The 129,405-nt window shown below is 42.1% G+C and overlaps 1 protein-coding gene and 2 long non-coding RNA genes across 9 annotated transcripts in view; all 3 read left to right on the forward strand.

Moving 5' to 3' along the window:
* ZNF423 (zinc finger protein 423) overlaps positions 1-30,956 on the forward strand; it is a 209,498-nt gene extending 178,542 nt beyond the window's left edge. For 6 of the 7 annotated variants that reach the window (XM_068693083.1, XM_068693085.1, XM_068693086.1 and 3 more), the window contains 3 exons: positions 8,233-8,364; positions 9,900-10,015; positions 30,332-30,956. In XM_068693083.1, the coding sequence (XP_068549184.1) occupies positions 8,233-8,364; positions 9,900-10,015; positions 30,332-30,361 (278 nt within the window). In that variant the 3' untranslated portion in view covers positions 30,362-30,956. The remainder of the gene's footprint in view (positions 1-8,232; positions 8,365-9,899; positions 10,016-30,331) is intronic. The other variant, XM_068693087.1, reaches the window with a different exon arrangement.
* A 16,433-nt stretch (positions 30,957-47,389) lies between these two features.
* On the forward strand, positions 47,390-95,502 carry LOC137862057 (uncharacterized). The gene is made up of 4 exons (XR_011100040.1): positions 47,390-48,127; positions 84,904-84,995; positions 91,938-92,083; positions 94,360-95,502. It is a non-coding gene; the product is annotated as an uncharacterized lncRNA (long non-coding RNA).
* Positions 51,449-82,806, forward strand: LOC137862056 (uncharacterized). The gene is made up of 4 exons (XR_011100039.1): positions 51,449-51,601; positions 52,565-52,697; positions 79,592-79,624; positions 80,765-82,806. It is a non-coding gene; the product is annotated as an uncharacterized lncRNA (long non-coding RNA).
* Positions 95,503-129,405: the final 33,903 nt, after the last annotated feature.

The raw sequence follows: 129,405 nt of genomic DNA on the forward strand, positions 1-129,405 counted from the left end.
CTGATAACAACGCTGTAACAGGTTGCTTTTTTACTAGAGGCTTTTGCCCAGTGGTAATGTTTCTTAAAAATAAAAGAATGGAAATTTGTATATAAAAGAGATGTATTTGTTTAACCCAAATGGGAGTGTACAAACTGCCCCAAAGCAACAGAAGTGCAGCATTCACCAAGCTCCAAAACTGTTTGGAGATGAGCAACAGAAGTAATGCTCGAAGTTGGTTTCCACTTGCATTTGTAACTTTTATGCCCACCGTGTTGTTTCCCCAACAACTGTGCTAATGGCAGCTGTTTGGGCACAGCACCAACCAGAGCAAGGGTAGCAGGAGTTACCGTAACTCTAGCCCAACCAACAGAAAGGTATGGTGTTTATCATAAGTTGATGCTCGAAAGCGTGTTTCTCAGTTAAACCATACATTTCAAAGTGTTTTCATTTTGTTATGTGTTGTGTTTTTAATCCCTCATTTTTACCATTTTTTTTCTGCTTCCCTGATGCCGTCATGGAAGTGGTTTAAGGCTTTGTCAGAGCCCGTGTGTTGCTGAGTGTCGTCGACAACACCTGGCTTGTAGCCTGCCCGTCACGTTAATGATAGACTATTAGAAACCAGTCATCTGATGATTAGCTACACAATAGATTTATAGTCTATCATGTCGGTGTATACTTGGGAAACTTTAATCTGGAGATCAGTGCCACACATCAGAGGGAGCTCACGTATTTCGAGTGCAAGTGCGCCTCGCACGCCCAGCAGCCAGGACGGGTACCACGGGGCTCAGAGCCCCCTGGGACCCCCGGTGTGGGCTCAGGCACTGCTCTCCCGTACACCGCCGAGCCTGAGCCACGAGGGTGGAGGCTTTGCCTCTGGCTGTCCTTGCTCAAGCTCTGGTGGCCTCCTTGCTGCCACGGTTGATGCACGCAGGGACAGCAGGTCTGGGTCTGGTGTTGTGGGGGCACCCTGCGGCTCTGGTGGCCTGGTGCTGAGGCTGTGCAACGTGCCAGGCCTGTGAATCCAGTGGCAAGGGCTTCACCCCCACTGAAACTCGGCTTAAAGCTGTGCATGTTCTAAAAGCACTTGGCATATTCCAGTGGGATGTTTAATATGAGTGTAACGATGGTTTAATTTTAATTTTTAATTTCACAAGAATAGATGCCAAGTGGATACTGGTTACTCCTGTTTGTCTGTATTGAGCTCTTTGATGTGATATTGTCGATAGGATCAGAGGACAGACATACTCCTGGTGTGCAGCAATGCAGGGAGCTGCTGCAAGGCAAGAGAAGAGACCAGGACTTGGAGCAGGGCACGGAGGTTTATTGAGTGACGCGGTGGCACGAGGGATGCCAGCACAGGGAACGGGCTGTGGGCACGGGCTGGGCTCAGGGACAGTACTTCAGTGTCACCAGGTACTGACACTATACCTGAGATATTACAGCTGTCAACATATCCTAACACCAGAACACATGGCCAGGGTCGAGTTGCATGGGAAGCGTACAAGCGTGGTGTTTTTATTCACCTTTAGCTGTTCTTATGGGTTCGTTAGCTTCATCCAAGCTCGTTCTGCGTGTATGTGTATGTGCTTGCATGCTCGAGGAAGGTGTGCTTTTCTTTCCTTGTACAGATTTCGCATTTCCATGGAAGCCATTGGAGTTACTCCTTAAAGAACTTTTGTGAGGGAAGAGCCAGAATTACCAGACTTCGATCCACGAGGAGTTTTAATATAAGCTATTAAAAAAAAAAAAATGTTTTCACAGAAAGGCTGATAGAGTGTGAAGTTTCTGTGCTAAAGTGTAGCGTGTTTCTATAAATGATCTTTATGCAGTTTCTCCGATTAATATCTACATCTAAAATAAAGCCATGCAGGCAGGGTCCCTCTGGGACTCTGCAGCCAGCAGACAGATGATGCATAGCTTCATGAACTCCTTTGAACTTTCAGACTTTATTTTTATTGTAAACTGAAAATTAAGCTGATGAGGATGGGCTTGGCAGGCCCATCTTCTGTGGCTGCCATTCAGCCTCCCCCGTGCCATCGTGGAGCAGGCGCTGGAGCAGCAGGCAGAAAGCTGCCCTCGTCCTGGTGGGAAACTCCACACAACCTCATCCCGAGTCCCTCTGGGACCGTGCTTCTTCTTAATGGTCATTTTAATATTGCAGTGTGGTGACATGCACTGGAGGCAGTGAACTCACAAGCTACCTTATAAATAATTTGGCATCTAATTCTGCATATTTTGAGCTGGAGGCCCCCTGAGATGATGAAGAGAGTTTAAAGCCCGTTGTGCGGTAGGGCTAATTTAGTCTGAAAAAAAGAGTACCTGAAAAAGAGGCCACAGCCACGTATAGCATGTGCATCACCAGAAGCGTTGCAGTTGGTTACCAGAAACCCATCGGTGCTGCTCCAGCACCAGTGGAACTTGCCAGGAGCTCATGTCTCCTAAATTTCCTCCGAATCCCCAAATCCTTTTCCCCTGGGGAAAAGCTGGGGAGCGGGGCAGCCCCTTTGCTTCGTCAGTCCACCGGCAGGGCTGACCATCTGCCGGAAAGCTGTGAAGAAGAGGATGGATTTTAGTGAGTCTCACCCAAAAGCAAATGCATGTTTGGAACACTCGGCATTTTTGTTGGTTTGCCTTCCATAGCTTCCAGAAGAACCAAAGTCCCTGTGTTATCATTTTTCATTAAAATGATGTTTCTAACCACGGTGGACAGCTCTCATATCCCTTGAAAACTTATAATAGTAAAATTGTCATAAGGACGAGGCAGGAATGCAAGATTTTATTAAACAATCTTCAGCTCATAAAAGACATCAGCGTTGTGCCATTCTAGATCATATAAATATATTTCAAAGCAGAATCATATTTCAGCGGAGAGATAAAGCACACAAGAATATGAGGAGCAGATACCAACATAAAATATTAAACCCTCCAAGAAGGGGTGCAGGTGAATGCTTATCCACGCGGGCCAGTCGGGGGGCTCGTGCAGGCTGCGAGCAAGGCAGGACACCGGCAGTGTATCAGCGGGGCCCAGGGCACGGCTGTGCGTGGCGGCTCGTGGCCGTGCTTCGGGCCGGCCGGGGCTTTGGCGTGGCGTTTTGTGCTGCGGGCAGGTGGTGGGAGTCCTTCATCGGGCAGGCGTCAAAGGCAGATATGAGCTCTACCTGGATAAATAAGTATAAATAGTTCTCTTTCTGATATGTGACCAGATTATTTTCCAGTTGATTTCCAGCCAAGGTCCCAAGTGGGCCACAGATCAAAAAAAGATAAGGGTCAGTTACAAGGTTGAGCTCATTCGGCGTTTCCATGGTAACTGACCTCCAGCATCCCTGGGAGGACGGCACCCAGCTCCCCAGGTGACATTTCTGCTGCCACGCCATCAATCCGCTGCCTTTCACCGCCGGGGCCGCCCGAGCAGCGGGGAGCCGTGCTGCACCGCGGCTGTGCCGCCGGCCAGGAAAGGGCTCAGCTCCGTCCTGCGGGATTAATTACAAAAACGCACCGGAGCGATGCGGTCCTAACAGCGGGACAGGGCCTCAGACAACAGCGGCAACGAAGGGATGCCGTCTGCACGGCATCGCCGTGTTCCCACCCAAAGCTCTGCGAACGCGCCGTCCCCCTGTGGTGCTCCCAGCTTGGGCTCAGCCCTGGGCTTTGCCTTCACCCTGGGGTGGGTTGCAGTGAAGCCAGCAGTGCGGCGCTGCCAGCCGGCTCTCCCGCAGGCTTTGTTCCAGAGGGGTGTCCATCACTGTCGTCCTCAGCCCCAGCCCCTCGCTCCTCCGCAGCCAGAAGGAAGAAAAGCTGGAGAAGCTCCTGTTTTTCCCCTGCTATAAATTTCCCCTTTGCTTCCTTATTTACCGGGGAATGAATTGCATAAACAGAACAGTTTCATGCAGTCTTCGTTTTATTTCCCTGCGTTTGTTCCAATTTGTATTTATTTCTATTATAATTAGAGCACCCCTTACATGGCCCGTTTATTTCTACCAGATTTATGATGTAATGGACAAGAGAAGGTGCTCTGTGAACATGATGTTAATGCTTTGTTACCCTGAATTATGGATTTTCAAAGTTCATTAAAAGTGTGGTTAACTCGTGGATGTGTACATCTAAGTACAGCAAAGACGTTCCCTTTTACTGCCTTAATTTGCTGCAGCGAGGTAGCAATATGCTGCTTTGGGGAGCAGTGCTACGGGATGGACACGTTGTGGGGAGCGAGCATCAGATTGCCCTACACACTATCTCAAATTGGGACTATTGTGGGTATAAGGGAAAATTTTGCTTTATTAAATCAAGTTGAAGTTTTAACTAACAATGAAGACAATTCCATTTTTATTGCTCCAGTTCAAGTTTGTCTTTGGGTTGATAACATGTCGGTACATGACAGTGTTAATGCATCGTTTTATATTGCCATTAATATAGTTATAATTAGAAATGCAGCTGATACAGTACATGGGTTTAATACAGCATTATTAATTATACTGCATCCTCGCCAGGAGGCTGCCAGCGTCAGTTCTCTTAGAGGCTCAGAGGCTGATTGTAATATGTATTAAATGCACATTGCTGCAGCACAAACAGCTTTATGGAGAAGCACATTCCCACTAAAACGGGCAGGATGAGAGCGTAAGTGCTACCAAGCACCCTATCAACACATTTAAAACTATGCTGCAAATGCATTTGAACTTGCAAACAATGAGCGGCGTGCTTCACCGCTGCAGTTCAGCCAGGGCTGCGCAGCCCCCTAATCCTCGCTAACAGGCAGTAAATTATGTACCTCAACATTTATACAAATGCCTGCCTTTGACATCAGTGGGCACCACCCAGGTTTCACCTTCAGGATTCAGATAATCAGCTCTCGTTCCTACTGGCTTCCCTCAAGACCAGTATGGAAATAAGGATGTGTCTGCCAGGGATCAAATGCTTTTGGAGACAAAAGTAGGTACTGAAAACATTACAGGATACTATCATCTCCCCATGATACTTTTACACAAAGCGCTCTGTTCCTCTTTTGGCCTGACATAGTTTCAGCCTGACAGAATCCAGCAGGCCTGCTTGTTTTAAACAAGAGCACATCCTATTATTTTTTTGAGAAATGAAGTGTAAAATTAATGCTTATTATTTTCAGCTTGGGAAAAAAAAAAAGGCAAGAAACCCAAGATTCTTGTTTGCTGTGCATTGCTCGTTTAGTGTTAAAATCAATTGATCCCCGCACAGATACACTTATGGAGAAATGGGAGAAGATCTAGCACAGCGAGCTGTGAAAATCTGCATTTTACTTTACAAATGAGAGGGGCTGCATAATTCACTTGAGTTATGTAGGTCTCTCATAGATGCCTGTCATATTAAAAAAAAAAAAAAAGGAATAAAAATGAGGGAAATGATTATATGTTTTGTGTTCCTGCCGCCCGGCGCCACGTGGTCGACTGGAGCGTTGGCTGGTGTGCTGCATTGTCAAAGAGCCGCCCCGCGCGCGCCTATAGCATCGGATATAATTCAGGAAAGTTATTCTCCAAAGGTGACTGAGTACCCCTACACATGCACCGTGTTGCTGTGTAAAATAATATGCTGTAAAATGCCACGGAGAAGAGAGTGATTATAGCAGCAATTCTATCTATATCTTTGGGCATTTTCATATTTTGAATACACATGCATGAAAAGAGAAGCGTTTGTCATGCTAACCATGGTACTTTTTTCCCCCTTTTTTCTTCCTGGATGGTTTTATAGACACAAGAAATACATAATGGACTCCTGTGGGAGTGGAATAAAAACCCCCACCGGTGAGGAGAAGGCCTTATAATTCAGAAGTGGATTTGCAAATCAAAAGGTCTTGCCTCGAGTGGGATAAATTTCCAGATCTGCAGGAACCCATTATGTTTTATTATTTTTCATTCGAGTTTTAGTTTGTTTGTTATGGGTTTAACTATTTAAAATACTGCAGGGATCAGCCAAGAAAATACACAATCTCTGTTACCTAATTAAACATACCAAGACTGTAAAAATATACTTCAATGGAAATGCTGAATATTGTTCTACTTTTTTAATTTTACTGAAATTGTAGGTATTTAGGCTGCAAAAGGAGCAGTCTTCTAATCAGCAGTATGTGTCTGTCCGTATTTATGAACGCACGTGCTCACACAGGACCACGGGCTGTACATGAATCACTGTTTTCCAAATACCCAGTATGTGGAGAGTAGAAAATTAATGTCAAACATGATTTCTCTGATTTACTCGCAGAAGGAATTTGTTCCATTCCCCCAGTATCTGCTTTGTCCTCTCCAAGTTTATTGCAGTGCGCGGCTGCTGTAGCAGCTGTGTGCTGGGCATGCTCGGGATGCTCAGCGCGGGGCGCGGATCCCTCCCCCTGCTTTCCGTCCCTCCGGAGCAGATGGGAAGGGCTGCACGAGGCCAAAACTTTTCAGGCAAGGGCCTGATCCAGGAAGGCAGCCTTACACCACAGCCGGGGAGAGGGCCAGGTTGGAAACCCATGCTTCAGAGAGGACAATATGCCCGTCCGTGCGGGGTGCCCACACAGAGGGTTGCAAACCTCGCTGTGTCCTACAGCTATCCCAGTGCCCAGCCACGGCTACCCACTTTGCTGGGGGAGCTGCTGCTGTGGCACTGTCAGCACTTTCCTCTTTCTGCTCCTGACTCTTCCCTCTCTTTCCCTTTTCCCTCCCCCGCTCCCAGCCCACCCGCTTGCCTCTCCGCACCCCACTCACCGCCTCCCCTGCACCACTCAGGTTTCCCAGCCATGGGGCAGTGTGGGCAGCTCACCACCTGCTCTGTGCAATTTTTTAAAATTATTATTATTATTATTATTATTATTATTATTATTATTATTATTATTATTATTATTATTATTATTATTATTATTATTATTATTATTATTCTCTTTTTCCCGCTGCCCCATACAGAGCACCTGTATGGAGCACCCATCCAGCCACGCGTGCCCTGGGCATTGCCCCTCGCTGCAGACGTGGCAGCCACTGAGCTGCTGCTCCAGAGCTCTCTGTTTGCCTGTCCTGGTCCTGGAGCACTAGTGCTCACCTGCCCACCTTGCAAAAGGGCTCTGAGACCCTGGGAGTACCAAAAACCTTATAAGAAAATAATTTCCCTCTGTCTGACCGCTTTAAAACTAATTTAAAATGTTTGTAAGTAAAGACTGTGCTTTTGGAGGCTCACATTGTTTGCAAGAGAGCAACTCACTGTGTAATGCAGTCAGTTCTTAGGCATCTTGGAACTAAAAATTGAAGTTAGTGAGGTTTGAAAGTGTAAAAACAAAGCTGAGTGTAAATCAAAAGGCAGTTTGTTTAGTTTTAAAGATGTTCGTGACAATTTCATGTGTGCTGCCATAATGAAGGGAAGATGTTTTGAGGAAGTATTTGCAAAAAACATCTGCAAAATCTTTAAAATGTAGATGTTTACTGTTATATATTAAATATGTATTATAAACCTGTTTTCTAAATTTCTACTCCTCCTTCATTTCAAGCAAACCAAAAGGTTTCTTTCATGTTTATTGTGGAAATTGACTTAATATGGCTTCAATACCTCAAAAAAAGGCCAAAAATATGGAAGTGGGTAAACAGAGAAACATGCCATCTTACAAAATAATAATTGTTGTTATTTATGTTCAGCTAGAAAGTAAATGCTTAAGAATGAATAAAGCTTAAGATACGTGATATGGAAATTATGCTTTAAAATGACATTTACGTCCCTTTAATGGTCTATCTGCACCTTGGAAGAAGTTGAGAGAGAGAAAATCAAGGCTGACACTGGTCTGGGCTCCTGCTCTTCTCCCATAGTTTCCTCTTCCTCTGTGTATGTGCAGAGGTGAGGCAGCCTGCTTTCAGTGGTGGTGGTTGAACTCAGGCTTTAAATGCTGTGGGAGAGCTCAGTAATTCACACCCAGTGCAGCGATGTCCTTCCTCTGCGGCAGGACGCGAGGTGGAGCGGCACGGTGCCGCCGGGAGCCCGGCCAGGTGTGCAGGCTGCTGGCGGCTTGATCCCAGCCCCGCTTCCATCCCGGCTGAAAATGAGTGTCCCTAAATGACCAAGTGACTTGGGGCCCCAGATGTGACTTGGTGCTGCTCACCTGAGCGCTTCACACGAGTGGCTCAGCCGGCTCTCGCAGCGGGGCCACGGCGATGGCTGCGGGTCCCCGACGTTGCGCGCGCCGGCACCGGCGTTTCTCGCTGGCTGCTGCATCCCAGACGCTAATGTGCTGTGTCACTAACAAGTTGTATCATTTGAACCTTGCAGAGGAAGGCATCAATCATGAGTGCAAGCTGTGTAACCAGATGTTTGACTCTCCGGCAAAGCTCCTGTGTCACCTGATTGAGCACAGCTTTGAGGGGATGGGAGGCACATTCAAATGCCCTGTTTGTTTCACAGGTAAGACAGGGAGACTGAGACAAGCCTCAGTGTGCATGGCTTGATCCAGAAATGACACTCAGGGGATTTGTAAAATACGGTATGCCTTTTCTCAGGAAGAGAAATACTGTGCTTGGAAATGTTCAAAATAGCCCCTGTCTAAACCAGCAGCACTGGGTGTTTGACACCGTGCAGCGCTGCCCAAACGCAGCAGGCTCTGCATTGCTGCTTGTGATGAGAAGCCTTACAACCTGCACCTTGTGCTCGGAAGGGGAGATGGGTCTCCAAGCACGCAACTTGCAAGGCATGGACCTGTTCTTGCCAGCCCTCCCGCCCCTGAGTGAGGGCTCTGTCTGAGGCCAGTGGTGAGCCTCACATGAGTAATGGCTCATAAGATCAAACCACACAACAGTTAGTTCTGACAACTCCTCTCTCAAAGATTTCTTTAAGGCCAGCTTGCTCATCTTGGAGCATTTCCAACTCCTTTCCTAACAGTGCCTATCTGAGTGCCCCCTGCTCTGTGTCCTTCCCCATGGTTCATTTTCAGCTGTCTCACCAGTGCAAGTCATGTTGGGTGAGCTTGCTTAATGGATCTGCAGGATGCATTTTAAGGGTGCCTTTTACAAACTTTTCAATAAGTTTCCAAATAGTTACCATCTAACTGCTTAGAGATGATTCTCACACACGTGTGGCTGTGGAGGAGGTGTCAGCAAGGGGCCGCAGGTCAGCTCCTGCAGTTCCTTAGGATTTGGCCCACAGTTTGAGAGCCTGCTTTTTGCGAGCTTGGAGTTAATTTTTCCTTTCCTGAAACATGCCTTAATGTAACTCTTTGACTGCATGTCTTTAATTCTGCTGCAGAAGCTTTTCTCATATACCACTGAACAGTCATGTAAGATAAGACAAAAATTAAACAAGATGTTTTTAACCAGCTAAAGCTGGAGTTCAGTGTCCTGCACTTCACTTGAAGTCAGGATAGTTGTCAATTCAAAATCATAATGTATATGTTGTTATATGTGTAATATTTGTAATTTTTTTTTTTTTTTTAATTTTTAATACTGAAAGAACAGCCCATTTAGAAGGTCTAAAATTTGTGACAGTCTGCCCTTTCAGGTTCACGTGCCTGGTGTCTGCCAGAAATGCTGTTCTGGGCACGCATCTTCCAGACCAGCCACCAAGGCCTCTTCTGGCCCAGTTGTCCTGCATTAAAAATGCATCCAATGCACCTGCCGTGGGCCCAGGGCTCCCTGCAGGAGGGAGCGGTGACGTCCTCTCCTCAGTCTGATGATTGAGTTCTTCCAGTCACCCGTGGACAATGTTAGCTTTATGTGAAATATCAAAAATCCATACAGGATTTAGGGTCTGTTAGAAGTAAGCTGACTGCCAGCCTGGAGACTCTAAATTGACTACTTGTAAGGAAATTCTGCTGAACCAAGTGTATTGGCACTTCTCTGGCTGATATCCTTGGATTTTCTAGAGTCTTTGAAATCATAAAGTGTAGTTCAGGATGGGAAGTGTTATATGAAGCAATCCTAACTAATTGTTCTATGTTATTTCAGTTTTTGTACAGGCAAATAAACTGCAGCAGCACATCTTTGCAGTCCATGGACAGGAAGATAAAATTTATGACTGTTCCCAGTGCCCACAGAAGTTCTTCTTTCAAACAGAGCTTCAGGTATGTTTGCAACAGGAGTAAAAGCAAAGCTAAAGCCTTTGATTTGTCTGTGTGCAACCATCACCCTTGTGCAGTGTTTAGAAAAAGTGCAGAGCCCCAGTATGGTCTCTGCTCCTGCTCTTAAACAGTCTCTCAGCTGCCTTCTGCCGCCCTGGGTGCTATCAGGAGAGAAGGGTCTCAGAGCATGGTTGGAATAAATAAATAAGACAAGACAGATATCATGATTCTTTGAGTATTTCTCTTGACAGTAGAGTTGCTACTTCCTGACATGTCTACGTCAAACACCTTGTAAATAATTTCTTTTTCTCTATTAATAATTGAGGGACTGATTAACATACAAAGACTAAGCAAATGGTAGGCTGCCCCCTCCCCTTCCTTGCTGCTAAGTCACATGTAAAGGAATTTTCCCCACCTAGGTACAAGAGCAAAGCATTGGTGCAGCTGAACGCAATGCTTCGTTAGAGGCTCCACCAAGGCAATAGCACTTTAATAAGCAGCAGCTTGTGCAAACCAGGCATCACGTCTTGCTTTCCTAGGGGGCTACAGTCCCTTCAGCTTAGCCCCTGCAAAGCTGGTGCTTGTCCTGCATTCCTGGCTGCAGCGAGCGTTTTGCAGGGACCAGACCCTGATTGGGATGTGCTGCTGGAGCTGCTCTTGGGGTCCTGGCCCCAGGGATCACTTCGGAGCCCCGCTCATGAGGCTGGGTTTTAAATCACACTGATACTTTGATGCTAAACCCTTAGATGCTACAGCCTCTGTGGGGCATTAACTTTGTGCTGCTCCAGCAGCAGAGCCAGGTCCTGTGGGCGTGCTGCCTCCCAGGGAAATGGGCTGCTGAGCTGCAGCTTTCACAGGGCTCGCAGGGAGGTTGCTGCCCTGGCCTTCCTTGTCAGGCGTGTTTACCTGCGCAGCACTGCCACAAAAACACTGCTGCTGTCTGCTGGCAAATGCAGGATTTGTATAGGGTGGTACCGTATGCCTCATTTAAATCTATTAGCTTTATAAACCATGATTTACTTAAACTTTGGAGGGTTTTTATTTATCTTGCTGAATTCCCAAGCTGCTGCCTCTTGTGTCGTGCTGTCACGCTGTGGAAGGATGGTTGATCTTTTCACTTTGTTGATTTTATTTTTTTGTCTCCCAGGGGAATCTCTTCTTTCCCTTGTTCTAGCAACCTGATTTGCATAAGTGTACAAAAGTTTTAACTATACCTTGTTAATATTTTAATAAAGTCAGCAGATTTTGGTTTGTGTGTTGTCACTACGAATGTTTTATGAAGGCAGCAGTGGCTTGCAAAGCCAGCTCTGAGTTTTCCTCCCATTTTTCCTTTAAAGTGGTGTTTGGTCAAGATGCCAGCACAATTAAAATAGGTGTACTGGCTTCCTAGGCCACTGCATTAACCTTTACAATCCGATGGTCAAATAAAGAGAACCTTGTTAAATTATAGTCTTAACAGTGGCCTTTTTTTTTTTTTTTTTGCAATTAACAGTTTTAATTACATAGTGTTTCAATTCTGAAGTGCTGTGCATTGCAAAATTGCTGCAAATAGCAGCCTTAATCAGATAAATTGTAATTATAATTTTCCAGTTTTCATGCAGGATTGGCGTGTGTTTAAAATTTCTCTGCTTATAATAATTACACAAGTCGCTTTGAATGGTGTTGGCTGAATGAAAATTCAATACTTAGCTGCAGAGTTTCAGTCCTTATTTCAGGGCTGACTCGAAAAGGTGTTTACTTGATGCCAGGGATTTTATTAAATCAGATACCTGAGCCAATGAGGACACAATTTGTGCAAAAATCAGTTAGAAACGCTCAAGACTCTTGATCCAGTCTGAGTTGCATGATTATCTCTCCAGTTACTGATTTGCAAGCTATCTGTTCCAGATTCCTCAACTGTGCATGATATTTTTGTTAAGTAAGGAAGACCCAGTATTATTTTAGTGAGCCAGTTGTTCAGTTGCTAGTTAGATGTGCATAAACCTTAATAGTGCAACTGTTCTTAGGTGGGAAAATCACCGTCCATCAAATGGTTCTGCTGGATGGATTTGACTCTTCAGTTCTGATCTTGCTTTCCCACTGGTGTAAAACAACAACTATTCCTTTTTAGTCAAAATATGAACCTATGCCTTGTTTACTTCTGCATGTTTTAAATGAAACCACTGAAAATACTTCTGGGAGGGGGAAGAAGGGCATTCAAATATTTCATGAAGAAATTAAGAGGTATGCTCATAAAAAAAAAAAAAAAAAAAAAAGGAAAAAAAGGAAAAAGAGGGTGGAGAAAATTACATGCAAAGCAGGAAAAGGCAACTTCTAGAGATGTCTTGGGCTAGGAATTAGCCCTGCTGACTTGTAAACATCTCTTTGAACAGTTACCTTGAACATAATGCATATTAAGAAGGCCATATGTGTGCCATGTGATGGAAAAAGGTCGCTACTCTGAGCGTGCAGCTTAGTGCTTGGGGCAAATCCTGCTTCAGCAGCATAACGCTCTTAAAACTCTCAAGCCCTCTCTTCATTTGTGAACTAGCAGTTGTGTTTTAGAAAGTGTTTATGCTTTGTTTGCGCTGTCTGATGGAGCCATAAAACCACGGCTTAAGGAAGCTGGGAGGAATAGGGCTGGCTTAATAAGCTGTGGAAATTCTGGTGTGAATCTGGAGTGATGAGTCAGTGAGGTTATGCTGATACTGCCAGAGGAAAAGAAAACAGAAGTTATTTAACTGGTTATGTTATCTCGCTGGAAATGAGGAAACAAAACACGGCACGGTTAAGTATGAAGCACAGTGGAAATGGTACGTGTGATAACCCAGCGTGCCCTTAGGGCAGGGGAGGAGAGGCAAGCAGCTCCTCGTTCCTCACATCCTGTTTGCAGAGACTGACATCCATGAATATGATGAAAATACCCTGGGAAAAAAAAAAGTAAATTTATACCTAATTCATAATACATCAAGGCTGTGGCATTTCATTCCTCCTGCTGAAGTGTGCTTACTGAAACAAGCGGAGAGGTGGGCTCTGGGGGGTCCCTCGCAGGTAGGGCAGAAGGATCCCTTTGAAACCGAGCTCTCTCTGTGGGACTGGGCAGGAGGTAACTGCCTGCCACCAGGCAGCTGAAGCCACCATGGCACACAGGGGGGTGAACCAGCTCTTTGACAACTGAGATTTGGGGTTTTACTATGTAAAGTGCAGTAGGGAGCTCTGCCCACTCCAGAGATGGGTCAGAAATCATGGTACGTAATGGGTGCTGAGAATTATGTTTGTGGCATTATTCACGGCTGAGCAATGCATCTGCTCGATCACTTGCATTGAGAATTATGTTGAGCAAATTGTGACTGAACAGTTATTATTATTGTTTATTTTTTTAAAAAAACTTTAGGAGGATTTTTCATAGGTACTCTTTTGCCACTGCTTTTTCCGGGGAGCCATCACATCACCAATGAAGTATTTGCATTTAAAGGATTAATTCCTGCTGTTTGCTTGTGTACTGTTAATCATACCGTTTCCTTCTAAATGATTACAATTGATGAAAACTAAGGCAAGGGATACAATAAACAATGCGCAAATAATCCAGGTACCGAGGGAGCAGGGTACCTGCCAGGTCTTTCCTAGCACAGGTGTTCAGGTGTTTTATTGCCTGCTATGAATAAAGGGCTTTCTCTTCTGCTCAGATTTGGAGATATGTCAAGCTACTGAATTAAGGGAGCTTCACTGGAGGAATTTGCTGTCATTTCAAGTGCCCAGGTTCTTTAAATGTACGTGTATCAAAAGGAGAGTGGCTACTATGGCTCATTGGTTAACACCGTGGTCTGTCTCCTTCCTCATTTTGTTTTATGTGAAAAGCTGGCAATTTTCATATATCTATAAACAGGCATGAGCTGCTGCACAGAAATTGCACTCATTATATTAATAATGATTTACCATGAACGTCCTCCAGGGGCTTGATTTGGTCCACATCAAAGTCCTTGGGATTCTTTCCGCTGATTACAGCAGATCAAGCCCTAAGCAGGTTTTCTTTTTAAAGTCTGCTTTTAATGTCAGCTTGATGTTAGATGAGTCTGCTCTGGAGCTCTGTATCCTGCCCAGGAAAGCAGGGCACTGTAGTGATGCACCGCAGGGCGCTCTGTGTCCTGACGGGGACATTGAGGTGCTGCCCGTAGCCCTGGTGGCTTCCCTGGCAGGACTGCTGGTGGGGCCAGAAGGAGCAACAACTCCAGCCTCTCACACCGACGGTCCTTGGGCCATGCTGCGGTGTCCTCTGTAGCAAGTGGGGAGCAGGAGAGCCCCTGGGCTTGTACATGGCCCATCTGCAGCCGGGCATGGCCACAGGGCTCAGTTTACCAACAGTGGTTGGAGCACAGAGGAGAGACTAATGAGGTCTTGGGTTTGGACCCAGCTATTCAAACTCGGTGGCTAATGTCTCCAGCTCCTACTTGAAAAAAGAGCTTTACCTACTTGCTGGAGGTATGAGGAAAGCTTACTTAAATAGGAGTAAAATGGTTCTTGCAAACAGCCCAATGAGCTTGCAAGACCCTGAAATATCTCAGTGCTTCTGGGCTTAAGTGTCCATGAAGTCAGTGAGAGAAATGCAAATCTGTGGTACTCTGATGAAGTTGCAGAAAATATTTTTCCCTGGGGATAGGGGAGGATGGCAGGACAAACAGAACCTAACATGCATCTGTCTCTGAAAGTCACTTACCTAACCCTGCGTGGCTGACTGTGCATGACTTAGATGTTAAGCACAGAAGCCTCTTGCTGGAAACAAACCACGAGCTCTGGGTTTCATATGAAGTATCAAAAAATTATGTGCAGAATTAATTTTCTGTAAGTAAAAATCCATTTTTTCTTTTGAACAGAATTTACATCTCTGCATTTTAAATACATACACACACACAGCTCTATATAGTGTTTTTCCTCCTTTTAAAATCCTGAAAATGGTCTAGTCAGTTATTTGAGCAGATTTGGCTAGTGTTTCTCAAAAAATGTTGCTATGGTGCTTAGAGTATTGTTAAATTTTAATTATTAGTAGTTACAAAGCTAATAAATTACAAGAATACCACAATCTATTCCAGCCATATTGCTGGGTTTCATTCAGACGCAGTCAGATAATTATAACTAACAATAATTAAAAATTAAAAGTGCTGTAGGCACATACCCATCATGTTGAGTCTGTCTGCCTGAGCGTTCTTTATGGACTGTGAAACCAGAAGTTTTACCTCTGCTCTCGTGTCGCAGCGATGAAGAATTTTGCCTCTCAGGTCCCTGGCTCTCAGTACGTGTGTTTAAAACCAGCGGAGGAGGTCCATATGGCTGCGTACGGATTTGGGGTTAGGAGCAGGCTATCTGATGAGCAAAGCTGGAAGAGCCCTTGCAGACTACGTGGGAATGCTTGTGGGGCTGTGCAGGAGCTGGGGCTGAGGTTTTGTCCTGGGCCTGACTCCCAGCAAGGTGAATGCTGTGTGTGAAAGCAGGGGGGGCACTTACACAGCGCCCTGCACTTGGCAGCGCCTCCTTTCCCAGCACAAAGGGAGGCGGCGGCTCCTGCCCCTCTGGGTGGGGGTGCCCTGGCACAGCCAGGCTGCTTGGCCTCTCCTGCTTTGGGGGAAGGTGGTGCAGAAACCCCAAATTGCCCTGTGTTTGCCATGGTGATGAGGTGCAGCATTTTTTTTTTTCTTCATTTGAAATGAAAATTCTGATCAATACATAGCTGCATTTTTGTCATCTCTGAGGTGTCTTAGCGAGGCACAGAGAGATCTCTCCAGTCTACAAAGACCCACTGGAGACGACACTTGGAAATACGAGCAGCCTGTCCCATAACAACAAAAAAACCCTCCTTCATTTCTTACCCCATTAACGCTGTTCTGTGGCCAGCCCTGGCTAACAAAGTGTGTGCAACTTGGCATTAACAAGTGCAGAAAACCCCGCGGTGCTGCGGAGTTGGGGGGGTGGAAAAAAAGGGAGCCAGGTGAAAGGCATCGTTTGAGTCATTAATGCACTTAAGCGCACCCAAGTGTCAACATGTGTGACCAAGTGTAAGGAGGCATGGCGTTCCAATGTGGCAGCGCTGGCACACAGAAGGGGCTTCCTACAGCAGGGATGGCGCTTGGATTCGCTGCTCAGGCTGCCCAGCTAAACCCGCCGGTGCCTGTCATCTATGCCCTAGGGCAAGGGTCCAACCAACTTTTGCGTAGGCACCGTGCCATCCCAACAGATGGGCGGGAGTGTAAGCCGCCAAGAGACAATGTATATGCATCAATTGTGTTTATTGAAAGCACGATTCCTGGCTGGAAATGTCCAAATGTCTGTTTATTCTGAGCTAAGATGCCTTTAGTTAGTGGATACGGAAACACAGCCTAGTTCTGAACCGATTACTCTAAGTACACTACAAAACAACGCAGACGTGTGTAGGGTGCGCTGGTTCTGGAGAGCCCCTGTGAGGGTCTGTCCTGGCAGACACCGTCCCTCCCGAGGCTGAGCTGAGTGCTGAGGTGCTGCTCGCCCCAAGTACTGGAGACTAAATTCTGTGGGCACTGCACGTAGCTGTGCCAGTCACTGGTGTGGGGTAACGATGTGCGAGGACCCCGCCTCTTGCACTGGCAGGTTTCCCCCCGAGCACAGCTGCCCAACCTCCCCATCGCACCCAGCCATGGAAACCACTTCCACTTGTGGGTGACACGTTAATCCTGACCAGTTCACGCATCCTGGGTGAAGGTTTGGTTTTTCCATGTGGCAGAAAGAGAAAAAACACACAATATGTCAAATACAAAGGGGAAACCTTTATAACATGATTAACTGCCAAAACATGGAAATTCATGGAGAAAACAAGAGAGGAGTTAGTAGGTGCATGTTAAAGGATGCTTCTGTCCTGCATTTGTTGGCTTTACTCAGTTAAGACTTGTCTTGACAGCACAGCTTTCAAAAACACTGACAGCTCTCAATATACGATTTGGTATTAATAAAGATTCTTGAATTCTCTGTATAAATAAATAAAGCAGCAATGTTTTACCTCAGAAACACTAACGCAGTCCCGTCCTATTGGAAACGGGATGCACGGGCTGTGTAAGACATCCATCCTTAGCCGAAAGGAGGAAGCACAGCAGAAGAAATGAGAAATAGATTTTCTTTCGGAAAGACCAGATTGCACTCTCTGGTCTGGCAATAACAATTACTAATGACATTTAGAGAGAAATTAAGGATGAGAAATGCAAGTTGGCATTTCAGCAGTGCCAGTCAGTAACATTGCATCAGAGCTCACAGGAGAGATGAGAAAAAGTTTAGGGATGGAAAATTAATTTTGTTATGTCAACAATTAGCAAATACCTTTTCTTCACTCCTTACCACGCTATCACAAATAACCACTGTGATAGTATTTAGCAGCTTCTCAGGTGAATGAAATAGCACTTTGGAAGCCTTATTTCTGGAGTCAAACGCACAAGATGTGTTTTGCTCCATTTTGCTGAACAATGAATGATAGAAAACCATTCAAACTGACCAGGGAGGGAGAAAATGAGCTCTTGGATGTGTGGTTGCAAGAATACTCCGTGTGGTTTCTCTCTCTAGATCTGCTTTTTTTGTTTGTTTGTTTTTCTATTCTTTATTGTTGCTTTGTGGTGTTGTGTGTGTGTGGTGGTTTTGTTTTGTTTTTTATTATTATTATATTTTTTTTTACAACTGTCAATGAATTAACCATACCAGCACTCTTTCTGAGGTTGTTTTTACCAATTTGGAAAGGCTGCAGTCGAACAATGTACCCAGATCCATGCAGGAAAATATTGGAGGAGCCACACTGAGAGCTCAGGAAACCTCAGACCTTCTATTCAGCAGTCCTTCATGTATTCATAAGGGGAGATTCTTATCCCCATAGGAAGGTGGCAGAAAGCCTTGTTTCCTTCTGCTCTGCCTGGAGCCAAGAGCAAAGGGGCCGCAAGCTGCGGGGCTGCGAGCGTGCCCATCAGCACAGCTGGCTGCGCGGCCGCGGCGTCCTTGGGGACGGCAGAGCCAGGTACCATTGCTCAGCCCTCCCGCCATCAGGCTCAGCAGCACATGCCTTTCCAGGCTGGGCACGGTCCTTATAATAGAAATAATATTTCTGCGGTGTGTAGGCAAAGAAAAGAATCCCCTGCACACGCACACAAAAGTCTTGTCACAATGTGTCTTTGTATTCACTGATGGGGAGAGATCTCTAACGCAGGCACTTTGATTTTCTTGTGCTGTAGTAGCTGCTGGGGAGCGTAGTTTGGGTTCTGAGCAGGGATTAGCTCTGTTTCCTCCTGTGAGTGTCGCTATCGTCCAAAGGAACTGACTTCAGTTTTCAAAGAAGCAGGGATGCTGCATTGGAAAGGGCAGAGCACAAGCGTTATTTAAGGAAAACCGTGGAGCTCGATCAGCCTCTGGCTTAAGCAGCTCAGCCAAGGTGGTGTACAGCATGCTCTTAAAAGTTCGGTTTCTTCATTTGCTTGCTGCTAGAGCAAAATGGGGATGCTTGTCCAGACATAACAGTATATGCCTGAGTGTTTTCACAAGAAATGTCTAGATCATTAAATATAATAGGTCTCAGCTGCAGTTTTGATCACTGAAGCATGCACACAATTCATCACAGCAAATTAGGTATGTCTTTGTAACTTATCTTTCTGCAATTTGCTGGCACTTTCAGAGAGCTGAAACTTATATTGTATGTGCTGCAGAAGCCATTTCAGTTAAAATATTCTGTGTTTATTGTCGGAGAACAAGGATTCTCTAATAACAAAAACATGGAGCAGTCTATGATTCTGCTCCTGCATCTTGCAGAACCGGCAGCAGTACCAGCAGAGATCCCTAGCCACATTCATTATTTATATATTTTAGTGAATTTCTTGTCTGCAGTAAAAGAGATGTAAGCTTCAACATCAGGCTGTTTGTGCCAAATTCTATCCTGCAGCCCATTCAAGAAAGCCGAGGCAGCCGTGGCTCTCAATCGTTACACACACCATTTATCTGATTGGAGTTTTGTCCTCTCTGGCTTGCTGAAATGTTGCTTGTTCTTTAAAAGCTTAGTTTGACCTTTGGAAAGAAAAGGTATTTACTATTTTATTTATTTATTTATTGTGGAGAGAGCCAAAACCAAAGCCTACTTAAATGGAAATTGGCATTCAAAAGCAGCACAGTTACTGAAAAGCATTTACTTTATTACTAGAAGAGGACAGACGCTAGTAGACTTGAAAATTACCTTTCAGTGGATTCATCAGTTTCAGTCACTAGTTAGTCTGTGAACAGATGGATATATTTGTAACAGTTAACACAAATTTATAGCCTGGATTTTTGCATTTGCCTCAAGAACACTGCTGTCTTACCTGCTGACTCGGTTTGGATAAGTATTTTATTTATTTTGCTTTATTTTCCTCAAAGAGGAGATGGTTGTTTTTCTAATTGCAGAGGTTTCTTGCATCATAGGAAGGCAGTCAGTTTGCAGAGATGTGAATGATGTATGGCTACAGTGTAAGGAAACGTTGTAAAAGAATCCCCCAGTACGGCTGCCGCAGAAAAAATAAACATCTCAGCCCAAACCTAGATAAGCCCCAATGGACTGCGAAAATCATTTTCAATAACCAGATATTTTTAACTCTGTGTATGAAGGCAGTAATCAGTTGCCTGTATTTGCATCTAGGGTCTGCCACAGTCTAATTGTCTCCTTTTTTCCCCAGAAATTTAAGGCTACTGGTTAACAGAGCAATGCATTAAACACTCTGTCTCCAAAATAGGAAGAAATACTGCCCTAGCCTTTACCATGTGGCATCTTTAGGTTTCAGGGATTTCGTTTAAATCTGAAATTTATGTCCAGGAGAAATAAATTATTAGATTGTAAAAGCAGCTGGGGAGGGAGTAAACATAGTCTCTTTTGTCCTCTATATCATTTCCCCAGGAAGATAATAAATGTATGGCAAGCGTCTCATGTTTCCTCGGCCGTACAGACGTTGTGTGTGCATTGTGTTTTAGATGTGAAGCCTAAATTTCAGACAGGAAATCCTGGATTGATGCCGTACGGCTGTTTCCTACCCCTGCGGTGCCGGTGGAGCCTCTGCCGCTACCGCCATTAGAAGGAATCTGCAAAACAGCTTCACCAAGAAACTTAAAAAGCCTCGGGTGTACCTCTGACCAGCTGAGTAAGGCATCGGGGTTTAACCCGTGGGTTTGTCTCCTGGGTCAGTGCGAGGCAGCAGGAGCAGTGCTGTCCCCATCGCTGCATCATGGAGCTGAGGACAGGGTCGTGCCTTGCAGCCAGCTTTCCTGCTGCTGCCATAAGGAGCACGAGAGTGCCACCGGCTCGTTCCTCGCCTGCTCCCCCTGCCCCGCGAGGTCGGCCACGGCCACGTGCGGTGAGTGGCCGGGAAACAATGGGGTTGGGCGAGAACAAAGGAGGAACGGGCAGGCTGGGAGCTGGGAGCTTGCCTGCGTGCAGCTGGGCCTGCCTGTAGGACTGTGGCTGCCGGCACCTCCGTGCCTCCTCGGGAAGGCCGTGGGTGCTCAGCCCGGGCTCGGCTGGGAGCTCGGCTCTGTGCTCGGCAGCGTGCTCGTCCTGACGTTGCCTTCAGAGCACTACGGTCAGTCGTACCCTAACGCCTGTGTAACTAACGCTCTGTTCTAACATCATATTTTGAGGGTAGTTTTGTATCACACCTTGACCTAAGGAAGGAATATAATTTAGAAAGCCGTTTGTTCCCAGATTGAGCCTGTGCTGTGCTTTCTGCCTACGTTAAACACAAATAGCACGGTTTGTGCACAAGTGGTGTGTGCACAGGGTGAGCACACGTGTGCAGCGACCCGACTCGCACAGTAAATGCTAAGGGACTGAATGCTGATGCCTTGTCCTTTCTTCACATGTTTCATGTTGATGGAATAACTCGCAGTACACTAAGCTGCCTGTACACAATGAGGTGATGGGGCTTTGCTGGAAAAATCTAGCTGATGCGGATAAGGCTGCACCTGCCGTGGGTTCAGCGTGGAGATGCCTCATGGCTTTGTGCAAGGTCAGCCTGGGTTCAGCAAGGCTTCGTCACCCTGGCTCTGCACGAGCCCAGATTTGGCAGCAGCAGTCCTGAGCTTATCCACTTGGCCGTGCTTGAGCTAATTCTCTGCAGAGCGTCTTGTGTGTCCTCTGTGCCATGTCCTGGGCAGGTGGCACAGCCACCCCGAGGTCACCCCCGCAGTGCCCGGCCGCTCCGGCTCTGCAGGGCGCAGGAGCAGCCCACGCGCTGCCCACGCAGAGCCAGCGAGCTTGTGCCCGACCACTGAGCCCCCTCTGTTTCCCCTCATGATGTCTGTGAGGAGATGGCTCGCGTTGGTGATATTTTGGCCCCGCTTTTCCCTCTGGGAACCAGTCGTCCTGGGCTTTTCACACTACCTACCTCCGGGGTGAGTTCCTGTGGGCAGCGGGCTGCTCACAGTCTGTCCTGCAGACCGCTGCTCTGCCAGTGGCGTGCGTGCTAATGGGGCGGCAGGTAAAGGGCTTCGGTAAACCACGGCCTTGCTGCTTTATAGCTGAGATTGCACTGGAGGATTTTATACCCCTTTGGAAATAAGAAATGGGCAGTAACAGCCTTTATGCCCAAGGCGGCAGGTCACTGACCGCTTGTGTTACCAGGCGGAGCAGGATGCGGGTGTCCCATGACGGGGATATTGATCTGCCTTTAAGAAACGCGTACCCATAACGCAAGGCAAGACAATCTGTCACATCAGTATCCCATCAGAGGGAATTTTACTTCAATTACTTTTTAAAAGAAATCCCAGATGAGAGCTGTGATAGCCTGTAACCCAGGTGCCGACAGGTGCAGCCCATCTGAGTGAACCCGCTCTGTCTGCTCCGGCTCGTTTGGTCCCGGAGCTTTGCCCAGCTGCAGCCCCCTTTGTCCTCAATGGAGGACATTGCCCGAGTGAGGACTGCAAGATGTGCTCCTCTTCATCTTTGCATTAACACTTACAGTCCAGGCTGAGACTGTTTTATACCCAGTCCTTAACACCAGGAGCACCTAACTGTTCCAGGAAAAAAAGCGACAAAAAATCAAATGCCATTCAGTGACCCTTGGCATGCTGAGGAACAGCAGGGCAAGGTAAGGAGCCAGTTTTAGGTTCAACTTTGAGTCTCCTGGCTTTTGTTGGTTTATATTCCCATGGAAACAGCCCTTCAATGAAGCTTTTGTCTATGCGTTTTGACTGGTGAGTGCTAAGGGTACTATGTAAAGCGTTTTGCTTTAGCTTTAAGTAGTTTTTGAGAAAAGAATGTGAGAGGATGCTCTCCTGGTCCTACAATAGAGAACAAATCAGGAAATTAGTGCTTATAGTAGAGCTGTGAAGGGTCCCATAATGATGATGCCAGCCCTCAAAGAAATGAACAATTAACTGGCTTCTGCAGCCTGATTTACCCTAGGCCAAGGAGGGATTAACAAGATGTGCTCCAGATATGGGATTTGTTTGGAGCCTATTTGAGAGGAATAACTAGGAAGGACTCCTGGAAAATGGTTTTGCCTTGCAAATGGTTTTGAAATGCATCGCTCCCCTGCTTGGGACCCAGAAATGGATAAAACCTGGGTGGCACTGGACGTGCAGTGGAGCTGGTGGTGTGGCACAGGAGGGGGCTGTGTGTGTGTGCAGCAGTGGTTTCGAGCAGGTCTGGCCTGGCTCGAAGGTCAGAACGGGCTGGAAGCATGGTGTTGGTGTTTGTCAGGGAGCTTTGGAGGTTACTTTGGGCCCAGGCAGAGGGTTTGGGGACTGCTGCCCCCTGTGCGGGCAGCCGTGGCCCAGAGAGATGGGGACTGCCCATGCTGAGGCACCCCAGGCAGTTGTGGGGCCGTGTGTGGGCATCCTGCTCGCAGCCCTGCTCAGGGCCTGCAGGAGCACTGGGGCTCGCCCAGGCAGACCCCAGGAGGCTGGGGAAGGAGTGTAGGAGCTCCAAAAATACTGTTTTGTGTGCTTCTGATAGTGGTAATTAAATTTGTCCCCCTCCCTTCACGTTAAGAAGCGCGAGGTTCTTCCCTCTGCTTATTTTGATCTTGTGCGTGGCGCACTGTAGGCTAGAGCCGCACGATGCGGGCACATTTGCATTTCTGAGTAAAACTCTCAGGAGCACGCGGTCCCCCAGGACAGGTATTATTAGCTCCCTTGTTTCATTGGGTGCCTCAGTGAATCCGAGTGTGTTTACGGTGAGCTTCTCTAACAGAAGACTCTGGTTATTTCTTAATAATATATTCTCCTGTGGTTTTTATTTCCAAAGTGCCGTGGTAAGGAAATTTTCCCAAAGGCTTCGGTTTTCTTTTGTGCTTCAGCATTTTATCCCGTGTTTTCGGAAGGAGCATATAGTCTTTTCAGTAAGATATTTAATCAAATATGAGAGGCTATGCCGGGCTTAAACTAGCATTTGGAGTTCTCTTGTAATGGGATCGCCTTGTTTTGTTCTGAGTTTTTAGAGAGCACAAAGAGATGGCAGGCCTAGAAGACTGATGGTACAGAGTTATTAGTCTCACATGGAAAGGGGAAAGCACCTTAGGTGAGTTGTCAAAGTCTGATTAGGACTGAGCAACCTGAATTAGAAGAGAAATTAAATTCATAAATCATCTAAAAAATCCTTAGCTAGCGCAAGAAAGGGCTGGCACTGGGAAAAATAGCTATAAGGAAGGTATTTCTATTAAAGGTAATTTTTCACACCCAGAATAATACAAATGCCTATCAAAATTCAAGAATATGTTAAAATTAACAAAAGCGGTGTTAAGTATAGAGATAAAATCGAGGAAGTGTATTGCTCAGGCTGTCCAACGCAGCAGCAGAGCCCGCAGACCCCGTGTAGGCAGAACAAAGGCAGGCGGTGGGGGGGTGCCTGTGCGTGTTTGTCTGGTTTTTAAGGAACAATGCCCGGGCACTTGCATTTCAATATAGAAAAACGCAAGCAATAGAAAAAGATTTATAAAAAAAAAAAAAGCCAACAGTGTTCAGTCAGTCACGTGCGGATCAGCTTTTTTCCCCTGTAAATATTTTACGAGTTCAGAACCTATTGACTCCAGACAAAGTGCCCGCTCGGGGTGGCTGGTGCTGCGCGTGGAGCCAGGCGGGTTTTGGGGGGGCTTTGCCCGTGGCGTGGGCTGCCCAGCACGCCCTGTGGGCAGCAGCATGGGCCATGGCAGGACCATGGGCCGGCTTCCCACTGGCACGAGTGAGTGCTCCTGTGTCCTGGTGAGAGATTGAGAGGTGTGTTTGGCCCCAAGTAACCAAGTCTGTGCATCGGAGTAACTGCGGTGCAAATATTCCCATCGGAAACAGCCAGCTTAGCTTTCACCTGGCACCAAACCTCCAGATGTGTCGTCTTAGACACTTGAAGTGATTTTTTTTATTTTTTTTTTTGTTCAATGCATTGTAAAGGACAGCTTCCTAACTGCATTTGTTGAAGTGCCATCTCAAAGTGTGCTAGCGCTGGGGCTGACTGACGTATGGCAAGTTATCAGATGCTCAGAGATGTGAAGGAGGCAGTAACACAGGCAGACTTCTCCTTTCACAAAGGATGTGCCACCTTTCGTTTGCCTCTACCTCGATTTCAAGGGATTCTTCAGATAAAGAAGGGACATGTGAACCTGTCTTGCCTGACAATTTTTTTTTATTGAGTGCCACGATAACTTGGAGTTCACTTGTTACAAGCATTTTATGTGGTGGGTGAAGTATCAGGGGAAAGGGAAGAAGCGATGCTGTATTTCCAGGAAAAGGGGGTTCTAAACATAGAAATGTCACAGGGTAGGAGTTACCTGAAACAACTGGAAGGGGAATTAACACCTGGTTTTATGGGAAACATTGGTTACCACTATCAGTTTTAATGAAGTGTATTAACTAAATTGTGTTCTGAGTATTCATTCAGCCCCGTTTATGGCACACTCTTGAGTACATTTACTGTTTGTCAGAAGTGCAAACTAGTGAACATATGAGGCTTTAAGACAGGCCATCTGTTAGTCTTAGACCCTTGGATAATTGTCAAACAGTTCTAAAAATAAGCGCATACAAACTGCAAGGGGGTGCAAAGGTGATTTTTCTTTAGTCTAATAGCAAAGGGAAAGTAACAACCAAAAATTGAAAATAAAAAGGCTTATCCTGTAAACCAAGCTTGCTCTCCTTTTCTCCCCTTCTTTCTTTTTTTCTGCCTCTCCTCCTGAGTGGCTTTTTTTTTTCCCACTTAGTTTTTTTTTTTTTTTTTCCTCTTGCTCTTCTGGGTCATGGCATCCCCTGAATGCCTCTCCAGTTTAGGATTAGAGCAGCACCAATTTAAGGCTCACAGCTTTCCATAGAGAGCATAATCTCCAGTGGCTAAAGCAGGGGTCGTCTTGTGTCCTCTGCCTGAAGTAATCTCTTTATAAAGTCAAGGCGTAAAGATTTTGATCTCTGTGGATTGCTGTTAGAGGGAGATACTGCCTGCACACGTGTGTGCGCTTATGTACATACAGTGAGGAATAATGCCTGAGAAATTCTTGGGCCAGTTTGAATTCAAATGATACAAAGCATTTGAAAAAAAGAATGCTGCAGATGGTATTTCATAAATATTTAGACACTGCAACTTCTGTTTGTAGCAGTTTGGAGTTTTTGTTTGGTCTTTTTTGTACATATATGTTTGAATGTGAGACTTGAACCTTGGTCTCAAGCCAGCAGCTGAATGTGAGGTTTAGGTTTTGACTAGAAACCGCACGTGTTGATGTTAAATGGAGGGATTGTCCCCCCCCAGCCCTGCTCCATGAGGGACAGAGGAGGGGGCACAGCACAGTCGCTGCCAGCCAGGAGCCCCCAGTGCCTGGTGCAGCCTCTGGGGAGGGAACCTGCCCTGGGCATGGGGAGCAGCTGGGAGAGGGGCTGCTGGGGCTCTCGCCTGGATCTGGAGGACCCTGCACTCTGGGGAAATCCAGCAATTAGCAGGAATTACCTTCAGTGTTGTGTGACCACACAGCTGTGCTCATGCAGCACCGCTGCAGCCGGTGCTTCCAGTCCGGGTGGCTTTGTGGTGCCACAGCAGCTGGCAGCGGTCACCAGTTGGTGGTGGCTGTTTGTCACGTGAACCTGCTATCTCCATAATTCCTACCAAAAAGATCTGAGGAACCGTTTCTGATCATTTTAATGGGATTTGGAATGAGGGAAAGGCTTTATAACCTTTATCTGAGTCCCAACCTCTATGTAAAACAGTAGAAAGCTGAGGAATTTTGTTGGAGGGTGGTGGGCATCGCCAGCCTTGTGCCGTTTCTTACCCCTTCATAACGTAACAGTCTTGTAGGTGTGTGTGCTCACACACAGGCAGTACCCCTCTGAAATGGCTGGTACGAAACACCTAAATACGTAACAGATGCACAATGGCACTATAGACTGGATGTATTATGGCCTCAAACCATTATCACACCCCTCGCAGTTGCGTTTTATTTTTTTCACCTGCTCCTGTGTAGTACACCTGTGACTTGTTGGCAGGGAATTTTGTTGCAGCGTGGGAGACTCCCAGCATGACTGCCTGGCTTGGTTGGAGCTTTGCTCCGTCACGTGCTGCTTTTCTGTGTTTTTTCTCTCTATCTTTATATAGCTCGTAAGATTTCCTTTAACTGCTGTGAGGGATCATCTCTCAAGCCTGATGCTGTTCTTGACATAGTGATCTGAAAATGGAGAATGTCATGCTAGTGTTTTCATAATAATGCATGCAGAAAGAGAGAAATATTCATTGTAGCTGTCCTGCACAAACGGCTTGATCCCCATCCAAAGGGCAGGCAGGGGGTGTCCCCAGGGAAGACGTGGAGGGTGATCAGTATGTACAAGGACAGTAATCAACCATTCCTTGAAATCTTTTTATTTCCTGCGAAACCCGTCACCCAGTTCCTTGGTCACAGATACTTCCGCAAATAGTTCATCTGGGGATTGTGCAGCGAGTAGAAAATTCCACTTAAACACCGAGACAGCCCTGGGGCTCAGGGTGGCTGCATCTTCCCAATGATGTGGCGAACAGAATTGCTATCCATTTTGCATCATTATTAAGAAAAGGGGGGGGAAAAAAATCCCAACCTAGCCCTATAAATAAGCTGTGACTTACTTGATCTTGACAGGTGACTCAGTGCTGCTGTAGAGTTTTCCAGCTGCAATAATGTCTCAGAATGATGTATTCTGTGGGGTATCAGCTGTGAGCCATGCATAAACCTGGGGACCTAACAGGAGCTGGAAAGAGCCATTTTTAATGCTCAGCTTCCAAATTATGTCCTGCCTCCTGCCAGCCCCCAAGTGCGTACATGTGTGGCTGTGCTCGTGTGCAGGTAGGCACATGCAAATACATGTGAAAGCATGCCTGGAGAGCCCTCCTTATTGTGCCTGCTGTATTTTCCTTTGGAAATCACCATTAAGAGTATTATTATTTTCTTTAAACATAAACTCTAGAGCTGAAAAATTACATCAGAGCTGCTTCCTGCTAGCCTGCCCTCCTGTTGAAAAGGGGTATGAAGTTTGCTGATCAGAAATCTTGGGTGGAGGCATTCCTGTAGCATTGCATGCTTCAAAGCTCCCCGTCCCTCCTGGCCTTCGTGGCTTTTGCCCACGCAGGAACTTGGTGTCTGGTGCTCAGCAGCCCGTGGGTGGGCAGGATGTGTGCTTCCAGTGGGTATGGCTTGGGCAGGATCTGCCTCTCTGACGGGCAGAGGAGGGGTTCGGTGCACACGGGCTCTTGTGTCTGTAGGCACCACAGATACGTGTGAGATCCTTTGTAAGATGTGGCTCTATTTATTAACTGCCTGGTCCTTTGATTAGTTGCCATATTGATTGCCAGGAGTGCTTGCAAAGGGAATAAATGGTGTGTTCCCAAGATGTTAAGAGGAAATAAAGATCTACATATGAAGTGTGGGGGTACGGGTATACATCCACACTTGGGTCTATCACATGTTTAGCTCCTCAGCTCCTGTCTCGTTCAGCTCTGAATGGCTGCAGGATTTGTTTGTCTTCATGTAAACTGTGTTCACAAAAACAGTACATTCATTGTATTAGGAGTGTTCAGAACATATTATTAACCTACGTTTGAGGAGGGAGGGCTCACAATGAAAGCTTCATTATCAGATTTAGAGCCACATACCATTCCTTTATTGACCTGCCTGGTGTAATCAATGCAGCAGCCACACAAGTTTGAAATCATGTTCCCTGACTGTAGACTGCGCGTCATGCATCTAGTGCTGATTGTGCATTATCTTTTAAATGACACTGCCTAAATAAGTATGGATTTGTCTGCCATGAACAGCCCTTCTTTCAATTGGAAGACGGCAAACCTTTCGCTCCTTTTATTGATATTCAGGATGACCTAAAAATAGAATTGTAATGAAGTGCACTAGAAATGCCCGTTGTTAAAATGCTGAGGACTGTCTGAGCACAGAGTGCTCTGTGTGTTCTGTGTTCTTTAACATTTGAATGTTTTTCTGGTTAGGTTTAGTGGACAAGCTTCTTGTCAGTGCTGCCACTTAGTCTGTAGGGTTCCATTCATTCATCCTTCCCTATAACTCTGTAACTTGATTTGAGAATAACATCCAGCACTGCAAAGGTCATTCCTCTTTAAGGCCAGGAAAATTTCCATGTATAGCGTGAAAAGTAAAAATGTAAAATGAAAAGCCATCGGGTTTTATGTTTGGTGTTAAATGGTCTAACAGGAAAGCTGTTTCAACTATGGCTTCACTTGACATGATTTTAATGTAATGCTTTATCCCCTGATAAGCTTTTCAGATCTTTGGACAGTGCTTCTGTTGTTTGATTCAGAAATACTTAGCATCGCTGGCTGGAGCTGTGCTGTCAGCGCTGCTGTTAGGCTAAACAAGATGCAGTTATTTTGCTATTTCATCTGTTGATTGTCATTTAGTTTCGCAAGGGATCCTTCTGGGTGTGCTCCAGCTATCCTACTTCTGTCTTCTCTCTAACCTTTTGTCACGTTAAAGCCTGACCACTACCGTGCAGTTTCCTTGCCTCCCGTCTGTACAATATCGCAGATAACTTTTGACATGATTTAGGAAGTCAGCAGCACTTCTGACACCTGGTGGTCAGCTCTTGGGAGTGCACAGTCCAGAAATCCTGGCTGCAAACGGGGTCATCACTGCCTGAGCATCGCAGGCCGCCCGCTAGCTCTTTGCACAGACAGTTTTCATCAGGGAGATGTCATCTCTGGATAAAGTGGAGGATCACTTTTTTTTCCCTGAATTGAGATGTAGCTGTGGATAGCGTAGAAGAATCAGATGATTTATTAAAAGTTAAAATAGCTTTATTTTAAAGCACTGTCATTGTAAATAAATAATCAGATTCAAAATTAATTTCATGCTTAAAAACGTATTCCTCAAGCTGACGGACTTGCTCAGCTCTGTTATTAGGTGGATGGAGACCAGTGAAATTGCACAGATTTGAAATAACGCACATGGATTTTTATAACTGGGATTGCCCAACAAAAGCTCACCGTGAAGCGCCTCACTATTTGCTCCAATAGTTAGAAATTATACAAATAAAGCTGCGCTTATATGTAGGACTGGGGTTTCGGTCAGCACACAAAATGCAGGTGATTGCTGCTGCTCTGAAAATGTGCTTCTGAGATTGGCTTCGCTATTCATTGGCTCCTGCACAAAATGGCAGGACAGGTCAGCATCCTCTGATGCAAGACACCGTGATGACATGAGGCTGTTACAAATCTACCAGAAAGGGAACAAAAAGACTAAACTGCTGAAAGAAGTGTGTAGAGCAAAGCCAGTTCTTTAAAGAGATTTAACTTCTGGGTTACATGTCCAGTCTTTTTTCTGCTGGGGATTAATATCCCCCTTGCCTGAACTGGTGGTTCAGCTGTTATTGCCGAAGTAATTCTTGGACTGAGAAGTATGCGTCACAATCTGGTGTGTCTCTCTGCCAGTGCTTGCACCCGTTACTAGTGAGAATAAAAGAGTAAAATATGGCAAGGGTTCCCACAGCGATTCAGATTTTTTTTTTTTAATTGTTACAGTTAAGGGAATCCCTAAAGGCAGATTTTGCCCATGAAGTGTTACCACTTTCTTTACATGTATTGAAAGAGGGAAGGAAGAAAAAATAAAAAAGAAACCCTCACGGCTGTACTTGGCTTGTAGATTTTTTTTTTCTAAGTTCATGCCAGCATTAACAGATCTATCAGAACAAAGCAAATGTGTCATATTGGCAGCTGTTACTTATGAGTACTTTTTCTTTATTGCATTTTGTTTTGTAATAATTGAGAAGCTTTTATGTCGAGCTCTGCATAAATGGTACTGAGTAGGAGGGTATGGGCATGCTTTCTATTATTCTGCCCCTTATGCATGTCTCCTTTTTTCGTCTTTCCAGAACCACACATTGAGCCAGCACGCACAGTGAGCCACTGGCACTACAGGACACCTCTCTGCAGAAGACTTGACGGTGGCACAGTGGGGAGGACCATTTGAACATTACATCCAATCAAAGTGTCATTTGCAACCCAGATGTAAAACTCTAATGATTTGGCCATGAGGCGCTGCTATTATAAGCAGCTGGAAATGAATATTAATGGAGAGATTAAAAGTATTCCATGCTCAGTATTTTTTATTGTCCTGCTTCAGCTAGTGTACTTTAGAGCTTCTGCTTCTGACTGAATTTATAGTGTTAGATAAATCTGCTTTGATGCTGTTGCCCTTTGTTGCTTCTTGTATTATATTGATAGTTAAAAATTAGATGTGATTTTTTTTAAACTGCTTTTTAATTGCAATTTTAGGTAACTGTGCATTGTGATGTGATTGCTTGGCTATTGTCTGAATATTTCTTTTTAATTTTTTAATTAAAGACTAATGCTTTGATTGGATTTGCCAGTTCACCGGACAGTGATTAAAACTATGTAATGAATATAATCGGTTTCAGTGCAACTGGATGGTCTGCTTTATAAATGTGACTTAATCTGATTGCAATAACTAGTACAGTCAATAAAGGGAATACATGAGCTTAGTGTCAGAGTTTCTGTCAGTCCGTGCTGTATCACCGCTGCTGGCACACATGTGCACATCATGCCAAACGATGGCTCACCCCACAGCAGAGCTGCACCCCGTGAGGAAGGAAGAATGGGAGAAAAGCAAAAGCCCTGTTGTTGTGCCCGGCGTTGTTCTCTCCTGGATGCGCCTCCCCTGTCGGACTGAGGTGAGGTAAGAATACCCACTACAACCCTGGGCATGAGGAGGTACCAGCTTAGGGGTACTCGTAACCTTTACCCAGGTCAGCAAGAATGGAGGGGACTTGGTCATAGGTGCCTTGAGCCTGTCTCTGTGCTTCTTGGTTTCAATACCAAAAAATTGGCTTTTGGGATTGTATACAAATGTGCAAATGCTGGATCGGGCCTGTAGGGCCTGCATGGGGACTGCATATTTCAGTCACATGGACTTCTAGGCCCACAGGTATTGTATCTCTGTGTAACTGCCATACTTCTGACACTTGAAATTGCCGTTAGACAGCCTAATAGAGCTCATTAGCAGGTTTTTTTTCCTTTATTTTAACATACCATATGGTAATGAGGCAAGTTATATCTCCAGTCAGAGAAATGGTCCTTTTAGGGACTTTGAAAAGTTAGTGAGATGCAGTTCTCGTGGTACCTCCTACTTGAATGAACCAGAACCATCCTGAAAGATGTTCAGCAGTTGTGACAGCTGAAATGAATGTGGTTACCCCTTCCCACGGCGTACAAGGCTTGGCAAGACTGCAGCATAGATGCAAAGATGCACATTGAGAGCCTCTCAAATCTCCGTGCTGATCTAGAGCTCTGCTCGTTGTCGTTGTACTGAGTCTGGGCTTGGAGCGTGTAAATGATGTTTTGTAGAAAATGGTTTCAAGGAAGCATAGTCGCTGCCCAAATTACTTTCTACAGCAAGTTTATTAACAAGTGCACAGACTGTTGATAATGTAGATGTCTTCAGTGGTTAGATCTTTGCTGATGTTGGTAGCTGCGTTGTGCACACGTAGCTCCTCGAAGACAGTGGGGCACTGCACGTAACGGAGAGCTGCTGGGCAGGACCCGGTTGGGGCTGTCCCTCTGGTAGGAAGCGCCAGAGCAGGTACAAATTCCAGCTTGAGAAAACCTTTCAGCTTTCTGGAGAGGATGACATAACATCCCATCTGGGGCAAATGGCAGGATAGGAGACTTATCTATCAGACATTCCACTAAAACAGCATTGCATGGACATTCGGAAAGACTTCAGGCTCAAAAATATTTTTAATAAAGAAATTTATGAGCCCCACTATAACAAAACTGGGAATAGCATTTCTTAATTTCGAAGAGGATGGTTCTGTTTTTATCTAGATAATTCTTAGCTCACTGTTTATGCAACAAACTCATTTTATTAAAATGATCCTTTTCAAGAAAATGTTAGTTTTCTACCTGATTATTTCTCCATAAGCCACTGCACAGATGCTTATGTGCTGAAAAATTAGATAATGAAATCACCAATTCATTATTCTCATTCATAATGTATGCATATTCCTAACTCGTGGGCAACATTTTAAGATGTGAAATGGAAGTGTCTTGCGGTGCAGGCTCATGGACGTGCCCCTGCAAGAAGAGCTATCGGGGAATGTACACCAGGGCTCCGGTAGCAGCCCGTGTGCCATCTCCTCCTCTGTGGTGAAAGCAAGGCAGCAGCTCTGGGCAGAGGTTCTCACATAGAGGTACTGGAAAGGGAAGCTTGTTGCCTGATGCTGGTTTGGAATGATGCTTGATCACTTCTGGGCAGTGCTTCAGAAATGAAAAGGAAGATGTGGGCTTGTTCAGGAAAAGTTTCTGTGTTGGGTATCCCAAGGGTGAAGTGATGCTTCCACACAGCTCTGAAAGCTGCTTTCCTGGTGCTGTACTGAAGCATGGGCCTTTGTCACAGCATCTCCCTGCTGACTAGCGAAAAGTAGGTGCGCATTCACTGTGCTGGGATGGAGACCTCCCCGTGTGGGGACCCGATTCCAAGGCACATCATTTTCTCCCCCTATACTGGGAAGGTGGGCATGGGGCCAGGGCGCTGGGGCCCGAGCTCAGCCTGGGGGTGCCAATCAGCCCAGTGCCCGCCCAGCACCCTGAGCAGCCCACAGGCAGGAAGAAGGGCAACAGTGGCAGAGAGCAATAGTTTGGTTTTCCACCCTAGCGTTAAAATGTGGGGGCATCTGAAGCCTGAGAGTGAGGGCTGTGGCCCTGCTTCCTCTTCCTTGTCCCTCCTGCTGGTGGGTGAGCTTTGTGAGCAGTGCGAGTCAGAGCAGAGAGGGGCTGGGCTGCACCCGCAGGGCTGGGAGAAAATTGAGCTGTGCTCATCTCCTGCAGGTGCTCCATGTCTTACAGCACTCGGGTGGCGTTTGACCACTGATGGACAAGTGCTGTGTTCCGTGCTTTTCTAAGGCCGTATGTACCAAAGTCCAGGGACCCTCGGCGTGAATCTTCTGGGATGCTCTGTGGTATCTGTGACATAAGCAGGCCCACATGAAAAGTCGTGGTTATACTTGCAGCACACACTGTGGCACACGATGCTGCTCTCGTGGCACCGGCTTTCTAATGGGCCGAGGAAGGTCCTGGTGTGGGTGTGGGGGTGAAAGCTGCTGCAAGGCAGCAGAGGGAGAGCCGCCTGCTCTTGTGCTTCATAACAGGGCTGCATCTGTGACACGCTGGACATCCGCAGCTGCCAGAGATGCAGATCCTCAGCCCGTGCCAGAGCGCAGTGCTGCTCTCTGCCCCTTTTTTTGCACGGGCTGAGCTTCCCGAGGCGGGGCTGCACCCAGCCGGGGCTGCAGCTGAGAGCTCTGCAGCGCGACGTGGGGCCTTTGTCTGGTGGCTCCTGTGCGGTTGTTTTTTCCATGCTGTTTTGTCCCACTTGGGAGTGGGGGTAGAGCAGCCCTGCGCTGGTACAAAACACAGCTTTGCTGGCATAGCTGCAGTCACACCAGGGAGTGCTTTGCCAGCATAGTATATAGTTCCTGTATCAGTTAAAAGCTCCTAGGGAAAACAGCCTAACTGTGCAGGTGGAAAAAGATAATATCACAGCTTCTGGTACATGTTTGAGGTTTCTCCCCTTTTTTCTTAGCGGCCAAGAAGTGCTACAAAAGGCATTTGGAAAACAGTCAGATATACCGGGTCCAAATGCACCTGTATTTCAACAGCTACAAGGCATTCAAACCAGGATGGAGAGGCTTTCAGTAATGCCTGCAACATCTCCCTCCCCATCGGTGTAACTCGCAGCTTCTGTGCTGGAGATCAGCTTCTGTGCAGCGGTGTCGCAGACGCAGGCTGGAACCAGCTGCTCGAGGCCCAGGCGGTGCGGATGGCTCACGTAAGTGCCAACCCGAATTGCTGTAATTCTTGCTGAAGGAGGGCTTTAGGCAAAGAGTCACTTCATGATCTGAGTGGCATTAAGGAGAGTGATATGTTGGAAATCGTGGTTTGGAAGCAAATTTTAAATGCGTTTAAAAAAGAAAGTCATACAGATGATTTGAAATACAAACTCATAACCACAGTGGATTAACAACGGGCCTGTATTTGTAGCAGTCCAGTACATCAGCTCTTACACATTGAAGTCTTTCCATTTAGCTTCACTACAAGCCAACATACCCAAAAAGCATTGAAATATTTAATCAAGAAGTATTAATACCTACAAGTGTACACAGTCACCTTTACATGTTTATGGTTTTTTTCAGTGCATACCTAGATATTTGTCTGTTGACCAATCAAATGTCCTACCAGAACAAGGTTTCTCACGCTGTGGATCTGTTCATAATTTATTACCTTCACTGAGGGGTTGCAGCCTTCAGTCAGGTGCCTTAGAGTTTTGGAAAAAGCAAGTTATCAGTCCATTGCCTCCAGAAGAAGGGAAAAAAAAAGTTTGGGAACCATCTGAGGGAGTGAGTGACAGGCCATTTTGTGCTGGAACATCTCTGAGTCACTGAGCAGCAGCTCAAAGGAAACGTGAAAGGAAAATGAGGACGGGGCAGAAAGTGACCCACCCTGAGCCTTCCACATCCCCAGGCCCGGGGTGGCAGATGAGTGAGCTGGTGGGAAAAGCAGCGGAAAAGCAGAGGTGTGAGGGGGACAAGAGGCTGCCCCTCCAGCAGCCTTCCTACCCACTGGAGGGGTTAATGGAAAATCTGCCCCCCAGGAGCCATTTCTGTTGAAGTGAATCATGCATCCCAGTGTCCCAAGTGTCCTCACTTTCTCCTACCAGCATTTTAGAGCACGCCGATTTTTGGTGTGTTTGTCCAGCTGTTACCACGTGTAAGTCCCTGTCTCTGGCACAGGCAGTGAAGGCTCTTTTCCTGCCCTGCACAAGCAGTTTCCATGTTCTGGCCCACATCCTAAAGCAGTGGGGCTTCCACAAGCTCCCCTCTCCACAACTGCAAAACGACTGAGCTGTGTTTGACAGGGGTGCAGTGGTCTTAGGCGTGTTCCTGCAGTACTCTGGCTGTAGTTAGCCCAGGATAAGAACATCTGGTAAATGCTGTCACGGAAGAAAATGTGTGAAATCAACACACGTGTGATCCCAGAAACCTACATGGAGAATGCTGCAGCTGCTGGGCTTCAGCTGGCACTCCTGCCTTGCTACACAGCCAAGGCTCCAGGCCCCCATCCACAGGGAAGCAGCTCCAGCACTCACAGGATCACCTGCACAAGGTACAGTCTTACTCTTCAGATCAAACCAAACCTTTTCCCTCCATTCTCCTCCTTCCTTGCCCAGCAAGTGCAAGGGATTTTTGTCCTGGGGAGCCACCTCTGTGCAAATCCAGAGTGCTCTGCGGGTGCAACTCCCTCCTTTTCTGGAAGTTGTGCTGTTGCAGTTGGTGCACCCAGACACAGGACAAGTTGTGTCGGTGGTGCTGGCCCTAACAAAGCCTGCGCTGCACTGCTCTGGGAGGATCCAGGCCTGAGGACAGGAGGCCTACTTGGAGCTGACAGCAGCACTGCTTTTTCCTCCTTTGTCTCTTTTCTCCCCATTTTTGCATCTTCTGAAATTGTTTGTTCTTTTGTTTTGCCTGTCTTCATGAAGCTGCTATCAGTCTCATGACTTTAAGATCCCCCTCTTGCAAATGGAAGTCGCAGCTATTCTTTGTATCTATTTATCCGTGAATTATTGGCACTTACCTGAAGCTCAGCAGAGGAGGTGCGAGGGTGATGGAGGGAGACTGCCTGCCTAAGGGAAGTAGCCAAAGGAAAAAAATTGAGCTCCAGGAGGAAGAGAAGGCAATTACTGCATCACCTACAAGACTGCTAACAAAGTACGGTCTTCGTTGCCTTAATAACGAGCTATAATTTAACTACGTGAGATTGCCTGTTCCTGAGGAAGATTGCTAAAACATTTCCCCCATCTTCTGCGGGTGCTGGGGGCCTCACGCAGGGGTCCCAGCCCCGGCTCGTGTAGGGAAGATGCCTGGAGCTGGGAACGCCTGGTGCTGGGCCGGCCACGTCCGCAGCCCTGCAGGGCCCCAGCAGCTTTGTCTGTCCTGCTTGCTCGCTGCCTCCCCAAGTCTGCGGCAGCCACCCCGCTGCTCTCTGCTGCTGTCCCCTCCGTCTGCCATCCCTGGCCATCTGCGTCCCCGCGGCAGGCGGCCGCTCTCCACCGCCACCGCTGACCTGGCCCGCAGCCGCCGGCGGAGGAGAAGCCCCCGGGCTGCTCGGGGCAGCGCTCGGCTGAGGGCACGGGCAGAAATGGCTGCACCATGCTGAGGAGCTGCTCAGGCTGGGCGGGGATTTGTGTATTGTTCGGTAAAACTCTTTTTTTCCTCTTTTTCCCTTTTTTTTTTTTTTTGGAGTGGCTACTTTTCTGCTGGATCAGCGAGCTGAGCTGACTCACGGGGCAGGCCGGGAGCGAGGCCATTGCCCACCCCAGCCACACGCCTGCCTGATCTGGTTTTGTTGTTGGTTTTTGCCACGTCTGTGTGGATTGCACAAGCTGCTTGTAAAAAATGCCCAGCCTTGTGACTAGCTTGGAAGGCATCAAAGCTCCCAGATAAAGAAGTGCCATAAAAGTACTTTCCCTCTTTTACTCATATCTGTGTTGTTGTTGTGTTTTTGTTGTTGTTGTTTGTTTCAGGTGTGTTTTTTGTTCTGTTTTTTTTTTTTTTTTTTCTTTGTCCATACATAAAGTGCTCAGTACCACCTCCATTCCTACTTTGAACTTATATAAACACGTGTGTGTATATATATATTTATCTATGTCTTTAGTTTTCTGTGCCTAGAAGAGGCACCAGGGCTCTCAGTACGATCCTTCCCTTGCAATAAATGAGCAGCAAGCAATCCCTCCTAACTGTGAGTGCCAAAGCTGTGTCCCTGAGATGCTGGACTCTTCTTTACCCAGCCTTTAATTTAGAGGGGAGGGAGAAAGAAAGAACAGGTTTTTTTCCCCGGTTGAAATCAATGCAATAAATAAGTGCATCTTTGTCTTTTTCTAGTTGTGATTTATAGGCAGTGCTCCTCAAGAAATTGGCTCCTATGCATGAAAGCTGTAAAACATACGTGCCATTTGCAAAAGCTATAGCTTCTACTGTACATTTTCTGTTTTATTCACAAGATATCTCCGTGCAAGCCTGCCATAGAGGGAGGGTTATGGCAATGTGCAGATCAGTTAATGCTTTTGTAATGGTGCTAGAGAAGCGGTCAGGAGCTTCCATTAGCCTCATGCAGCAGAAACAGTTTGGGTTGCTAATGTGGAATGAGAGAGTTTCTGCCAAAGTAGGACCCAGAAACATTTGTCTTCATTAGGGCTCTTGTGGCTTAAGCCTTGATCAAGGGTTGCATAATCCCTAATAAATCTGCATTGCATTTTATTATAGTATGTATCCCAAATGTTAAAATAATCAAACCTGGAAGATCAGAAAGCAGAGTAAAAACTGAAAGCATGAAGGGATCCAGTGTACACACAGTGGAAAAAGAAGTGAATGGACTGAAAGGAGAAGGAAGGCAACCCCTCAATGTTCATGCCACAAGACCAGTGGATGCAGTGCATGAGTTTGATTAACTTTCCCTCTCTCTCCCTAACGAGCCTGATAATGTCTGTGACAATGCCAAGAACAGTTGTGTTTGAACAAAATACCCTGTCTTTTGCTCTGGTTTTAGCACTAGTGCAAAGCAGTGCTATGGAGGCTCTCTGCTGAGCAAAAGCCATGTCCTGGCTGTTTTAGGTTTGCACAGGCTGTTCTTATTACTAGGTAAATCTGGAGTTTTGGAGATAGCCTTTTGCCACCTATATTTCTCATCCATCCCCTGGCATAGCTGAATTTTATTTTATTATTATTTTTTTAATTCCAGATCTTTCTTTTTGTCTTTTCTACATTTCCCTCCCTCAGGCCTTCTCCATACCTGCCGCAGCAGCATCTGCATGGGTGACTGGATTTACCTTTTTCAAAATTTGTATGGCAACTGTGTGCCATAAGTCTCTCACACAGAAGAATCTGTGGTTTTTGGGGTGGCTTGAGGACGGTCCAAAACTGGGCAGGGGAGAAGAGTTTGGTGTTTGCTAAGACTAAGCAGGCTACAAAACAGTTATTGGATGAAAGGGCACAAGAAAGAGGAAGCCAATTGTAGTGATTGGGAATGGGAATGTTAACTCTCCTTCTCTTACTGAGGAGCTTGGCACTGTGATGGAGAACAAAATGCAAATGAAATCTGGACTCCATTCTTCTTTTTGCAGAGTAATTCCAGTTATTGATACATTACATGAAAGAGCACACCGACCTTCTTTGCTTTCTGGGGACTGTCATGCTGCATTGCAAATATGTATACAACTGTTTGCCTTGTCTTCAAGGAGTTAAATGTTCACATATGTAAGGCACACCAGGATCAGAGCCTTAGGTAATCTAACGATACTGGGTAGCTTGACTGTGCATCATTAGCTCAATGATGCACCAAGCTTAGGGGAAAAAAAAAAAAAAAGGAAAAAAGAAAAAGGAACCCTGAAATATTTTTTGTGTGCAAGAAATCTTGGGGGAGGGGAGAGGAAAACTCAGTAAAAATGTCTACAGCTCATTTAAGATGCTGAATTTTTTGTCATTGCTGTTTTGGAAGTATTATTGAGAATAGAAAAACAAAATGCGAGGAGAAAACAGTGAGGAACCGAGAATACCCCCCCAGAGCAAATGAAACCCCACTGGAACAAACAGAGAAGTAGGTGCTGGCAAATATGTATTCAAAGCAACCCAGACGTGTAAGTACCAGAACTGCAAAATGGACCTGAAAAAAATGACTCCTTCTTTGCAGAGCTGTGTAGATCCTTTTCTGAGACCTATTGGTGCATCGTATTCTGCCAGAGCTTCCCACTCAGCTGTGTGTTACTTTGCCCATAAGGGTGTTGAACAAATATTTTGTATCCAAGAGAGACTCATTAATGTCTTTCAAACCGGATGCAAGTTTCTCATTATACTTCTGCATAGGTCTAGTAATGGGAGCCTCCTCTAGAGATGCCCTACGCAGATGTCTTCAGGCAATGTTGATGGCATGAAGCAGGAATTGTTTTTCACTGAAAGATTTATAACCTTATAGCCTTTCCAAGCCTAGGCATGACTGAGAACCAGCAGCAAAGGTTTTCCAACTTCTACACTATTCTCTAATACTGACTAGCCTGGAGAAATCATTTTGGTCTAAATTTTTGCTGTTCTGGGTCCTCAGCGTGAGGAATGAAATGTCAGGGGTTTTTCAAAGGTACAGAATGCTTCTGACTCCTATTTGAATTGAAGCTGCAGGTTTTGAGTCCTTATTAAAAAAAAAATAAAAATCTGAAAACCCCAAGCCCATGGTTCTTAATTTAGGGCTCCCCGAATCAGAAGCCACTTTGAAAGACATGTAGAAGCACAGAACAGCCGATAGATTTCCATATCCTGCAGGGTTTTGGCATGAATCCCCTTCTTTGGTTCCAGGCAGAAAAATACAAAGAGAAGTCTGTGAATAGGACCTCGCTGGGTGTCCAACCCTCTGAGTGAAATTTCCTGTGCAGAGGATGGTCTCGGCCTACATTTTCTAGTTATTATATAGAATTTGTTTCCTGCTATGCTAGAAAAAAATGTATAAAAATATAAAACCCTCAGTGAATTCCCACCTTATAGAGCCACTTCAAGCTGTAAAGGCAGAATTTGTACCAGAGGAGTTGACATTGAATAGGGTAGTTCAAGAGAGGCACCAAAGCTCAGCAGAAACATCCTTTTAAAATTATTTGTCTTATCTGCAATATTTTGTAAGTTGATCCAAATCAGATTTTGGAGTAATACCATTAAAGTCAACAACCAACACCCAGGATGAATCTAGCTCTTAAAGTGCCATTCAGGCTCCTTGAGAGAGACACATCCCAATGACTCCTTTAGCAGTCATTAAACCAATTATCATCCCAGTCTATTTCCAACAATTATCATCATAGACTTTTTGGGCTTAATCAGTTTCTTAATTGACCTGTGAATAAGGCAGGAGATACAAAAATCTCCCCTGATACTTCAGGTTACACTAATACACATTTAGCATTACCATGCATAGGAAATAATTTACACCATAACACTGCTGTGAGGCTGGGATATCAACAATAACATTACTATAAATTAAGGTTAAAAACAAACAAAAGACTAAGAAGACAGAAAGTGGTAATACATAAATAATATGATTGGTGACATGGCTCTAGGACTTCCTTGGCCAGAAAACTTTGGAGCTATGTGAACAGTTTTTCTTTCTAAAACTAAATGCAATACATAGTGTAATTTGTAAGTGACACAAAAAGTTTTGACCATTTCTTAAGTGCTACCATTATTGAATTCATTTGTACAGATGTCTTCAAACAATTATTAGGACTTTAAGAAGAAATCAGCCATTTAGGTATATGTCCCTCCTGCAAGCAACTAACTTTTTAAATATCACTTGCCTCGGTACATACAGCACTGCAAAGTGGCCTGAATGCAGCAATTTGCGGGATTTGGCACTGTGAGCCCCGCAAGCACTTAGCAAAAGCAATTGTGTAGCTCTATTGAAAATCCCGCGTATCATGCTGTGGGGAGCCAGCACTTTTTATCTGTCGGCACCGTTGGTGACAAATATTAAAATAAAAAGTATGACACTATAGGTGCTTCAAAATTCAAACTGCAAGTTTCCTACTGCGGGACTTCTAACCATGTAATAAAGTGCAGGGAAGAAAGCAGAGTTCAGACCCCATGCTGCAATAAAGGCAAGGAAATCTTAAGTGTTCAAATACATAATTCATTCTATTCTGAGACTTTCCACCAGGTTTCTACCAGTAAAGATTTTAATTTGTGTCTAGATGATACGACCTTTAATTTCTGTCTTACCTCCAGGGACAGCCGGGAGAGCGCTGGGGCAGACCTGCTTGTTGTGGTGCGTGAAGGCAAATGGCCGTGACAGGTCAGAGAGCTCCTCCGCAGCCCATGCGAAGGAAATCCCCATCTTCCGCTTGCTGTGCAAGCACCTGCAAGAAAGGCACCTCAACAGCCAGTGAGAAATACTTTCCACCTTAAATAATATCTAGCTTCAGGGATCTCAAAGCACGCGGCAGAGGCTGTGGCTCGGCTTTCTGCGGGGAGGTAGGGCCCCGCGCACAGGTCCCCATTTGCGGCTCCTCACCGAACTGCGGCCTCTGCCGCCATCTTGTCACACTTCCAGCACCAGGGCCTGGCACGTGTGGCTGTGAAATGCCCCTCGTACCTACAGTCTTGAGCACTTTATGCTTTCCTGTGGAAATGTTTTTAACTGTGCCTTAATAATATGCTATTTAATAAATAACAGCACAATAATTAGAAGGAATAAGTAATTAATGAAAAATTAAGAACACCTCTGCGTGTGGGTGGGTTGCATCTGCGTTAAGTGACAAGTTACCGAGGAGGTTTTTGACCACAGAAATGAGCAAATGTGTCTCTGCTAAAAGTCCAGTGAAATTACTGCATTTACATCAGGGATAAATTTGGCTCTACTGTGAAAAGAAGGCATGCATCCCACTCTGCAGTGGTCATTTAACCTAAATTATATACATTGATCTCTGTGCCCCCCTGGTGTTAACATACAAAATTGACTGGATTACATATTCAGATGCAAAGCTACAGCAAAATTGACTTTGACCTATTTAGGTTTTCTAATCTTGCCTCTTAAGACTAGTTATTTTCTTTCTGAACCCTGATCATTTCTCGCTCCACAGCTGCCTTCTTAGGTACTGACGTCCTCCGTGTCCCCAGCCCCGAGGCCTGGTTCTGTGCTTGGCGTGCGGTGCTCGACTGCTGCTGCTGCCCGCGCCTCGGCCCTCCCAGAGCAGGGTATTCGGACAGCACCGCTTGAAATCATGGGCTCTGTGTGGAGCCCATTCACTGCCTTTCTTAAGAGGAAGCTGAGGAACATTTTCACATTCAGTACTTAAGATTTTGATTTTATTTTAACAAGTATTACCCTGCAAAATTGTGTTAAAAGCTAGTACCAACTCCTGCTCCTTATTTTCTACGGGCCTTACAGCTTTCCTCTTGCCAATCTCCTTTGCTTCCCATGCTTATGATATGTTTAATTTGGTCTCTGCCCACACTTACAACATCCCTTCATTTGGTACCATCTGAGGGGTGCCTTAGTGTGGTGTTTAGCTTTTCAAGTCATGCTGTGGCTTGAGAGATCCTATAAAAGATATGAGACTGGGTTTATAATAAAGAATGTACACTACTTCTGTAAGTGAAATAAAAATAGAACAGGTAAAAAGGGACAAAGTTTCAGGCATTAAAACCTATGTCCTGTTTTTTTTTGGTTGTTTTGTTGTTTTCACAGTCCTTAACCAAAGCTTTCAAACCCTATCCATGTCCTTGTATATCACTAACTTCTGCAGGCCCGCGTGACCTCTTTACCAAGCCGACGTCCTTCCCCGCATCAAGCCTTCTCCTCCTGTACCTCAGGACAGCACCCCAGCCATGTCCCCACCCTGTCCTCACCCCAGCAGCACTCAGGACCTCGTGCGGACTGTGAGGTCCTGGCTGATCACCTCACTGAGGCACCGCTCGGCCATACGAGTTGCGCTGTGCCGACTGCGCATAGCATTGTCTCGCTGAAGAGAGCAGGTGTGTCAACCTGCTCTGCTCCGAGCAAGACAAACCATGACCCCAGTGATACTGCTGAGAGGGCTCCTGTTGGCACCGGGGCCACCAGGGCTTTGAGCCGCAGCTATGGCATGGCAGAGCACGCCACGCTTCCCCTGGCACTGTCCACTCGTGCAGTTAGCGGGTCTGCAGCAGCAGAGCATCGCACCTCAGCAGGTGAGCAGGGGACCAGGGCATGGGCTCCCCGTGGTCATCCCTGCCGTGGTGCAGCTGAACAGGGTGCTGCCAAAGCAGGGTCGGGCCTTGTTAACAAACCTTAGCTGCAGTGCCGGCTGCTCTGAGAAAGCAAAGCTCCTCAGTCCCTGTGCTTGGGCTTGCTTTTGCTCTTTCAAGAAAATATTAACATTATTCCATGCTGCTTTTTAACAGCTCTTCAGGTCTGGGAAAGAGCTAGCTCTGATACCTCAGTGCAAGTAGGATTAGTAATTAAAAGCACGAGTCTGGTGCAGCTGGGTCGAACTGTGTTAAAACAAACAATTAAAAATAATAAAAAAAAAACAGAACACCCCCCAGCCCGGCTTCAGTTTAGGGGAAAGGTCTCTCTGACTACCTGCTCTGAGGCTACATTGAGGCTCTTTGACTCTGCTCTGAGACTTGCTGACACTACTGATTCAACACTGTATCAAGACACTCCAACTGTGATCTGAGACCTGGAGCAGAGTGGGAGCATCTTGACACAGTGTCAAAACAGTAGTCAGAGCGCATGGACGCAGCACTGAAAGGCTTTTGTCTCCCAAATGAAAAGGAAACGGATTATTTTCATCTTTTTTTTTTTTTTTTTTTTTTTTTTTAAGCTTTCTATTAGTAGCTAATGGTAGCTTTCTATTAAAAGAAAAAAAAAAAAAAAAAACACAACAGTTTATTTTCAGGGAGAGAGGGTGACATGCTCCCCTCCTTTTTGTTTGATAAAGCAATGTGACAGACAATGGCTCCACTGTACAATGTACTTCACTAAAGCAAAGTTCTTTGGTGTTGGAGAAGTAAAAGCTATATTTGGAAATTATTCCGCTTTAGGAATAATCCTTTCATGATACTGCACCTCCATCATCTGTATCTGTGTGCATGTTTGTTTTATATCTTGGAATTCTATTTTTGTACAATAACATTAATTTGATCTGACTAATAATTTGAGGCATTGCTCACCACTTTCTCCACAGAATTCAGGCTATGGCTTCTGGTAGGAATATCTATGAATTCAGATATTTGAGTGTTGACCAATGCTCAACAAAAGGAAATTAGTTCAATTGTCAGAATGTGACAATGCCTGCTGAGACAGGGTTCTTTTCTGTAGATAAGGTGGTCTTAATGTTATATGGACTGTGACTTTATAACAGGTTGAACTCATTTATTATTTTTTTTTAATTGAGAAAGCAGTTTAATTTATTTTTCCTTGCTGGGGTCACAGGTAACAAGGAATCAGCAAAACCATCTACGGAATGTTTTATAGATAGTGGTGTTTTTGCTGAATGTTAAATGAAAACAATCCATTAAAATAAAAAATGAAAATTCTTTTTGTTTCCTTTCCCTCTTGGGCCTTCCCAAAAGGAGGTCGACACCGACCCAGTTTGAAAAATACTTACCTAAGCCAATCACTGCCCAGCATGTATTCCCTTGAGCAAGTTGAGTGGGCATGATGCCATCCGAACAGATGGGCATTACTGTAGGCAACCAAGAGACCATGCATGTGAATCAAGTATGGGTGTTTACAGCATCATTTCCCTGATGAGAATGTCAAAATGGCAGCCCAGTCCGAGCCTTTGGCTCAATTCAGTTGCATTTCACTAATTCAGCTCTAAAATGAACAACTTTACAAAATAAATAATTAACGTCAAGTTGGGTGGTCATGGTTTTACTTCACAGAACTGGGCAGGCAACGGACTTGCTGAAAATAAGGGGTCTGACTTCTTCTGTCTGTACCAGGCAGTTTAGCCTGTAAATTGAAAATGAGGGCAGAGAAACCCCCAGATCTATGCTGAGTATACCATAATAAACAGACAGGCATATGATTTCTACATCTACAGTATTGAGCATATCTGCTCAATGCTGAAAGAAAGAAACCTTTTCATATTTTTTTAGAAAGACATCTTATTACAGAGCAAAATTAAAATAGTATAAAATGGGATTTATGTGCATGATTTATTTGAATAATGTACCAGTGCAAGGTCATATCACGAGAGTTAAGTCACACAAATTGAATAAGGGCTGCATTGCTGTCCTGAAGAGGAATACAAATAAATGTAGCGACATTTTTGAGCTCAGAACTCAGTGTAACTCCTATATCTGTTGAATGAAGTGATTTCTATTGAGTTATCATTAGAAGTTAGTTATCTACCAGCTGTTACAAAGAGGTCTTCAAGAAACAGCATAGAGACTGTTATTAGTTACCTTTTTTCCTTTTGATAATTGGATGTGTTTTATTTACACCAACTTCCATATGCTTATGTAATACTAATTGCATACGTACTCTTCATTTTTATATCTGATTAGATTATCTACATAATTTCTTGCTCTCCTGAGTGGCTAATCAGACTGAATATGAGGATTTGGGATACTGAACCTACATTGTCAGGTATAAAATACTTAAATACTTACTTATTTCAAGAATAGTGCAGCAGTATGCATCTTACTGATAATAGCTAATCCTCCCCCATGTTTAATTTTAATTATTTGTTCCTGAGTTGTTTTTAGTTTTGTTTTGAAAAATAATCTAATTTTTGTTTGAAAGATTTGTAGGAAGTACCTAGTGAGTTTTATATTTAGTCCTATCTCTTAGTTGGGGAATTCAAGAGAGAAAAGAAAAAAAAAAAAAAAAAGGAAGGCTTTCAAAAACAAAAGATGAAAATGAAAATAGTGCTTCTCTAACACCTAGTTAGAACATAGAGTATCTAGAGTGTTTCTCTTTTTCTGTATGCAAAATATTTCAATATTTTCCTCGTTTGTTTCAAGCTATCAAAACCAACCTTTTCATTTGTCTTCTATAATGTGTTATGATGGCTCCGACTTCTGCCATTAGACTTGCTAAAACGCTGTTACCTTGTATTTCGTTTTCTAGGGAGAGTAATGTTTATTTTCTTGCTCGATGTCATGGTAACAGAAACACTTCCTTTATATTATATCTAAGTTTGTGTTTTAAATACAAGCAGGGCAGGTTGGAGATTGCTGTATATCCCATGTGGAAAGAAAGCACTAGCTTTCTGGGTGCCAGCACATACTCCCAGCTGTTGCAGTTGCTCTAGGGTCACAGATGCATCTCACACTGAATCAGTTAAAAATGCAGTAGCTATGCTTGGGGACACAAGCTTAAATTTTCAGGGCCTGATTATTCTGTTAGTTTCATATGTGCAATTCCCACTGAAGTCAGCAGAAGTAGTACATGCAAACCTGACAGGCTAATTTGGAACCCTGCACTGCAAAGGATGTAGTCATACATTTGATTTTGGTGGGTACTCAAGGTCTAATTCTCACCCATCTCCATGATATCAGGATTTACCACAGCTTTTAAGGATTTGGATGGATCCAAATATATTAGGTTATTTGTGATGTTTTATTTTCAGTGGTCAAGGGAAGAAAGAGAGATCTGAATATGAGCTCATGTTGGACAAGCCCAGAAAGAAAAATGTGTTCTACAGTGCTCTAAGACTGAGCTAAGAGTAATACAACGTATGGCATATTATGTAGAGAAAAGAAATGTGAGACCCTGAGGGATGAAGGCAAACTAATCAAAGGAATAGCTAATGGGATAGAAGGAGTACAGGGAAAAAACTGTTTTTTTTTACAGAGCTCACTCAGTTCAGAGGCCCAGCATACACACTGTTGGCACGCAAGCCCAAGGTCTCAATGACTTTATCCAACAGGGGTCAAAATCAAGGCAAATTCTTCATGTCAATATGTTTTGGTCTTTTATTAGAGATGGAAAATTTGTTCTACAAAGGAAACAAAGCCAAGTGTTGGGGCTGGACCATTACTGCCACATATGCACAGGTCCCCAGCTTACCTAATCAGGTTTCTACAAAATGACTGAAGTTTTTCTTACGTTTGCATTCCTGTAGCACACTGGGAGGAATACTGCTAGTCTAGTTGGGCTGCTGACTGATCAACATCTCGAGGCAAATAAAACTGCCAAGCAAATTGGATTTGGCTGATGAATCATTGGAAGGTGATCTGAGAAGATGACCAGTAAGGTCCAACCAAGCTGCTTCTTCCTACAGTAAGTGAATGGAAATCAAAAACTGGAAAGACACCTTTAAAATGACTCTCCAAGTGTCAGTATTAGCTTTCTTTTTCATCTGTTTTCAGATTAACAGGAGGGAGAAAACAAGCAGAGGCAGAAGTTACGGTGACTCCACTGGAGGTGTGGCGCTGGTGGAACTGACAGAGAACAGAACTACAGGCGTTTGTATGAACTGAAGGAGTCTCCCAATGAAGAGGAAGAGTGCTCAGGGCTGTGGGAGTCTGCAAAATGGGGAACACTAAGGTTTGCTGTGCTCTTTCTTGAGGCCTATATATGTCAGGAAGTGGTGAAGGTGTCGCCTTTGGAGTCCTGTGTTTCTCCAGCATCCCCAAACATGCTCATTAATGCTTAGTGAATGAGGTGAGAAGCACTGGTTGTGTGAGGAGTTACTAGTGATGGGTTTAGTATCATTTCCTGTGGTGACAGCAGAGGACTACACCAAACAAAGCACGAGTTTCTAGCCTGTAATGCTGGAAAAAATTAGTTAGGGGCCAAGGGTGTGGAAGGCTCATGGGTAATGCATAGACTGGTCAGTGCACACGACGGTCACAAGCTCGAGGGGTAAATGTGTAAAGTAATTAAAGCTTATATTAAATTGACATTTCCTGTGCGGCCGGGAGATCTCGATCTGCACCCGTTCCCGCTGAGGCAGCCGCGCACCTGCCGCCCCTCGGGACCGGGGAGCAGCGGCAGCCTTCCTTCTCCTCAGGCAGCCCAGCCGCTGCCTGGGCACAGCCGCGGCTGAGGGCGGCACCCGGCTCCCACCCTGGGCCCACCGGGCTGGGGAGGGTGCGCCCGGCACCGGCAGGCGGCGGCAGGAGGTGAGCGGGGCCCGGGGAGCGGCCGGCGGGGCTCCATCGCCTCACGGCCCGCGGGGCGCCGCCATGGCCGCGGCTGAGGCGGGAGGCGGCGGGAGGCAGCGCAGCGCTGCCGGCCCCCAGCGGCAGCGCCCCGGGCCCGGGCCTGGCCCCGGTGGGGCCGTGACACGGCTCCGGTAACAATGGGAGCCCGGGCGTTCTTCTGCAGGGGCAGGCTGGTAGCAGTGACCTTGCCAAACATCCCAGGCAAGTTGGTTGTGCTAATCACTAATGGTCCTCAGGTGATTTGTCTAAATGTCATAGCAGAAACTCGGTTCCTAGGGCTTAAGACCTGTCTTAACTACAGTCCTTTGCTAGTATTAACTGCAGGTGTTTTAAGTGACATGCAGAGCTGTATCATGTTCTCAGCACTATGTCCCTCACTGTCCTGGGGACACGAGTAGAGGTCACCTCAAACTGCTGCTTCTACACATGGTCAACTTGCCTCCCGTTTTCTCTGTTACTGCCAGGGCTGAAAAACAAATTTCATGCTTTTAGAAACCTACTTTGGAAGTTGCCATCAAGGCTACTTTCCATAGCTTATATAGGATAGTTCTCAGCATTTTTTTTTTTTTTGTCACAAAATTTTTGAAGGAAATCAAGAAGGTGAGCAGAGCAGGCAGTCTGCATTATTAGGGGGAGCAGTAAGTGAAGTACAGCAAAAAAGGACAGTCCTATGCATGGAGAGTAAGTAGTGGTTTGTTTTTTTTTTTTTTTTTTTTTTTGCTTAGTGAACTGAAAGTAATGCCATGATGTAAGAAGTGTCAGAGAGGGAGAGGTGAAATCAGGAATCTATGAAATAAATCTGCTGTGTTATCTTGGGAAGGGCCAAGTTAAGTCTTAATAACTAGCATGGATGAAGGGGGAAAAACAAACAAACAAACAAAAAAGTGAACGTTGCATGTGTATTCTGGGAGAAGAAAGATGAATGGTTACCAGAGAAAAAAGTGAGTGGTTTGCCAGGATGACAATAAGAGCCTGCTTTGATGAGAAACAAAGGAGCTGTGTTATAAGGACTGACTGAGGAAAACGGTGAGGAGATCCGAGGATATGACCAAGAGGTGATCTTTTGAGGTAGGTTGTAGAAGTTTGCTTAGTCAGGGCAGGGCAGAGGTTTAAAATGCAGGGCATTTAGCCACAAGTTAGTTTTTGTGAAGTTTGGTGGTTAGATATTAAAAGCAGGTCCTGGTTATGTGCCCATATATGTTAAAATGGGAAAAAATGGGTCTAACATATGTAGTATGAACAGAGCTGGGTTCCGAGTGGCTAATTTATTGTTTAAAATCCACTGAAATAGATTTTAAATCAAAATGCTGTGTTTGTGGCAAGGACATTAACAGGTGTATTTTTGGCAGCGAGCATGATTCAAGCTGCATGACTTCCATTAATGTTGATGGAATGCACAACCAAATATATAGTCACTTAAAAAAAAACCTCTTTACATGTATTTATATTGTGGTAAATACTTAATTATTCTTGGTTGACACCTCAAAAGTTCAGAGTGACAAGGAAGTCATACGTGAAATTTTGTGGTGGTACCACCGGGCTGTGCATTGGCTGCCTCTGAGCTTCTCAGGGATGGTACCACACAAACTGCACTGCCCCTGCAGCCGAGAGGCCAGCAGTTCTGTGACAGGGCTGCCCGCTGCACATGTTTGTACTGTCACTGTTTTGGCTTATCCAGTGAACTGAGGTTCCTGTTAGAGACACTCCTGCATGGAGCAATATATGCAGCAGATGTTTGCAGTGACACAAAACAGCCTTTCAAAAGAAGACACATTTTCAGTCAACCCACATAGGTTCCTACGTGAGAATGGCAAAGCAAAGCAAGTAGAGATGTGTACGTGCCTGTAACTTGAATTTCTAGCACAAATACATATGTGTACACACACACACATACACTTTTTCTGTGTGGGACAGCTGGTTCTTATTATGGTGTCCAGATGTCTGTCGCATGCTAGTCCTGCTCTTTGCACCAGATTTGATTCCTGGTTGCTGGTAGTTTGTGCTTTGTCACTGGTCTTTCGCTGCAGCTGAATTATCGACAGGCTGCAGGACTTCTGGTCACCTGTCCTAAGGGAGGGAGGAGCACTCTCATTTCATGTCTCAACAGTGGTATGAACTGCTGGCTTAACTTACACATCCTTAAGATAGCATACAAATTCTCTGCAAATGTAAATGTGTTTGTACTTTACTGCATTTACAGTTAGGGAATAAGAGCAAGTCTTATTAATCAGGAGGCAGTGATTAGCTTTCTTTGCAGCTATCATGTGATTGTTTTGGAGTAGAATGTGGACAGAAGTGGACAAATATGAACTAAAAGTGCTCTCTTGTGAATTCATTCTGGAGATGTTTTCATGTCATTGCTATTTTTGATTTAATGCTGCTCTTAAGTATACATTGTAAAATGGAGCCAGTGTTAGGAAAATGCAATTTGTCCTGCAGGGAAGGGAGTCAGGAAAGACGTTTCAGAGGCAGCCAGCGAGTACAGAGTGTTAATACCACACTTAGCTGTGACTCAGTTTGCAGATCGTGGCCTGCAAACAGCTCTGTTGTTATAGGGCTTTCTGTACACCTGTACTCCCGTGCCACTTGCAGTTTCACTGCACATGGGGTAGCTGCAAGCTCCCAGTGAACTGGGAGATGAAGTGCTCGTTTCTGCTCCCATCCTGCCTGCTCATCTGCCTTGGCTGTCCCTTTGCATAAAATCCAGTGGCGTTGTGGCTGCAGGAGTGGGGAGGATTGGTTCAGCAAGCTGGTTTGATGAAAAACTGGCCTCCCCCAAATTAACGTGAATCTAGCGTCACGCAGGAGAGCTGAACTGATTCACGGAGTGATTGCGCGGTGCCCATGTCCCTTGCAAGGGAGGGGCTGGGAATCCACTGCTGGTTGTGGGAAGAAAGTATGGGAATAGGACCACCCCTTTGGTGGCAGTGTACAATTACAGAGGATTAATTATACCAGGAAATCTTTTGTTGCTCTTCAGGCAACTGAATGTAGGAGAGCGAATGGTGTGGTTCATCCACATGTAGCACGCATGCATTACACAGCGGTTGGTGTCTGCACTAGAGGTTTATGGAAACAAACATGAGGCTGAATTTGCTTTTAGTTTGTGTGCTATTGTGTACAAAAAGAAAAATAAGCGCTGCGAGAAATTACCTCCAAACCCAGTGGGCCAATGTGTTTGTGTGTTTTTTTTTTTTTCTAACTCACTAAATCTGCTTGTGCCACGCAGGTGGGACCAAATCACAGATCATACAGGTGTGACCAGCGGATACAAAACTCTTCCCATCTGTGTCAAGGAGGAGCACTCAGTGGTGTAAGGCTTGGCGAGGGAGAGGTCAGAATCCTAGCCAAGCAGCTGCCAGCCCCCTCGTTGTCAGCCCCGCCGCACGGCTTGCAGAGGCTCGAGGGCTGTGTGCCCTGTGTCCTTCCCAGGTAGCACTGCCCTGTGGCTGCCCAAAGCTTCTTGTCTGGAAATTCTGCCCTGTATGATCTTGTGTTTGCTGCAGTTACTAATGCATAAGTTGTCTCCGAATCATTATTTCAGATTTGTTGGGGAAAGCCTTGTGATTCAGGGGATACCTGGTGCAGTGACCTTGTTCACACTGAGGATCTCTTTCTTACGAGGACAGAAGTACCGATAGCAGGAGCAAGGGTGGTGGAATCACTCCACGTTAATGCTTTTGAGTTCTACTGGAAGTATCTCTGTATTTAATTGCTTAAATTCTGTAAAAACTTGTTGCTCAAAAGCCATCTGAAAAGCAGACTTTAAGACTGCCTTTCTTTACCTCTTGTGTGACTTTTTTGTTTCTCCCTTCTTATAGTAGCACTGTCATGACATGTAAGGAGTGACATTGTTACATGTAAGGAGTGACATTTCACAATAAGAGCAGTTGTACATAGTTCTTATTTTTCTAATTTTCTCCTTTCTCCTTCAGATGTTTAAGAACAACTTAACATGAATCACAATATAATTGACTAACATTTTTTTCCCCTGTGGTCCTGCTTTTTACACGTTTTTAAAATAGTTCCAACTGCTTACTTTCTGTAATTCATTTTGGTCGCTGAGAAACACTTCCATTTCAGCTGCATTGCTGCAAATGTTAACTTCTTTAGAGCACAAATATTTCATTTCTCCCATATAATCCTGGGACTTTCTGACCCTACACGGATTAAGCATCTTTTCTTTCCAAAGCTGGGATCCGCACAGTAAGAGCTGATGAACATGGGGAGTTTGGGATTGGCTTTTTTGCTTGCTGATGTTTGTATTGATTGTGTGGTTGGTTTGGCCAAATGTTGATTAAACAGCAGTGTTTCTTTGGTGCTGAAGAGTGCAGTGAAGGGGAATACAGTTTGTATCCCTTATTCTGAAACAAGATTTGGTTCTGTTTTAATTAGTAGCTATAAGACTTCTGCTGGCATGCTACTATCTACGAGGAGAACTGAGCAGAAGACAAGTCCAGAAGTCCAGAAGACAAGCTGAATGTTTGGTGCTTCCCCATTAATGAGAAATGAATAGGTGGAGAATCAAGCATTACCTTCCTTGTCCTGATGATAATGTTGTTCATCCATCTAATTATATTACATAACCACAGCCCCTTTTAAAAATAACTTTTTAATCATTTATTGTTGGAACCCTTGACAGAGCTGTTTCATGGACATTCTAAATGCTACTTTGATGTCCTTCTTGCACAGTATTATAACTTTTTTTTTTTTTTTTTTCCCAGCCCTGTATTGCCTGTTTGCCCTTCAGGCTGCACAGTTTATAAAATAAGATTTCTCTGCTTCTTACCACTGATCTACAGTTTCTTTTCAGTCCTCTAATCTGCTGTTCTTTAGTACTTTGATTCCTCATGTTCTTGGGTGGCCTTTCTTATCCTTCTCTTTTGGATTTAGTGTTTTCTCTAGCTTTTCCGAGGCTGCTTTCTCCATGTTCATTGTCTGTTTGGCATCAGCATGATCTGTAGCTTTGCTCTTTCTTCTTTTCATCCTTCACAAGATCTCTGCTGCATATGGTGGCCACCTTTCTTTAAAACTGCTTTAGCAAAAGCGCTTTCAAAAACTTAAGCAATCTACCATCCATCTTCTTGCCTGTTCTTATCTTCAGTGCTCCCTCCCCACTATGCTCCTAGTTTGAGATCTGTCAACTCTGCATGATTAGATCGGTGTAAATAGGCTTGGCAAACAGTTTTGGGTTCTTATATATTGGCTCTCCCTGGGTCCTCAGATTTCCCCCCCCCTCCTCCCCCTCTGCTAGAAAAACTGCTCTTTTCTCTCTCCTGGCACTATCTCTTGAGCGCTGTCTCTTTCTCTGCTTTTTCTGTCTTTGTCTGTTGTCTCCAGGGCCTCCACTGTCACATCATACAGTTCTTCCATCATACCTGGCATTTCTGACCTGATCTGCCTCTCCAGCTTGTCTACATTTTCTCATTAGTTACAGACATCCCCTACTGATTCTGTCAGACTTTTTTTTTTTTTTTTTTCCCATAAAGTATGTCCTACAGCTTTTCTAATTTTTTTTAGTGACTTTTATAACTGTCCTCCAACAACTGAAATGAACTGGTGGGGTTTTTGTGTTTGCTTGCTTGCTTTCCTCCTTTTTTCCATATTGACTTTCGGGAACCATTCTGAAAAATCTTTAGACCATCCTATTAGCACTGCTTAACACCAGTGCCATGTGTATTTCTAAAACTACTGAGGAAGGTTAAGATTGTGTGGTAGCCTGCCTTTCTGATATGAGAGTTAACATATTAAAGTTATCTAATGACCATCATCATGCAATTTTAGGTCTTTTTTTTTTTAATGCGGTTTGTTCCATTTATGCTTCACTAACAGTTTATGCTGTCAGCATGTTGCCTTGAGTTGCACAGCTTTAGCAATCTTCACCTACTGACATTCTCTTTCCTAAGGCCAAGTTTCCCAGGAGGCTTTCTCATGTGACACAGCCCTCTCTAAACTCTAGCACTGAAATCTCTTAGCAAAATTAGTTCATGAGGCTTTAGTACTGGGTGACCTCTCTGTGAAACAGCCTCTAAAATATATCTGTGTCCAGATTGTCTAGGTAATTCCATTAGTATCATTCTCTTGGTAGCTGAGTAGGTAGATTGTCTTATTATCACAGTGTCTGAATTAAATTCAGGCTAATTTAGAAGATGGTAAACTCTGTTGGTGATATGGTTTCCATGCAACTCTTCAGTTCCATAAACACTTATCTCTTCGTTCTTTATGTGAATTTTTTTTTGGAGAAATACAATGATCTTTCTCTTTGCTGATATCCTGCTGTATTTTTTTTTTTTTCAGTAACGCACACAAAATAAGTGCAAATTAAGGTGATATACTTGATGTAGAGAGTCATAAAAGTAAGAGAATTGCCTTTTTTTATTTTTTGGTGACATTTATTTGAGTTAATGTTTCAGTCTTTTGATATTGCCATGCGACTTGTCACAAATCCATGTCCTTACTGGAAAAGGGGACATTGCACTCTTAAGATTCACAGGGATGAGCATGCTATTCCCACATAGTGGGACTGAGGAATTTGAGGAATTTCTGTTTTGTGATAACAGAAAAACAAATCCATCAATAATTGCATTTTTTTTATCAAGGTTTCTTCTAAATCATACACCACTTCTGTTTCCTGAAATCAAGTAGATTTTAACAAACTAGAAAAACTATTTTGTATTTTTAAACTAGGCAACAGAGTGACCTTGGATGAGGAAGATTGTAATAATTATAACACTTTTGATATAAATTGATATATTCTTAACTTGCAATGTTGATTATCTATCAGGGTGAAAAGGGATTTAGGTTTGGTTGTTGGTCATGCCCCAAGTATGCTTTGTGAATGTGGATTTGTTGGTCTTCATCTATTTTCATCTATGCAATGCAAACAGTACAAGCTGAGAGTTTCATTCTAGTTGTTCTGTGAAGTTGTGAGTTTTGCCAGTGGCTGCTATGTGTTGCTTTTGGTGGTTAGCCTGTCTTCAGAGCTAACCTTGATGTTTTGTATGCAGCAGTAACACCACAGTATGTTAAGGCTGCTTTTACAGACCTTATTTACTGCTTCTCAGGTCCCTCTTAAAGCTTTTTAGTGCTGGCAACCTTGTTCTGTTACCTGTCAGCCACCTCAATTTGTTGGACTCTGCTTCAAAGCCCTTTAAGATGGTGCTGCAGTTGCAGGTGGCAGGAGGGAGGTTTCCTGCTCATGTGGAGGGGGGCAGGATCTCCAAACGGCAGTGTCTGGGCTAGCTGCTCCCTCTGGCCTTTCTGGGACATCCGAGTTTTTGCAGTGTGTTGTCACTGCTTGAAGGAGTTGGAATGCCTTATCTATTGTTTTATAGACCATGTAAATTTTGTTTTGGAATATGGCACATCGTATTGCTTACCAGGGTCTTCAAGGGGACACGTCTTGATCCTGTGGTGAAAAGGAGCCTTACATGCAGTGCTGGGGAGTAACTGTGAGGTGGAAATAAGGCAATCTTCTTGGTGTTCTTTTGTAAAGGGAGAGTATATTCAGCTACTAGTTTGTTCACTAACTGCATATATTAACTTCTAAGAAGCTGCTGTCCACTGCAGTATTCTCATTGCTTTCACAAGTAGTATAGTTTTTTAATATTAAAATAATTCTTTTCATTTACCAAAAGAAATAGCAAGAAGAAATAAATGGCTTAACAGTCTATTGTCACATGCAAAATCCTTGATTTGCTAAAAGAACCATGTAGAGAGGAAGCATTTTATCTTAATCTCACTGAGTTCTGTTAAGCAGCAAAGAACCACTACTTTTGTGGCGCAGAAGTCCACAGATCTGGCTCTGTGGTGGGTATCTCCTGTGGAGATCTTGCTCAAGGTTGGAAAAGCTCACACACTGAATCAGTAGGACCCAATTATGAGCTCTTTTCCCCCGCCATACAGACTTGTGTGTGTGCACGCACGTGCGCACCATTGCAGCTGCAGTCACTAGTCAGATACACACTCCTGGCTGAGAGGAGCGCTGGAGCTTTTTAATTCAGAGAGCTCCGTTACTTGTGGGGATTATGTTTTGAGTTAAAAAAAAATACCAGCTTTGGCTTTAAAGTATGACTGTCTGACACACAGCTGTTACTGCATCTTCAAACAATGTATTTCCAGGGATAACTGTTGCTCCAGCAGGTATTCAAAGGTTGGTGAAAACCCCTAAACAAATAAAACCTCTCTTCTCCTAGTCTAAGCGCAAACGGGATGTGGTTGTAGGCAGTTGCTCATCTTTACAAGAAGTCTAATTCCTGCAAGTCAAAGTAGTCCAGGGGCCTGCTAGAGAGGTGTACAGCCTCTGTGGGGTGCCCTTCCAGCACCACTGGTCTTATCCTGCTCCTCCCCTCGCTGCACAGCGTTAGTTCTGCCAGCAAGACCTCATCCCATGTGGGCAGTGCCTCCTGCTCCATGTTTATGCCATCCTTGTTAGAGCTAACCAGTTCTTTTGGGGGCGGGAGGACTGTTCTTGTGGTGTTTTGGTGTTTATTCTGTGTGGCTATCCTGAAATAGTGTTGCCATTCTGGTTTTGTCAAATAACTTTTCTTTTTTTTTTTTTCTTTTTTTTTTTTATTAATTCAACCTTGGTTACATAGGATTCTACTACCTGTGAGTTCAGTGAAAGCAGTGCTAGATATACTTGAAGATCACTAAGCATATAAAAAGCAAACTGAAAAGCAAATGAATGCAACACCAGCACCCAAACTGAACAGTGTAACAGTTGTAATGCAAACCTAGAGGGAGAGCATTTGAAGTTCAACACAACTATTTTTTATTGCATGGAACTAGCTTTTATTTTGTGGCTTTCTTAGTTTCTTTAACATTTTATTAGTGTTTTCTTAATAAAAAATTGTGAAGCTGGGTTAATTAAGGTCTTACAGCGTCTCTCTTAAGTTGGTTAGAGTTAGTAGATTTAAACGTGCCCTGTTTGTTCGCTTATGCACCCTGCAACAGAGGCTGTGGGGTATTATTTTCAGTCTTGCCTTTTTGAGCTTTCATGAAAGGACCTAGGGTTGTAATAGTTTTAAAGGACACACTATGGTAGATTAACTTTTCAAGTGAGAGGAAGATTAGCTTTTACTGTAATTCTCTTGTTGGCCCTTAATAATGTAGTATCACATAAAAGGCTTCTAGCAAAATGGGCAAAGCTTCCTTAAAGTTACAAAACAGTTCTTTAGAAGAGCATTTACTAACTCTTACATAAGCTCTAAAATTTCTGTTCTTCATCTTGGGTGTCTTCTTTGAGGTTGACTTGTTTTTGATGTTTTACCTTTCTTCATCCTCTTTGCTTAAGCTTTTACACTTTTTTTTTTTTAATCTATACTTCTGGTGTTCTCTCATCTCTAATTGTTTTATGTTTTTAGGAGTCTAGAAGTTTTAGAATATTTCTTTAAGTTTAGCTTTATTCTCACTGCTGTGTCCAGGGACTTTTTTCTTAGTTTTAAAGACCTGCTTGTTTCAACTGCTTTTGTAGCATTTTCTTTTCCTCGTTAATTACTGTGAAGAAATGTATTAGGTATTTCTGTCCTTAATATTTCACATCAGGACCATACGAAAAACAGCCAAAGAATAAAGATTGTATCAAAAAAAGACCCAAGTAACAAAACCTTCCTCTATAAATACAGCCTTCTAAAATGGAAATTGACTGTCTCAGAAGAATCCTGACCATTGTTCATTATTTGTGGTCATCCTGCAGAAAAACAAACAAACCGCGTTTATTTTGACACTACCATGTTACAGAAACATCCTGCTACATTTCTGAAACCAAGCAGGGAAGGATGATGGCAGTGTTTTGGAGGGGACATGTGGCACCAGTTGTGAGATGTCATGGCTTTGATTCCTGAGATGCTGCATTTTGCTGTGCTGTTTGACTTCCTTTTGGACGTAACGGAGGAGGTTGGTTGTTAGAGCTCTGCTGATGTATGTCTTCCCCTGGGTAAGGGTCTTGTGTGCTGGCAGCATGAAAGGCTGTGAGGCCAAGGTGTCTCCAGTCACTTTGTGCTGTAATACAATCAAGTGATACAGCTGTGAGAGTCCGGTGAACAGAACTAGAAATACAAAATAATGATTCATGTTTTTCACTAATTTGTAAAGCAGCAGACTGGTTGTTCTTAGCAAAGATATTTATTTAATACTTGGCAAAAATCAGAAGTTTGGCCTCTCTACTTTTCCAGAAAACTGTTAGTTTCCTGTTATTTGGGAACTGCACTACTGAAAGCCTTTGAGTATCGCTTATGCCAGTTTTCTAGGAATTCGAAGTTCCTCCTGCGAACAGTCCCGGGGAGCGTCTGGTGTCAGCTTTCTGTTCAAACACCACCACAGCAGCTGTTTGAAGTGGTGTGGGCAGCGTGGTGGTGACTGACCCTTTTGTTCTTCTGTTTGTGTGCAGCAGCTTCCAAAAGCTTCCTGGGCACGCTGCTACACATGCTCTTCATTCTTCAGGAATCTGATTCTCACTGGTACGGTAGTAGAGCTTCATACCCAAATAATTCTCCCCCAAACAGGAAGCCCTTTCTTTGCATTCCTTGCCTGAGGAATGCAGTGGGCTAAAGCCGTGTAGTTTTCTCTGTAGGATCTTTCCAGGCTGTGGCTGGCATGGCCAGTGCTGGGCTTTCTGCTGCCAGTCCCTGACCGAGGCCTCTGGGAAGCACGTTGATCCTCAAAGAGTTAGTTCCTACCCAGCCAGACGGGGGTGCCCCCAGAACTGGACATCCAAGTTGAAAGAGGCTCGCTGTACTCAAGGGAACGCTTTGAGTTGTGCCTGGAAACAGCCCCAGTACAGCCTGAATGCTTTCTGTATGCAGCAAAACTGAATGTTTATTTTCTGCACCACCTGATTTGTCTGAACAGATCCCCAGCACAGTTCGTTTCCCTGACTTACTCTGCAGATGGCAGATAAGTGTAAACCCATATCTGCAAGAATATTTTGTTTTGTACTTGTGTGGAGCACATGTTTAAAAAGCATCACCCTGCTTTTGGGACACGCAGTGTTGGGCAAAGATCCGGACAAATCCCCAGATTCAAGCCAATGCATCGGCTGGCACATCCCCTCAGCGAAAACATCCTTACTGTAGGTGTGGGGGGGTTCAGATGGAAATGCTGGGGCCTGTTCTGATGTAAACAGAGGCTGAAGAGTGAGTGAGCAGTAGTGATAGTCATAGTACGAGTTTGGGGGACAAAAATAATGCAGTTAAAAAGGATGGGAAGGTGGCTCTAAAATAAATGGAAGGTGTCTGTGCAAATTTTTAATGGATGTAAACCAAAGCCCTGCACAGTCTCTCTGGGACTCAGCTTCAGTCAGGCCCTAGAAGGCCGAGATAGGCAGCTTCAGGAGAGGCTGTTGAGGCCAACAGAAATTCTTCTGTGTAGAAAGCAGTTTGGTCTCAGTACAGTTTCTATGAGCAGTACATAACCAAGGAATGCCAATTGCGTATGCTTTCTAGGCCTACAATATCATGGAAGGGATTCAGAAGGCTGTTTTGACAGAGCAGTTCACCTTGAGAGGACACCCAAAACCATAGCTAATGCTTCCACTAATGTGGAAAACTAAGCAGGAAACGGAGAAAACCAGAAGTTCTAGAAACTTTGCAGGGACTGCCCAGAATTGGGTGCAGGTTCTGTGTATTTTTTCTTTTATTTCAGCTGTTTCAACTCTTTCATCCAAAGGCCTTGCTGAGAAATATCTTTAAGTAAACCGGTCGGTATAATACTAGTGAAGGTCTTAGCAAGCTGTCTCTCCCTAGCCCTTCCAGCACTCACCCACACTGACCAGCCTGGCTTTACTCCAAGAGCAGCTACCATTTATAAAGTTTAACAAGCATTAAACACATTGATCACGTTAACCAAGAGAATAAAAACTGCTGCCTCCTACCATTAGGTTCAGAGAAGGCAGTCAATAGGGTTCTTTGGGACTATCATGTTGTAGTAGTGGAGAAATTTAATTTCAGGCGTCAGTTTATAACCTCTGTCCAACTGTTCTACAATTTTCCATATGCTTTATTTGAATGCCACCCCACCAGAAGCTGCCCAAGGCAAGGATGTCCTTCGCCTTTGACTTTCTTCCGCTACTTTCTGTGTTTGAGATGTCGGCTGCAGCTGTGAGACTGGGGCAGCACCGAGCTGCAGCGCCAGGCAGGGAGCTGCTCCCTCCGCAGTTGGCAGCCTTAATGCATCAGGCTGGAACTTGGCTAAAAAAAGCACCCCCCTACTGAGCCTGGGTGATCTGCATTGTCCTAGTGAAGGGAAATTTCCCCTTCCTCCTGGACCTGGCTACCTGTCCAGGTGCTCCCCGACGCAGTCTGGCCTGCTGGGATCATGCACCACACATCGCTCGAACCGATGGCCGCGTTGGTGATGCTCGTGAGTCACGTTACATCGGGCGAGTAACCTTTGACAAGGAATGGTGACCACAGCAGATGGTAAGAATATTTTCACCTGGTTTCAGCATTCACTAAGGACATAGCAATATATGTAATGAATCACAACTTCAGACCAAAGGTCCTCTGTCCCAGTAGCTGCTGCGCAGTCGTGGATGCTCAGGGGAAACGTAAAGGCAGTATGTATCTCCTTTTGTTTACCCTTCCTGCAGTGTGCAGTTTATGGATTGTGGTATATCGTGCCTGGTTAATATCTTATATGCTACAGAGGTGTAACTGCTTTTGATGTATAGGTCACCGAAGAAGCTGTACCTTCTGCTGTCCTCTTTTTCAAGTGCTGTAATTCTCCGGGTCAGTGATTCCTTCCAGGTAGATTAAAATGTCTTGGCATACAATTCTCTCCCAGTTTAACCAGGTTAACAGTACAAAATCTGCAGTCTCTTTTAGATGCCTTACTTCACAGTCCTCTGTAATGGCCTCTCTTTTTTTTTAACATAGTTTCAGCAAGCTGGTAAATATGGATGAATGATTGTCCTTGAAAGTGCTCTCATAACTACCCACGGCAGTTCTGTTGCATGTGTAGGGATTATAAATCAGTCTGAGGTTAAGGTATGGTTTTCATTCCTCTTCCGTCGTGCAGGTTTTGTGAAGGTGTTTTTGGAGAAATTGATTGAGAAATTAAATTGGTCACTGTCTGGCTGTCTTGCATGCTATTTTTAATAGAGAAAAAGTCTTTTTTTTTTTTTTCTTTCTGTTTGTGTTGGTGCTCAACCTATTAAGCCCTGAGCAACACTTTTGCCCTGTGTGCTAACATGATGCACAGGTTACAGTAATAAGAAAACGCAGTAATAGTTGTAAACTTACAAGGCAACTATGATTCTGTTATACCTTTGAGAATAGATTGTAAGAGGCTAAATATCTGCCTCTGAATTAGGAGTACAGGACATAGCTCTTTCGCCTGGTCCAGCTGGGACGTTTTGTGAGTTTATTGCCTGTAGCAACAAAACCTGCAGAAAGTCATAGATGAAGCTGGAGTGAACATTAACCTGTTTGAAGGAATCTGCAGAATCAATATCGCTGGTGACAGTTTTGCAAGCTGTAGGGAATGTATTTGTATCCCGGCTTTACTAAATAATCGATCTATTGACTGCCACTTTAGACTTGCTCTGTATTCAAGACAGTCGTGTTTGTGCCTGAGATATTAGTCTTTAGTATTTGGATGAATACAGGGGGAAATATATTAGTTAGGATTGCATTTTTTACTTTCATAAGAAGAGTAAAGGAAGCAATTTTGATCTGATGAACACTTGCAATGAAATATAATTAACTTACTGTTGGACACAATGTGCCACCCTGCAATTCCAATACAGTTATTTCTAATTGTCTCAAGAACACTGAAGACACATTTATTTGAAGGGGGGAAAAAAAGATATAGGCAAGTCTGACTGTAAATACAAACACGTATTTATGCTTTTAGAATTATTTTTATAGTTTGACTACTTGATTTCAGTTATTGCTTCTATGCATATGGTTTAAAATTACTACAGTGGTCATGTTTACTTTAGAAGTGGCCATTTTCCTTGACCAACTCAGATCATGGAGTGAACATGCAGAATTTCTCTACTTTATTAAGAATGAGGGAAAAAAATCTTCATAAATTGCACAGAAACCTACTTCATGCCTTTTCTTTCTGTTTTTTTCTCTTCCCCTGTAAGCAACTTTTAAGTAAAAAAAAAAAAAAAAAAAGTTTATTTCCAAATGAGTCCGATAAAGTTAAAAATGGGTTTATTTCTTTTGTTCTTTCTTTATGAAGAAAAAAAATCCTGCAAGGTTTAGTTGTTACTGACTTTCCTTTTGTATTAGAATTTGAGGTGGTGTTGAAGCAGTGTGTGACAGCTAGAGAATTAAAGAATTGGTGCCAGCAGGCGCATAACAAAAATGAAGACTGAGTATGCCAAAGGGAATAAGTGATTTAAAATCTGAATCTTGTGGATTTCTTTGAGTCTTATCTGTGCATCAAATATCTAAGCATATCTTTAGGTAATATTTGAGAGAGAAGTCTTTGTTAAACTCTTATATTTCAAAATACATCACCTGTAAATCATGCAGGAAAACCAGTGTAGAATAGGCTTAACATACCTAAAATATTTCTGAGGTATGAATCAAGCAGATAACAGAACTTAAAACCTGTCAGGCCTTCTTTATATACATCCTAAACCAGGGAAAATGCCTCTGCAGACTTCTTCCAGAATTTGATTCTTTTGTATAATCTTCCATGTTTCTCGGGTAATTGTGTAACTCTAAATGAGAAATGTTAAGGCCCCACTTTTTGTACAGTCTGTGCGGACCCTATGTGAGTTGGTAGACCTTGCGTCAAGGTGAAGTTGAAAGTTACAAATGAAGTAATACCAGTGGTTATGAAGTTGCATAGGAGATATTGTGCCTGTTTGGTTTATGGGTCACAGGAAGTCTTTACCACTGCTTTTTTTTTCTCTCTCTCATTCTTTTGACAATTTCTTGTTATTTTCTATTCCAAATAACTTTTGCTCCTAGTACTTATCTAGAAGAGTCCTAAAAATACAATATAGCTAGGAAGGGCAGTAAGAGCAGCAATGTTAAAGCAGAAGTGTTTGGAATCTCTTTAGGTCACCAAGCATTATTCGCTCATTGGGTATTTGAAGAAGAGGGTCCAAGAAAAAGGAGGTCAAAACAGACTCTGAAGGCCTCTCCCTTCCGTTAGAAACATTTGATTCAGCTCCTCTAAGCGAAGACAGAGGTATCTAAGAGTTAACTCCTAATCTAAATTGTTTTAAAAACATTTTATTTAGGTCTTTTGATTTTTAAGGTAGTTAGAATAGTGCCTCAGACTTCTCCAGAGCTACTCCTTGGCTTTTTTTTTTTTTTTTTTCCCAGATTTGGTAGGTATAGTATATTATGTGCCCTTTCTTTTTCTTCTTCTTCTTCTTTTTTTTTTTTTTTTTTTTTTAAAACTCCTGGTTATAAATCTAGACTTAAATGGTGACTGAAGCACTTCAGAAGTTTGCATAGCTCTATAAATCAAAACTGAAATTTTTTTAATAGCATGGATCATGCAGTGATGGACATCAGTTTTGTGTTTGAAAAGAGTTTACATCTGTTAGTAAGTTTAAATGATAAGTTAAATGGTTTTTAAATGATAGAGTGTGAGGGCATATTCTTTACATAATTACTTTAAATGCTTTTTATAGCTTCAGGATTTATGTTGGTAATCACATTGCTACCTGACAGTCTGCGTGCTGTAATCCTGTCTTCCTGATGGCTTTCACCTTGTTGAAGGAGGCATTCGCTTGATCTCCCTTTAACTGATACAGATAACTTCAGTAAAGAAAAGTGCTCTAGTAACTCGGAAGTAATTTGAATGATGTGCTAGCATCGATAAGCAACGGCTGTTTTCTTGAAGCAATTACTTACTGACTTGCAGTTCTCACTCTCAAAGTAGCAGTTTAAATAAAGATGCTAAGCAATATTGAGCTAGATGTCACAATATACTTCTTTAGATTTAATGAGAGTTCCCTAAAGATGAAGAATAGGGTATGATTTCCTAATATGATCTAGTAAAGGGTGCTAGATAGACACAGCTATCTCTTTTGGCCTTGTGCTCATTAAAATCCTCTCCAAATAAGTAAATAAGTGGATGCTGTTTGTGTTATCTGGAAGAAAATAATCCATCTCAGGCTTTGGTTGTTGTAGGACCCTGGAAAATTCAGCAGCCAAACTGGATCGCCATCTCTGGAGGCTGTCTCATTGCAGGGAACACGCACTCACTTGGCTTTGGCTCTATAAAGCCGGCTTTATTTATTTGGATGTGGTCACCTGAGCGAGGCCCTGCCCAGCACAGCAGGCTGCTCTTCACCCAGCCTGACTGCGGGGTGTGGTAATTGGACTCTGGGGAGCGATGCCGGAGAGGCATGGAGCATCCTCCTGGCCTTGCTGGGGTTTTTCCTTAGCAGTGGGCAGGCAATGCTGCTTTTCATAGCTGACTGACAGACTAGTTAGAAGGTCTTAGAGCAGCTACAAAAGTGAGCTTTTCTGGTTAATAGCTTTGAAAAGCAATTCAGATAATGGGCATTATACACCACTTCTGACTTTGCCTTTTTTTTCTCCCTTAAACCAAGAAAGAGGTGAAATGCAATACATTTTAAGAATCAGAGAAACCTTTTATTTGCTAGGATGGCTCCCATACAAAGTTTGAAACAGCGTGATGGGCTCTCACAGATGAGCTCTGGCAAAATGAGCGGGTTGGTGTCCTGCCCCTCTGTTGGAGGCTAGTCCGCCCGGGGTAGGGCACCAGATCAGTGTGTGTTCCCATGCCTTTGGCTCCTCGCTCAGCAGCTTGGTGCATTACTAAATCAGCAGGACATACAGCAGCACCACCTTTCCTGCTCCTGGAATATACCTTTTTTTTTTTTTTTTTTTCCTTCCATATCTTGAAGATGCAAATCTTCCATAAATTTGTGTATTTATCTGCACAGGAACCAAATATTCTTTAACAGCTACCTCATCTGTTGTAAAGGGTATTCTTTTAAGTACCCAGATACTTTACTTTTATATCATGCTTGCTACTGTAAATTATTTCTGTGCAGTTAATCATGATGTGTTGTCCACGGTGTGGATCCTTTATATCAGGTCTTTGTCCCATGTTAGGTACACTAATGTGTATGTTTACAGGAGTCTGTCACCACTGGCATATTTGAAAAAATAGGGGAAAAATGGAATGATTACCCTCTTAATCAACCCTGGTCAGTAATTTAAATATTTTCCATTAAGGTGATCTGATTCTGGACAAATTTGCTCTACTTTTCTTCCTTCTGGGTCGCCCTGCTGTTAGGTTTGGAAAGTCCTATGCGGTAAAGTTGGCACCCTGGAAAAATAAAGACAAAAACCACAAGAAGAAGTTCAAAAGAAATACAGACTAAGAATGAAGTTTTCAAGCTACGTTCCAAGGCAAGGACTTTTCATCTTTATACCTTTGAATTGTGAATCAAGGCAGTAAAAGTTACTACTAGGTTAAAGTTTAAATGGCATAGAAAAGGTAGAAAAAAGATTAAACATATTCTGTCTGGACAGTGGAACAAAGACTTTGAATCCTTATCTATGCACCTGTCTATTGAGTATCTAAGTTCCAGGAGTCCCACAGAGGACATGCAATGAGCACTCTTATTGTTCGTATTAAGAACTGAAGTAATTGAAAGGAAAAGTAAGGTAAGGAGAATCAGAAATCAGATGTGACTGCCTGTATGGTTAAAAAATAATTTAAAGGGAAAGTGACTATCAAGCAGTTCATATTATGGAAATCTGACCATTGAAGATAGAATAAAAAAAAATAGAAAAAAAACTATTATTCTTTGAAAGAGTTTTTCCTCTCGAAGTAAGACTTAAATATCATTTGAAAACCAGTAATTTTCACAAAGTGCCTTACTGGCCACTTATAAAGCAGCAATTCAAATGAATGTTTTTTCAGTCTTTGAATTTATATGTGATGGCTGGATCTGAGGCAGTTTTTTTCTTTTTTCTTTTTTTTTTTTTTTCCATTAGAGATGTCTGTTTTGTAGTTATTTTGAAGTGTGAAAATTTTACAGGTCTAAGTAAGCATGTTAAAATGACACGCTGTGTTTACTTTAGCTTCCTGTTCAATATAGGCATCTAATTCAAACTTGATGCACCACCTCTGTGTTGTTAAGAGGTTAATAGTTATAATTGTGATATTTTATATTTTAAATTAGTAAACTGAGATCTCTATCTCGATCTGGGTGCACTTTTGTTTTTGTTGTTTTTTGTTTGCTTGTTTTTTTTGATCTGTCCTTTCACTTCACCAAATAGATAAATCTGCAGTGGAAGGTAGTTTATTAGCTTATACATGTTACAGAAATATATACAATTTTCTTATTTAGATAAATACTGAAATCAACTTTGTTTTAAATTGTAGTTCATGCAGAACTTTTAAATTCCAGATCTGTGCTATAGCTTCACTTTCTTTATGTACTTGGATAAGTGTGGGAGAAGGCTAGATAATAATTACTTTCTGATGGAAGGAAATGAACTTACCAAAATGCTTTTTAAACTAGATTTTGATTCGTAGCTTTATTTAATGCAGATATCCTGTGCTCAGCAGAAACTCAGCAGCTTTGCAAAATTGCCTATTGTCATGTCACTGCCTCTGAATTTATGGGATATCCAGGAATATATTGTTTAAGTCTGATATGCAATATTACAGATCACTATCAGATGTTAAGATTTTATTCCTGTTAAATATCTCCAGTGTGCAAGGCGAGTTTGCATCTACCTTTCGCATGTCTCTTGCAAAGATATTTCTTTCTTAATATAAGATCCTGGAACTTCCAACTCCAAAGCTGAACTCTGGCTTTCCCATGCATATTTTATTACTGAGGTTCCCACAGTGTGTCCAAAGGAGTTTGAAGCATTGCTTCTCTGGGACCAGTGAAGCCAGAGGATGTTTTCTGCAGCATTAGGACAGGATTCTTAAAATCAGACAGCTTATGTTAGAAGGCAGATCCTTGCTGTCTGTGCTCACAGTATTACTTGCGTGCCTCACAAAGCGCAGTCTGTCTGTACAGTGGTGGCACAGTTCCTCTTCCAGTGCACTGGTGCTTCAGTTACAGAGAAGTCAACCCTGATGCTGTTACCCGTGCAAAAGACAGCGGTGTGCATGTAGTTTGATTTTGGTGCATAGCCTTCTTCAAACTAACATGTTACCCGTGTATCATGTCTTTGAAAAAGTGGCTGAGAAGGATCATTCCTCTGGTGAGTAAGGGTGGCCTAGTTATCTCCTTCCAGAATAAAACCTTGTTTAGGACCTTAAACATGAACCGCTATCAACAATCTGATTGTGTATGGAAATGCTGTGTGCTGCAGGTGCGCTGGACTGGCTGCATGTATTCTGAATACCTGGAACAAAATGTATCTGAGCATGTCTGATGTTTCCTGAGATACATTATCTGGATACCTGGGAATCTTGGATGAATCTAGAATACAAGATGACTTTGGGATGAATCTAGAATACAAGATGACTTTGCTTTTCTGTCCTGTATACATAAGAAATTCCGGATACCTCATAGGCTGTTTTATGAAGTCAACACTCTTCTGACAATTTTGCTAGACAAGAAATTAGCATTTTAGACCTCTGTGCAAAACTGTATATGTAAACAGAATACACTTGTACAGCAAGAGCATGTAATGGCTTTGTGTTTGGTGTGTTTGACACTGCGTGGATGGCGTCCTGGATATGGGTTGCTCACACAAGCTTGTTTGGGATTTATTTATTTATTTATTTTACATAAACTATGACTCAGTGTGGTAGACATTAGAACTGGTATGGGATGTATCAGTGTAGTTACCCCAGTGTAAAGCACCTATATCCCCATGACAGGTCAGATGGCGTTACAAATTCCTCCAGATCAGCTGCAAGCACACAGCAAGTTTCCATCTCACAACAGCTAGTGTCATGCATCATGGGCCCCTTGCCTGGTACCCTGACTGCATTTTATCTATCATTTGTTCACTCACTGTGTGCTAGAAGATGCCAGTCCTAGTGCATAATGGTAGGCAGCTCACTTAAGATGTCACTTTTGGAGAAAACCATCACACTAGTTCATTCTGCTCTGCCAGAATCCTCATTAGACTGAAAAATATGTTCAAAAGCACCATTCTTGCAGTTATCTCTGCTTGGTCAGTGGAGCTGCGCTGGTGCTGAGCTTTTGGAGGCCAGTTTGTTTGGGGTTTTGGGGGGGTTATGGTGATTTGTCCCAGGGTGGTAATACCATGAGAACATCAAGGGATGATTAATGATCTTGAAGCATTAGTAGTGAGTGGGAAGAGGATAAGAAGGAACTGGTGCAAAGAGCTGTGGTCTATCTGACAGATGTGCAGGCTGAAGATTGCAGTTACATGAGCCTTGTGAGGTTTTCCTCTTAAAAATTCTTTGAACAATATTGATCCAATGGAGTGATTTGGTGCCAGTGCAGTGCTTAGCATCATGTTATTGTGGTGATGGTAGTGTGCTGAATACCCTACAATGTGCTCTAAAAGCTTTTTAGAATGAATTACTCTTAAAGAAATGTAAGAATGTGTATTTGTATATCTTCATGGATGAACATACATCAATGTGAATGTCCTAAAATGTAGAAAGGCTTTGGTACAGGCGTTGCAGTGTTCTGTTAGGTTGAATGATGGTAGTCATACAGTGTTTAAACTTATATTGTTAACACAGTGCAGTTTCATTGATGAGTTTCATTGTTAATGTAGATTGCATACACAATGTGTGTAGAAACCAAAGATGAAAAAGTCTGAATAGGTATTTTACTCAGCCAGTTTAATTTTCTTGTTCTCTAGTATATCCTACGTGCCATTCTCATGCAATCTTGCCAGATTTGACAAGATGAGCATATTCATATGGAATGTCCCTTAGGATAAGTGTCCTGTGCAAAGCATTTAGGTGATGCTCAAGACAAAAATAAATGGTGCTGTGTTTATAAACAGTGCCAAGAATAGCATTATGAGCCAGTGTACAGCTGGAGTGCTGACTTTGGATGATATTTAAAACTAAACTCTTGAAAATGTGTGATAATTATAGATTTGAGGCTGCTTCACATACAAGCAGGGGTGTTACACCTCCTCACAGGCCTGGCTTGCGAGTCAGCTTGGGAAATTACATTCTTATCAAAATTCCCCATGAAATTCAGTTGGGATAAAATATTAATCTCTTATTGTCCTAGACAGTTTGTGTTACTAAAAAGCTGCTGCATTTCAACTCCTAAGCACTTGCATTGCATTAGGTTATTAGGTTATTATTTTGCATGCTGTTCAGTATTTTTAGGTGGAAAGTGTTTGTTTGCGTATTTTCCCTTGCCTGTTCCAGGCTGAAATGATGAACTCTGCAGTCTTTTCAAACCTGAGCCTTCGCACTGGGTTACACAGCGATGGACAGGATTTCAGCAGAGATGGGTGATATACTGGCCCTAATTAAGGAGACAAGAGGAGGTTCCACTTGTTGTGGAGCATGTGTATGCCTTCCTGCTTTAAGAAAGCATGCGTATGCCTTGTCTTCTTAGCCTGAATTTCTTTCACAAAGTAAATTGGAGCTAGCAGATTAGGTTGTTGTCCTCTAGTGACTTTAATATGTCTCCTGAGCAGAGTGGTTTTGCCCTATGTACCATAATGAACATAGTGTAATTAACCATTGGAACATCTTGCCCCAGTAGGTTCTCTGTCACTTGAAGTCTTGATTTAAACACTGTAATTTTCTCCAGACACATGTTCTAATGCATCTCAGATCTAGAGAGCTCAAGAGAGGCATTACTGAGTGAAAGCCTGTGTCCTTTTTTTATCCAAGTATTCAGAATAAATAGTCAAAACACACTTTTTAGCTTTAGAAAATACGTGTGTGGTTATATCAAGCTATCATCCCATAGGATAGTTTGCTGCATTCAGACATGCTGTCACGGATGTCACTGATACGCCTTTTCTTCTTAAACATGTTGCAAAACAGGATACTGGATTCTCTGCAAACTAATGCTCAGGCATATCCAGCAGGCAATATCTCAGCTCTTCCAGAACTCCTCTTCCTGCTTGCTTCTTAAAAGTCAGCTCTGCCTTGTTCTTTCATAAAGATGAGTTTTTCTGAAGGTTTAGGAGAGGGAAAGGCTTGCTTGCTTCTGTATAGCATAGGTTAGACTTGGTAAAAAGTTCCATTGTTTGTCTTTACTTGTCAGCTTTATGGTGAGATCTGCATTTTATGACACTGCGAGCTATTCCCTGCAAGCTATGCAGGGAATGACACTAAGTTTATGACACTGCAAGCTATTCCCTGATCCTGAAGGACTTTGCACAGAGGCACAGCACATAGGGTCAACTCCATATGTGGTCAGACTTGCTATCTTTCAAAATCTATTTGTTTTTTCACATGTGCAGAGTACTCCAGGGGAGATGCATCAAAACAGAGCAGGTATCCGTGATGGCCTCTTCTGAAGGTACCAGAATCACTGATACAGGCAGGTTATGGTCTTGTTGAGTTGTAGAGAAGCTGCTGTGGGTAAGAGCTTTCAGTTCTAGCAAGAATAAAAGTAACACTGAAACTGGCCTTCTGTTTGTATCACCAGTTAATCTCATATCTATGCACAAAATTCAAAGCAATAATAAATAGTTACAATTTAGTAGTCTGAAAAATAACTGATGACAGAAGCATACCTGAATGGATTTACTTAGGTTAAATTGTGCCTTGGGAATGGTTGGAAATTAAGGGTTATTTGAAAGCAAAGCAAGTGATATTGTGAGGAAGAAAGAATTGTGATAAATTAGTCAGTTGTGTTTATCAATTAGAGGTTTGGATTTTGTGTGTAAAACGGTTTGTGGTGTTAAGCGTCAGTTTCAGGGCATGCACACACAATTTGCGATTGCTGGTCTCTTCCTTTTGTGATGCAAGTGAAGAAGGCTGTGCTCTGCCCTCTTATTGTGCTCGAATTGGAGCCGATGCCACCGCAGCAGCACTGTGGCTCTTTTTTGCATTCAGTGCCTGTGCAGATCTGAAGCAGCCTGCAGGCTGCCTATTGTAGTTAGCGTTGTGCAGCACTTGGGGCTCAATTCTGAACGGCTTGTGCATTAAAGAGACACTTTCCTTATTCTTCTGAATGTTTACGGTGTTGTTCCATCAGGCTATTTGCCGACTTTGGTTGGCTTAGCACTACTTTTTAAAGAACACATGTTCAGTCTGGTAGCTGATAACTGTTTTTTTGCACTTCACGTGTCCGGTCAGATCACGTAGTTCGTGTATGTCTCTGTGTAGTTCCCCAAATAAATTATATAATACATTGTCATGCCTGTCTGCTGTTTTCTGGAATTTGACTAAGGCTTACAACTTCAAAGGTAAGGGTAGGCTTCTCTTTGTGTTCAGAGAGTGCGACTAAACTATTGTGGCTGCCATTGCAGCGGAAGACTTGTAAAGCTCTTCCTTTGTTTTAATCTTTAAGTGCCTTAGGAGTCATCCATAAAGGGTATCCCAGCGGGGGAGCTGAGGTCTTGTGGACAGTTGGTGGAGGGGGCAGGGTAAAAATTCTGGAAAAATCTGCAGATCTCCTTTCAGGATTTCCACTTTTGTTCCCTTTGGCTAAAATAAGTCTTTGAAAATGGTGCTGTGGAAGTGGGTAAATGAAAGAGAACTACATGGGGCTAAGGAATGGCGATGTTCTTTTGGGAGTTCAAGGCATTTATGCAGTTTGAGAAAGGGAGTGGGGAGCTCAGTATTTGATAAAATCTACTGGAGCCCTCTAATTTGTTGGTAATAAAAAAGGAAAAATGGAAAAAAATTTAGGTTATTCCCTTGTTTAATTTGCTAGACTGGCACTAATTCTGCAGTTCACTTACTGTACTAGTTAATTTCAATATCCACTCTGCATTCTTGATTTCAACAGGGGAGAAGGTGGATGCTGAGGGCAAAAGGGTACTGGATTGGAGGGGGTTTGAGTGGAGCTTCGCAGCAAATTGTGCAACCCCTTTTCACAGCTTTACCTGAATACCTCTCATGTATTTTTTTTTTTTCCCAGGAGATTTTTAATTGTGGAATTGTTTTGCCACTGAGCTGAGGCTTTGAGGATTTTTTTTTTGTTTTAGATTTTATAAAACTAGGTGGAGGTTCTCCAACAGAAAGGGGAAACTTGCAGGCACTGAAACAAATAATATAGAAATTCTCTTCTGACAGGTTCTAATTTCAAAGTTACTGCATGCTGCAAGGTTACTTGAATTTACAGCAGGGCAGCAAGCAGGTGCTCTAGAGATACTGTCAGCCTGTAGCCCCCGTTTTTCATTCATGCACTGTTCCATTTGCAAAATGAAATACTGTTTGCTTAAAATCTTTTCCCTGCTATATAACCTGCTTTTTAAGGAGGAATCACTAAGCAACTCCCATTTCTGGCATTGCCTTATTTTTAACAGCGCTGGTTAAATTTCCAAAACCAATTACACGAGCCAGGTTTCCTGTCAAAATTTCAGCAGAAGCTTGTGCTCCTGAAGGCTGTCCAAAGGAGGCCCACAAAAACATGCCATCGCTGTCTACGTGCAAGCAAACAATGTGCAGAGGAGCGTTTCAATATTTTGAATAGTCTTTTGAGTAAAAACTAGTTCAGTTAAGTACCTTAGCTCTCTTCCGTGGGAACGTTTGTTTCACACAATAGAATTCCCTCTTACAGTTGTCTCTTTTCAGAGAGCTTCATTTAATATTTGTCCATGGTACCACCAACTGCAGTGCTCGCTGAATGGTCAAGAAGGGAAAGTGCCTGTTCTAAGCAGATTACAATCTAAGGACAGACAGCTAGACAGATAATATAAATGAGAATGTATAACAAATACCGAAGAAGAAAGGGTTTGCTGGTGCGAGGGGGAGGAGAGACACTTCAACATGGTGAAGTCGTATTTTAATCACTCGGAGGAGTAACAACAGGTTGCATTGTGGCAGGTCTTTTATTTAATGCTGGTGGTTCTTTTTTTGTTATGTGACTGCCATAAAATGTATTTATATGTTTGTGCATAAGAAACTGCATACTTTCCATATAATATGTTGGTTGTCCTTTCATATTGAAAGAAGGTGGGTTTATTTCGAAACTCTAAATCTCACGCCAGTCTAAAACCTGCCCAAATGGCATTTATACCGGTGACTTGCTTGACAGGGGTTCTTTGTGAAGGTGCAAATGTGCAGCAGTCTCCCAGCTGTACAGTTAAACTTTCTGTGCATAAATCATTTTAGTAGATTGGGCCAGCAGAGGATTGCTCATAGTGCATTGTGTGTGATTTAATATTATGCTATATGCAACCCTGGAATTTAATTCCTAATCCCCAACATGGTGTAACATGTATCAAAGATCGAGTCCAAACTGTGTTTTAGCACCTAGAGGACCGGCAGTATCAATGCTGAAGTGCTTATAATTCCTTAGGCAATTAAAAATCTTTTGTGTTTCTTTTAAAAACTTTTTGCAATATTGACCCTTTAAATTAGATGAACTCCTGGCCTGGAACCACAGATGGACTGCTTTTGGAGAAGGGATTGGGCTGGTGTGCATTTCTCCTTTTTTCCAGTCTGTTTTCTGGAAATAAAAATTAAATAAAATAAAGAAAAAAGAGTTGTAGTACACCAAATTGTAAAGGATGTGCCATACACTGTCATAGAGAACAGGAGCGACAAGAAAACGTCAATGAATGTCAATGAATTCTTTTCTTTAAAGAAACCAAAATTCAGCATGATGTAATACATGGGTAATTTAGAATTTAATTTAAAAAAATCAACAGGTTCATCAAAAGAAAGTTGGCAAGTTCAAATGTCTATATTTGTAAGGATTCAGGCTGGAACTACATAACTTGTGTTAAGATGAAACCAGTTTTGTGTTCTGAAACCAGTAATGTAGGTGATTAAAGATTGCACTTCTGTCTTCTTTGCGTGCAAGATGATTTTTCTGGGAGCTGCAAAACAAGCTCCATTTTAGTTCTTCAGGTCATCAGACTTTATAAATCATTAAATACAAGAACTGGATTCCATGTTTTTCATCTCTTTTATTGAGTTTATATGAAAATTAGGTTAAAACTTAAAAAACTAAACCAAACAAACAAAAAAACACCTTTTTGAGCTTGGGCTGTGGCTCATGTAAATTTTTGCAGCTACTCATGTTTTAAAACTTGCTTTGACATTTACAGTAGTCATAAATGGTTTCTAAGTTAGAGGTTTATTAAAAAATATAAGACTTTCAACTAGTGATGCTAAGGTGAGTTGGCTGTATCTTTAGTAAGATTAACTCCTGTTGTCTTTGTAATGGTCTTGCTCATGGACTTGTGTTTCTCTGGGACATTGTGGCATAGAGAGCTCACTGACATTGTCTTGTTGCTCCCATTCTCTCTAAGAGTGTAAGACGTCCTCTACAGATTGCTATACTACAAGTCTCCGGCTTTTTTTGCTTTTTTCCTGGAGATTAGCTGGACCAAGCTAAATGTCCTCTCTTCTCCAGCCTAAAGCAAGTCACCTTGCATCCTGAAGGCAGGGAAAAGTTCCAGTGAATCACAGCGTAAATCAAGGCTTACAGTTTGTCTTCTGGCAGATTACGGAAGCGCAGAGTTACTTCTCAGCGAACACCTGCACTGCTTAGATGGAGGTGTCGGTGACAGTGTCAGGTGGCTGTTGGCAAATGGGAGAGAGCTCCTGCAGCAAAGTGAGGCTCTGTGCCCAAGAATTTTTCCTCTGCTTTTCTTCGTACAAACATTTAACCTTTAGGAAAAAGACTGTTTATTCTGTGATTGTTTATTTTTATTAACATAAAGTCTTTTTTGTTTCCACTTACACAGAATTTAGCCTCTGTATTCTTGAGATTCACTGGGGAAAAAAAAAAGTTCTAAAATTAATAAGATAAAAACTGTTAGTATTTAATTTTTCTCCCACTGCATTTTTTTTCCTCTTTGCTTTTCTCAGTTTATTTCTTTTGTTTGTTTGTTTCTTTTTAGGTGAAGAGTTACAAGAATGGCTTTCTCTTATCATTTTTCTGAGCTTGATCATAATTGACTTGCTGCTTTTAATACATTTTTCAGCAAATCATCTTTAGAAAACAGTAGGCACGGCTAAGTATTTCAGTCTTCCCTTTTTTAAATGTATCAAAATTAAATCCTTTAGGTCTTTCACTTTTTCAGCCAGGTGGAAAATGTCATACATTTTATTTTGATTCTAATTAAGCTCTGTAATGCTCCAGGGATGGTATAGAGAAACGTGGAATTTCAAAAATAAGGTTAAGCTGCATGTACTTGGGAATAACGCCTCTGTAAGAGGCACATTTAAGAATCGAGTGCAATGAGTCAGCAAAACCCTTACGTTCTGTGTCTTTGTATGTGAGAAACCAGGCTCGATTCCTAGATTTCTCATTCATATACATTTATTATTCATATAAAATAATAGGTAAAGATGTTTTCAGCTATGCTTTTCCGTTGGTGATATTTGCAGAGATGTTACGGGTTGTTCTCCTTTGGCATATCAGCTGGTTATAGCACGTGACACAGACCATTGTCTCCTCTGGCTCTGAGGTACATTGCAGGATGGAGGAGGAAATCCTCAACCTACAGGAATTATAGTCTGTGTGTTTTCATTAAGAAAACGCTCTTGTTTGAAACTGCACTGCACTCTTAAGGATGGCTTTGTGTGTAGCAGATGTGTGCTTTAGTATATAAGTTGTAAAAACATAATTTGATTATCACACAATCTTGTAGTCATTTTTCCTTTTTCCCTTGCTGCCAGCTTGGGTGTTGAGCACCTGTGACATGTCCATAGTGTGCCCCACTGCAGTGCAGGGACACTGCCAGGGTAAAGCAAGGAAATGCATTTGATCTTGTGTGACAGTTATTTTCTTGTACTGCCATGGCTTCTTTGTCTTTTTATCAGTGTTTCGGTGGGATGCCTAATTCATCCTTCTGTTACATGCATTTGGCAGAAACCTAACAAGAAATCTTGGGCAGGTATGTATTAAAGGAAACTGAATGCTTGTGTTGAAAAGTAAAGAAAGTTTTAAACTGTAGCAAAGCATATATCAAACACACTCATACACATAGAAATATGTTATTTACAGTTTGTTTTTGTAAACAAAAAGTAAAGAATAGCTTGCTCTGTAATCCCACTGAACAACCAGTTTTTAATTCCTAAACTGCAGCTGGGAACGGTAACACAAGCAGAGCTATTCTCAAGGAACTGGACATATTTCAGCTGAATGGTGTGCTCTTAAGGAAGCAGCTGCTCACCTCTAATAAAGCCCCTGGCTTTGCCACTGCGATCTTATTTTTCCAGCTGAATTAGCTGTAGTTGCATATGGTTTGGTCTAGACTCTGTGGAAATCCTTCCGCTGAGGAAGTCCTGCCTTTTGGGACCTAGAATGCTGACACAGCACTGTAGGAATACTGCACTGTTCATGAACTTTGATATTAATTTTGCTTAGAAATGGTGAGTTGAAGAAGTTGTGAGAAAGTTTCTGCTGCATTTCACAGAAGATATGATTGGGAGACACAGCTGTGAGGGTAGTACAAGTGGATTTTCTGAGTAACGTACTGTGGATACCGTCTCCCACAGCATTCTCCTCAAGAAACTGGCTGCTCTTGGCTTGGACTGGCGCACGCTTCATTGGGTTAGAAACTGGCTGGATAGCCGGGCCCAAAGAGTTGTGGTGAATGGAGCCAAGTCCAGTTGGAGGCCAGTCACTAGTGGCGTCCCCCAGGGCTCGGTGCTGGGGCCGGTCCTCTTTAACATCTTCATCAATGATCTGGATGACGGCATTGAGTGCACCCTCAGTAAGTTTGCAGATGACACCAAGCTAGGTGTGTGTGTCGATCTGCTCGAGGGTAGGAAGGCTCTGCAGGAGGATCTGGATAGGCTGCACCGATGGGCTGAGGTCAACTGCATGAAGTTCAACAAGGCCAAGTGCCGGGTCCTGCACCTGGGGCGCAATAACCCCAAGCAGAACTACAGGCTGGGAGAGGAATGGTTGGAGAGCTGCCAGGCAGAGAAGGACCTGGGAGTGATGGTGGACAGTCGGCTGAATATGAGCCAGCAGTGTGCTCAGGTGGCCAAGAAGGCCAACGGCATCCTGGCTTGTATCAGAAACACTGTGACCAGCAGGGCTAGGGAGGTGATCGTCCCCCTGTACTCGGCTCTGGTGAGGCCGCACCTCGAGTACTGTGTTCAGTTTTGGGCCCCTCGCTACAAGAAGGACATCGAGGTGCTTGAGCGGGTCCAAAGAAGGGCGACGAAGCTGGTGAGGGGCCTGGAGAGCAAGTCCTATGAGGAGCGGCTGAAGGAGCTGGGCTTGTTCAGCCTAGAGAAGAGGAGGCTCAGGGGTGACCTTATTGCTCTGTATAAGTACATTAAAGGAGGCTGTAGCGAGGTGGGGGTTGGCCTGTTCTCCCATGTGCCTGGTGACAGGACGAGGGGGAATGGGCTAAAGTTATGCCAGGGGAGTTTTAGGTTAGATGTTAGGAAGAATTTCTTTACTGAAAGGGTTGTGAGGCATTGGAACGGGCTGCCCAGGGAGGTGGTGGAGTCACCATCCCTGGAAGTCTTCAAAAGACGTTTAGATGTAGAGCTTAGGGATATGGTTTAGTGGGGACTGTTAGTTTTAGGTCAGAGGTTGGACTCGATGATCTTGAGGTCTCTTCCAACCTAGAAAATTCTGTGATTCTGTGATATGACACTGTAGCACCCTCAGCATGGCCACCATGTGCTCTCAAGGAAATTTTTAGACACCTCTAAAAGATGCTTTTTGTGTTTGTTTTTGTTTTTGTTTTTTTTTTTTTCTCTTCATTTTTTTTCTCTAAATGTATTTCCTCAGGTATTTGGGAGGTCATAGTTCATTTGCTGAGAGTCCCAATTCCTGTAATATCACCGGATGAGCGACAGGCTCGTCTCTTCACAGAGCTGTAGCAGCTATGGTGGGGTTCTCGTGCTTGCTGGAGTCCACCTGCATGGGTTTGATTGCAGTCTGTAAATTAAACAGTGTTCTAAATTCTAGTGTTCACCCTGTAACCGACACGGTGCCGACCCGTTCTGGTAATCAGATGGAATTCAATCATATTTGAAACCCGCATGACATTTCAGCTCTACTGTTTGTAAGGAGGTCTGAAATCTGCAGTCCTCCCTATGAAATCAGCTGTTGCACTGTTTTTATTATTTTTTTAATCTTTAACCTGAAGTTCTCATAAGTGATGTGAATTGCAGAGTCTGCCTAGTTTCCTCTGTAGTACAGTTGTTGTGCTGTGATTTTTATGAGCCTTTATAGAACAGTTGATTTTGTGCTAGCAGAAGGCCACAGATTTTTAATTGCAGCCTCTTTCTTTAGGAAGCTCATAGGAAAACAGTCAGAACTTCAAAACATAAACCTCAGAAACCTTTGAGGTTGCCTGGAATTTCATCTTATTTTTATGTATATAATATATTTTTTAAAAACTTTATTTATTTATTTTGCAAAATGGAGAATTAATCCTCAGACTATAAGTCATAACGTATTTTCAGCTGTTCCAGTAAGAAGTAGTAGTTAAGGATTAACCTGCTTGAAGAAAGCTGTGCATGAATGAGAATATGTGAATTATTCAGGGATGCTTGTGAATGTGCAGGCCATCCTTCTGTTTTTGGAGTTGGATGTTTTTAATTCCCTGAAAACAGCTTGCAGCAATATTCTCATTCTGGAGAACACTGTGCTATGCTCCTGAACTTTGCATCAGCTGCCCAGAAAAGTGCTAGACTACTGTTAAGACAGCCTTTGGGTATTTAAGGTCTTTAACTGTGTAGGCACTGAATATGTTTGAAAGTCTCTTCTGCATTTTCCATTTTATTGGTTATTTGTTCTCCAAAACCACCCATTTCTTCTGCTCTTTAGTTAACAGGTAATTGCACGTTGGCCATGGTGCATTTCTCCTGTCCATCACAGTTCTTTTTTCCAGTTCTGTGGTGTGCATCCCACACGGCCTGCAGTGATGTTACAGAACGATCCATTATGCTTTTTTGCTGTAATCAGATCCTTCTCTAATTTTAATAACTAAACGTGACCACATTTTAATTGGTTGCGCAAATGCTTCTTTACACTTAACTTATACTTTGACTGCTTTTTTGAACTATTTCAGTATTTTTCAGTCAAAGCTCAGAGGCACAGTGCTTCATTGCAAAAGTGTGAAAGCTGTGCATCTGTGTGAGGGCCTGGGGGTCTTGGTCTCCTTCAGACTTTTTTTTTTATGTTATTTTCCATGGTGAAGGCTGGCAGCATTCTGTACACTATGTAAGGGTGAGTGTACTACACCTTAAATCAACGTATTGCTGTGGTCTGGTACGCCTCTTCCTATTTCAGCCTTGCTGGCTCTGGCCATCTCATCCACACAGCAATGAGATCTGTGGGCATTGTGCACACAGAAGCAGAGCTCAAATGTGGAAGGAAAAAGGGAAGACGTGGTTTGTTTGTTTGCTTGTTTTAACGATGTTGCTTCTCTGTGCTTCCAGGTAGAGGCCAGGAGAATCGGGAAATTTTACAAGGTGAAATTTTGAGATATAAATAGCTTTATCTTTTCTTTTTAAAAGCTTCTTCAGTATACATGCTTCTGAATGTTTTAGAGACTAGAGTTTTAGTATTGACTTTGACCATGGTTTAGGGAAAAGAGTTTTAAAATTTGGTTTTATAAATCTAAGAATTTCAGAGTTGCTGGACCTGTCAAAAAAAAAAAAAAGCTACAAAGACAGAAGGCTTTCCCAGAAACTGTTTACTGGCTTGTGTATTTTGTTGTAATGGCAGATAATGGAGAGATTAATTTTATAGAAAGTTTTTGTCTCAATTCGACCTGTGTGACTTTATAATGTATTTATTTATTTTGAATTTTTCTTCTTGTGCTGGAATTTACCGTACTATCCCTTTTTGTGATTTCATGCACTTGAATAAAGGTCACCTTTATTTCATCAAACCTAATCTGCTTTTGATTGCACCAGACAACATTGAAGACCATTGTAAGCCAGGGTGCATACTGTCCAAGACCCACCTTATTTTTCTCATTAGAAAACATGTGCATTTTTGTTTCATTATTTCTTCCTGGTAAATGGGCACTTTGTAAACTCCCACCTGAGGGCATGGCACCTCTAAAAAGGACTGTGTCAAGGTTAGTCATAATGAGTAAAATATGCAAATTCAAATTAAAAATATTTTCTTAATCGAGGATGCATAAATTATTCCCAGTGGGCATCTAAGTGACAATAAATTTCACATGTCTGGGAATTAATATGCCCCACTTATATTACTTCACTGTTCCATTAAAAAAATAAAAGCATTATTCATTTAAATGGCTTCCTCCACATTTAGCTTCTGAAAAAGAGATCCAACTAGTACTTCAAGGCCTAAATTTGAGTAACATATGGAAAAAATGTGTGTGCTTGCATACTGAACTTGGGAAGAGAATTGCATTTAACATGACACTAAAAAAAGTGTAAAATAAAACCGTACAAAACAGGTTCAGCTAATTGTTCTGATCATCTGAAACAATGTCAGCGTTTGGGATACCTAATTTTAGAGTATTCAGAAGCTTCCTCTGTGTCTAAATGTTTTGAGCTGTGGCTCCAACCCTGTTATACCCATACTGTGGCCAGGCAGTACAGTGCATGAGCACATGTTTTCTGTCCTCCTTTCAGGGCTGTCCCCGATCTGTGGCGCGGCTGTTTCTGCTCTGCCTGCTCCATGCAGGGGAGGGAGGGTGAGAAGAACGCTGGAGCTGAAGCCTGAAGTTCTGAGAGGGGCCGAGGAGTGTTTGAGCTGGGAATGGGCAGGAGGGTGTGAAGGTTTGTGGGGATGCCTTGTGGAGCTTTTAGGTGTCAACCGGAGCTGGCTTTTTATCATCTTTGGCAGTTTGTTCCTATGAGCAGCAATAGATGAAAATGGGGGTTAGTACACCCGCACACATCCTCCTCCTCAGCTAAGCAGGCTTGAATGTCTGAGGGGTTCTGCAAGCTCTTACTAAGTATATATCAAGCACTACTTTGTATCTAATCAGTATTTTTTGGAAGCCTTTGGAGGTGCTTGTAATCCTACGGATGCCATACAACTCAGGTTCTCTCCATGAAAATCGTTTACAGTGGGATTTCAAAAGTGCTCCGTCTATACCTGCTTCCTTAGAAATCAACTGTTAACGTCCGTGCGACTTCACTGGGAGGAGTAACACCAACACCGAGTGCCTGGAAAACGCCTCCCTAACCTGTAAATGAGAATATACATCTGAGAATGTTGCAACCTAATTTTTATACCGAGCATATGATTGTAGTAACTGAGTGCCCTAGATTTAGTGCTCTATCTACTTGATGATGTCACTTCATCACCTCGTCTGAATTTGACACTGTAATTCATATTTGCATAGCATTTATTTTCTTTGGTCTCTCTGGTCCTTGTATTTCTACTGATTTGGTCATATCAGTCCAGTCCCACACCCGTGCTCACACAGACATTGAAGTAGCTCTTTATCCTAGCTATTTCAGTATGAAAAGGCATGGGACATTTTCATTTATCTCTCTGTTTTTCTGCTGCTTGAACATGGTTAGGGACAAAACAGTTATGGACTAAAACTGAGGCATTGTTTGTATTTGTTTATATTTTTTTCTTCAGAACATCTGAATAAATACTTAAGTGACACTTTAAAATGTTGGTCTACTTCATTGTTAAATTGTGATTCTAATGTTAGAAATACTAAACGATGACAGGTTTTAAAGAATTTTTCAAAAATCGAGTCTGGAGGTAACAGCTTTATTACTGCAGGATGACTTGACCCATATTTCCTAATGTGATTTCCCTGCTGTAACTTGAATTGAGTTCATGTAAGTCTAATGATATCAGTTGACCTTGAGAGCTAGACCTAAAAGCCTGTAGTTGTCCTGTTTTTTTATTATTATTTTCCAGTGTTTTTGTTTTCTTAAGTTTTTCACTGTTTTCAAGAAATGAAATTTCTTGATTAAGATGATCTTAAATAAAGAACACCAAATATTCTACTAAGAAAGTATAATGAGTTATGGCAACAAGAATCTTAGCAATTTATTTCAATCTTGTGATCAGTTTTGTTTTAAATATAGTTGCACAGTGATACCTCTCACCATCGTAAGTCCTTAATGATGATCATACCTGTGTAGCAGAGGGATAGTGCTAATTACGTGGCCATGTGAAAAATAATTATCAAATACTTTTGGCTCCTTTAGTGACACAGTGATGATTTTGCTATTGCTATTTAGTATATTAACCTTCAGCTCTGCCCTTTAATGATTAATACCTTTTTATATGGTTATTCTAAAACCAACTATTAGTTAATATTTTCCCTCATTTATCAAGTGTTTGTATTTCCAATGAAAAAGCCTGCCTGATACCTAGGGTCAATTTAGTAGTAATGATGAGTTTTGAGTCAGCTATTTTAATATCCACTAGGTTAAAAACATTAGATTTCTCCACAGTCATGTGAAGGGGATGCTGCCAGCTTTCCAGTGGGTATGGCACTTTTAGCTCTGAGATCACAGCTTCAAACTTGCTTTGAGCCCTTTAAGAGCAAACCTGAAAACCACCTCATTACTATGCATAGAAAAACTACTTTAATCACTTTGAGATTTCTAAAATGTATTTGTTAAAATCTTTCTCTCTTTCTGAGGCTGATATCATTTGACTAAGGGCACTGAGGGAGCCTGACTTGAGAGGTATTGGGACATGAAAATATTGGAAATTCTTATAAGCAGTGTTTAAAATAGCTTTTCTGTAAATGGTTTGGTTCACACAGAAAATGTGATCGTCTGGTGCTGTGGTTTGGCAAGCACTTGATGAATATGAATAAATTCACAGGTGACTTCACCTTTTATGAGTTATGTGACCATGTTGAATTTGTCATAACAACTTTTCCGGCATCATGATTTCTCTCCTTTCCCTCTCATGCTTGCCAGTAGTTGTAGGCGAGAGAGATGGAGCTGTTGGAGAGTCTAGCAAAGGACCACAAAGATGATTATGGGACTGGAGCATCTCAGTCATCTCAGCACCTATGACGAAGGCTGAGGACGCTGATAAAAGTAAAAGAAAATAAAATATTGATTTAAAAAAATTGTTTTGAAAAAATATATATTTTTGTTTGGTTTTGATGTTTGTTTCCTTACACCTGCTTGTGATGTTGGGGGCATTTCAAGTAGGAACCCAGGGCTTCTGCCCTGTGGTTTTCTGGTATTGAGAAAGGAGGATGGACAGCCCTGTGTTATATAGATCTTGAGGTTATTGTCTAGGAAATTTTGGTTTTGTTTATTGGAAGGCAATTGTGAATGTGGAAAACTTCGAGTTCTGTGATTGTTTCTGGAAGAGAGGGATATTCCCATGTGAATGTGAATTGGGAACAGTCACTGCATAGAATAAAGTCAATTCATGACATTATTTTTATAATGCTGTTTTCATTAGAGATACAGTTCAGAACTGAAGATAAATGATAAGGAAGATGTAATTCTTCTACTGAAATCACTTATATTTTTAGCATTTAAGTAATACTTGAAACACAAGGAAGATTTTTGCTCGTTAGAGACTTTAATTATTCTTTTATTTAACTCAGCTCAGTCAGATAAATTGATTTCCAGATTTTGGCCTTGAAACTAATGAAGAATCCTTTCAGATATTAGAATAGGTGTAGAAGACTTGGGGAAAAAAAGTCACAATTACAAATTCTCTGAGCTGAACACCAACAGGTTGACAATTGCTAGCTGTAACATGATGTTTGTGATATTAACATTTCTTGTTATTAAATTCATGGCAAAGTACTTTGGTATTGTTTTTTAAAATTTTGTGTATTGAAAAAGGTATTTTGTTTACCTCCCAGCCAAGGAAAGCAAAGCAACTAAGAAGTGGGATAAAAGAAACTGGCGGTTGCTAATATTTGCTTTTGTCTGATGAGCAAAGCATTTTTTTTAAAACAATCTAGTAACAATATCTGTTCTTTTAATTTTGTGTTAAAAACTGGCGGAGTTTTGTGGGTAGTGAGTAGCGTTGTTGATAGGCTGAGAGGCTTATGAAATGTTAATAGTGATCTTCAAAAATATTTTGATAGATGTTAATATTGAAACAGCATTTGGAAATGAGGGAATATTTCAACATAACTAGCTTGTGTAGTTTGATCACCTGATCCAGTATTTTTGTATCCTTGCCCTTGCTGGGCTAGAATATGAAATTAAGCATTCAGATCTGGAAACCCCAGTCTCTGGAGAATTTTGCTCTTTTGGAAAAGGCAACTCTGTCAGCACAATGGAACCATCTCATGTTGCTGGAATAAAAGGCATTTCTGGAAGGCATTTCAATGAAAATATGAAACTGTAGAGACCACATAGAGAGAGGGAGAGCAGGAAAGAGATAAGGAGGAATATGGGTGTAAAAATGTTAGAGAAATATTGGGCCAACCCCATTATTTTGTGCGAACTTGGGTTAAGTAAGCCTACAGAATAAAACCCTTTAATAAAAAAAAGGTTAATGTATTAGTATTAAAATGAAGAGGATACCTGCTGACTTGCTATGGTTTTATATGCAAAGCTGTTTTTTTTCTAATTCATTTTTCTGCATGCTCCTATTACTTCGAGAAAGTTTTAATATAGACTTTAAATATCTTCTAACTGAAATTGATTAAAAAGTGTTTCACTCCTTATGTGGGGTCTCACTGAATGTATTTTTGTGTTTAGAATTGGTGATTTTTATTTTTATCTGCTTCGTAGTGCAAGTCGTTGATGTAACTTCAATGTGTGCTGGATTAGCTTCTACTGTTAACACTCCTTTTCATTTCCAGTTGCTGGAATTATTACAGCTGATTTTGCCCCAGGCACGGTTCACTGGGGAGCTGGTACCTGGGGTTCCGCTGATATCCCTGTCACTGGCAAGGTAAGGAGAGGCTGACTTGCATTTGCTATGAGTAGCAGACTAGAAATAAATCATTTTAATATGCTTTCTGAAGATAAAAAATTAGGCGGGGCAGTGGGTGTCTTGCTGATTATTTATATGCACGCTGGCAGTATCTGGGAACCTTGACTGTGGCTCTTGAAATAATATTCTTTCTTACTGATGTGCTGAGAAATGACTCTTGCTTAAATACTGAAGGAACTAACCTATTTCAAAGGGATCATTTTCTGTATGCCAAATAAAAATGTTTTTGTTTGTTTGTTTGTTTGTTTCCCTTGGAAAAAAACAGCCCACCTAAACTGAATATGTTATAATAAGTCTGCATAACAGTATGAAATTGTAGGGCTCTTTAGCCTTTTTTCCATTCAACAGGTTTATCGAGTGGTACCTCAAGCCCATTTCATAAATATCTTGTGTCCAGCATGTCTGTTCAGCTATCTATGATGCTTGCTCTTTTGATATTAGACCAGGAAATAACTCGCTTTCCAGAAATGCTTGCTAATTCCTTTTATTGTACTAGCATGGAAGGAGCTATGTAGCTGAATGACATTTGTTTAGTTAGTCGTGTGATATGAGCATCATTCAAAAGAAGCCAGCACTGAGAATAAGCTGTTATTAAACCCCTCAGTTTTGACAAGTCTGCGCTTTCTGTCTGAACACTACTGAAATGAATTAGTTCCTTGCAACAATGCCATATTTAGCACACTAATAAAAGAGAGGAAGGAAGGTGGATCTTTGATAAGCTAATTATTTTTGGAACTTGCATCAGAGTTTAGTAAATCAGCATGCTGCATCTGCAGTGCTAACCAAACTAATCTAAAATACTTGCCTCCCTGTGGAGGTATAGAAATGTCATAGTCCATGGAGACCTGCACTGCATTTATGCAGGTCTGCCTTTTCTGTCATAGATTCAACAGACCTTTCCAGAGAAGAGCTACAGTACTTTAAACCACCTTAACATGGGGTTTAAAGAGATTAATGAATATCGGCCTTGTACTAAATAAATCTTTATCACTTGCTTTACCTACTACGGTAATTGCTTCAGTGCAGTGGAACACATTCAGTCTGCCAGCTCCCCATTAATCTCAAATACATCTCTGACAAAGCATCTACCTTATCTTTATTTTGTGTGTGGGCATGCATGTGTGTGCCAGCTCTGGTACTTGGTCAGGTCATCAAAATATATACTATATATTAATCTGTTTATTTGTACGGATGCTGCATGCTTGAGGAGTACTGACCTCATGTATGAGACTTTCAATTGTTTTTTTAAAAAAGGGCTCCCAAACCACATACATATGCCGTCCTTTAACTGAATAAACTGTGTTAACAAATATGAGGGCCGAGACTGTTGGATACAAACAATGTGTGTATCTTCCTGAGGAAAACATCCTTCCTGTCCCTCCCCCCAGAAAGGAATAATTTGGGTCATGCCATAGATACCTACACATGTATTTGTGTATGTGTGTGTGTGGGGTTCTCTCCATATCATGGCTTCAAAACAGATTTATTCTTACAGGCATGACAAAAAATATCTTTTAACGTTGCTATCAAGTTATGAATTATAATTTTAGAATCAGGTTAGTGTGGTGTGTAAATAATGCAGCTATTTTACCCCTGTTTCATAATTCAAATAACATTAAATTTTACTCAGCCACAATGTTACAATGAAATTAATTATGTATTTTTGTGTGAATTTAAGCTTCTTTAAACTGCCTGACTTAAAAAAATACTTTTTTACATAGTATTTCTGGAGTTTTTCACTTATGAAAGCACTATCCATTTTCTAAGCTCACAGTCAAACATGTAAGCAGAAATTGGGTAATTTTGGAATAACCAGTAAGGATGATAAGAATGATTTATCTGAATGAATTAAGTTTTCCCTGGGAAGGATAGCAGAAGCTGGTACGTAGAAGGAATATTAGTCTGGGTATGGGGGGGCCTTGCAGAATTGCTCACATAGTTCATATCTGCACAGGTAGTTGAGGGACAAAAAAAAGAAGATAAGAACCAAATCAAGAGATGAGGGTGGGAGGGCTCATGGGGTACACAAACTGGGGCAGTGTGGAGTTGAACATGGGGCAGAAATTAGGTATAGTTGTACATTGTCAGCCTGAAGTTTAGTGCTGCATTGGATTCCTTCCCAGTAGATTGGATTCAGATGAGATTCATCGCAAAGTTTAGGAAGGAAGATGACCTAGACCTAAAAGAAAACAAACCAAATATAACAAGCCCCAAAACAGCAGAGCATAAAACGCCCCATGGACTGAAATCTTTTTGTAAATGGTGCTGATCTAGTACGTGAGTGTCCAAGTCCTTGAGAATACTGGGCATACTTTGCGTTTTTTAAGTGAAGCTAACTTTTCAAAACAGAGGGCATGGTTGTTCTGGGTGCTTGTTTTCATAGGCAGAGTGTTGTCCGCTGTTGTAACTGCTGCTGCTGCATGTGAGATGAGGACAGTAAGACAGCAAGGAGGTGGGGGCTGGCAGAGGGTTGATGCAGTGTGCCTGGGGAGGGTCCTGAGCACGCTCTGCCTGCACAGTGGCACACAGACGACATGTGGCTCAAGTTCCCACATCAACATAGGCATGCTAGCGCTGCACCGTGCCCCACAGGCACCAGGCTGGTGAGCACAGGGCAACACGGTGCTGTCCTGATGCCCTGTGCTCAGAATCAGCTCGCTCTGCTCTGATTTGAAAGCACTGGGCTCCCTGCGTGGCTGGGACGTGGGCGGTGTTATACCACTCTTAGCGGGACACCTGGGTCCTGTGCTTGACCTTGGGCATCTTTCTTTATGCCTCTGCACTGCAGTTTGCACATCACAGTAATTATGTCTTTTACTTCCTTTCTTTATGTGCATTGGCATAGATCTGGAAAGCTTCATATAGAAATATTAAGGATTCTTGTTGCTAAACACTGTGGGAGATAGCCATGAGTTTTGCCTTGTCATGTTACACACCCAGTTTCTTAAAATCTTCAAGGAAAATAGATTTCTTTGTAAAAGTAGTTTCAGTGAATAGGTAAGGCAATGTTTCATAGGTTACTCTGGAATTTCAAGTGACTCGAGACTGGTTAATGGAGCTGACCTGTACACTTATCTGAACTGTTCTTGATTAAGGGGTGGGTCTGTTCTGCAGAAAAACCACAAGTGAGAATTTGCCCTTTACATTTAGATGATTATTTTTATACCATGTTTCTTGACCTTTCGGTGCTGTGTTTGGTGCAGGTGGTTGCTAAGCACATTTTAGCTCCTGCTTTAAAAATCAGTTACAAGATACTGATGGGTTTGAGACTGTATTCAAGAGCTGGCAGTGTGCTTGTGCTTTTGGCTTTTTTACTCGCATATCTTTTGCTGCTCAGCTGCTAAGACCGTGACCTAGCTGATGCTGCAATACTTCTTCCTTTTTCTCCTTTGACCCACTGTTTTCAGAGTTTCCTTAGAGTCCTGCATACAAACCACACGTACTGCAGCTTGATGCTTCTGTGTGTAGCTGCTGGTTTTGCCCTTGCTCTACAGTTGACCTTGCAAGGTCTTTCTTTCACAGTAATGTTTATATTTTATTCATTTTCAGGTTTGAGACTGTATTCCTGTAACAGCGTTTATCCTGAGAGCTGTTGTTCACATGTGGACAACAACTGCAATAAACAAATAGAGTTACAGCAAAGCACTGTATGCATGCATGAACCTTACATGCATCTCCTCTGATCTGCAAATGTAATATCTTTCACATGATGCCAAAATTAGAGCTGTTTGTTCCAACAGCTTCCCCTAAACATTTGTGTGACAATGCAGGACAGAAACTTTTCAGTACAAGGTGGATCCTTATTTACAAATTGTCTTTTAATTTCTAACATATTGGCTGAATGAACTAGAAGATGACAAGTAACAGCTACATGAGGTTAGCCAAAATTCTTTAACTCGGCAGCTGAGGTTTGATAGGCTTCGGTACCCAATTAATAATATGTTCAGTTCAGAGCTGGTGCTGAAGTCTTCTGCAGAGATGTCCATCAGACATTCTTGGGTTGTAAAACTGATGTGGAACGGGGACAAGGACAGAGACTTCTCTAGCTTTATTGAATGAAGACATTGGGAATAAAAGGTTGGAAAATAATTATCTTCCTGGATTTCAGCAGTGCTGGATGCAGAGGCTGGATAAGAATCTGCTCTCTTCAGGATCAGGGCTGATAATTTGCACATTTGCATATGAGCACTGATGGCGCAATCAAACCAGAGGCGTGCTGGAAATCTTTACCCAGAGCTTTCCACAACTGCAAGCATGTAATTGTGCTATTATTCTGGAGAGATTTTTCAGTCTCAACTGCAAAATATCCATAGAGTATTCTGGTTGTCCTACCCCTCTTCTATCTTACTCTGGTAGTTTTTGATTCTTGCTTGCTTTTAGGAGAGTGGCAAGTGCTTGTTTAACTAGCAGCTGGCACACTACACCAGGAGACTTTGCTAGTCCTGTTGAGGTAGGTCACCACTCCCAGGAGACATGTAAAGCATCTTTAAACTGGGGTTTAGGGTCGCAGGATGAACTAGACCAGAGGAGTCTGTAGTCTATGGCACGTTTTCCAAAGGCTCTGTCCTGAGTGAGGTGCTCAAGTCATGTTGAAGTTGATGTGACTTTAGGATCTACATAAAAATAAAACCGTGTCTGCAAGAGTAATTACCACTGACTAGGCTTTTAAGGCTTGAAATCTTTCCTGTCTGAGTAGTCAATCCAAATCCTTCCGACCACCCATTCTGAAGTGCACTTGCAGTTTAAGCATTATCTTTCATTTGGCATCTACAACCAGTTGCTATTGCATCTGCTAAGGATCAAAATCACTAGAATTTTTTTAATTAATTTTTTGTCACTAGAAGCCTTTCCTGGGTAGCTCCTCTAGTTTGGGTGTATATAAGTACTCATTTCTTGGATGCTAACAAATTTTATGTTAGCCACCTAACACAGACATTATGGCTCTATATAATAGATCTCAATTATCTTTTTTATTTTATCTATTTTATCAATTATCTATCATTTCACAAAAAACAGTTTAGTTCTCAGCTTTCAAGGGATTATTTTATTTTATTTTAAGTGTGCATTATGTTGTTAGGCTTCCTTTTATATCCTTGCTATTTACTTTTTCACACTTTTTGTGTGAGATAAGAATAAGAACTTGAACTCTGAAGTCTCTCCCTCACACAGGCTGGAATATTTAAAGGGTTTGTGCTTACAGGTCCTCATTAGAGTCCTAGTCCTTTATTCCTTCATGGTAACTTTTAGACATTAGCTTTTCACTCATCCTCTTATAGCTCTGCATATCTTGTGCTTTTTTATTGCTGCAAATATTGTGATTTCCATACAAAAAGTTCTAGTATTCTGCTAGCAGAGCAGGTAAGGCTTATGTACAAGGTAAACATACTTTTTCTCCAGTTATTTATTTTTTTTTTTTTTCTGAAAGCTCTTTGAGGAATTTTCTCTTGCATACCATGGGACAAAATCACCTGATGTCATAATCTTAATAATACAAGATCTTTTTCTGTCTGAGGCTATTTGCCTTTATACTCTGAGAGTGTGAGTTACCGGAGAGGGGCATTGATTCTGAAAGGCACCAGTTTAAAGTTCAAATACCTGATTTTTTTTTTTTTTTTTTTTGTGCACCACGTGCTTATCAGACATTGTGAAAAATCTGTGATTGACTATGGGCTTTTCTTAAATCACATTATTTGAAGTACTTAAATTTTTTTTTTTTTTGTATGTCTAATAGCAGTGACTGACGCTTTCCTCATGGTGTAGTGGGACAAAACTACAGGCAAGTTTGTAGCAGCTTGACAAAGACATGCAGTGTGGTTCACAAACCTCTACAGCACAACCTTGAAATTAGGCTTTCTCAGGAATAACTAAAGGAGCAAGTATGGGGCTGTCTAAAGACCATTTCTACATGTAGGAAGCTGTGCAGAACGGTATACAGTGGAAGGATGTCGTTTCTTTGTTTTTGGTCTTTTTAAAGGCTGCTAAGTGGAAAAAGATGAATGGATGAAAATAGATTTTTAACATATATATTTTTTTCTTTCTCTCTTAAGGCACTGCTTCCACCTAGAGCTTTCTTCCAAAACTTGAGATGAATGGAATCTCTTTCATTGAATTTAAATTGAATAAAATTAGAAGTGCTATGAGAAGCCTTTGGGATGGGGAATTTTCACACATGTTTTCTAATGAATGGCATTCTCCAGCTGGCCCTGTGCCCTGCCTAATGTTTTGCACAGCCTTAAAAATTTGGGGTCCGCATACTTTGTTCACCATGGATATTTGCATCAGTGAGAATATTTTGAGAGAGAGACTCTATTGAGAATTAGATTTTATTAACTCATGGAGGATATAATATTATTTTATATGCAATAATTTTCAGCTTCAGAATGCTTTTGTGTAATATTATAAATCAAGCTCAGCTAAAATATGCACTGTGGAGTTTGTAATTAGTGCTATAATGATCGTTTATAAAACAATGATTAAGTTGCTGTTTTTGTGGGAGTCTCTATCCCTTATACACTGTTGAACAGGGATAAAAATCTCCAGGAGAACCTCCCCCAGTGTTGTCACTGAAGTGTAGGTGCTGCTTGCAGAAGCCCTGTGCAGAAAGCTTTTCCATGCACGTGGATGTGCGTGTTTTGTAAGAAATGGAAGGATTATTCTAGAAAAGAAACTGACTGGTGACATCTGAAAATTCTCTTACTCTTTAAAATGTTACATGGTAGTTTCTTCTGCTTTCCTTTAACTTAAAGAGGCCTGCTTTGATGAATGACAGGTCTTCATCTTTCTCATGGGGAAGAAAGTAGCAAAATAGCAGCTTTGATTCACCTTTCTCTTGAGAGATGTTACAGAATATTTTGTAAGTTGCAATGTCATCTTTACATCAGTTGTATTTTCCTTTTCCAGTGATCTCGGAATATTTTTTTTTTCCTGGGGTTTATGTGCCATCTTATGAAAACATGTAGAAGTCTTCCAACTTGCTTTAATGTCCTGGAAGGTTGACCTTAGAAACATTCACCCTACCCTGGAGACGATGAATTTGTCACCAAAGTGTAAGTCTTTTTTTCCCCTTTTTTCTTTGAGCTGTTTAAGACTCTGTTTTGGCAACTCCCTGCAGGCAGGTACAGCGCGGTGCTCCCCGAGTGCATGCACCGTGGGGGTCTACGAAGACACACCAGCACAGACATGCACCCCCAGCTGCCGGACTGGGGGCTTATAAACTAACAGCTGGTTTTCATCAACCTCTGGTTTTCTGTGCTATTCAGCTCTAAAAGGAACACAGTTTTGTTTGTGGAAAAGATCAGTACCTGCTTATGATTAGTTCTGCCACAGTGTTTTCTTCACACGAGTCTATTGCTTATTTTATATAAACTTCAGAGGGTTTTATAAAAATGAAATGTTTAACTACTAGGAAAATAAAACTGAAACAATGCAGTGACTCAGAGGAGATCTTTTTTTTTTTTTCTTTTTCTTTTTTTTTTTCCCAATGTTTTCTGGGAAAACTGCAAACTCAAGGTACATCTGAAAGTCTGGCCCAAAGCACCTCTCCCGTATTTAAGTTTACATGCAGTGCTTTTTCCTCCTATTAATGTGTGTGTGTGTGTACACCCATGTATGCCAGATTTTTATCAAGGACAGTGAGAAGGAGCATACTTCTGAAAAGCTTAATATGACTTTCTCCAGTCATCTGTATGAGATGTTTTAGGGTTTCTTTGCGTTTAAAAAGATGATGCAGCCATACCGTTCTGTATGCATACTTCTCTTGAACTTTGTCCTTCTATCCAAGGCTTCTCCCAGTGACTTTCTGATACTTGCTACTCTCATGTATTTTTTGCCTAAGCGCCTTTCTGTAGTGAGCACCTTGATGTTCTGTTACGCTTTTGGACCAGAAGATATTGAAGTAATACTTAAATATGTGACAATTAGAATGTAAAAGCCCAAATCACATTACAATAGAGGGTTTGGGTTTTTTGAGAATTCTCAGAATTACTTTTATCCATGAAGTAAATTGTTTCAAGCAGTGTGAGGATTCTTTCTTCTAAGTAAACTTTGTGGCGTGAAACTCCAAGAAAGGCAAGAAAGTGTCTGTTCTGATTTAATGGGCAACAGAAGAAGTGTTTTTTTCTCTTTTCCCTTTGCTGTGAAAAAATAAAAAATAAAAAAGGAAAGTCTGTTTCTATACCTAACATGCCCTTTATTTTAAATGATTGTTTTATCCCCTCTCATATTATTTTGGTTTAAGAAACGTGTGCTGGCACAAAGCTGGCCTCAAATATATAGATGAGATTGAGTCTTTTTAGACTTTTATTATTAATATTAGTGTACTAGGTCTTTTCTTTGAGTTATGCTCACTTATCTGCAGTTACCATATATTCTGAATACAATTTCTGTGTTATTCTATAAAACAAATTTTGGAATTGATGGAATCAGGTTTTTGTTCATTTCATTACATTTACTTAATTGGAGGTGGCAATGTCTAGTCCATACCAGACTTTCTCACAGAGAATAGTGTAGGTTTTTATGTGATTACAAGTTGAGGCAATCTACTCTAAATGAAATTCCTTAACAGCAGTAATAGTGAGCAGCTTATATGTGGGAAGAGCTTAAATCAGACCCAAAGACACATGCTGTGAGTTCTCTAACATTCTGTATCATTCTTAAAGTCACTTAGATTTATCTTATCATCCAGAGTGTTAAAGCGTATCAGATCTATTGCTGGTTTCTGCAGAGAGTTAGATACATTCTGTATGCATGCAGCAGCACTGAGATCATGTGTCATCTCGCTTTTGGCATTTTTAAAACAGTCTGATTGCAACTGGAGTGTGGTGGTGGGGTTTCCCATTGACGTTAATTGCCTACATAAGAGATGGTTAATGGGAAATATAACCCAAATATATCTAGGTATCTTTGGTCGTTAGATTTTTGTTACGTGTTTAGGCTGCTGATATGCAGAACTTGTCAAGTTCTTGATATGCATGTGACTGGAAGCTGGGTCTGGAAGGATATGAAGCCAGGGGAAACTGTACTTCTTTAAGCTGCAGTCCTTGGAAGTTCCTCTGGTCAGGATGTAGGCTCTTCTAGTTTTGCTGCAGCATGGCTGATTAGGACCTGTTTCAGCCTCAGTTCCCAGCAACTGTTATTCTTGGTTTATTGCTCTCTACTCTGCTTATTTGAATGGCAATTCTAGAAAACATTCAAATATTGCAGTTTTTCAGATATGAAGGACAGTGGGTCACTTGTTCAGTGAACATAGTAATTTAGGAGACATTTGCTTTGCTCATTGGGAAAAAAAATCACTTATTGTTTTGTTTTCTTTTTTCTTCAACAGAGTTGTATCAGGCCATTTAGCATCATGTTGATCCAGCAGCAATAAAGCATTACTTCATTGAGACTGATGGAAATAACGCTTCAATAGCCATAAATCCACCTGCCTGCATGTTGCATTATCCACCTTCTCAAACTTGAGAGTTTCCTTATTACTAATTTTTGTTAAGGATTGATGAGAGCGGTGTGACATTGTCCCTTGCTAAAGGACATGGCAGACCTGTTTCACAACTACCTTGTGGTTTGTGCTGCGATTCATATCACAGCAGTGTTGGGGCTTTTAAACTGATCTTCTCCGCTCATACCAGCAATACTTTTATACTTGTTATGCCTTTCTTTAAGTGTTTAAAACATGGTAGAAAGAAAAGATCAGACTGATTGCTTTCAGATGACAAAGAATTGTTATCTGGCCTTCTACTCTCCCCCTTAATTATAGTCCTACATTCACAGGGGTCTGTTCTGATATAGGGTAGGGCTAGCTTCCACCTGCAGCCAGTTGCTCTTTCCCCGTGGCAGTGAACAGTGCTTAGACTTTGGCCTGGCAGAAGTAGAACACGGACTAAGTGATTGTGGAAAGTTTAATGTTCTGCTAGGCCTATGCAGTGGTCTGTGCACACCTTCCTGCTCATTCTATGTTCCCAAGACCAGATTCTGAAGCACCAAGTTCTTTCAGGAGTTAACCAGCTTTTGGCTGCTCTTAGCACTTCAGGGGCTGTCATAGCTCAGCTCCATAGTTGGTCAGATGCCTCTGTTGCAATAATTCCTCCTTGTCCTGGAGTAACTAATGATGGGGGGATGAGGGAGGATGCTTCAGCTGGCACCACAAAAAAACCTGCCCTCTCCTTTGCCTCCTGGGAATGGGTCTGTGTCTGGCTACTTGCCATGCATGTTGGAGTGTGGAGTGGGACATTACAGCTGTCTCTGTTGAACTCCACTTGTGGCTTTAAGGTTTGTTTGGGTTTGTTTCGAAAGACTTGGATGCAGCTGTCTCGAATTTCCCCTCAAATATGTTCATTTGGCCTTGCTTGTAATGAGCTGAATTTCATATTGCCTGTACTGCACAGCCAGATTGCTACACAGAATCTTAACAGCTTTAATAATTCCCTTAACCATCCAATTAGACTAATAATAAAGGCTTAATTACATATCCAGTTAATCATCAGATTTGTTCACTGAATGGCTTTAATTGGTAGATAGAGCTGTTACACTATTCTAGTTTGAAAGCTATCACCCATTTTTGCTCACAGCTATATCCACCCGATTGTTTTTATGATTGAGACTTGACCAGCATTTATTAAGAAAATAAAACGGCTCAGGAGCAAAGAAATACAATGACCCAATGCTGTTGCAGCACCCTTCCACATCCTGTGTTCCAGCCAGGACCTCTCTTTACTGTGCTTTGTACTGTACATGTTGAAGGAACTCCAAATAGCAAATGGCTGCTTTACAGGTTTCCAAAAATGAAGCTGTTCTGTATTCTGCCCAGGTAGTTCCCTCAAAATGACTGTTAAAGACTCTGGGACCTGGAAGCCCCTTGGCTTTGTAGGATTCAATAATGCACCACCTAAGCCATTTTGAAATAGATACTTCAGTAGCCCTGAGTCTTTTCTTATTATGGAAACATATAAATTGGCTCATCCTGTAAAACCCTTCAGTTTTAAAAATGTAAAACCTAATTGCCTTATGGACATTCAAAGAATGGAGGCGCTTCTCTGGGGAGATTTTGCACTGAACCAAAAGATGACAGAACTAGTTAGTGATTAAAAAGAAAAGAAGAGTTAACCTCTTGATGCCAGTTGTCAGGATTTCCCCCTCATATATTTCTGCCTGGTTTAATTGCTACTGTATTTCTACAACATACAGATCTTCTTTTCTTTTCTTTAGGGTTGAATGTGGTAACTGTTTACAGAAACCTCATTGTCCCAGTCATTTTCCCTTCATGCTTTCAAATCAAACGCCCTGTCAAATTGCAAATTATTTTTCTTCGTTTAACAAGTCTTCTGGTACCCTGAGTTCAGAAGACCCATGTTCAATGTTGAGCTTTAGCTGACAATATTGTATTGACCTTCGCTGTATTTTACGGAGGTATCATTTGAAACTACCTTGGGGGGGGGGAGGGAGCCTTCTAGTATGTCAAGAATAATTATTCTGCCTTTGCATAAATAATCTTTTATCAGAGGAGAAGAAATGGTGATATTTTTAGCAGGCTTTACACCCTGGGGAAGTAAATGGCACATAAAAATGAACTTTCAAAGTGTTGGCCTATAGAAAAAGGAGCAGTGTGTGACAGCAAAAAAAAGTGAATTTCTGTGAATTAGTACAACTCATTATTCGTGCCATACACACTTGCTGCCTTACATTCCCTGCATTGTAGCTGGAATATAAAATAAAGCCCTCTCCCCGGCCCTCGGTGGCGGCCGCTCTGATTGGAAGCCACCTACAGAATGGCAGAGAGCATCAAGGAGCTGGAAGCTGGGAAACATGCAGAGCAACCGTTTCTTAAAGTGCATGTCACAAGTTATCTTTAAATATATTTAAGTGGTTTAGGTTTAACAGGCACCTCAGTTCCCCCTTACAACTCATTTAAGAGTGCATGTGTGGGGAAACACACAGATCAATAGCACTTTGACAAACTGTGATTCCATAGCTGGATCCTTTACAAAATAGAATAAAAGATTTCAGAAATGCACAAATGCCAAACCTCAAGTAGGAGAAATGATCCTACTTCAGTAGTTTTATCTTTACCATCCTGGGTTTCTGACTGTTTGGTGTAAGAGCTTTAGGTTTGTTTAATCTTTGTGTGCAAAATGTATTCTAAACAATGCTAGTGAGTGCGTAGCATGTAATGTTTCCATTAATTTCTCTTCAGGTTATTCACAATATACATGTCTTCATGATACAGATCTAGTAATTTCTGCAGTCAAGGTTGGAAAAATCAAGGTCTTGCTGGTCAAACCTTGAGGTTCTCATGTAGCAATATGCAATATATGTTTTATATATTAGTATCTCACAATAGCATTTAGCTGACACCAAAACACCAAACCTGGAAACCTCCAGTGAATTGACTCTTGTGGGCTCCAGCTCTCTCTGTACTGCCTCATCTTGCCCCCAGGTGCATCTCCCTGCCCCAGCACGGGAAGGAGAGTACCAGCCTGGCATGCCCTTTCCAGAGGACAGGGAAAGGATTCCTGAGCAGAGCCCACCTCTCCCTGGGTGCCTTTGAGTGCCAGAGGAGCGCTGCCAGTGCGTGGTGTCCCCCTTTGCCTGCCTTCCTTCTCCTCCTGGCTGGCTGCTGAGACACCTCCCTGGCAAAGTACATCTTTCATTGTGAGGGGCTGTAAGTAAAGAGAATTTCTGCATGACTAGGGAATCCTTTCTAGAATATCAAATTTTTAGCACTACTCTAAAGTTTCATAACTGTCCTTCAACTTCAGTTCTTGCCTTGGTTAAAGTCAGTGGTGCTTTCTGAACTGTGGGACCTTCATCATCATTTTCAGACTGATTTTTGCCTGCTGAAATATAAAATGCTTTTAAGATCTTGGCAGTTCTTGTTTGTGTCTGTTACATCATGTCCACTGTAACCATTTAGTAATCAGGTTGAGATTCCTTTCTCTGTACCTCCCATTATGCAGTATAACACTTGCTTACAACCATATCAGGAATCTTCCTAGTTTATGATGGTTCATTAAGTGCATACAATTAAGCATCTGTTCAAACTACAGTGTTAAACTTTATGGCATTTGGGTTGACAGTCAAGTGTGTTCAGTACAAATGCCACATTTCAGTACTTGCCTTTTTAATATTTCATTATGTTGCCTCTAAATTAGCTTTTTTTCTGATTTTTATTTTTTTTTATCTGACCCTTGCAGATTCTACCCAGAAAGAAACACTACAGCTTCTTCTTGCTTTTCCAAAACCACTTACAGTTCTGCCCTGGCCTAGCTCTGTGACCTGACAATTGTTGTTTGCCTCCTTTTAAATGACATGAGCCTTGAGGGCCTTTCCTTTTCATACTCTGCATCAAATATGTTTTTCTGTCTCTATTTACTCACCTCCTTTTAAAACTCTTAAGAGTTCACTTTGATTTTTTCACTCATGAGAGCAATAATTAGTTCTTAGAAAGTTTGTAGACCTGCAAACTCTACCCGTGCCAAGTGAAGCTGAGATCCTTTTGCAGTGATTCCTCCTCTTCTCAGCATGCATCCCTCTCCCTTCTTATCACTTGTCATGGTCTTGTCAAGCATTCAAATGGAAGCTCTTTTGGGAAGGGCTGTATGTTTTATTATGTTTCTTTATAGCTTCTGATGCTCTCAAAGAATAAATGAATGTTCAAGGTCAGACTACTGAAGTTTATTTGATATACCAAAACTCTTATCCTGTGCTTTGGATCCAGCAGAATGAGCAAATTCAGTTTTATGTCCGCCGGCCTTAACTGCCAAAATATGAATGCAATTTAAAACCATTGCACTGGTGCTAACCCTTCCTGGCGCCAACCTTACTAAAGGGCTGCTACAGCAGAAGATAACCTGTTTTCAGAAGCAATTGTCATACATTGACAATTTACATACATTGTAGCCTTACATTGAAGGCTACAGATAGGACTGAGAATGGCTGTATGGATCTGGCCTTATTCCGGGCCTTATTCTGGCCGGGACTCTGCAGCCTTTCAAAAGAGAACTAATGCTATGGTTTAGGCCATGCAAGCATGAAGCACAAATCTGTGACAGACTGCTAGGTATCAGCAATACTAATTGGGACTGGTCATAGGATTAAGGAAGCAATAGCATCAGTACGAAGGCTACGGAACGTGTTCACAGGGAAAACTGGAGCAACAGCATCTGGTAAGCAGTTAGGCATACTGCAGCAGCACGACAGAAACTCCATTCTGAACATGTACTCATTAGTCTGCATTGTGTGCGTCTAGAGTACAAAAGGAGGGAGGAATGGAGACTTTAAAAGTGGTGTTGTCTTCTGATGTAAATGTGCTTCTGCTGCTGGATGCAGTGCTTAAAGCCAGAAGTAAACAGACTGGGTTATGAACTGGAGCTGTTCACAGAAGTGAGCTCATTCTGCTTCTGAAGTTCCGTGCAGCAGCTGTTTTGCTGTTAGTTTTGGTTTTGAATATGTAAACATTTAAATAATGTTTGAGCTCAGGTATCTCCCTCTGCTACTGTACTGACTGCATAATAACTTCATTTTCCCCTTCCAAATCCATTCTAATAACAATGTATTAAGTAACAAAATGGTGTTCTGATGAAGGGAACCATCACTGTTAAATGTCTAACTCTTCCTGCCTATGCTGAGGAGTGGAAATATGTGAGAGGAATTCACCTCTCTAGGAATTTCAAGGGAACTTCTGACCATGTTTTTCATTTACAGTGATTCTCATCATGGAACTCTTGGAAGAAACTTAGTATTTGTAAGTCGGTGTTAGCATCAATGTTATTGCACAAAACTAGATGTTGGCCACATAATGGAAGAACCTGGAGAAGTCTGGAAACTGAGGCTGATAGCTATAAACATCTAGAAAGTGAGTACCGCCCAAGTGGTGTGAAGATACATGTATAAGTATCCTCTACTCCTTTATGTGGCGATGTTCATTACTTATTCATGCAGTTACCGAGAGCTCATTCCTCCCATTCTTGTGTAGCTTTGTCCTCTGCTTCAGACTTGGGAGAGCTGCCTAAGCTTTTCTTCCCTTCTTCCTTTCTTCTCTTATTTTTTGATTAGCAGCCCTTAGTTCCCTTCTTTTCTGTTTTGTTGCTCCTTTTTTTTTTTTCTTTTTCTTTTGACTCCGTGCCCCCAGCTGCAGCTGTAGGCTGGAAGTGGGGCTGGGTGATGTCTGTGGCAGTCAGAGCCTGCTTCTCTGTCTGCCTCCTCTCCCTGGTGACTTCTGGCCACTCTGCTCCCCGCGCCTGCCTCCCCCCTGGGCTGTGCAGCCAGGCGTGCAGCCAGGGGCAGAGGCACTGGGTTTGGGCAGCTGCCCAGGAAGAATAGTTGGTCTCCTTCCTAGCTCAGCAGTCAGAAAAGTCTCTCCAGCATCAAATAGAAAAAGAAGATCTCTGAAAGTGGAGCAGCTCTAGCAATATTTTGCAAAAGGCAGTAATTATAAGCAGCAACATAAAATCTGAATTTGCTTTCAGTAGTGTTATATTTTCCTAATGTTGCAGTGTCAGAGATTTTTATCTCACAAGTGTGAGTGTTAAATAAAACTCCACGCGGTAGAGGAAAATTCAGTATGACAAAAGAAAATTCAATATTTGCCAAAAGAAAATATTTGAGAAACAGGCTAATATTTTTTTATGTGCCTAATTATTTGCAATCTGAGCTTTCCAGTCTCCTTTAGTGATGTGATCTGCAAAATATGTGTGTTTCCTTTGAGTCTTGTCGTAAGACTGTGAGGTTTTGAGTTCCGGCACCCGTTTACAAAAAAGAACTGGCATCAAATACAACATTTGTCATTTTAGGGCTGACTTTTGTCATGGTGTGTTGGTGACAATGCATGAAAAAGACTTTTCTGCATACAGATTTTATTTAAAATCTGATGCATCTTGAAGGCTAATCAATTGCTAGGTCAGTCACTGTCTGAAAAGATGCTCTTGTGATTACATTTGTGGAAAAATATTGATGGAGCGCTACAGTAGTAGGCACCATGTGAATCAAGTGGGTGCTGCCAAACCATGTAGTCAGAGGCACTCTGTCTTGGAGATACGGTTTTTATTGCAGAATTGGGATTAGCCTGTGCAGAAGCCAGGTCTGATAAGCCCCCTGGAGTCTTCAAAGCTGAAGTCACATAATTTAGTATTTTTTTAAACACATTGACTATGGCTTTAAACTATTAATAACAAAACAGATTTACAGGCATTTATCTTAATTATAATTTTATATTCTCAGCATTGTAGCTGAGCATCTGATGGACTTTTAAGTTATTCTCTCCTATTTTTGTATTTCTTATCTCCTATTTTTGTCTACCATTATGGCATGTCTTTATCAAACAGGTATTTTGGGGTCCCTGCTGCTGCTTATCCTTAGCACAATATGTTTCCCATTGACATCAGCCGGAGAGTACCCAGTGCTGAGAGAACAGGCTAAAGCCCTTCCTCACTCACAAAATCTATCCTGAGAAATCTGCATAGCTAAAATGGAAGCTCCGTTATTTTCTATGGGAATTATTGCTCATGCATAACTGGGAAGAGGGGGAAAAAATAACATAGCAAGGAAAGCCTTTAGAAAGAGAGAAAGTAGGTGATAAAAATAGGGCATTTCCCTGACTGAATTTCCAGGCTGTACAGCAAGAGGTTTCACTCCTCGTTTTTGACCTTAAAAAAAATAAAAGGCAAGGGGAGGGAGACTGCTATATCAAAACAACATTGGAGGTTTCTTAATAGATTGGACATTTGCCTTAAAAGAATTGCATTTTATTTTGCTGTTACTGATTACACTGGAACTGGGTGTAGCATGTTGTAAATTAGTCCGTAATTCTAAGGCGTGTAATGAGACAGTCCACATCACAGGTCTCACAGACCTGGAAACTAGTTAGAAAGCTGGTACTATAATTCTTGAGCAACACATCCCTTCTTGCTGCTATCAACTTGATCTAAACTGGCCTTACAGTGTAATTGTAGTTCTGGGATTAATGTTATTAAAAAAATAAATAAATAAATAAATAGAAATCTTTAACCAGCTGTATCACTAAATAAAAACATGATTTATTTTTTTTTGATGAGATGAAAAGTGTGCAAATATGCTGTGAAAATGAATATGCATTCAATAGATATGTTTGTGTACAACATAAATTGTGTATGTACTATAAAACCGTGTCATGTCCAGCGAGTTCAGCTATAAGTGAGCCCCATCTGGTGGTGATATAAAGAAAGGACCGAAATGGTAACTGCAGGGAAAATACAAAGGACTGTAAATCTCTTCAAAAGATTAAAGATTTAGCAAATATAAATGATGCAAATTCATCTAGGTACAATATAATTTCTACTTGTTTTTTAATTCTCAGCTCTGCACTGCAAACTCACAGTTGTATCTTAAAAAAGAGGGAATGTTTTGGGGAGGTTTGCAGGTAGTTTTCTGTCTTTTGTGGGGATTGAGTTTTAATGCAAATTGTTGTACCAACTTTTCACGTCTTTGATTCAGATAGATGGTGACAATTGTTTTTCTAAGCTGAAGCCATAATGAGTTGGCTTTTGTTTTGTTGTATAACCCAGTCACAATTCGCCAGCTGATGAGAACAAGAGTAAATTGGAAGGGTAGCACTGACCGACCGCGTGCATATGAAATTTGCGTTGAGCATCTCCATCTTCATGCTTATCTGGACTTGGCCTAGATTTATTTGTGCCCAAGGCTAGTAGCGATCACTGAAGAGTTAATGTTTGCCACACCAGTGTCTGTTTTGGTCTGACAGCAACGTCAGACCTTGCCATCACAGCGTGTTAGACATTTTGGTTTTCAGCTTTGTGTGGAGTCCCCATCGCAGCAAAAGGAGGTGCAATGCCCAGGTGCTGTCATGTGGCTGAGGTAGGCTGGGCTGACCCAGGGGCTGCTGAGGTGGCCTGGGGGAGCAGGAGGCATAGGGACTGCTGGGGTGATGCTACAAGGCTGCCGTGCTGTATGCCCACACCACTCTGGGGCACGTCCTGATGGCATTGAGGGACTTTTCTTGCCTGTAAACTAGAAGCAGCATCCCTTCTGCCTCCAGCTCCTCTCCACACCACCTGCCAGCCCAGCAAGGCCAGCCTGTTCTGGGTTTAATCCCGCAGGTAAAGTTTGGGGCGGGCAGAGAACGAAGCTGCAGGATTGTGAGGTTTGGGAGTTTCCGTGCTCCAGCCTTGCATGGAGGCCTCTCCAGAGGCGTGGAGAGTTGAGCTGGGAATGAGCATCCCAAACCACTTTCAGGTTTGTATTATTCCACAGGCAGAAACTTCATTCTCATTCATTTCCCAATACATGCATATTTTTATAATACCCTTCTTTAAGTTTAATTATTTATAGCTCTATACAGCTGTATATTGCCCATATTCTAGTTCCACCTAACGTCGAAACTGATTTATTGCATACTTTTTATGAATTACATACTTTTACGAATTTAATTCATTGGTTTACTGTGCTTAGAAATGCTCAGGTATTTGATGAGTCGTTTGCTCTGCTGTGATGTGAGTCCGAGTGCCCACACCGTGGCGGTGTGTTCAGCACAGGAGTGAAGTGCAGGTGCTCTCAGGGTGCTGCAGGCACCGGATGGCCCCTGGCTGCCGGCTTTCCCCCTTCTGAGGGAGGACAGCTGGCATGCTGGTGGTCTGTTCTCTCACTTCTGCTTGGTATTTGTTAATGATACACTCATGGTTTTGCTTGTTCCAGTATGGCATCTTTATCTGTCTCTGGGGATAAATCTTTTAGTTTTTTATCTTATTTTATTTTTTAAATTATTTTGCATTTACCCCCTGCTGTTTTAGGGAGAACAGCAGGGTAATAGGTGTGGCAAAATTCCTTTAGCAAGGAAAAAAGAAGAAGAAAAAAAAGAGCACCTTTCCATCTTCCAGGCAGGGTAAATTAGCCTCTGGATGGAATAAACTTTTGAGAAAGTGGAAAAATATTACAGAAATATTAACAGGCCACAGACTTCAAGCTGGTGGTTTCTAGTGGGTGTAGAAGATTGAATAAAGCACCTTCACACAGAACTAAGTCTTTCCTTAGCTCAGAGGATTTGACTGTCACCAGAATGAGTTATAAAAACTTTGGAATTGTATGCAGCGTTGTATGCAAAGGGATGGCTGAGTTCCATCATTTGCCAGTGTGAATCTCCTTAAGAGCTGGAGCACAATGATATTTGGAGCACATAACATAAAATATAATTGCTAATCTTGATTGCTTTTAAGAGGTGACGATTCCCAAAGTTGTATTTGTTAAGGCTTTTACTTTTTGTTACTGCATTTGGATGGATACACACAGTGAACCCAAATTTATGAATGTACCCAGGGAAAAAGAAAGCTTTAAAAGATTATTTTTAAAATATTAATTTATATAAAGTACAGTTTGGCTTCAAGTAAATAAGAAATATAAAGTGGTTATAAATGGTGTTTGTATACTGAAGAGTTATACTGTTTGATTTATGTAATGCAGTGTGTCGATAGGGAGAGAAGTTATTGACCAGATCTTGATTTAAGTGGACCTGATTTCTAACCTAGGTCTTTAGTTCTTTCTGCCAGCTTTTCTGAATTGTTCCCTGCTGCCTGCAAGATGGTTTTCATCAAAACTGTATTATATGGGGAAATGTGCGTTTTGTTAAAGTTGAAAATCTCCACAAAACCATACATTTCAATGTGTTTTTTAAACAAAAAGTTCATAAACAAGTTTCATTTTTTTTAATTTTCTCATTTTGAATATGTTACAGAATTTCAAACACCATTATTTATGAGTGCATGCTACAAAGTAATATGTATTGCATATTTACATGTAATACTACTTTATAGAATACAATATTTCTATTTCTTGTTTTTCAATCACGTATTAAAACTATTCATTCCAAAGAAGAACCGCTTTGATCCACAAGTTTACAAGTGACAGCAGCTTCCTGTAACGTCAAAGATTAGAGGTGACCATGAACGAGTATTTCAGATCATGAAGTATGTTATCAGCATTATAATGGTCATAAAAATTTTCCAAAGCAGAAATTTTGAAAAAAGTTAACATTTACCGCAGGCTTGAATCTATGTGGGGAACTAATGGGAAATAAGTATATATATATATATATATATATATATATATATATAACCCTGGAACTGGGATAAAGATAAGTGCAGGAAGTGTATTTAATCCAGAAGCTGTGGCGGTGTTTTTCTCAGTGTATTATTTTTAATTGGCTTTTGTATTCTTTCCAATTGGTCAACAAATTTCCTTGAATACATGTTGTACTTATAAAATAATGGGGTAATTATTGTTGATACAAACAGTGCATTACCAGTAGGGCAGACTTGAATTAAAAATCACATCTTTTGTAGCTATTTTGCAGTTTTTTCTTCTTGCTTTTTTCTTTTTTACCCTAAGGAAGTTGTTGTGGTTATTATACAAGGTGTACTGTGATAGCACACTGGAGCTGAAGGACTCTGTTTCCACGTTAGGACTAGAGGAAAAGGAAGCAATGTCCAGATGGTGGTGTCAGTGGTTCTGCTTCAAAATTATTATAAGTTTAGGAAATACCTTGCTTTTTAAAGGCTTCTCATCCTCTCTCATTTCAGCTTCTCATCCTAATTAAAGATATGAGTAGAAAGCTCTGCAGAAATGGGTTGTGTGGTGATCTCTCTTTTAAAAAACAACAAACAAAAGCAACGTGAGTTTTTTTCAAGGATCGAAAAAGTTGGGCATTGATTTAGTATGATGTTATCATAATTAAAAGCTGATTTAATGGCAGTAAATGCTAGTTGAGAGAATTCAAACTCTGCAGTGTCACACTGAGGTTTGAGGAGAGAGCAATGGCATTGAGTTCAGATTCTGTCATGTGAAGGTGAATGCCTACCTGAGCTCACGGCTCCTTACACAGCTCCGCAGCGCGAATATTGCTCAGACAGGTGTGGGTACCCGTGTAGAACACAACAAAACGTCCTGCAAAAGTTTAAGTTTTTGGTTCTTTTTTTTTTATATTTTTTTTTTCAAATGTAGTTGTCACGAAGTGGTTCCATATTGCTTCATCAGAGAAGTTCCTTGAGTTGCGTGCTGTAAGCTCACATCCTTCTTTAACGAAAATAATTTCAAGTTGATGGCTGCCTACGGCATGCTCAGCAGTATTTGGAGAAAAGAGGTAGCCTATTAATTTGCCTGGTTTGAATTACTGGTGCTTGAAAATGCCAGGGTATATTTTTATATTAATTTAATGAGTAGTCAATCACTAACAAATCCCCAACACTCTGTATGGCTTACTAGCTAGCTGGAGAGAAAATCAGGGGGAAGAAGGAAAGGAAAAAGGGAAACATTTTATCAGCAGAGAATTTGGCATCTTATAAGTGAAAATACATGAATATCTGTAAAAAATTACCTTTATTGGGAGACAAAAAAATACTATACAGAGGCTCCTTTTTAGCTTTCAGCCCCCAGTGACACCACTATTAAGAGTAACATTTTTCAGCCATCTGGAAAGTGTTCTCTGCATCCCACCTGTGGCCCAAGGGCACAGGGTAGGAACAGAGGTTGGGCAACCACAGAAAGCCAGACTTTTCCCTCTGCGACAGTGCTGGAGCAGGTCAGCTCATCGCCACACCTTTCTGAGGTTCAGAAGTTGGGAGGAGTTAGGATAGTGGTTGGTCTAGGGTGGTTTGGGTTTAATTTTTAAAGGTTTCTTGCTCCAGTACTGCTGAATTTAGTCCCAAAGTCCAAGTCAACAGCTGCAAAGTTAACTGCGTGGTGTGCTTCATGCGGTTTGACAGCGGTCTTAAAGACTTCTCTAGATTTATAATAGGAAGCAGTAGGAAGATTTACTAATACTTCTGATAGTTGCAATAGTTCCTCATTATCATTTATCATCATTTTTGCAATGCAGTAGCTGAATGGATGCAGCCCCATATAGCTGTTGCCATTAAAAGATCATTTGCCAGCAGCAGCACACGGTGCTGTGTAGGTTGCTTCCCAGGCTAGCTCCAGAAGCTAAATACAGTAGCTCATGTGACATCGTATGCTCGCTGTTGGGAGCTGGTGAGTTGTTAATGACACCCGTTATACCTATTTTGACTATAAATCTTGGAGATGTTCTCCTTTTTCAGCAACAATAGTCTAACCTGCAGCTCTGACATTCTTCAGGTCTGACTGGGGGTAGAGTCTTTAGTTAAATTTGTCTTCATCGCAAGCACTTTGAAATAATCTTCCAGCTACTGTCAGCTGCAGGAACTGTTTGATGACTAGAAAGCTAAGGACATGACAGCTTCTCTCCCATTTCTGATAACTTTTGCAGGGAAGGAAACATTGCTGTAGCTTCCTGTTTGGGTAAGATGCTGTTATCCGCATTACAACCGTTTTATGTTGCTACCTGTCCCGGGGACACTGGTCGTTTGGGACATTATGGGAGAGCTGCTTTTGGGCCACTGGCATTTATAGATGAAACTGCTGGTGTAGAAAAGTTGTTTCTGGTAAAGGGGGTGAAGTCACTGGAGTAATTTTGTTGGGAGATAGAAAGGGGTGGCGGTGAACAGAAATCTTAATATGCTTCTTTCTCTGTTTTGTCTTTTACTTCTATACTGTCTAAATCACTTGAAATTTGTAACTGTTTATTTAGTCTCATAATCCCCCTGTGAGTAATTGAGTATCCCCATTTCACAGATAAGGTACTAATTGATTTCCTCACATTATGCAAGGATTTTGGCAGAGCAGAGAGTTGAACGCATGTCTCCAGAGCCTGAGATTCCCTCAGTAGTTACTGGGCTGTATTTTTTTTCTCTCTCTTTTTCTCTCCATTTTTTCCTCATTTCATTCCTTTTTTTTTTTTTTAATCCATTTTTGAGAAATGTACCCCACTCTGTAGAGGGTAGATATAGATAGCCTCTGACTACAAATGTCAAGTTAGAAAGGTGTCTTAAAAAGTAAAATTACAATCCAGAAGCCCAGAGGATACCGCTCCAAGAAGAATGGGTAGTAACGGATGTCAAAGGACAGTGCCATAGCTCTGCATCAGTTTGCATCACTTGATGATCTGCTATTAGCAAGCAGGATCACATAATAATAAAATATTCAAAGACCTCTAATAACGGGTCAGTGTTTTTCACTTTAAAATGCTTCCTTGTTTTCTTGCTGTCATTTTCCAGACAGGCACATATTCAGTGATTGATATTTGACAACATAAAACTGCCATTTCTTTACAGCTACTGCTGAGTTGTGTTGTTCCTCATGGATTGAAAAGCTCTGGGATTTGTTAAGTGTAAATGATAATATTCGTCAATGATACCATGTTCTGATAGATACCAAAATGTAAGATATTTTTTTTACTCTGCTTTAGATTTTAAAAATCAAAAGCACTACTACTTTACTTTCCTGTTTACTATATTTTATAGGAAAACAATTGTTGCTGCAGAATTTCACATTGAAAATTAGGTTTACCATCCAAACTCTCATAGATGTCATTTTAAAAGTTATGCAAGAAGACTTAGTTATGGGAGTAGTCCTATTAATTTTAGTGGGACTTCTTTCCCGAGGAAAGCTTTGCAAATACAGCTTATGAATCAAAATTTGTAGGAGGAGAAATCAAATTTTGTGTGTGATTTTTGTTTAATACAGAACTTCTCTATATATTATTACTTAAATTTTCCGCATGGGCTAGTGTTAGGAGAAATATTTGGGATGGATTTTCACAGTAATTGCAAGGACATACAGACAAAAATTGAATTTTTATGCATCTTCTATGCATCTTCTAGGTGTTTGTGATGCCTTGCCTTATGCTTTGGTTAGTATGCCAAATATATGCTTTCTTGATTCTCTCTCTCAAATTTGGGATATATATTTTTTAAGGCTGTAATATTTCCTAATATTTTATTAGAAATCATTATTTTGGAGTTATAAAACATGTATGCTCTTTTTCCTAAGAGGCTGAAATGGCTACAGGTCTTTCAAGTTTAGTACCATACATAATTAGATAATTTTATAAATGCATCTTATTTACCCAGAAGTGATTCCAGTCTCTTGACAACACACAAATAAGGCAGATAATTTTTTCACTGTGTATTTACAAAGCTGCCTAGCCTTTCAGTCAATATGTAGTAAGGCAGCTTACACAAATATATACTTTAGTACATTTAAGTGGTAACTTGCAGCATGCAAATCCTAGCTGGGAAGCCATCGCTGCAACTGATGCTGCTCTCCCTCTTCAGACAGAGGCTTAGGGAACAGTTTTAAACCTCCTCAAACCTGTCTCAGCACGTTTTTTTGAATAGCAATAGTATTTATTTGGGGAAAATGTTAGCACAAAGCACCCTTTAAAACTTAGAGATTTCTGTGCATGAGTATAATTTTGGCTTCCTCTCTGAAGTGTGAGCTGATTCATGATTAACAAGGCAGCGAGCCTTTAGCAGCCGAACATGTCAGGTTTGTCTACTTAGGGAGTTTTTATACATATGTGTCATTCTGAAAGGTGTCATAGTTTTCTTTTGTTTTCAGAGGTGCTGAGCACCACATGCGAAGTGTCCAAACATAATTTAAAGTAAACTGTGAATTGTTAGCAACTGCTTTGGGATTTTTTAATGTAGCTTTTTTGCAAAAAGGCATGGTAACTTCTGGGGTGAAGCCTTCGAGATTCACGTTACCAGCAAGGTTCTAGACATAAAGCGCAAATTCAGGAGATGTTGATTGAGAAGATTTAGAAGAATTTGAAGAGACAGCTTGTTACAAGGCCAAAGCATTTCCCAACCACTATTCCACTGTCAGTTTAAGGACAGTGGCTTAGTGGGTTACAGATGGGTGATCCGTCTCTGTGAAATGACGACATGGGTAGCTGCAGCCTAGTTTATCAGCACCAAGCCAGCGTGTCACCTTGGTAGAGGGGGATCCAGATGCAGGAGGGTTGCCATTTTTTAATAGAACTGAGATACACTTTATAAGTAATAAAAATAGAAAAAATGTTGTTGCCTATAGGGTATGCATCAAATCCCTTTGAAAATTTTCCTGGTGATCAGAGACAGTGCACAGGAGAAGGTGCTAGCAACGTAGAGAGATCAGACAGATGAGGTCTCATGAAATGCTGAGGCCCTTGTTTTGTTCTGTGTTTTTCAGTATTATGTTATTATGTTTTGACTGGTAAACTTGAGTGGTCTTCCCAGAAAGTGGAGGCAGCTGATTTTCTTTCCGTCCAGAGGCGAGGAGGTGATTTGCTCGGAAGCCATCCCTTAATGTACAAGAACTGCAGTGGTGTCTTTGTGGGTCACTGGAGCAAAAGGCATTTTCATTTACTCCTTGTTTGAACCCTTTGCACAGTAGTTGAGTCTGCTGCTTTGATTATTTGGCTGTGCTTTGCGTATGTACTCAGGGCTTCTTTCTTGTTCTGCCATATCACGGTCAGTCAAGCCACTTCAGAAACTTCGAGATTTCATCACAGCCTCTGTAGTCCTTTCTCATTTTCAGTGCTTTTGTCCCTGCTGGATGCAGATGCCTCTGTGCATCTGCAGAATTTGTGCTCTTATTTGGCTGTGGGGCAGTGAACTGCCATCATTGCCTTATCGGGTGGATGCGAGGATAGTAAAGAGAACTTGAAAAGGGATTTGTTTATAAACTAGCACAAAAAAAAAAAAAAAAAAAAAAGGTTTGGATAGTCTTTTCCCAAGACAAGTGAAGACATCCCCCCAAAATGGAGGAGTCATCTTTTTCCTCTTTCTGTATGTAGATGTATCTTTAGGAATAGATAAGCCACACTCACTCTGTTGAACTTGTACAGCGTTCTGAATTTTTGTTCTCTGCTGAACCAGGTGGATAAATGGAAGTCACATCACCACCTGTGCTAGCTAATATGTGGTTTGAGCTTTATTCACCCTTTGCAGAATGTACAAAACCAGCCTTTGTAACAGTGCTCTAAGAAGGAGAAAAATCCCAGTGTAGTGAAGTGCAGCCGTGGAGAACCGTAATGCTATTTCTCTGCTAGCGAGAGTGGTGCCAGGTTAATGAGTGCTTCCTTCTCAGATCACTCCACATTAACAATCACGTGTGCGGCAGGAAGACCTGCGAGTCAGCACGTGGACCGTGGCAGCCCACGCGACGTACGGCTGTGGCCGTGCCGATGCACAGCTTTGTGCCATGCGCCTTCTGAGGGGGGCTTCTGCTGATCAGCGCCGTCCTGGCTGCACCGAGCGTGGCGTGTGCGTGCGTGTGGGCACGGCGCCCCGGAGTCGGCGGAAGGAGAACAATTCCTCCTCCCCGCAGTGAATTCATCCAGCGCGGCTGAGGCCAGAGCTGAGAACCGTTCCCCAGAACCTTCCCTGTGCTCCTGCTTCCTTAGCTCCAGGCCATTGCTCCTTGTCCTGCTATCTTCTGAGACCAGAGAATTCCCTTCCTTCATTTATATTATTACCTTGAAGGTATTTATAGACTGTGATTGAGGCCCCCTGAGCCTTCTCTCTTTGAGACTATGTAAGTTTAGCTCCCGCAGTCTCTCCTCACACATCTTACCCTCTAATTCCTCTATTGCCTCTTCATATTTCCTCTAATATTTTAAACACTCTTCCTAAACTCCAAGCACCTGAGCCAGCTGTAGTGTATCACTAAGCAGGGCAATGCTATTAATGCCTACTTAATATTCACTTTCCCTGAAATTCATCCAAGACCAGTACCAGCTTGTGCCCTTGCACATAGCATTGTGTGCTCCCATTTTGTGACTGCTATCAAATATTAAATCTTTCCTTCTGCCTTTGTGCGAATCTCAGTGCTAGTGCTGTTTTGGTCCTATTTTTTATAGTTATAATTCATCCTGATTTTCATCAATCATCATGATTTTTTACTTGTCTTGATTTGCTTTTTACACAGTTTTATTTTTTGTGTTTGTTTGTTTGTTTTAGCTTGCAACCTGGCTATACCTTAGTTGTCTGTGCTTTAGGTTACCTTGTGCCTGTCTAAATGTGGTACAACATGTCGGGTCCTGTAGGGTCCACTGTGCCCTCAGATGCTGAAAGATGACTATACAGCACACCTCAAAAGCATGTCACTTCTCAGAAGCGAAAGCCATTTTTATCACAAATAGCAGCATATGGTGTCAAAGAAATGCAAATGCATCCTTATCACCAATAATTCACCTGCCCCCCAGTCTGAAAAGTTGAGGAACCGTTATTATTATGACCGATGCACAAAAGGCTGAAGACAGAGGAATGAGTCATCACTTTCTTTATTCTGCTAGGTACTTTATGACAGAGGCTGAATATTAAAAGTAAAGACCTGATTTTCCATGATACTGCTAGGTCTTAGAGCCTTTCTTCCACTGAAATGTTAAAAATCATAGTGCTGATACTGAGCACACTCAGTACCATGGATCAGACCCTGAAGGAGAACTGACCTTGTCAGTAATGATGGTGAGCACTGGAGTAGGAGTTGTTTTATTGATATAAATGGCAGGTTTCCTAAAGGGAGCTGCTGCGTTTTGTATTGCACTTGTAACAGAGTGCATCCAGTGCAAGGGACAGAACACAGTGTCTCTTGTGACATATTTATAGGCAAGCATGAGGCTTTTTATTTAATTTTTACAAATGAACACAAAATGAAAGGCTGACTTGGTGAGAAAAGCAATCAAATTGGTTGTAGTTTAGGAATAAAAGTGATCTTGTGATAACAGCAGCAGTAGTGAATATTTTACTGTAGGAAAAAGGGATAAGAAACTCTTTTGACATATTGAGAACAAAACTAAGGATATGCAGAAACTGCAGGGCTAAAATTACATGAAAACAAGTAAGAAAATAATGGATGCAAAAAGAGCAGATCAGTCCCTTTGGCACCAGTACGTGTCCTGGAAAAGACTGTCAGTGCCCGTGCTCAAAAGGTTTGTCACCCGTGCCCTCGCTGGTGACAGGGAGACAGGGAGCCCTAATGCCCTGGCCCTTCTCTTTCCAGATGCTGGAATGCACAGATTTGGTACCTGCCAGATCAGTTTCATGGTGACTAAATGTTTGGTTTCTGTCATTTGAACTTATTTCATGCCCACGTATGAGAACAAAAAATGTTCAGCTGGGGTGGAGGAAAGCGTTCTTCCCAGATGCTTCAGCAAATTTCCAAAGACAATGAGAATGTAAATCAGCGAGCATTTATGGTACCAGCTTTGTCACTTCTTCACCAATCTGTCAGTCTGTTGTACTTTAGATGCTAATCAGTTGGTATAATAGCAAATTAAATCACTGAATTAAAAATATACTTTTCCTATGCTTTTTTCACCTTACTATTTGTCTGTCAGCATGAGATCATTATCGCCTGGCAAGGTTCTGTTCCATTGACTTTATCTCTTAATTATATAAAAATGAAAGACAGAGGAAAAACTAATATTTTACTGTTCAGGAAGCATTTCTAAAACTATCATTTAGATTTAAAGGACTGTCAATAAAGCAGAGGGGGGACGCTCTTCAGATTAGGTATAATTGCTGTAGTAAGGAAAATGGATTACCTCTCTTAATCTGATAAGTAAATCAATCCTCATAAAAAATGGCATGAGTATTATAATCTCTCCTAGCTGAACCTTCTCCTTTGGTTGATGGCTGCAGGAAGCTGGAGAAGTCAGGAAGGTGATCACCAGAGTGACTCCGTGGGGTTTCACTGGAACCTCCCTGAGCTCCAATGTAAGAGGTTGGCCTCTTGATTCACTTCCGTAGATGGCGCCTTCCAATCCTTTTCACTGCCAACAAAAGTGCTAGTCAGATACAGCTTTTTTCCCCCTTCCTTTCTTCTCTTTCTGTATTTAAGGCTAATCAGGCATTATCGGATCCTACAGGTACAAACTGGAAGCTTGGGATGGTCATTTGAAGGAACATAAATATTAAATGGAAATAAAACAGGACAAACTTTAATTTGAAGTTCACCCATACCTAACAGTAATATGAGTTAGTTGGGCAGATTGTGGGCCTCTTTGTAGCTTTAACTGCAGGATGGTTGGGATGGAATTGGGTTTTCTTATTACTTTGTTTTTAATCCTGTTCTTTGCATCTGCATGGCAGCCACTGTTTTAATTGCTGTTGAGTGCAAACAGAAAGGAATTTGCATTCGTTCCTCAGAAGAAGCAAATGCCACGAGGCTGTACTTGAATTGGGAAAAAATAATTCTATCAAAGAACTGGTCATGGCTCCATAATTAGGAGTGGATTCAGTTTTGCTCATAAATTAGGGCTGCCCAAACAGTCTATATGTGCCTAATTTGATGGTTTAATAAATCCAAAACATTCCCTAGACTTAGTTCAGTTTACAGGCTACAAAAGAATTAAGTACGTGTCTTTCAGAACATTTAGTTCCCCACATTGAATGATTTTCTTCCCTAAAAGTCTTAGTCTTAGCTATAAGGGCAGAATCATCTAATCTGTCCTGTTAAAGTAAAATTTATAAGCAGTGCAAGGAACAAAAAAATAACTTAGGTTTGTTCTCAGTAAGTGAAGCTTACATCTTCTGCAGAGGTTTAATTAGCAATATTTTATCCTCAGAGAACTTTATGCAAAGGGCTTTCTTCCAGGTCTGTCTGCCACCTCCTTCTGGTCTAGTCTGAAAAAAAGGAGTGAGGATTTAAAAAAAAAAAAAAAAAAATTACTCATTTTTGAACTGAGAAACTGAGAAGCCATTTCACAAAACAGCCATGAACTCTGTTCCTGCATTAATGGCTCCAAATTGGTCATAATTTGGAGCTAAGGGGCATAATTAATATTGTCTTGGAGTCAAAAGTGTTCATTTCCATGCTGGTAAAAGTTGCTTATTTGTATGTTTAAGGTTAATTCTGCAGTTCGGGCATTTTATAACACTAGGGGTTGTTACAGTTATTTTCAGCACCCCCATAATGATTTTACTCTAAAGTTGATGTGTCTTTACCATTAGTGGAGATGTGTTCCTAATGTTTAGCACAGGCAGGTGCTATGAAACTAAAAAGCCTGTCTAGATGGCAGACATCAAGAAGGCAGGTTTGAGGGGGTGGTGAAGGAATTTTTGTTCCATGTGAGGCATGGGGAGAGAGGGAGAAAAGTCAGATCCTTGACAGCCATTTGTTTGATAGTTATAAAATATTTTGGGTGTTCAGAGTCAGCAAACTGGAATGGCTTGAGTGGCCATGGAGTATGTTAAGTGTACCAGATTTTTTTTTAATACTTGGGTGCATCTCCCCCAAAATGAATACATTAGTCAAAGGGGAGAAATTATAATTCCTTGCATTATATCTTTCCCAAGAAGAAAGAAGCAGCTTAACAACAAGTGAGAGATTTAGATGTGGAGGCAAGTGAGGCAATTAATTTCAGTTTATGCTTGCTGGAAAGCTGCTAGACCTTTCCTCTGTATTTTCTGCAGAGAGGGTGCCATAACGGTTACTTTAAAAGCAAAGCAAACCTCTGCCTTCTGCGCACTCTTCTCATGCAAGTCTCCAAATCCTTATGATTTATGGAGTTGCATCCAGTGCCTTCAAAATACATGTGCTGTAGATGAGACTCAGCTCAGATGTGCTAGGTAGTGCTCATCTTCAATGTCTCTTTGCAGTTAGGAACTGGGATGAAAGGAAGCGTGATGGATACTCAGGCTGGGTTGTGATGAGAAGCTTTGTTTTAAGTGAAGGCCAATGCATTGCCAAGTTGTCCCTGGGAAAACTACATTATTCTGTTAGAAAACATTTACTTATTACAGTCTGTCCCTGTAAAGATATGCCAGGCAGCAATGTTTTCTGGTTTGCTGGTACAGGTAAATGTTTAGCTTGTTTTGCTAGGAATCAAGTCTTCTTTTTTTCTCCCCCTCCTGCTTTAACAGGTTGTCATTCATACGTCCTCTAGTGTCGGGGCCTGTTAGCCTTCTCGGACTAAATGCTGAGGAAAGTGTCACAGCTCTTAGGCAGCTGGCATTCTTCAATTAGCCACGACAGTCTTGTGTTTGTGAGAAAATAAAGATTTGTCTATCTTTTGAGTTAACTGAAGCTATAGCCACTGCCATGGCAGTGATTAAGATGTCTCCAAGCTTGGTGTGTGTAGTTATGTGTAGTTAGACCTTCTCTTTCGTTAGATTTTCTGTATATTATATTAAAAATTCAGTTACTTTTTGTTTGTTTGTGTTTGTTTCTCCTGTCTCTAGGTACTAGTCTAGATGTTGAAAAGATAGAAGTATCTATATATATATTTTTTTTCTCCTATAGCATAGCTGGTATGGCTTGCTGTCATTTGAAACTCTCCATGTCTGCTCTTTTCCTGCCCAGCTGGTCTGTAACACCCCGACTACGTTCTTCCAACTCGAGTCAGCCGGGTAGCTTGTGTTCAGGTGACCATAACAGGAGCCAGTTCTGAAGCTGTTTGCTGCAGAGAAGCATTTTGAACAGAGGAATGACTTAAGCAGCTGCATTTCTGTTCTGCTTTCAGCATCTTTACCAGATTATAAAACATTTTTTTTCAAAATACATTAATATTGTAAATGCTTTTTCTACATCGTATTTTTTCTGGAAACAATTTTTTTTCTCCATGTTCATAGCATCAGATAAATGTATTATTTCCTTATCTGCAGCTGAATCGCTGTAAAACAGCATTTTGGTGGAAGAATGCCTTCACTGCCATGGGGTTCGAAACAGATTCACTTTGTTACCCATTGTTTGCTGCTCAGAAAATAGCATATAGCTGCTGGCCACGGTGCAGGTTTTATTTTCAGCATCTTTAGGATCCTGTTTTCTGAGAGGTTTTAAAAATTGCACAAATGAGCAAAGGTATACATGTTCAGGATGATTTACATTTAATCTGTGCATGTTCAGAGCAGGCTACAAACAGCAAGCGTTGGAGACCTGTAAAAATATGATTGGGACCAAAAGTACAGCACAGGCAATTTTTGTTCCAGAGCTTTTGCTGAGCTCTCATTGACTAGAGGAGAAAAAAAAAACTAAACTTTTTGTTTGGAAAATGTGTCTGAGGGCATTTCTTCCTTCTGAAAGCAGAATGTGTGGCTTTTCATCTCCAGTCAGGCATGCTCTTCTCTGCTTGCGTGTGTTTCTTTACAGAGCTTTAATGCACTTCTGTGTCACCATCTTCAAGTGCAATCAATATTAATGTAAGTAATCTCCAAGAGGATAAATCAAGGGGCAGAAGAGGCAATAAGACCCCGAGTAAGAGGTATGGGCCTGAGTTCAGAGCTGCGCACTCAGTGATGTGTGGTTTGGGGGAAGGATGGCTGTTACAGGTCACAAGGAGAAGGCAGGCATGTTAGTGGTGTTCACGTAGGGTAGCTATCTGCGGAGACAAACAGATGTGATTCTGTTTGCAGACATGCATTGAATTAAACCAATATGTCTTTTGACACAGCAGAAAAGTCATTCACCTACAACCATCCCACAAAGGTGGAATGTCAGGAATAAAATACTCTTGTAAAAGTCTAGATTCACTAATCTGGGGCTCCCAAGGGACTTCAGGTCATCTAATAACTTGATGAAACAGAGTTCCTTAAAGGAAAGTGCTTCCTCTGGGACATAGATAACAATGGCAATGGGCCTCTTCCAGAGCTGTGGGATGAGCAAGGAACTGCCAATTGTGGGATGCAAGGTACAGGGAGTAGCTTTACAGGGGAGACTGGTGGCTTTTGATGGGTGTAGGATATGCTAGATATCAGACCCTGGAGATTAAATAATGTATTTGTTATTAAATGAGAACTTCACTACACTGTTAGAGGAAGGCAGCAATTTTACGATAGTCCATGGTATAGATTCTGCTTAGCAATTTACAAAAGGACCTGGCGGTGAATCTCTACAGCTCTGGCTGAGGTGACCTTTAAGTACATGAGAGGATGAAGCCTGGGAAAACACACCATAGACAAGCTCCAGTAGGGATGTTTTTCTCCATGTTTATATTGTGATTTAAAGTAAAACCTTCTGTAAAAGCCACTTTCAGGAAAACACAAAAATGCAGTGTCTCGTGTTATTGACAGTTCTCTGCCAGGAATACAAATCAAAGACTTGGCACCCTAATTTTCCCTTTCAATATATCATTATAGTCTGCCTGAGTCCTTTGTGTCTGCTGGGCAATACACAACTTTCTTCTGGAGGGAAATAACCCTTTGCTTGCAGAGTGCAGTGTGTTTGGCCCGCGGGCTGGGCATGGGCAGGGTACCTGGGGGAGCTGGGGCTCAGCAGCCCATGTTGAGCCTGGCTTTGCTCCGGGGCTGGGCTGGGCGAGGAAAGGGACCCTATGCTTTCCTCATCTCCCCCCAGCTGGAGGTTTTGGTGCTGTTGGGAGTGGGAAGGCCAGGGGCAGGCCGGGTCAGACTGAGCTGGCTGCTGTACATGTCAGCACAAGGCTTATGTCTTGGGAGGAGCGTGGGCTCCTGGGGAGCTGAGAGTGGAAGAGGGAGACAGGCTGGAGTCTCCTAGGCTGCCCCACCCTCGCATGGAGTCTTGCTGCTGCAAGTGGTAATACAAAATAAGTTATTTTGTTCCTCAGCCTTTAGGAGAAGAAATTAACTTTTGCCTATGCCGCTGCAAAGCCTTGAGTTGCCCATGACACACAACCTTCACAGTCAATAGATGGAAACTAAAGAGCTTTCTCTCCTAAATGATGCCTCCAGAGGTCTATATGCTTCCGAAAATGTAGTTAAAGCGGAATGGCCACCAGTAAAAACTGACTTTCTGAATCTGTAAGTGGCATGATGGCTGGGACAAATCTTTAGTCTTGCCACAATTCTTGTATGTGCACTCAGCCATTGGAATAACTGCAGGAGCATTTTTATGTCCAGATTAAGGTATCAATGTTTGACCTACTGCCTGCCTTTGTCCTTCAACCTTGTCTCCCAAAACATGGCATTTTATTTTCTTAAGAGGAAGAAACAGCAGCAGCTGAAATAGTGCTTCTGTAGTTAATGCACCTGGCTACAAATATGATAGGAGCCTATAATTTAATTTAGGAAAATTAGAAGGCTCTTTCTGACCCAGCAAAATTAGACACTGAAATCTATTTATCACCTGCAAACACAGAGCTCAGACAGCAACAGTGCAAACTTCTTCATATTGGTCCCTAGTGTGATACTAATGTCAGCCGGGAGTAAGAGAACTCATTTTGTGGTCCCTGCTTCAGAGCAGAGATTACCTATTGTGCTTAATTGTGTGCACTGGTTAGGAGGACATGGTATGGCTAGGGACGCTGCTGAAGCTGCTACACCTACGCTCCCTGGGTAGGGATTCAGGTTGCTTTCAGGCTGAAGAATTGGCACACACAGTTCTAGTGGAAAAAATGAGAACAAATACAGTCTTTTTATTTTTTCCCCTCCCCTAGATGCACTCACTTATAATTAAAGACTTGGAATTGTCAAATCTTCTAGTGTGGTGTTAGCATCTGCTGTCCAAATGGAAATTGGACAGTCTGCATTGTAATACGTGTATAATAATGTGCTAAGTTTTGATGTGGTTATTAAAAAAAGAATCTAGGAGACTGATTACTATCTTATGTTATCTATAAATGAGCTTGGACTTATTTATCTAGAAATTGGTGACCATTACCTACACCTTCTAAATTCTGATTCAAAGAGCCACCTTTTCACTGAGAATTCAGTATTACCTTTGAGTTTTGTACTTGTGATTTATGGCATGTATTGCATAATTAGCAAGTATTGCAGTGCACGAGGTATTCTGTTGGTAGAGACATGGATGCGTTTTTCTGATTTGCAGATGTAATTAATTTATCTTTCAAAAATTCAGCACCAGAAGTCTTTGGAACTGCCTCCTCCAAGTAGTGACACCGTGCGCTGGCATCCAGGTGCTGGCACTGTAACACATTATTTTTCCTAATACCATTTTATGCTCTTTCCTGTGAATTTCAAAGCTTTACTTTACAGTTTTCAGGCCTGGAGGCTGTTGTCATTCAGGAAAATACCAGCATCTGTTGATTTTCTTGGAATCTGTCAACACGGATGATGATATTTTTAAGAATCTGTACTTGCTCATATTTCAATTCAGAAGAGCACCAGCTTTGAGTGCTTACGGTCCTTTTATGCACAGTCTGATTCAAATAATTTAAAACGTGTATTGATTCAGCAGTGGTTTTGTGCTGGAATAAACAAAGAAAAGGATTTAATCTTTGATTAGCACGGTGAAGAATAGTTGCCATGGCCTGCATGTCATGATGATGAATTGACTTTCTTGGAGTGCAGCTCTTCAGAATTTCTTGGAGTTTGAGAGACACACACAGAGTTTGTAACTGGACTGTTGAAAGGCTGACTCTTGCCACTCCAGAAAGAAACTGTGGCTGGCTTTGTGTTTCTGTTTCGATAAATGGAAAAGTATTTGCCAACTTTTTCATCGCAACTGCGTAAATTACCGGAGTAGTAATTAGGCTGAGGTTGGATTCCGTTCTCTGACTTGTAGCATTGCCTCACAGAGGAGGCAGCAAGGGAATTATTTACCTTTTAATTGTAGTTCTCTGAAGGTGGTAGTCTCTATGGATTGATGCTCAGGGGGTCTCAGCTGTTGTGACCTTGGGTACTGAATGACTAGATTAAATGGTAAAGTTTAGAACTGGTCATAATGAGTTAGTACAGAAAGATGCCTTGAGGGGTCTATATGGCATATCATAGCCCCTAACTCCCAAATCCTTTTCAGACTAATTATAATAATTAGAACTTAAATAGGAATAAAACCCCAGGTCTCAGGGGGAGGTGGGAGGATGAGTGTGGCTCTAATAGCGGACACCGTACTCGGAGAACTCAATTATAAGCAAGTAATTTCCTTCTCTCCAAAAGGTAATTGGCCTCTTCCACATCTCTGTTCTCGCAGATGATGGGGGAGAATTGCATGGAGAAGGCTCTCTGCTGCCAATAGGAGCCAGGATTGCTGGATAATGTGTGGAAATGAAAACCAGCGATGGCCTTAATCTTCTCCTGGACTCAAAAAGAAATACCCTGAACAGTACGAAATGCCTGGCGGGATACGTATGAAAATAAATAAAGAAAGAAGTACGGTACGTAGTTGTATTGAAAGCACGTCATCTTTATTGCCTTGGTGATGGATGGCTTTCATACAGACCCAGAACAGGAGCAATTCTTGAAGCTTGTGGTTGCATCTCAGTATCCTGTTATTGAGCCCACCCCAGGAATAAGTGTTATAATTTGGCTTTAACCATTCCTCTGAGACTGCCTGTAATGGCCAGTTAGTTCAAATGTGGCAGCAAATTCATTATAAAGAATATACCTTAGGTTTTGCTTTTTAACGGGCCCATTTAAACTCCACTTTTATTACACTTTTACTTGAGGTTCTTCCCTGTAAATTGTTGCCAAGGAAAGGGGTTGCAGGAGTAACTGCGCACTCTGTTCAGCCTGGCACACAGTTCAACTTCTGGGGATCTGAATGAGTGGAGGTTTGCTGCTGCAGAATGACAAATACTCTGCTAATATCTGTATGTGCTTAAGCATGGATTCTGACTAGGTTGTGTTTATGACAGGGAATTTGTTTTATGGGGAATGTTAGCTGTAAGCCCCTTCTGTGTTGGTTGGGGACAAAACCAGCTGAAAAATCTGATTTAGCTTATCAGATTGTCTAGTGTCTTACAGAGGGCAGGCTAATGGACAAGTTGATATCTTTAACTTGACATTATTCTAGAGCCTCTGAGATTTGCTTGCAGTTAGTCAAATGCAGAAAGTTCTGGGGCAGAAATGCATGGCTGCTGGTCTTAAAACATTCTGTAACTGGTTTCATCTGACAGTAGTCTCAGCCCAGACAGCAATTGGACTAGATGTTTTTATCTCACATCCTACAGTTCTTTGCAGTCAGGGAAAAAGAATCCATTTCTTTTCCAAAGATATGTCTTTGTATAATAACAAGCTGTCTTTGCAGTCTGTGTGGTCTCTGCTCTGCAAGCATCAGAACTCTAGATACCCAAATGTCTATATGAGCAGGGACTCTTTCAGATGCAGCAGCAGTCCTTTTCTTCCAGCCCCCCTCCCTAATCACAAAGTTAGTGTTCAGGCCTGGTTCTAGCTGCTGTGGCATACAAGGGCATATCTGAAAATGGGATTACCCCAGGAACTCCATGTCTGAAGATAAGGCCGATTGTTCTCAGCTTCCCAGTAATGGGTAAAGAACTGCACAGTGCTGTGCATCTGCAGTTGCTTCAACTCCTTGAAGCAACTCCTTGTTGCTTCTTACTTCAAATATTGGCAAACTTTTACCTAGCAAATCTCAAAATAGTGTTTTTAACCTCGCTGGCGTTCAGCATCTGTACAAACTGTAGTTACCATAGTAACAAGTTGTTGCCTGAGTGACCGTATTCTTATGATGTCATCAGAAAAGAGCCTATTCCCAGGAATACCTTGAACTCCCTATATAAAAGTGGTGCCCTCACTATAGTTCGGTATGGAAACAATTAGAAATGCATGGTTTTATGTTGTTATGAAATACCTCTTTTCTATGTGCTGGCACATCTTGACATCTGCAGTGGAATTTTTAAAGAAAACAAGAGAATTACTTTGAACTTGTTGAAAAAGGGTTATTATGTAAAATGCGTATCTGACAGCGAGTGTTTGTTGCGTTCACTGCAATCATTACATGCCTGTCTGCTGTGGACTGCCTGTTGTTTAGCTGCAATGTTTTATTCTGCATTGCAAGGTTCATGTGAGTTTCTTAGCTGCACTCCTTAAAGAATTACAATTTTAAAGCTTAATTCTGGTTTATTCTTCTCTGTATTTGGTACTTGACAAAGAACACCCTTTTCCTTGGCTTACATTTCTCTACGGAAATAATGGGCACTTCATGAATTCTACCTTTTCACTAGCCCAGATTCAAATATGGTAAGTACCAGATGGAGATGGAGGACCTCAGCACATACAGGTGTGGGAGTGGCAGCAGAGAAGTTGCCAGTGGTCCTGGTGATATGTGGGGTTACTCCATGTCCTTATCTTGTAACAAGAAATTTTAAATAGGATGAGTCATGTGGCCACTCTTCTGGCTATTTGCAGCTGTGTTGCCAGACATCCAGAAACCTTTACATGGCCAGCACACGTCTGCAGTGAGACCAAGCATCTCTCACATGGACCGTGAGAGCATCGGCTGAGACTGCTGCTGAGCAGGCACGTAGTGACACAGCTACTTCTCATGCTGTGAGGTGCGTGATCCATCACTAACCTCACAGGTCAGCCTCTTCTGGAGCAGGGCAGAGCTCTCAAGGTATCCAGCCCCTTGTGTCTGAGCTGAGGAGTAGTGTGGCCCAGCAAAGTCTTGGTCTTTCTGAATCTGCCAGTACAGAGCTACACAATGAGAGTCCCTTCTGGTCTAGGTGTCTGCCCTTATTTCATTTCAGATATGCCATCAAATGGCCAGTTATCCTCTGATCGCTTGTTTGACTTGGATTTCGACAAGACTGACAGCACCAGCAGAAGACACCCTGCTACCAGCCCCACCGTGCCTTCTCCTTGCTGTAACATTGCTTTTTTCCTTTTGCCTTTAAATTGGGATGTGTTACCTAAGATATGTTACAGTCTTATTATTTCCCCAGGTATGTGCTCCAAAGATGCTGGGCCATTAGAAAATCTTCCATCCATTTATTTTAAAATATACTTGAAAAGAAGCCTTTTGAAACCAGCAGAGATTGGCCTACGTAGAAAGAGAAATGTAGTATTTGCAAGGGAACATTTGCACTGTCTATCTCCCTCTCACTTTAAGTCAAAAGAAGTATTTTGCTGAATCTTTTGTATATATTATCAGTCTCCCTCACCCTTATAAAATGAAAAGGATTATTTTCTACAGTTAAGCATCATTGTTCAAAAAAAAAAAAAAAAAAATAGCTAGCCTACCTACTGCTGGGAATAAAGTATAAAAATACTGTTCTAGCCTTTTATTTCTTCCAGAAAAAAAAAAGTTAATTGACCCAACCTGCTTTTTAATAACAACGTTTATTATCTATTGAGGCAAATAAGTTTAATTTAGTTTTATTTCCTTGGAAAAGCAGACCATTTATATTTCATTTCATGTAGGACACTCTGGACTTGATCTACCTAGCAGCAGAAAGAGCTAGAGAATCGAGCAACAACTGTATTATTGAAGAGCTCCATAGCCACAGACTGGGAAAAGCATGATCGGATGTGATTTTCAGAACAGATGCCCAAGCAGAGTTGGCAGTTAATTAAAAGCACTATGTACTTAATGATTAACTAATCACAGCATGATGGCATTCAACGGAGATGCAAGAAACTTCTCTGCTGGATTCAACAGAGAAACTCCTAATGTCTGCCTTCAGGGTACCGTACTTACAGCCGTTTGCTTTTGCATTACCAGCAGAGACAACATGAGCAGTTAGTCTAGCAAATTTCATTAGGCATTTCTTAGTTAAAACTTTAAAAACAGCAAAGATGAGCTCAGTCAATACTGTAACAGATGTAAATACTGAACAGTTTGTCTTTAGCAACAGTATTCCACAGCCATACTATCAAACAAATGGCTGCAAAGCACTGTAAACATTGAATCGTGCTTCATGAGGGAGGTGTATTAAGCATGATTTTTTTTTTACCAGTTTTTTGTTTACTAGTTTACTGTTTTACTAGTGAGTAAATGAGGAGACAGAGAGTTTATATGACATAACATGGATGTAAAAGTCCAGAAAGTTCTGGATTTTCACAATAGTTGATATTTCTTTTCTTTGCAATGGAAGTATAGAATGAGGTTTAGAGTAAAACACCTGTGGTGTATTTCAATGTTATCTTTTTAGTCACTTTCTCCAGTGTTTTTTATCTTACCCTAAATTATTAATTTCTTTTGCACAGAAACTGACTTTTTGCCTGAATTTATATACAGCATCTAATACCATGAGATTCTGTGGTGTGACAAACCACTTCAAGAAATGCAATATTGCATTTCTGCATTTTGTAGACTGTTCATAGAAAACCCAGTTGTTTGCAAAATGTGATGCAAAAAGCAGTTGCTGAGGCGTTTTCTACCAAATCAGAAAGCAAATTTCTAGGGAATCCCTGGATGATTGCTTTCTTGTAACAATCCTGCTTCTTGGTGTGGATGCACTCCAGATCATATGAGCTAGATAGGAGAAAGATGGTGAATTGTTTAAAGGAAATATTATATCTTGAATTCAATGATGATTTTGAATAGGACATTTTAAAATTATTTGTAGAGACTGCCAAAGATAATTGCTTCGGTGTGCATGTTTGGCAAAATAAAACGGGTATTTTTTCCCTCTGCCAGGCTGTCAGGATGTCTGGGTGCTGTTCCTGACATTGTTCCTGGCATTGGCTGCAAGTGCAGGGTACTGAGCTGGACTCACTTTGCTTCTCAAATTCTAGGTTACCAATATCTGACATGGAAAGAGATGCTTTGAGTAATTAAATGTGCACGACGCATAAGAGATGCAACGCATGAGAGATGCTTGGCTAGAGCAGGCTATCACACGTGACACCAAGGCAGGCTGGGGCTTATTCTATTGATGCAGTTCGAATATGTTTTTCTTCTTTGCAGTTAGGTCTCCTTCAGGAATAAAAAAGAAGAAGAAAGAAAAAGAAAATTAACACTCTTGCCTCTATTGCCATGGCCAGCTGATCTGCACACTCACTATTTCAGTGTGAAATCAACTTTTGCCTAAGCAGAGTTTTCAGAAGCATCAGCAACCAGCTTTTCTTTTTCAGGACATAGATGGAACAACAGGACTGGCCAGCACCTCTGTGGTGGCAGCAGCCGCTCAGTGTGCTTTGCTGTTGTGCCAAGTCTGTGCCCCCTCTTCACCCTGATAACGCCCCCTGCTTGCTCTGCCCTCTCTTCAGTCTTGCTGCACCAACTCTCCAGCAAAACAGATGAGCAGTGAGCTGCCAGGCAAAGCACAAAAGGTAACTATGTCAAGTAGAGGTCTCTTTGGTGTCTACTTGAAGCAAGGATGTCCTTCTCTGGATCTTTGTGGCACTACTGCAGTTTTCTGGTGCGGCTGCAGACAGGAGTTTGTTCTGCTCTGCGTGCCACCTTGTGGCTGCTGGCATGCAGCTCAGCAGAGCTGAGACCTTGTTCCAGGGATTTTCACACACAGAGTAGGGTACATGGCAGGATAGCCTGAGTGTTGTTGGTCATCCACCAGAAGCCTTAAAAAGTAAGGAACATGTAAAACCCCTTGATTTTCAGTTTCAGGTTTCTGGTCGTGCTATGGATAAGTCAATGCATGATTCCCAAAATAATGATGTTTACAGGGTACTCGCTACTACCAGTTGAGGTTGAGCTGCTATGTTTTCAAGGAAGATATACTGAGAAAATATAGAGTCAATCCTACAGTTTTGTGTGTGTGGGGTGCTGTGTTAGGAAATTAATATTTTATACTTGGTCCTACTTGGTCCTAGGGTGTATAGACTGCTGTGGTTCTGGGGCTCTTGTCAGTCATTACATAGGTTTAAATTCTAGTGGCTAGAAAGAAAATCCTGAATGTTTGACCTGCCAGGATGCAGTCGGATGGTAGCTTGAAACAGGTCTGAGGCAGCGAGCTGCGCTGGGTGGCTCAGTTAGGGTATTAACACATGCATCTCTGGGGTCCTTGGTATCTACCAGCAAAAGTCAGGGCAGAATGAGGTGAGGTGAGAGCAGCCGGCCCATGTGCTGCAGCAGGAATGTCATTGCCACCAGGAGCAGGATTCCCAGCAGCCAGGATCTCTTCTGTAATGATGTATTTCCACAAAGCAGTAGGGGAAGGTAGGCTGGGAGGTCAGCTTCTGTGCTCATTGCAGCGATCTTGTACCTCCTGATGTTTCCAGCCCCACAGCTGCCTCTTGGAAGAGGGGAGACCCCAGGGCTTCGAGGTCATCACACAGCTACCAGTGATCAGGACTGGGGCTGCTCATGGACCTTTGTGTGTGGTGGGTGCCTGAATTGCTGGATTGTGTCACCTTTTTTTCAAAAGGGGTAACAACCTGTGCCTGTAATTTTCTAGTTGTTTTTCCACATCCAGCTAGTTGTTTTGCTGTGAGGAAAGGCACCAGTGGGTAGGCAGCTGTCGATAAGCCTGCCAAGAGAGGTGGTCTGTCTGTTAAGAAAGCAAAATAACAGTTTTATTCAGCGACTGAACAAGTTGGAGGCAAGAAGGAAATCAAATGTTAGCACATACTGATCTGACCGTAGATCTTTGCTGCTCTGAACTGAGAAGAGTAAACAGAAATGATGCTAAAGTGAATGTGCTTCATGCTTTCCACGCGTAGAAGAATACAGTGTCCTTGCTTTCAAGGTAGAAAAACAAGTGAAGAAGTGCAACGTGAGCAAAGCGTGAAGTGGCTCCTCTCCATGGTAACGTGTTGCATAAGTAACATCTTTTTGGTGATCAGGCATATAGGATGCTCTTGAACCCCCCAGGAAAAAAGCACCTTGACTAGCTCTCTGCGTACTCTGGGATAAATGACCAGGCACACCACAATGAGACACTTGGAGATTGTAGTTCAGAAAATGGTGCTGGGGGTGTGGGCTGTTACTTGTCACTAGGGACTTGTACCATCATATCAGAACTTTCCATGGTAATCACAGATGCTTTTTTTTTTTTTTAAATAACTTGTAAAACCAAGATTATTTTAAAAAGTGTCTACAAAGCTCATTGAAAACCCCATAGTTTTCATGGAAAATTAAAGGTGTTAACTTCGTATTACAATATCCAGGGCCTAGAGGGTGCTAACTATTCTCACATGATAGTAACATAGAGCTGAGAATAATGGGAAAAGCCAAGTAAGGAGAACGTGTTTCTGTTTTTTGTGTGCACCTACGTGCCTGTTATTCTATACGCTTCTGTGCCCATATTTATACGCTGTAGCAGTTCCTCTGCACACCTGTGTATCTGTTAGGATTTCCCACTGGCTATTCAGTCACCTCAGGACAAAACCCCAGAAAACAGATAGCAAGAAACAACAAAACCAGAAAGCACAATTTGTGGTGTCTGAAGCACTAAGTCACTCTGTGGAAAGAGCCAGCCCCAGCCACAAGAGCTTGGCTATCAAGCCCTGATGTCTGCTGGCATGGCAGTTGAGGATGATCACAGGGGGAACTAAGTACAGCAAAGTTGTGATGGTGTTTTCTGACCCCTTCCCTCGGGTAGCCACTTGACATTGTCCCTTCAAAGAGGAACAAACTAGCAAGAGGAGAGGATCAGAGGGAGCGGTGTTCCTGCTGATAGTTCAGTGTTTGTATGCGCATCTGGCTGAGGGTGAGCTCTCCTCTTTCTGTATCACTTCATGAGACATAGCAGCTGGTTCATGCTCTGAGAGAAGCATTAATGGAAAATCGATGCTCGCCAAATAGAGAAGGAAAAAACCTCCAAAGCAGTAACAAAAGGATGTTGGAGTTGAAATGTTCAAATAGTGGAGAATAAGCTAACTTGCAAAAAGTATGTGAGTGCCTTTTTTAAATGCTAAAGACTACGAGGCAAAGATTGCTTGCAGTTAAAGCACTGAGCTGGGATGTGGATAGCTCATTTCCAGCACTGCTGAAGAAAGGCTATTTTGGATAATTGTTTGACTGTGAAAAATCACTGGGATCTGAGCTTTAACCAACACCCCTTACCAAATTGTTCCTTTTTCATACCATAGACCATCAATGTCGTTTATTGAGTGACAAAAATAATTTTTCACTTTTGCCTAATTTCTGTGTTAGTCTGATTTTATAAAAATGTCTGTTCTTCCTTTTATCGCGTTTCACCTTGATATTCTTCCTATCGGGGTTGACATACTTTCCACAAAGCAAAACGATAATGTTATGCATAAAATACTGTACACCACAGTTCATACTGAACAGCTACTGTCATTCTGTAAAAATCACTAACTAAACATATTTTCTGAAGCCGAATCCTGAATTATTTCCACCAACCTCAGGGGTTATTCTCCTTTTGTTAATACTTACCCCTAACTTGCAAAGCGTGGTAGTGGAGTAGATCTTCTCTGAAGAGATCTGTACACATTTCACTTTGTACTACGTGGTGTATTGTAGCATGTCTACCTTCCTTAGATAAGAAATGATCACACTTTAGAATAGGTGTTCATTAACTGATGGAATGTTTCAGAAAATATTTCTTAGAGCAATATAATAATGCTTCTTCCTGTATTTATACAATAGAAACTGACTTAAAAAGAAAGACTTCCTACCGGCAAAACAATCCCCAAGATCTATGTGGTGATTCTACTTGTTGACCTGTAAACTTCTTACTTAATTTTCAGCATACGGAAGCTTAGAGTATGAGCTGACCTTGCACAAACTTAACCAACTTAAGCAATATTCTTCCAGATGTGTGCTTCATTATTTAAGTGATGCTGCACTGTCGGACTCCTTCTGAAATGACGTGGACATGCCAATCCAGCATCTAGTCCTCAGATTTTTAGTTTCTCTAAGTAGAAAACACTGTATAGACAGAGAGATGATTCTGCTTACTCCAGGGATATTCACATGGATTTGAAATGTTAATCAGTGCAGTTCA

The sequence above is a fragment of the Anas acuta genome, chromosome 10 (genome assembly GCF_963932015.1).
Source record: "Anas acuta chromosome 10, bAnaAcu1.1, whole genome shotgun sequence".
NCBI lineage: Eukaryota > Metazoa > Chordata > Aves > Anseriformes > Anatidae > Anas > Anas acuta.